At 37.8% G+C, this 129,362-nt stretch overlaps 1 protein-coding gene across 5 annotated transcripts; it reads right to left on the bottom strand.

Moving 5' to 3' along the window:
* Positions 1-7,887: 7,887 nt before the first annotated feature.
* IL15 (interleukin 15) lies at positions 7,888-100,361 on the bottom strand. 5 transcript variants are annotated; one of them, XM_057547492.1, is made up of 8 exons: positions 100,297-100,361; positions 67,606-67,727; positions 28,308-28,405; positions 26,534-26,618; positions 20,851-20,895; positions 18,694-18,831; positions 10,572-10,655; positions 7,888-8,791 (listed from the first exon to the last, which is right to left on the bottom strand). In XM_057547492.1, the coding sequence occupies exons 2-8, from the start codon at positions 67,669-67,671 to the stop codon at positions 8,681-8,683; spliced, it is 627 nt and encodes a 208-aa protein (XP_057403475.1). In that variant the 5' UTR covers positions 67,672-67,727; positions 100,297-100,361; the 3' UTR covers positions 7,888-8,680. The 5 variants fall into 5 exon arrangements, with proteins under 5 accessions (XP_057403475.1, XP_057403476.1, XP_057403478.1 ...); XM_057547493.1 differs by lacking the exon at positions 100,297-100,361 and adding an exon at positions 99,833-99,957; XM_057547495.1 differs by lacking the exon at positions 100,297-100,361 and adding an exon at positions 29,766-29,864 and having other exon boundaries at positions 67,606-67,729.
* Between the last annotated feature and the right edge of the window lie 29,001 nt (positions 100,362-129,362).

The raw sequence follows: 129,362 nt of genomic DNA, 5'->3' as shown, positions 1-129,362 counted from the left end.
AGAGAAATTAAAACCTTTACAGACAAGCAAAAGCTAAGAGAATTCAGCACCACCAAACCAGCTTTACAACAAATGCTAAAGGAACTTCTCTAGGCAGGAAACACAAGAGAAGGAAAAGACCTACAATAACAAACCCCAAACAATTAAGAAAATGGTAATAGGAACATGTATATCAATAATTACCTTAAATGTATATGGATTAAATGCTCCAACCAAAAGATAGAGACTGGCTGAATGGATACAAAAACAAGATCCATATATATGTTGTCTACAAGAGACCCACTTCAGATCTAGGGTCACATACAGACTGAAAGTGAGGGGATGGAAAAACATATTTCATGCAAATGGAAGTCAAAAGAAAACTGGAGTAGCAATTCTCATTTCAGACAAAATAGACTTTAAAACAAAGACTATTACAAGAGACAAAAAAGGACACAACATAATGCTCAAGGGATCAATCGAAGAAGAAGATATAACAATTGTAAATACATATGCACCCAACACAGGAGCATCTCAATACATAAGGCAGATGCTAACAGCCATAAAAGGGGAGGCTAAACAATACACTACTTAATAACCAAGAGATCACTGAAGAAATCAAAGAGAAAATAAAAAAATACCTAGAAACAAATGACAATGAAAATACAAAGACCCAAAACCTATGGGATGCAACAAAACCAGTTCTAAGAGGGAAGTTTATAGCAATACAATCCTACCTTAAGAAACAAGAAAAATCTCAAATAAACAACATAACCTTACACTTAAGCAACTAGAGAAAGAACAAAAAACCCCAAAGTTATCAGAAGGAAATTATAAAGATCAGATCAGAAATAAATGAAAAAGAAATGAAGGAAACCATAGCAAAGATCAATAAAACTAAAAGCTGGTTCTTTGAGAAGATAAACAAAATTGACATACCATTAGCCAGACTCATTAAGAAAAAAAGCGAGAAGACTCAAATCAATAGAATTAGAAAGGAAAAAGGAGAAGTATCAACTGACATGGCAGAAATACAAAGGATCATGAGAGATTACTACAAGCAAGTATATGCCAGTAAACTGGACAACCTGGAAGAAATGGACAAATTCATAGAAAAGCACAACCTTCCCAGACTGAACCAGGAAAAAATAGAAAATATGAACAGACCAATCACAAGCACTGAAATTGAAACTGTGATTAAAAATCTTCCAAAAAACAAAAGCCCAGGACCAGATGGCTTCACAGGTGAATTCTATCAAACATTTAGAGGAGAGCTAATACCTATACTTCTCAAACTCTTCGAAAATATAGCAGAGGGAGGAACACTCTCAAACACATTCTATGAGGCCAGCATCACCCTGATACCAAAACCAGACAAAGATGTCACAAAGAAAGAAAACTACACGCCAATATCACTGATGAACATAGATGCAAAAATCCTCACCAAGATACTAGCAAACAGAATCCAACAGCACATTAAAAGGATCATACACCATGATCAATTGGGGTTTATCCCAGGAATGCAAGGATTCTTCAATATACACAAATCAAACAATGTGATACACCATATTAACAAACTGAAGGAGAAAAACCATATGATCATCTCAATAGATGCAGAAAAAGCTTTTGACAAAATCCAACACCGATTTCTGATAAAAACCCTCCAGAAAGTAGGCATAGAGGGAACTTTCCTCAACATAATAAAGGCCATATATGACAAATCCACAGCCAACATCGTCCTCAATGGTGAAAAATGGAAACCATTTCCACTAAGATCAGGAACAAGACAAGGGTGCCCATTCTCACCACTATTATTCAACATAGCTTTGGAAGTTTTAGCCACAGCAATCAGAGAAGAAAAGGAAATAAAGGAATCCAAATGGGAAAAGAAGAAGTAAAGCTGTCACTCTTTGCAGATGACATGATACTATACATAGAGAATCCTAAAGGTACTACCAAAAAACTATTAAAGCTAATCAATGAATTTGGTGAAGTAGCAGGATAAAAAATTAATGCACAGAAATCTCTTGCGTTCCTATACACTAATGATGAAAAATCTGAATGTGAAATTAAGAAAACACTCCCATTTACCATTGCAACAAAAGAATAAAATACCTAGGAATAAACCTACCTAAGGAGACAAAAGACCTGTATGCAGAAAATTATAAGACACTGATGAAAGAAATTAAAGATGATACAAACAGATGGAGAGATATACCATGTCCTTGGATTGGAAGAATCAACATTGTGAAAATGACTATACTACCCAAAGCAATCTACAGATTCAATGCAATCCCTATCAAAGTACCACTGGCATTTTTCAAAGAAATAGAACAAAAAATTTCACAATTTGTATGGAAACACAAAAGACCCCGAATAGCCAAAGCAATCTTGAGAAAGAAAAACAGAGCTGGAGGAATCATGCTCCCTGACTTCAGACTATAGTACAAAGCTACTTTAATCAACACAGTATGGTACTGGCACAAAAACAGAAATATAGATCAATGGAACAGGATAGAAAGCCCAGAGATAAACCCATGCACATATGGTCAGCTTATCTTTGATAAAGGAGGCACGAATATACAGTGGAGAAAAGACAACCTCTTCAATAAGTTGTGCTGGGAAAAGTGGACAGCTACATGTAAAAGAATGAAATTAGAACACTCCGTAACACCATACACACAAAAAAACTCAAAATGGATTAAAGACCTAAATGTAAGGCCAGACACTATGAAACTCTTAGAGGAAAACATAGGCAGAACACTCTGTGACATAAATCACAGCAAGATCCTTTTTGACCCACCTCCTAGAGAAATGGAAATAAAAACAAAAATAAACAAATGGGACCTAATGAAACTTAAAAGCTTTTGCATAGGAAAGAAAACCATAAACAAGACGAAAAGACAACCCTCAGAATGGAAGAAAATATTTACAAATGAAGCAACTGACAAAGGATTAATCTCTAAAATTTACAAGCAGCTCATGCAGCTCAATATCAAAAAAACAAACAATCCAATCCAAAAATGGGCAGAAGACGTAAATAGACGTTTCTCCAAAGAAGATATAAAGATTGCCAAGAAACACCTGAAAGAATGCTCAACATCATTAATCATTAGAGAAATGCAAATCAAAACTACAATGAGATATCATCTCACACCTGTCAGAATGGCCATCATCAAAAAATCTACAAACAATAAATGCTGGGGAGGGTGTGGAGTAAAGGGAACCCTCTTGCACTGTTGGTGGCAATGTAAATTGATACAGCTACTTTGGAGAACAGTATGGAGGTTCCTTACAAAACTAAAAATAGAACCACCATACAACACAGCAATCCCACTACTGTCCATACACCCTGAGAAAAACAATATTCAAAGAGAGTCATGTACCACAATGATCATTGCAGCTCTATTTACAATAGCCAGGACATGGAAGCAACCTAAGTGTTCAGCAACAGATGAATGGATAAAGAAGACGTGGCACATATATACAATGGAATATTACTCAGCCATAAAAAGAAACGAAATTGAGTTATTTGTAGTGAGGTGGATGGACCTAGAATCTGTCGTACAGAGTGAAGTAAGTCAGAGAGAGTAAAATAAATACCATATGCTAACACCTATATATGGAATCTATAAAACAAACAAATAAAATGGTCCTGTAGAACCTAGGGGAAGACAGGAATAAAGATGCAGACCTACTAGAGAATGAACTTGAGGATACGGAGAGAGGCAAGTGTAAGCTGGCACAAAGTGAGAGAGTGTCATGGACATATATACACTACCAAATGTAAAATAGATAGCTAGTGGGAAGCAGCTGCATAGCACAGGGAGATCAGCTCAGTGCTTTGTGAACACCTAGAGGGGTGGGATAGGGAGGGTGGGAGGGAAGGAGACGCAAGAGGGAAGAGATATGGGGATATATGTACATGTAAAACTGATTCACTTTGTTATAAAGCAGAAACTAACACACCATTGTATACCAATTATACTCCAATAAAGATGTTAAAAAAAAAAGAAAAAATTGAAATAAAAAGTCATCTCATATGTGTCATTTCTTGCAGGAGCTTAATATAATTTAATAAATCATATAATAAATTTCTACAAAAGACACAAGCTCACCCTTCCTTATTTTCAATGGAAATTTTTGAAGAGAAAACATTAGTTTAATATCATAAAAATGTGTTTTCACATATTTTTGGTACCATTTCTTTTCATGTTCACATCTAAATTCTACTTAGTTTTAATTTTAGGATAGTAGTTTATATATGAATTGATAAATTTTCTTTTTCTGTATGTAGAGAATTCTTTTTAAACTGTTTGGGAAATATAACCAATCCAGTTTATTAAGCTGAACAGCATACACTGAACTTTTAATATATCAATAAAGAATAGACTTAATAAATCAGTAACATTTCTATACACTAAATTTGTGAAAAAGAAATAAGGAAATCAATCTCATTTACAATAGCAGCAAAAACAGTAAAACACTTAGGAATAAATTCAACTAAAGAGATTAAAGTACTCTATAAACTATTAGACATTGATGAAAGAATTTGAAGAAAAAACAAATAATGGAAAATTATCCCATATTCATGGATTGGAAGAATAAATATTGTTAAAATGTCAATGCTACAAAAAGCCATCTATAGATTCAATACAATCCCTATCAAGATTTCAATGGCCTTTTTTACAGACGTAGAAAAAGCACTCCTGAAATTTATATGGAATCACAAAATACCCCAAACAGTCAAAGAAATCCAGAGAAAGAACAAATAAGGAGGCAAGCTAAATTATAAAGCTATAGTAATCAAAATAGTATAGTACTGGCATAAAAACAGACAATAGACCAAAGAAACAGAATTGAGAGCCCAGAAATAAGACCAAGCATATATAGCCAACTAATATTTGACAAGGGAGCTGAGAATACTTAATGGAGAAAAGAAGTTCTTTTCAATAAATTGTGCTGGGATAGCTGGATATTCACATGTAAAAGAATGAAACTGGACCCATATCTTAACACCACTCACAAAAATTAAATAAAATGAATTAAGGACTTAAATGTAATTTCTGAAATCATGAAACTTCTAGAAGGAAACATAGGAATAAAAATCCTTTACATGGGTCTTGATAATGATTTTTTGGACATGACATCTAATGCACAAGCAACAAAAATCAAAAATAAATAAGTGGGACTACATCTAACTAAAAAGCATCTGCACAGCAAAAGAAACACCAGCAAACTGAGAAGGCAACCTATAGAATGGGAAAAAATATTTGCAAACTATATATCTGAAACCGGGTGGATATCCAAAATAAACAAAGAACTCACACAACTCAATTAAAAAAAAATTTAATAAATGGGCAAAGGATCTGATAAATATTTCTCCAAAGAAGATGTACAAAACCAACAGATATATGGAAAGATGCTCAACATCACTAACCATCAGGGATATGCAAATCAAAACCATGAGAAGTTATCCCACACCTATTAGAACGACTAGTGTCAAAAAGACAACAAATATCAAGTGTTGGTGAGGATATGGAGAAAAGGGGACCCTGTGCACAAATGGTGGGATTGTAAGATAGTGCAGCCACCATGGAGAACAGTATGGAAGTTCCTCAAAAAATTAAAAATAGAACTACCATATATATGATCCAGCAATTCTGCTTCTGGTAATATATACAAAGGAAACAAAAACACTAACTTGAAAATATATCTGTACCCCTAGGTTCACAGAAGCATTATTTACAACAGCCAAGATATGGAAACAACCTAAGTGTTCATCTATGGATTAATGGATAAAGAAGTTGAGGCATATATATGTATGTGTATACACACACACACACACACACACACACGTATCCTGTGGAATATTATTTAGCCATAAAAAATGAGGACATTTCACCATTTGTGACCACATGGATGGAACCTAAAAGCATTATGCTAAGTGAAATAAGTCAGAGAAAGACAAATACTGTATGATCTCACTTTTATGTGAAATCTTAAAAAGAAACAACAACTCATTTTAAAAAAAGAGACGAAGATGGTCAAAAGGTACAAACTTCTAGTGACGAGATAAATAAGTGCTAGGGATGTAATGCACAACATGATGACTCTAGCTAACACTGCCCTATGATTTATAGGAAAGTTGTTGAGAGAGTAAATTCCTTTTTTAAAAAAATAAATTTATTTACTTATTTTTGGCTGCGTTGGGTCTTCGTTGCTGCGTGCGGGCTTTCTCTAGTTGTGGAGAGCAGGGGCGACTTTGTTACAGTGTGCAGGCTTCTCGTGGTGGCTTCTCTTGTTGAAGAGCACAGGCTCTAGGCACGTGGGCGCGGTAGTTGTGGCATGCAGGCTCAGTATTTGTGGCTGATGGGCTCTAGAGCGCAGGCTCAGTAGTTGTGGTGCATGGGCTTAGATGCTCCGCGGCACGTGGGATTTTCCTGGACCAGGGCTTGAGCTCGTGTCCCCTGCATTGGCAGGTGGATTCTTAACCACTGTACCACCAGGGAAGTCCCAGAGAGTAAATTCTTTGAGTTCTCATCTTAAGGAGAATTTTTTTTTCCTGTTTTCTTTTTTCTTTCTTTTCTTTTTATTGTATCTATATGAGATGATGTTAGCCAAGCCTATTTTGTTAATCATTTCACAATATATGTAAATCAAACCTCATGCTCTACATCTTAAACGTATACAGTGATATATGCCAATTATTTCTCAATACTGTAAAAGACAAAAAACAAACAAAAAAGCTTCCTGGTGATTTTGATGCCATTGGTCACACTTTAAAAATACTGACCTAAGTAATATATTTATGAAAGTAGCCAACAATTGCAATTGCCTTTTTAATAGTCATATCAAACTGTCAACTTACACTGAGTTACTAGTGCATAAAAACCCTAAAATATTTTTTTGCTGAATCCAGCTGCATCTTCCTTATTCTTTACTCTTGCAGTTCATTATTGTGGCCAAGTACAGAACTCTTTGTATATCCTTGTTAATTTTCATCTTGTTACACTGGCACTTCCTTCTAGTCTGAGGGAATTGTAAATTTTCATTCTGTTACATAATTTACATATTCCATAAAGTTGATAAGCACACTTTCTATCTTTATCCAAGTCACAGACCAAAATGTTGTACCACAAGAACCAAAATAAAAGAGTAGAAGCATGCTCATGACTGTGTTTTACAAATGCCATCATTCCATCTAGGCTATTTTTATCTCAGAGAAATAAACTGTCATGTTTTAGACATTATTATTTGCATCTAGAAAGATTAAACTAAAAACAGAATTCCTGTAATGTATTTGGGTTTAATGCACATAGTAAAATTTTCTCGACTTATTACAATAACTTGACTTCTAATTGAATAATTGTCAAAAAATCTGTATTTTAATTTTTAAAATTTCTGCTTAGTACCTTCTGATACCATAAACAAAACAATTGCATTGTCAAAAAAAATCCATTTCAGATGAAATTTTAAAAACTGGTACAATCCCAATGGCTGCCAAATACTATTTGTCTGGACTAAGAACAGAAAACAAACTGAGAGCTAACACAGGACTCTTTGGAAGTGAAATGGAATACAGATTTCTCTAAAACTATCTTGAAAGAAAATTTTAAGCATACATTGACTAAAAGAATGAGATACATGAGCCTGGATGGGGCACTGGACTACAAAAGAATGTTTCAATAGAGAAATGGTTTGCACTGTGAAATGGAAAGAAATCCAATTCTTAGGAGATCAATTCCTGCCATTTAGTCTATCAGTAAAGACTGCCAGAAGTGAACTGGGGGAAAGAAATTTGTGATGAAATGAGAATATTTCATTTCAGTCAGTTCCATTTGAAAAGAGTTTGAAAATTTTAGACAGCATACTAAAAAATAATAGAAACAATTATTTTATGCCAGATCATGTTGACTTTAACTCATCAGCACTTTTTTTATTATACAAACATGGCAAATACAATGTGGAAAAATAAAATACCTGTACTTGGGGAAGCATAAAATATAAACACCAGTGCAATCATCAGTTTTTGATACACAGTTCCACCTATCAGTGAAGGTTTATTATTGCCATCCCCACCTGAGATGGACTGATGCACATTCCGTGCCAGGTACTTGCAAATTCTCTCTCTCATAACAAGTGCCTTATATATCAATAACGGAATTACTGGTTTCACACCTAGTTCCTCCTTTCTCATTGGTAGTCAATTCTCCCTCCAAGTGCTACACCTAAAGGAGAAGTAAAGGAAGGCTGGTAGTCAATTCCCACGTTGGTTGGGGCATCCTCTTTACCTACAGCAGTGGTACCCAGCCCCAGTGGCTGTTAAATAATTTGACTATCACCCTTGAACCAAACACCTTCTATTTTCATATGACAAAATATCACTGCAATTTCAAAAGATAAAATATGTACACAATTTTATTCAACATTTTACATTATGCTACAAATATGTACAATCTCAATAATAAATTAAAAATAAATGAATAAAATAAGTCCTTCGTTCATAGACACCATGGTACTCAATGCCATTGTTCGGCCTTCATTTCTGTGAGCTCATCTGATCAAAGATCCCGATCATCCTCTTGCCAGAAGAATTTATTTTGGCAGCACATTTGAAATGCTGAGTGTTTCGTTGTTGCCTCTAAGCAGCGGGGAGCTGTTTGTTAATAATAGAAATGCTGAAAAGGATCAGCTGCAATCAAGAAGGGTTGATGAACATTTGCACAATATGTACAAAACTCTTCAAAAATTCTTTAATACTTTTTTCCTCCAGCTCCTCACATTCTTTGCATCCCGATTCAGTTTTATACTGCAAATAAAAAGAAAGGATTAGATTGGAAAGTCTAAAATATGCCTTTCCTGCGAGTATCATATCATTTGAACCATATGGTGAAGTCTTGAGACATAAATTCGTTGGCAGATTAGGAATTATCATATTAGGAAGAACTATGGGAGATTTGATAAGGGCTGATTTTTCCTAGAGTGAATTAAGGACAATGAAAAAAAAATTGAAAAAACAATCTATTGAACCATGAACTTCTGCTTAGAGTCCTTCAGTAGTTTCTGGTCATCTACCCCAGCAGGAAGTCCATGCTTCCCTGCCTGGCATGCAGGCCCTCCTTGAGCGGTTCCTTACCTATTTCTTTCACGTTTTCCACAGCTCAAAGATATGCCCTAGGAACACTGGGCTTATGCCTTTAGCTCCCATATATACATCAGGCTGTTAGGTGCCTTGCTGTCTTTGCTTTTCTCTCTGCCTGTTCCACACTTCTATTTTAGCTGCCACCACTCACACTTAAGATCACTCAGGTGCTGTTTCCATTAGGAAGGCTTTTCTGAACCTCTGAGCTCCTGGGGCTGCACTAAATGTCCCTTCTCTGCATTCTCAGAACCCCTTGTTTAGACTCTCATATCACATCATGTATTATATTGATATTATGGAGCTTTATGCTTTGCATACCACTATTCTCTAGGCTTTTTCAGGACAGGCAAGGCTATGTATTTTTGCTCCCATAGCATTTAGCATAGGGCCTGGCACATAACATTCACCCAATTATTATTGGTTGAATTCAACTATTTTGAAGAATACCACAAATTATAGTAATTTAAACAGTTTCAGAGAGACCTTCAAGATGGCGGAAAAATAAGACACGGAGATCACCTTCCTCTCCACAAATACATCAGAAATACATCTACATGTGGAACAGCTCCTACAGAACACCTACTGAAAGCTGGCAGAACACCTCAGACTTCCCAAAAGGCAAGAAACTCCCCACGTACCTGGGTAGGGCAAAAGAAAAAAGAAAAAACAGAGACAAAAGAATAGGGATGGGACCTGCACCTCTGGGAAGAGGCTGTAAAGGAGGAAAAGTTTCCAAACACTAGGAAGTCCCTTCACTAGTGGAAATGGGGGGTGACAGGGGGGAAGCATCGGAGCCACAGAGGAGAGCACAGCAACAGGGGTGCAGAGGGCAAACCAGAGAGATTCCCGCACAAAGGATCGGTGCCAACCAGCACTCACCAGCCCGAGAGGCTTGTCTGCTCTCCCGCCAGGGCAGGTGGGGGCTGGGAGCTGAGGCTCGGGCTTTGGAGGTCAGACCCCAGGGAGAGGACTGGGGTTGGCTGCGTGAACACAGCCTGAAGGGGGCTAGTGCGCCACAGCTAGCAGGGAGGGAGTCCCGGAAAAAGTCTGGAACTGCCTAAGAGGCAAGGGACCATTGTTTTGAGGTGCGCAAGAAGAGGGGATTCAGAGCACTGCCTAAATGAGCTCCAGAGATGGGCGTGAGCTGGGGCTATCAGCGTGGACACCAGAGACGGGCATGAGACATTAAGGCTGCTGCTGCAGCCACCAAGAAGCCTGTGTGCATGCACAGGTCACTCTCCACAACTCCCCTGCCAGGAGCTTGTGCAGCCCACCACTGCCAGGGCCCTGTGATCCAGGGACAACTTCCCCGGGAGAACACACGGCACGCCACAGGCTGGTGCAACGTCACGCTGGCCTCTGCCGCCGCAGGCTCGCCCCGCATCCATACCCCTCCCTCCCCCCGGCCTGAGTGAGCCAGAGCCCCCTAATCAGCTGCTCCATTTACCTCGTCCTGTCTGAGCAAAGAATAGACGCCCTCAGGCGACCTACACACAGACGCAGGTCCAAATCCAAAGCTGAACCCCAGGAGCTGTGCGAACAAAGAAGAGAAAGGGAAATTTCTCCCAGCAGCCTCAGAAGCAGCAGATTAAGTCTCCACAATCACCTTGATGTACCCTGCATCTCTGGAATACCTGAATAGACAACGAATCATCCCAAAATTGAGGCGGTGGACGTTGGGAGCAACTGTAGACTTGAGGTTTGCTTTCTGCATCTAATTTGTTTCTGGTTTTACGTTTATCTTAGTTTAGTATTTAGAGTTTATTATCATTGGTAGATTTCTTTATTGATTTGGTTGCTCTCTTCCTTTTTTTTTAATAGATATATATTTTTTCGTTTTTCTCTTTTTGTGAGTGTGTATGTGTATGTTTCTTTGTGTGATTTTGTCTGTATACTTTTGCTTTTACCATTTGTCTTAGGGTTCCGTCTCTCCAGTTTTTTTGGTTTTTGGTTTATTTTAGTATAATTTTTAGTGCTTGTTATCATTGGTGGGCGTGTTTTTTGGTTTGGTACCTCCTTTCTTTTTTAAATTACTTTTCAATTTTTTATTTTTAATAATTTATTTTATTTTTTATTTTAATAACTTTATATTTTATTTTATTTATTTTTCTTTCTTTCTTTTTTTCTCCCTCTTCTTCTGAGACATGTGGCTGACAGAGTCGTCATGCTCCAGCCAGTGGTCAGGCCTGTGCCTCTGAGGTGGGAGGGCCACCAAAGACCTCCCAGCTCCATGTAATATCAAACAGCAAAAGCTCTCCAAGAGATCTCCATCTCAACAGTAAGACCCAGCTCCACTCAATGATCAGCAAGCTACAGTGCTGGACACCCTGTGCCAAACAAGTAGCAAGACAGGAACAGAACCCCACCCATTAGCAGAGAGGCTGCCTAAAATAATAATAAGGTCACAAACACCCCAAAACACACCACCAGGTGCTGTCCTGCCCACCAGAAAGACAAGATACAGCCTCATCCACCAGAACACAGGTAGCAGTCCCCTCCACCAGGAAGCCTACAAAACCCACTGAATCAACCTTATGCACTGGGGGCAGACACCAAAAACCACGGGAACTACAAACCTGGAGGCTGCAAAAAGGAGACCACAAACACAGAAAGTTAAGCAAAATGAGAAGACAGAGAAACACACAACAGATGAAGGAGCAAGATAAAAACCCACCAGACCAAACAAATAAAGAGGAAAGAAGCAGTCTACCTGAAAAAGAATTCAGATTAATGATAGTAAAGATGATTCAAAATCTTGGAAATAGAATGGAGAAAATACAAGAAACGATTAACAAGGACCTGGAAGAACTAAAGAGCAAACAATGATGAACAACACAATAAATGAAATTAAAAATCCTCTGGAAGGAATCAATAGCAGAATAACTGAGGCAGAAGAACAGATAAGTGACCTGGAAGATAAAATAGTGGAAACAACTATCGCAGAGCAGAATAAAGAAAAAAGAATGAAACGAACTGAGGACAGTCTCAGAGACCTCTGGGACAACATTAAACGCACCAACATTCGAATTATAGGGGTCCCAGAAGAAGAAGAGAAAAATAAAGGGACTGAGAAAATATTTGAAGAGATTGTAGTTGAAAACTACCCTAATATGGGAAAGGAAATAGTTAATCAAGTCCAAGAAGCACAGAGAGTCCCATACAGGATAAATCCAAGGAGAAACACGTCAAGACACATATTAATCAAACTATCAAAAGTTAAATACAAAGAAAAAATATGAAAAGCAGCAAGGGAAAAACAGCAAATAACATACAAGGGAATCCCAATAAGGTTAAGAGCTGATGTTTCAGCAGAAACTCTGCAAGCCAGAAGGGAGTGGCAGGACATATTTAAAGTGATGAAAGGGAAAAATTTACAACCAAGATTAATCTACGCAGCAAGGATCTCATTCAGATTCGACGGAGAAATTAAAACCTTTACAGACAAGCAAAAGCTAAGAGAATTCAGCACCACCAACCAGCTTTACAACAAATGCTAAAGGAACTTCTCTAGGCAGGAAACACAAGAGAAGGAAATGACCTACAATAACAAACCCAAAACAATTAGAAAATGGTAATAGGAACATACATATCGATAACTACCTTAAATGTAAATGGATTAAATGCTCCAACCAAAAGACACAGACTGGCTGAATGAATACAAAAGCAAGACCCGTATATAGGCTGTCTACAAGAGACCCACTTCAGACCTAGGGACACATACAGACTGAAAGTGAGAGAATGGAAAAAGACATTCCATGCAAATGGAAATCAAAAGAAAGAGGGAGTAGCAATTCTCATATCAGACAAAATAGACTTTAAAATAAAGACTATGAAAAGAGACAAAGAAGGACACTACATAATGATCAAGGGATCAATCCAAGAAGAAGATATAACAACTGTAAATATTTATGCACCCAACACAGGAGCACCTCAATACATAAGGCAAATGCTAACAGCCATAAAAGGGGAAATCGATAGTAACACAATCATAGTAGGAGGCCTTAACACCCCACTTTCACCAATGGACAGATCATCCAAAATGAAAATAAATAAGGAAACACAAGCTTTAAATGATACATTAAACAAGATGGACTTAATGGATATTTATAGGACATTCCATCCAAAATCAACAGAATACACTTCTCAAGTGCTCATCGAACATTCTCCAGGATAGATCATATCTTGGGTCATAAATCAAGCCTTGGTAAATTTAAGAAAATGGAAATTGTATCAAGTATGTTTTCCAAACACAATGCTGTGAGTCTTGATTTCAATTACAGGAAAAAATCTGTAAAAAATACAAACAAATGGTGGCTAAACAGTACACTACTAAATAACCAAAAGATCACTGTAGAACTCAAAGAGGAAATCAAAAAATACCTAGAAAGAAATGACAATGAAAACACGATGACCCAAAACTGATGGGATGCAGCAAAAGCAGCTCTAAGAGGGAAGTTTAGAGCAATACAATCCTACCTCAAGGAACAAGAAAAATCTCAAATAAACAAGCTAACCTTACACCTAAAGCAATTAGAAAGAAGAACAAAAAAAACCCAAAGTTAGCAGAAGGAAAGAAATCATAAAGATCAGATCACAAATAAATGAAAAAGAAATGAAGGAAATGATAGCAAAGATCAATAAAACTAAAAGCTGGTTCTTCGAGAAGATAAACAAAATTGATAAATCATTAGCCAGACTCATCAAGAAAGAAAAGGATAAGACTCAAACCAATAGAATTAGAAATGAAAAAGGAGAAGTAACAGCTGACACTGCAGAAATACAAAGGGTCATGAGAGATTACTACTAGCAACTATGTGCCAACAAAATGGACAACCTGGAAGAAATGGACAAATTCTTAGAAAAGCACAACCTTCCCAGACTGAACCAGGAAGAAATAGAAAATATAAACTGACCAATTCCAAGCACTGAAATTGAGACTGTGATTAAAAATCTTCCAACAAACAAAAGCCCAGGACCAGATGGCTTCACAGGTGAATTCTATCAAACATTTAGAGAAGAGTTAACACCTATCCTTCTCAAACTCTTCCAAAATATAGCAGAGGGTGGAACACTCCCAAACTCATTCTATGAGGCCACCACCACCCTGATACCAAAACCAGACAAAGATGTCACAAAGAAAGAGACCTACAGGCTAATATCACTGATGAACATAGATGCAAAAATCCTCAACAAAATACTAGCAAACAAAATCCAGTAGCACATTAAAAGTATCAAACACCATGATCCATTGGGGTTTACCTCAGGAATGCAAGGATTCTTCAATATACGCAAATCAATCAATGTGATACACCATATTAACAAATTGAAGGAGAAAAACCATATGATCATCTCAATAGATGCAGAGAAAGCTTTCGACAAAATTCAACACCCATTTATGAAAAAAACCCTGCAGAAAGTAGTCATAGAGAGAACTTACCTCAACATAATAAAGGCCATATATGACAAACCCACAGCCAACATTGTTCTTAATGGTGAAAAACTGAAACCATTTCCTCTCAGATCAGGAACAAGACAAGGTTGTCCACTCTCACCACTATTATTCAACATAGTTTTGGAAGTGTTAGCCACAGCAATCACAGAAGAAAAAGAAATAAAAGGAGTCCAAATCAGAAAAGAAGAAGTAAAGCTGTCACTTTTTGCAGAGGGCATGATACTATACATAGAGAATCCTAAAGATGCTACCAGAAAACTACTAGAGCTAATCAATGAATCTGGTAAAGTAGCAGGATACAAAATTAATGCACAGAAATCTCTTTCATTCCTATACAGTAATGGTGAAAAATCTGAAAGAGAAATTAAGAAAACGTGCCTATTTATCACTGCAACAAAAAGAATAAAATACCTAGGAATAAACCTACCTAAGGAGACAAAAGACCTGTATCCAGAAAACTATGAGGAAAGAAATTAAAGATGATACAAACAGATGGAGAGTTATACCATGCTCTTGGATGGGAAGAATCAACATTGTGAAAATGACTATACTACCCAAAGCAATCTACAGATTCAATGCCATCCCTTTGAAACTACCAATGGAATTTTTCACAGAACTAGAACAAAAAATTTCACAATTTTTTGGAAACACAAAAGACCCCGAATAGCCAAAGCAATCTAGAGAAAGAAAAACAGAGGTGGAGGAATCAGGCTCCAGACTTCGGACTATACTACAAAGCTACAGTAATCAAGACAGTATGGTACTGACACAAAAACAGAAATATAGATCAATGGAACAGGATAGAAACCCCAGAGATAAACCCAGGCACATATGGTAACCCTATTTTTGATAAAGGAGGCAAGAATATACAATGGAGAAAAGACAGTATCTTCAATAAGTGGTGCTGGGAAAATTGGACAGCTAGAGCAAAGCATAGGCATAACACTCTATGACATAAATCACAGCAAGATCCTTTTTGACCCACTTTCAAGAGAAATGTAAATAAAAACAAAAATAAACAAATGGGACCTAATGAAACTTAAAAGCTTTTGCACAGCAATGGAAACCATAAACAAGATGAAAAGACAATCCTCAGAATGGGAAAAAATGTTTGCAAATGAAACAACTGACAAAGGATTAATCTCCAAAATTTACAAGCAGCTGATGCTGTTCAATATCAAAAAACAATCAATCTAATCCAAAAATGGGCAGAAGACCTAAATAGACGTTTCTCCAAAGAAAATATACAGATTGCCAACAAACACCTGAAAGGATTCTCAATATCACTAATCATTAGAGAAATGCAAATCAAAACTGCAATGAGGTGTCACCTCACACCAGTCATTATTGCCATCATCAAAAAATCTACAAACAATAAATGCTGGAGAGGGTGTGGTTAAACGGAACCCTCTTGCACTGTTGGTGGGGATGTAAATTGATACAGCCACTATGGAGAACAGTATGGAGGTTCCTTAAAAATCAGAACTACCATATGACCCAGCAATCCCACTACTGGGCATATACCCTGAGAAAATCATAATTCAAAAGGAGTCATGTACCACAATGTTCATTGCAGCACTATTTACAATAACCAGGACATGGAAGCAACCTAAGTGTCCATCAAAAGATGAATGGATAAAGAAGATGTGGCCCATATATACAATGGAATATTACTCAGCCATGAAAAGAAACGAAATTGAGTTATTTGCAGTGAGGTAGATGGACCTAGAGTCTGTCATACAGAGTGAAGTAAGTAAGAAAGAGAAAAACAAATACCATATGCTAACATATATACATGGAATCTAAAAAAAAAAAAAAATTGGTTCTGAAGAACCTAGGGGCAGGGCAGTAATAAAGACACAGATGTAGAGAATGGACTTGAGGACACAGGGAGTGGGAAGGGTAAGCTGGGACGAAGTGAGAGAGTGGCATGGACATATATACACTACCAAATGTAAAATAGATAGCTAGTGGGAAGCAGCTGCATAGCACAGGGAGATCAGCTCGGTGCTTTGTGACCACCTAGAGCGGTGGGATAGGGAGAGTGGGAGGGAGATGCAAGAGGGAGGGGATATGGGGATATATGTTTATGTATAGCTGATTCACTTTGTTATAAAGCAGAAACTAATACACCATTGTAAAGCAATTATATTCCAATAAAGATGTTAAAAAAATAACAAAAAAAATAAACAGTTTCATGAATAGCTAGAATATTGCAAATGTAGTGATTAAAATTAAACTTTTCAGGGATCAGCTGAACCATGAAAGCTTCAGCAGCAAAATTCAAAATTAGATTTTCCATCCATTAAGCATTTAAAATTCAGATTCACCAATGTTTATCAAGCACATACTCTACGCTAGGCGCTATCATATTCCATATTGTGCTGTCCTATTTGATCCTGAAAATAATTATATCAGCTAGAAAGGCAGAGATATTAAATGACTCATCTCATTTGACATAATCAATGAAATGCTCTGCATCCAGGTCTTCTGACTGTGCAGTCCGGCCACACTATGTCATGATGAGGGTGACTATAAAAATGCACATTAAAGTGCTCCCCATTGACATTGCTGTGAGTTGTCTGTTGCATGGGTCAGTCTTTCCACCAATAACAGAGAAATAACATATCACAAGAGTATTTTTAACATTAATATATTCATTTCAGTAATAGATCGAGAATCTAGTACATGCCAAGCATTGTTCTGGGAGTTGGGATACAGCACGAACACAAACAAACAAACAAAAAACCCTCCCCTTCTGAAGCTGCCATTCTAGTAGGAAAAAACAGACAATATCCATCAAGTAAGATATGTAGTATTTAAGACAGAGGGACATACAGAGAAGGGGGTGGGGCGTGCTGAGGTGGGGGAGTGGCTGTGGTTATAAAGAGGTAACGTCACTGACACAGTGACATTGAAGCACCTGGCACTTTTAGGGAAAATCCAAAGTGTCCAGCACACTAGCTCGGGGTGTCTGCTCATTCAGTTGCCTCTGCATGAACATACTTTCCCCGGCATCCTTAAAGCTCTTTCCCTCTCACGTCTTTGCCAAATGTCAGCTGAGTAGGTAAACCTTCTCTAAAGTAGATTCCCAGTCACCTTACCTGCCTCTTTTTTCTTTGCCCTTCCACTTAATAAACACCTGACTTATTATTCATTTGCTGATTGGTTGATTTCTGTATGCTTCTTCCTTCCATAAGAGCAGGAACTATGTGTGTTTTTTCACTTCTGTTATCTTGAGGGCTTACAATGGGGCCCAAAAAGTATTTGTGAAATGAACGAATTATGATTATGCCTTTTTGGTTTATAAAACTTTTTCTATTCACTTTGCTTTGGCCACTAGTGTTTTGCCCTGAAAGCCATAATCCTTTGTAGGGCCTTTGCATAGCCAATGCCCCAGGGGGGTCCCTGGTATTTGCTCTCCTGGAGGCCTATATTACTCCTGTTGCCTGGAATGGTCCAAATTATACTCCAGTTATTAATATTTTTATGATTATCCTTTTGCAGCATTTATTCTTTGAGTAGATAAGAAGGCAGACTCTGAAGTGAAACTGCTCAGGGACTCCTGGCTCCCCATTTTACTAGCTGTGTGAATTGGAGGAAGAGATTCAAGCCCCCAGAGCCCCAATTCCTTCAACCTTAAACAGAAACAGTGACAACTATCTCACAGATTGATTGTGAGAATTCAACGAATTACCATCTAACCCTTGAAGAACAGTATCTGGCACAGAGTAATAACCCAAGTAAATGTGGATTACTACTATGGATGCTCAACAATTATGTAATTAGATTAACGTCTATCCACTGCACCTAGTGATCGACACCTTGAGGTCAGTGACCTGACTGTCTGGTTCACCCTTGTCATACCAGCACTGAAGCACACGGCCTAGAGCATGCAGTCAATGTTTGTTGAATGAATAAATCAATAAACAGTTTAGGAGTGTATGCACACTAGTGACGGTGCTGCTTTTGGATGCCACTCCACTGGAATTAACTCACTTTCCCAAGTGCCCCTTCAGAGGGTCTCCTTGTCCATTACATCCCATCCAGCTAATGATTTCTCCCAATCAAGCCAAGAGCATCCGATGTAGCTCTGCATAACTATTGGATAACTCACCTCAGTGGAAGATAAACTGCTGTTTGCTAGGATGATAAGGTTTTCTACCGTATCGTTAATGTCTGAATTTCTGGACTCATGCATAATGACATGTAACTCCAGGAGAAAGCATTTCATTGCTGTTACTTTGCAACTGGGCTAGAAGAGATACAAAGAACCATTTTGAAAAAGAAAAAAAAAAGACAATTATTTCCCCATCATTCAGTTTCACACAGATGTAATTTTGATGTTTTAAAAAGTCAATCCAGCTATTTTATAAAGAAACACAATACCCCTAAAAAGTTTTACATAGGAAGCAGCTTGATTTTTTTTTTCTTCTCTTTTGGCTTTGAAATCAAAACCAAAACAAACTGAGAACAAAACAGGAAGGATGGTGATACTGTATAGAAGAAAGAACCTAAAACTAGAAAATGTGGAAATAATAGGCCACTTTTTCCTCACTAAGCACATTTCCTCTGTGTAAAGGGCAGATAATACTGACCTGAGACTCTCAGAACATGAATAGAGATGGTGCATATGGAAGAATTTCTTAGAATCAGATCATATTGTTAACATTTTAAACAGTGGTGGTTGCTAATCATACTATTTCTGCAAGTTCCAAAGTTCCAGAGGCAGACATGATTCCAAGAAATTTCTTAGAAAAATCAAAGCAGGAGTATGGTCTATTCACAGGCTGGCCATATCAGAACGGTATCTTTCAGGTCCCACAAAAATACATTTCCCAAGAGGATTACTTTAACAAAAACTTAAGCTTCAAACAAAAGAAGCATTTAATGAGCATGTGGGAATTTGACCACGACGTGTCTGATTTCCTGTTTTCAGTGTCATGCATAGTGCCTGGGACTCTGCAGGCACTTAACAGGTGCTTACGGAAGGAAGGAAGGAAGGAAGAAGGAAGGAAGGAAGGAAGAAGGAAGGAAGGATGACAGCCACGTGCCTGGGACTGGCAATATTCCTTATTCCCCCACAGTAGCTTCTCCGGATTGAAAGGGGAAAGGCTGTCACCATGTCGATAATAAAACTAAATAATAAATAAAATAAAATAAATAATAAAACTGAGGTTCAGAAATATTTAGTGTCTTCCAAGGTAACAAAGCTCGGAAGTGGCTGGGTCAGGGTTTAAATCTAAATTTCAATCTCAACTACTTTCTACAACCCCACGGGTTGCGAGGTTATCTTCTTACAAAAAAAGCAATCTCAGGATTCGGAGTGCTGGTGGTTAACTGACTGCTTTCTACTTTGAAGAAAATGCAAAGAAAAGTGGAAAACATGCTGAAGCCAAAAGAGGGAAACAATTTCTAGTGCAGCAGCACTATCCAAGTGAATGATGGATATCTGTTCTTTCTAGTCTCTGGCTGTGGCTTCTTTCCAATGCTTAGAAAGTCTTGATAGGGCAAAACCTTCTATTGCAGAGAAATTCTACTTAAGGAATAATAGAGAGAGGACTCATAGTTCTGAATGCACACAACACAGTTTGTTTTTCACGAAGTGAAGATGTCAGGGATTTGTTTCTTGGTTTTTTGTAGCCAATTCAGAGGGAAAGGACTAGCAACTCAACTGAAATCCTACATGCCTAAGGCAACGTCAGCAGCATATTAGTGAAACAAGTTCAAGATCTGTTTTGAATTCTGATAGACTTTGTGGGTTGTGTTTGTTTTCTTTCTCACATAGAGAGCAAGCAGTCAGAATCCCTTTTTGACAACTGTAGAGATTCGGGCAAAATGTAGAGCATGAATGTATTTAAACAGTTTGTAAAAAATATGATTAAAAGTGCTAATATGCTACAGCACTGGAAACAACTGATATATTGGATACTTTTAAATTGCCTGAGTTAACTTGATTCTTGCATTTAATTGCATCGTGATTTAATTGCATCACAGAAATATATACTATATATTGTTTGACATTGATGGGAAAAGCTTTTTTATGTTTTGATTCGGCAACGATGCTACAATGAAAACAGCATCTATGTAGCTCTTTCTCCCCAAGTCCTATAAACTCAACAATTACATATAAAATTCATTGACCATATGTCATAAGAACATGCCAAAAGTTAGATTTTTAAACTATACACAGTTCAGTAAATTTATGAAAATATACTTCTTAGACCTTTGAAAATTGCAAAATATAGCAATATTGAAAACAAACTATACTCACATGAGCATTGCTTTCAGTATATAAAGTGGCATCCATATGTATAGACTGAAAGGAAACAAAATTAGGTAATATGAAAAACTATTCCCGCTTTAGATACAATGAGAACAACCTACTGAAAACACTAAAACTTTTTTCAGTGAAATTCTTTATTTTGAGATAATCTTAGATTCATATGAAATTGTAAGAGAAAATACAGGCAAATCCTGTGTGCGCCTACACCGTTTCCTCCGTGTTGAGGTCCTGCATAATACAGTACAATAGCACAACCGGGAAATTGACATGGATGCAATCCACCCACTTTGTTCAGATTTTACCAGTTTTATGTGCACTAGTGTGTGTGTGTGCGTGTGTGTGTAGTTCCATGCCGTTTTATCAGATGTGTAAATTCATGTAACCACTACCACAGTTAAGATACAGAATCCTCCTGCTACTCTTGTATAGCCAAAATCAACTTCCTCCAGATATGCTCCTCCCACCCCCTACCATCCGTCTAATCCCTGGCAACCACTTCTCTGCTCTCCATTCCTATGATATCATTTCAAGAATGTTATACAAATGGAATTATACAGCATATAACCTTTTGAAATAGGCTTATTGAAAAAATCAATAGACTTTATTTTTTAAGCAGTCGTAGGTTTACAGAACATGAGCAGAAAGTACAGAAAGTTCCCATACGGCCCCTTGGCCCCCTCCCAAGTTTCCCCTATTATTAACATCTTGCATTAGCTTGGTACATTTATTACAATTGATGAGTCAATATTGATACATTTTCAACTAAAGTCCACAGATTCCATTAGGGTTCACTCTTGGTGTTGTACACCTATAGTTTTTGACAAATGTATAATGACATGCGTTGATCATTACAGTATCATACAAAATAGTTCTACTGCCCTAAATATCACTTGTGCTCCACCTTTTTATCCTTCCCTTTCCCTTGTCCCCTGTTGTATTGTATCCAACCTTTTCCAGAATGTCAGATAGTTGGAATCATATAGTATCATATAATATAGTATGTAGCCTGTTTTGATTGGCTTCTTTCACTTAGCAATATGCTTTTAAGGTTCTTCCATACCTTTTCATGGCTAAACAGCTTACTTCTTTTTATCACTGAGTAATATTCCATTGTACAGATGAACTACAGTTTGTTTACCCCACTGGCTTTTTTTCACACAGCATAATACTCTGGAGATCCACACAACTTGTTGTATCAGTAATTTGTTCCTTATTATTGCTCACTATTATTGTTTGATATAAAGTACCGAAGCTTAACTGTTGACCTGTTGAAGGACATTTGGGTTCTTTCCAGTTTTTAGCTATTATAAATAAAGTTCTATTAACATTCATATGCATGTTTTTGTGTGAATGCAAATTTTCATGTCTCTGATATAAATGTTTGAGTGTAACTATTGGATCATATGGCAAATGCATGTTTTGTTTTATAAGAAACAGCCAAACTATTTTAGAGTGGCTGTACAATTTTACATTCTCACCAGCAATATATAAATGATTCAGTTTCTCCACATCCTTGCCAGCATTTGGTATTATCAATATTTTTTTTTAAATATTCATATAGGTGATATGTCATTGAGGCTTTAATTTGCATTCCCTAAATAAAATACAGCCATTTATTGGTACTTTCTCTCCAAAAAAGACTTAGGGTGATTTATAATTTCTTCCTTTCTAATATGCATACTTATTATTTATTTTTCTTGCCTTAGCCTTTTATTTCTTTTTTCCTTGCCTTGCCAATTGAGCTACAGTTTCAATACTATGTTGAATAAGAGTGGTAAGAAAAGACATCCTTGCCTTGTTCCCAATTTTAGGGGAAAAGCAGTCAGTCCCCATTAAGTCTAATGTCAGTTCTAGGTTTTCTGTACATGCTCTGTGACAAACTGAAGGAGCTTCTCCTTTATTCCTTGTTTGCTGAGAAATGTTTATCATGTTTATCACTGAAGAGGTGCTGCATTTTTAAAATGTCTGTTCTGCATCAATTGATATGATCATATGATTTCCTACTTTAGTCTACTCGTATAGTGGATTACATTGATTGATTTTCAGATACTGAACAGGTCTTGCATTTGTTACATTTTGGTAGTTTGTGGTTTTTAAGGAAATTGTCCATTTCCTCCAAATTATCAAATTTACGAGAATAAAGTTGTTCATAGTTTTTCTTTAGTATCCTTTTAATGGTTGTAGGTTCTGTAGTAAGACCCCAATTTCAGTCCTGATACTAATGGTATGTGTCATCTCTTTTATCTTTGTCAGGCTTTCTAAAGGTTTATCAACTTTATTGATTTTTTTCCCAAAGAGCTTTATGTTTTGTTGATTTTTGTCTATTGTTTTCCTGATTTCAATTTCATTCCTTCCTTCCTTCCTTTTTATTACTTCCTTCCTTCTGCACGTGTTGGGCTTATTTTGCTCTTTTCCCAGTTTCTTGAGACAGTAATTTAGATTGGTGAACTGAGATCTTTCCTCTTGTCTAAGGTAATCATTTAGTTTTATCAATTTCCCACTAAGTAAAGCTTTAGCTAAATCCCACAAAACTTCCATGTTGCCTATTTGTCTCCATTCAGTTCTATATTTTTAAATATCCTTTGAGACCTGCTCTTTGACCCATGAAATGTTTATAAGTGTCTCATTTAATTTCCAAGTGTTTGGAGATTTTCCTGTTGTACTTATGTAATTGACTTCTACTTGATTCCACTGGGGCTGGATAACATATTCTGCATGATTTCAATTCTGATAAATGTGCTAAAGTTTGTTTTATGGCCCAGGATATGTTCAGTCTTGGTGAGTGGTGCCTGAAAAAAACGTTTATTCACTGTTGTGGGATGAAGTGTTTTTCTATGGAAATTAGACATTGTTGGTTGACTGTGTCATCCAGTTCTTTTATATCCTTTCTGATTTTCTGTCTAGTAGTTCTATTTGTCACTGAGGATGTACTAAAGTCAACTATTAATATATTTATGGATTCGTCTGCTTCACCTTTCGGTTCTATTATTAGTGTTTGCTTCTTACATTTTGAGGCTCTGCTGTTTGGTAGGTACACATTTAAGATCATTATGTTTTCCTGGTGGACTCATCTTTTACCATGAAGTAATGTCTCTCGTGACTCTAGTAATTTTATTTGCTGTGAAGCCTACATTATCTGATATGAATATAGCCACTTCTGATTTTTAAACTTATTGTGTGAATTATTATGTGCATGTGCCTCAGTTTCCTAGAGCTGCTGTAGCAAGGTATCACAAAGTAAGTGTCTTCAAACGATTCATTCACTTACAGTTCAAAGCCAAGGAGTCAATTGGGCCTGTTCCCTCTGAAGGCTCTAGAGAACTGTCCTTCCTTATGGCTCCCAAACCCTTTGCAGCTCCAGGCGATCCTTGGCCTTCCTTGGCTAGTGGCTGTATCATTCCAATCTCCTTTGGCTTTTAGCTGCCTCGGTTTTCATACGGCCTTCTTCCCTGTGTCTATGTGTCCTGTCCTCTTCTTATAAGGACACTAGTCATTAGATTTGGGACCACCCCACTCCACTGTAACCTCACCTTAACTAATTATATTTGCAAAGACCCCATTTCCAAATAAGGATACATTCTGAGGTTCTAGGTGGACATGAATTTTGGAGGGACACTATTCAACCCACTACAGCATGGGTTTCTCTTCTTTTAATTTCAACCTACCTATGTCATTATATATATATATATATATATACATATTATATATGTATATATTTGTATATATATTACATATATACATATTATATATGTATATATCTGTGTATATATTATGTATACATATTATATATGTATATATTTGTATATATTATATATACATATTATATATGTATATATTTGTATATATTATATATACATATTATATATGTATATATTTGTATATATTATATATACATATTATATATGTATATATTTGTATATACATATTATATATGTATATATTTGTATATACTTATTATATATGTATATATTTGTATATATATTACATATATACATATTATATATGTATATATTTGTATATACATATTATATATGTATATATTTGTATATACATATTATATATGTATATATTTGTATATACATATTATATATGTATATATTTGTATATACAATATATACATATTATATATGTATATATTTGTATATACAATATATACATATTATATATGTATATATTTGTATATATATTACATACATATTATATATGCATATATTATATATACACATTATATATGCATATATTATATATACACATTATATATGCATATATTATATATGCATATTATATATGCATATATTATATATACACATTATATATGCATATATTATATACATATTATATATGTATATATTATATATACATATTATATATGTATATATTATATATACATATTATATATGTATATATTTATATATACATATTATATATGTATATATTTATATATACATATTATATATGTATATATTTTTGTATATACATGTATATTTGAAGTGAATTCCTCGTAGACAGCATAAAGTTGGTTTGTCTTTTGTTGTCAATTTGGCCAATCTCTGTCTTTTGTTTGTATTCTTTTTCTCCTCTCCTTCTAGGATGATAATGCTAGGAATGCTGGATCTTTTATTGCCCCAAAGATCCCTGAGGCTTTATTTGCTTTTTTTTCAGTCTATTTTGTTTCTATTATTCTATCCTCAAGTTGACTGTCTTTCCTCTGTCATATTCATTCTGCTAATGAGCCTCTCCAGTTTGTTTCATATTCTACTTGTTGTATCTCTTAGTTCCGTAATTTCCATTTGGTGCGTTTTACATATTGTATTTCTTTGCTAAGACTTTCTGTTTTTTGGCGGTTTTTTTCAGTTGTTTCAAGGATCTTCATAATTGCTTGCTGGCACATCTTCACGATACCTGCTTTAAAATCCTTGTCAAATAATTCCAACATCTAATCCATCTCAGTTTCAGAGTCTGTTTCTGAGTCTCTTCTCATTCATGTTGTGATTTTTCCTGCTTCTTGGTATGAAAAGTGATTTTTCAATTGTATTCTGGTATTTGGGCTATTATGTCAGGAGACCCTGGTCCTATTTAAATCTTCTGTTTTAACATGCAGCCACCCTGTGTAGGCTTAGCATAGAGGTTCTGACCTATGTTTGCATGCTGTGATTCCAATGACGGTTCAGTTTTCAGAATCTTTGTGGTGCTAATTTGGAAGGTTTGGTACACCTGCTGACCCGGGACTCTCACTGCTCCCTGTTGTATCGCCCACACAATAGTACAGCCCATATTTCTCCCCTCTACAGGTTCTGCCAGGTCAACTAGTGTCTCCAGGTGGGAGAAGGGTTCTCTAGCCCATGGAACAGACAGCCCTTCCCTGAGTCAGGCCATTCCCCCCACAAGGGCCACAAAGCTGCCTGGCTTCTTGGGTAGGAAAAGGGAGTCTCTTTGGCCTGTGGTGACAGAGAGCTCTTCATGCTGGGCCACTCATAAATTGAGTTTTAAAGATAATTAGGGTCGGAAAATTCTAAATAAAAGAGTTCATTTGAGGTGCTAAGAGGCTCACCAATTCTACAGAAACATTATTGTTTCAAGTGAGATCTCACTAAGATTGACGGCAAAACACAAGGAATAACATACTCCATAGCAATTATACCAGATATTTTATGGAAAAATGAGTACTCACTTGAATAAGATCTTCAATTCTTTTCAAATCACTTATTACATGCTGCCAGTTTGCTTCTGTTTTAGGAAGACCTGCACTGATACAACTGAAAGCAAAACCAAAGAGCAAAGCATTTTGAATGAACATAATATTGTCTTCATGAATACTATAGGCAAAAGAGCAATGAAGACTTTTTTTAATCCAACAAGTGAAAAGATGAGTGCTATCCTTGCCTTTGTGTATTCGACAGCCTTGTAGATGAATATAAAAACTGAACATATAGTACAACTCTGAAGCTTTAGGCTAGCCTGATGACCAACTTGCATTAAAGAAAAGCCTAATTTGAAGGGATGACTTATAAATAACCTGGTGCAATTTATCACAATGAAATAAAAACAGTGCTTGATGTGTGGCAGTGCTCAGTAATGTTTTTTTTTTTTTTTTAAATAGTCCTGGTTGTGTGCTTCTTTTTTTTTATTTTTTATTTATTTTTTATTTTTATTTATTTATTTATCTATTTTGGCTGTGTTGGGTCTTCGCTTCTGTGAGAGGGCCCTCTCCAGTTGCGGCGAGCGGGGGCCACTCTTCATCGCGGTGCGCGGGCCTCTCACTGTCGCGGCGTCTCTCGTTGCGGAGCACAGGCTCCAGACGCGCAGGCTCAGCAGTTGTGGCTCACGGGCCCAGCCGCTCCGCGGCATGTGGGATCCTCCCGTACTGGGACACGAACCCGTGTCCCCTGCATTGGCAGGCGGACTCCCAACCACTGCGCCACCAGGGAAGCCCCTCAGTAATGTTTTTGAATGAATTATTACTTTTCTTTAAGTAGAGGTCCCATCAGACTTTTACGTCTAATAAATGGGTAAATTCTTAAAATAAGCAATCATCTTTTTCATGTAATGATCTTGACAGTAAATATTCTTTATAGTAGGTTAAACATTCCCTTTGCACGCTCCTTGTAGCAGCTTTCTCCATAAACGTTATGGACTTGAGCCTAATCTAGTCATAAAACTAGATCATATAGCTTACTTATTGTTTGTAAAACAGTAATTTAATATCAGGACAAAAGACACATACCCTGACCAAGTACTGTAGAATAATTCTTAGAGCTTCAGGAATAATAGTCTCTCTTTGATGGATCCTGTACAGAAGCATGAGAGCCAATACTATTTTTTTTCTTTTGAGAGGAGGATTTACCTGCACAAATCTATGGTTCCCCACAGCATGAAGGCATTATAGAGTAAAACTGAACTGAGAGATTACATAACTATAGGTTGGGTGAGTGCAGTGTATTAGTTGCATCTAACAGAGAAGAAAAAAGTTAATAGGCATGGAAAAATATGAATGTTTATTAGGAAGAAAAACAAAAGGCCTCAATAAAGAAAGAAATGTTTTAAACTGAACTAACATAAGGCTCAAAGGATAGGAGAAGTCAGTGCCAGGGACAGATAAAAAAGTAATGTGGGTGAGCCCTCAATATCTAATTTTTTTACTGGTGTGAAAATCACACAGGATATTAATAAAGAGTGTACTTCCAATTTTAGTTAGGTACCAAGAAGTCCAATTTATTTGCAGGATATAATACTCATTTGGAATATTACAAGAATATAGAAATGCTCTGTAGGATGTTTACCAAACCTGCTCTGAATCTCCCATAATCTGTCCTCTATCATACCCCAAATACTGAGTACCTAAGGATTTAAGCAAACTGAACATAAACCAGTTTAATAGAGAAGATATTGAAGAACAATGATCATGGTTATTAACATGATGAATTTATGCTGAAAGATAAAATTACCCTAAAATGAAGACATGAATGCCAGCCTCAGTTAAAAAATGACTGTTCAGAAGTAAACACAAGTAGCACTGGATGGAAGTACTTCTCAAATATGGTTTCTGAAAAATATAATCATAGACAAAGTGGTTAAATTTTTTAGTTAAAAAATTTTTAGTTAAAATTTTTTTAGTTAAAAAGGAACGAAATTGGGTCATTTGTAGAGACGTGGATGGATCTAGAGACTGTCATAAGAGTGAAGTAAGTCAGAAAGAGAAAAACAAATATCGTATATTAACGCATATATGTGGAATCTAGAAAAATGGTACAGATGAACTGGTTTGCAGGGCAGAAATAGAGACACAGATGTAGAGAACAAACGTATGGACACCAAGGGGGGAAAGTGGCAGGGGGGTGGTGGTGGTAGTGTGATGAATTGGGAGATTGGGATTGACATGGATACACTAATATGTATAAAATGGATAACTAATAATAACCTGCTGTATAAAAAAATTAATAAGATTGAAAAAATGAGATTTAAAATAATTTTAAAATTATCATATTTTTAGGTTCCAAAATGTAAATATATCAAGATTTCAGAATTCCTTACCAGAATTAATGAAATTAGAATTTACTTTTTTTGCTTTCCTCTCTACCTTCGGCTCTGTCTCCTATGTGCAAAATTCTTCAATACATGTTTTTCCAGATGCATTTCAATGACAATAATTTAAAGAAAATATACATATTTACTAATTTACATATATGCTAATATCACCGCTTAATTTGTTTCTATTATCCTTAACCTCCCTTTCATCCTTCTTTCCTAATATGTCCAACATATTTCATACAACACAAATTAGTAACATGAATTACTAATATAGGTGTACTAGTTATATATTAATTTCATGTGATGATGAAATTAAAAATTAATATCATTTGGAGAAAAATTGGATAGAAATGGAACCAACCAAAGATACTCTATGCCACCCTGAGAGTCAATATATAATCATTTCTCTGGGTGATTTAGGAAAATCACTTACCTTAGAACTTCTCAGAGTTTCAATACCTCTGCCTGCCTCTTTAACATTGTCAAAACCTTTACAGTTTCAGACAGCAGTATTGATTTAACCACTTAACCTCTAAGAATCTGTGCTTCATGTAGTCTACACTGAAGGGATGAATAACACCCAGACCTGTTAAAGACTACACAACTTACTGAGTACATAGACACTTAAAGAACAAAACAGGGTGACATAAGTGAACTAATACATTTACAACAACATGAAGGGCACATCAGGGTGTTAACAGACTTTAAAAACCTGTTTTACTTACTTTCAAAACAACAATAATCCATATGTGAACGTACCTCTGTGACTTCCCAAAATCTTTAGAGAAGAGCCATATAACTTATTATGAAGTATCTGAGATACAAGTGACCTTTTAAGAAAAGTCCATATACTATCTTCATCTAATTTTTCTTACCAAAATTCTCATTACTCAATGCCAGAGTAAATCCTTAAGTATTGAAGAAGAGCTGGCTAAGGCATTGGGTTTCCAGCAGCCATCCATCCAGAATACTTCCTACAACACAACCCAGAGTAAAGATGATCCATTAAAAACACAAGTGGACAAATGGGGGGAAAGGAAGGGAAGAGAATTAATATTTACTGAGCACCTACTTTTCCACGGGCACTCTATTAGTCACTTGATATGTGTATCACATTTGATCCTCAGAACAATCCTATGGTGTAGGTTTAGCAGCATATGAGTGAGCTGCCCAGGTCCCACAGCAAGTACAAGACTGCCAGGATTTGAGACCAGGCCTGTCTGATTACAGAGCCCAAGGCCTTTCCACTATATTATGTTCCTGAATTGGTTAAATTCCAAAACCATATTAATGAAAAGCAGAAGCAGCCAAATATCTTATGTATATAAGCTACTGACTGTTAATGTAATTTATAACAGAAGTAGCTACTTCTACAGACATGGAATAGATGTCTTCAGTCTTTAAATCACTGTTAATTGAAACATCATTTGAGAATTTCATAAGTAACAAAATTTGTTTTCTTTAATTCAAAGTGGTGAAGAATGTGAAGATTACACATTCCCATATTCAATTCCATTTTATTAAAGAAAAATTTAAAACCAAAATATAAAAAATTATTTTTGCCATCCTTCTAAAATAGTATGTATTTGTTGACCTCCCCTTCAAAAATCAAAATCCACCACGTCTCTTGACATGAGCTTTCACTGAAATTAAGTTCTGTAGACTAAAATTATTTTATTTTTCAGATGTTTTTAAAATATAAAACTGATTATAATATATGATGTATAACTCTTTAAAAGAAAAACTAGGATTTAACTAGGTATTAAAGATACTGTAAGAATATATCCAATAAAAATGCCCTTTTTTCCACAACTAAATACTAAGTCTAATCCTCCTGTTACATACAATCTAAACCATCCATTAATCAGTTTAATTAAAGCAACCTCTCTTTGTTACTCTCATCTTATAATCATTCCCTTTGTCTATGTTATCTCAGTGCTCCAAATTTTTTGCTAAACTTTAAAATTATCTTTGTAATTTCACCCAAAGTCTCTTAAATTCCCTACCTCCTTTTTAGTTGCAGGATCCCCCCCCACTCCACATTGTTCAAAAAACAAGATTTACTGACTTGGGACCAAGCAGTACAAAGGGTGATATAATTGTTAATAAGGCCTCATGAAGCTGCTTGTGTAAACAATGAGGATTTCAATCCTGGGCTTTTACATCAGTGAGTCTCCACACACGCAGAATGTTAAAATCTTACCAATGAGACTTTCACTGCCCCGTCCAACTACAATCAGTCAAGGACAACTAAGAGCTTTCTCCAGAATGCTCCATGCCAAGCATGGTGGAATTCGTAGGAAATGGCCTCAAAGACTTCTAACAAATAACAATAATGGAAACCAGTGTTAACAGAAAGGAAATTTTTACAGCTTTGATTGTTATTTGGCAAAAAAACTGACGTGGTTTTCTGGGCTGACAGCAGAGACTGATTTTTCATAACAGCTTTGGAAGCTTTCAACCTTCTACACTTACTGTATGTAGTTCTGTGGATCAAAAACTTTACTAGGAATATGTGTGTGTGTAATCCACGTGCGTGAAGAAGACCTGAAAAGGTAAAATACTCTATAACTTTCTCTTTGACCAGGACTCAGTGTTAACATTTAATATAATATCATTAATGATGGCAATATTAATTAGAATAAGTATTGTTTACCGAGTGCTTTTAGGTTTACAAAATTATCTCACATACATTACCACATTCCATCCTGGCAATACCTTTATGTGAGAGATATTACTCTTATTTTACAGTGAAGAAATTGAGGTTCTGGGACATTAAGTGACTTGCTTCAGGTAAATGTCATACGTGTCGCTATCAGAATTCTACCTGAAAATCCAGGTTGCACAGGTGGAGGAGAGATGCAAGAAATATTACAAGCTCTATGGTTGAGACGTGGAGGCCCCTTTTACTATAGGAAACATCTGACCCATCCCATGTGAATCATAAAAAGCCACTGCTCTCTGATAGTTTAAAAACAGGTCTTTCACTTGTGGTTGCCAAGGGGAAGGGGAGCTAGGGGAGGGATGGGCTGGGAGTTTGGGGTTAGTAGATGCAAAATAGCATACACAGAATGGATAAACAACAAGGTCCTACTGTATAGCACAGGGAACTATATTCAATATCCTGAGATAAACCATAATGGAAAGGAATATAAAAACGAATGTGTATATATATATATATATATATATATATATATATATATATATATATGTATATATATGTATAACTGAGTTACTTTGCTGTGCAGCAGAAATTAACATGATGTTGTAAATTAACTATACTTCAATTTTAAAAAAACAGGTGTTTCAAACTGTTCTGATGTGAAACAGAACTTGAGTCCTTTCACATACGTCATCTCATTTGACTCCCACAAAACACCTGTTAGAGACAAGTGGCTGAAACCAGGTTAATTACTTTCTGACAAGTGTAGGAATGAAATAAACTGTCCACTTCCTTTTATGTCATATTTTTGAAGAATTATGGAAGCAGTGTTTAACCCTGTCATACAATTTGCATATGGTCATGAAAGGCCCTCACCATCAGCATCTTTGGTTTTGTCCTTCATTCACCCGGTACCTAGATCCAGGAATAAAAAAGACCAAATCCCAACCCTACCCTCAAGGAGCTCTCAGACTTTAAGCAGGACTTTTTTTGACTCCTGTGACTGGGTCTCACTGCAGGGTACCCACTGATCTTGTGGCAGTACTGCTATCTTAGCCTGATGTCACTGCCCAAGAGTAACACACTGTGAAGAGAGGACAATCCACACAGTGGGGTGGCAGCTTTAATTCTGGAATGACTTGTGAAAATAAGTGTAAACGTCATATTCTATACCAATAGTAGAGTTTTTCCCAGTGAGGAAATACAATCTAGCACACCGCTGTTTTGTTTTATTTATTCTTATTATTTACTTGCCTAGTCACACATTTAAAATAAACTTAAATAGACTTAGCATGGAAAGAAGAGTTATAAGTATTGGTTTATTTGGGAAACATATGTATCTAGTCACTCAAAAAAACTAAAATTGAGGGCAAGCCAAGGTTGATTGCTTATGTGGAATATAAAGAATGTAAGATAGCATGGCTGTCCTTGAGCCAATATATTTATTGAGTACTCACTATGTGCTAAGCATTTCTGTATGACCTTGGAGTACATCAGTGAATGTAGGAGACAAAGAACCTTGGTTTCCGGGGGAAAGACAGACCATATATAGTATACATAAATAAACTGATTATATACTTCATTAGAAAGTGGTTAAATGATATAGGAAAAAGCAAACAGAATAAAGTAAAAAGGATGAGCTTGCAACTTTAAGAAGGGTAGGGTTCAGTGAAGATTAAATTAGATCAAAGACTTAAAAGCAGAGAGGGCGTGAGCTTCAAGGATATCTGAATGAAGAACATTCGAAGCAGAGGATGCAGCTGGAGCAAAGCCCCAAAGGCAGCTGCACACTTATGAGTTTGAGGATCAGAAAAGACACCAGTGGAGTGAGCAAGGCAGAGAGCAGTCTGAGGTGAGGTCAGAAAGGTACGGGGAAATGGGGATAAGGTCAGGCCCTTGCAGGCACTGTAAGAATCTAAAGTGAGAAACCACTGCAGCATTTTGAGCAGATAATTGATGTCATCTGAGTGACCTTTGTGAGAATCCTTCTTGGCTCCTGTGTAAGGATAGGATGTAGGCGTGGGCAAGGATGGAAGCAGGGAATCATGCGGCTCTAAGAATTTAAGTGAGAGATGGTGATGTTGAACAAGGCGGGTGGCAGTGGAGAGGGTCATATGGTTAGAATATGGAAACATTTTTATGACAGAACCAAAAGGATTTCCTGACGGACTGGTTGTGGGTGAAACAAGAAAGAATTACTCAAGTCTTTTACCCTGAGCACCTGAGAAATGGAGCTGCCATCAACTGAAACAGGGCAGGCTATGAGTGGAGCAGATATTTTGAAGGGATGGGGCCGACCAGGAGTTTTAGTGTTGGATATGTTGAGTTTGAGAGGTCCACTAGATACACACACGGAAATGTCAAATAGGCAGTAGGAGACGTAAAACTTGAGTTCAGGAAAGTGGTTGGGCCTGAAATAGGAATTCATGACACTGGTTGGGATGACCAAGAGAAAGTTAGAGAAAAGGCAGAGAAAAGGACCAAAGACTGAGCCAGGGTAATTAGTCAGGGAGAACAAAAAAAGAGAGAGTCATAAAGAAAAACCCAAATGACAGACAAGTGAGAAAAGGAGAAATGAAAGTGTGATGTTCTAGAAATCAAGTGAGAAAAGTAGATCCAGGAAAAGGAAATGATAATCATGTCAGGTGCGCTGACGGGTCAGGGAAGACACAGACTGAATGCTGACCAGTGGGCCTAGCAACGTGGAGGTCATGGGTGACTCTGAAAAGAACACTTGGCGGTAATGGAGGCAGAAGCCTACCTGAAATGGGTAGCAGAGAAAGTGAGAGGAAAGGATTGTAAATTGCTAGTGCCGACAATGTTTCGAAGAATACCACTCCAAAAGGTGATAATAGATGGTAGAAAGTGAGGGAAATAACAGCACATTTGTATGCTGAGGGAAAAACTGAAGATGTAAGAGAGAAGAACAATTGTCAGAGTGATGTTCTTGAATAGGCAAGTTAAGGATGATATCTGTGATATTGTGATTTATAATAAAATATATATTTGGTTTTCATCCTCATTTCTGGCCCATAGCTCCTAAAATCCTAGGAATTTCCTAGGGACACGAGTGATCAAGAGTCTTTGAGAGTGATGAAAGTCTTTTATTATGATAATAAGGTAACTTTTGGACTCCACCCAAGGATCCGGGCTGGTTGTTGGGAAAACCAACTGTGTGATTAGAGGGTTGGAACTTTCAGTCCTATTTTTGTCCCCCACCCTGGGAGCGGAGAGAGGAACTGGAGATTGAGTTCAATCATCACCAATGATCAATGATTTAATCAATCATGCCTATGTAATGAAACCTCCATAAAAACCCAAAAGTTCAGGGTTCAGAGAGCTTCCGGGTTTGGGGACCACGTGGAGGTGTTGGGAGAGTGGCACACTTGGAGAAGGCATGGAGCTCATGGTGCCCTTCCCCCGTACCTTGCCCTATGCAGCTCTTCCCTCTGCCTATTCCTGAGTTATATCCTTTAATAATAAACCAGTAAACTGAGGGTCTTGGGAAGCTCTGATTTATAGCCAGTTGGTCAGAAGCATAGATAACAACCTGGACTTTCAATAGGCAACTGAAGGCAGGTGGTGGGAGACCGGTGGGGTGGGAGGGCAGTCTGGAGGACTGAGCCCTCAACCTGTGCAATCTGACTCTTTATCTGGGGAAAAAGTGTCTGAACTGAGTTGAATTCTTGGACACCCTGCTGGTATCTGAAAACTGCTTGTTGGTAGTAGGGCAAATCCACCCTCCTCACATTGAAGTTGAGTGCTCAGAACACCAAAAGAGTATTTCATACACAAGGGGGGTGAAAAATCGTCATCTATTATCTCGGCAAGGAAGGCTGAGTGTAAGGAAGGCTGAGATGTATGGGCTGAGAGGGAGGTAGATGTGATGGTGAAAGTTCTCAACATTGCTTTGATTTTCTCAATTAGGACAAAAAGTCATCAGCAGAGAGTGAGACTGGGGAAGTGTTATGGGTTGAGGACAGGAGAATTCATGAAACAGCTATCAAGGTATGAAGGACAGTGAATTTGTTGCAGGAAGGGGGACCCCTTCCAAGGCCCGAGAGTGGGCTCTTGTCTAACACTCGGAAATGAATTGTGCGAGGAGACACACATGCCGACAAAGCAAGAGACTTTATTGGGAAGGGGCACCCGGGCAGAGAGCAGCAGGGTAAGGGGACCTAAGAGAACTTCTCTGCCACATGGCTCGCAGTCTCGGGTTTTATGGTGATGGGATTAGTTTCCAGGTTGTCTCTGGCCAATCATTCTGACTCAGGGTCCTTCCTGGTGCTGTGCATCTCTCAGCCAGATGGATTCCAGTGAGAGGATTCTGGGAGGTTGGTAGGACATATGGACTGACTGTTAAGTATTTTATAAGAGCCTAGCCTATTGGTCATGAATGGTCAGAAAGTTAAGATTAGTCAGTATGCTTGTGTGTGTTTTCTACAGCCACAGTACTACATACAAAGAATAGCTAGGCCTGAGATAGGTAGAGAACTGGATTTAATTACAGTTGTGTATGCCAAGCAAGTACAACCAAGAGAAAGGCAAGGGATTTTAGAGTATATGTAAGGGAGTGTAAGGGAGATATGTCTAGGTAATAGAGGTTTCTTTTTTTAATTATAGGGCTTCATAAAGGAAGTGTTATTGGAATCATACCTTGAAGAATGGATAGATTTTAGATATGAGTAAAAGGAAAGAAACAACATTCTAGATGGAGGAAAGAGCCTGAACAAGGACATATACAAACAAGGGTTGTGTATATTTAGAGAAAAGAGTCATTTGAGAACAGTGTGAAAGTAGTGGTAGGTAACATGGACAAAACTGCCACCATTGTATAAAGCAGGAATTGGTAAACGTTCTCTGTTAGAGGCCAGATAATAAATGTCAGGCTTTGTAAATCTTGTAGTCTCTGTTACAACTACTTAACTCTGCGATTATAATGTGAAAACAGCCATAGACAAGGCATGAATGAATGGGTATGGCTATATTCCAATACAACTTTATTTATCAAAATAGACCGTTGGTGGATTTGACCCATAAGCCAGCCTCTGACACCTAAGGTTCCAATCGCGGAGCCTTGTAGAATTAAGGTGCACTACCTTCCTGGCACATTGATATATGGTTACCAACCAGGAAGCTTAGTAGAGGTTTAGTGTCCTGAGTTTTTGCTCTGATTTTATTAAGTAGATAATTGATTAAACGATTGGCCACACTCAGGGCCTCCTTGTCTGGACTGTGGTTTCCATGTGAGGGGTACACCCTGGGGAACATGCCAGACACCCCACTGGGCCGCAGGAAAGAACATCAGAACGTCGAGTTATGTCTATATCGATTTTTCATTTGTTTGGTAGGTTTTACGGTGTACAGAAGACATTAGTGTAGAAGTACATGCATAGACATATAATGGGGTGATATGCTCGGACATTTTTAACCATAAGAATTGTACTCTAAATCAGATGGACAGCAGTGTTTTAGAGACTGAGGAGGTAACATCTCTCCAGGCTAAAATCCTACATTTGGTTCCTTCTAACAGACTGTGATGTATTCCCCTCTCTTGACAGATTTACCCCAATACACATTTGTTTTTTGTTTTGTTTTGTTTTAATGAGGCCCTCAGACCTTGGGAATAATATCACGCTTTGTACTGATCTCTTAGTGTTCAATGTTAATTCTCTAACGTTTAGTAATCAGTCCCAATTTGAGTATAGTTGAGAAAGTGATATCTTTAATGTCTTAAATTGTCCTGTCATTAAGTGTACTGGCATTTTTTCACTAGTTGCTTTCAAACTGTTTTCAATTGACACCCATATTATGAAATTTCCAAATAAGAAATTCCATTAAACACAATCTGTGTTCAATATTAAGGCTAAAAAAATCCAATATGAACTATGTTACCATGGGTTACTACTGAGATTTTACAAAACTACTTCATATAAAAATATGATTTGATGTTGGTATTTAATTCTCTCATAAGACCACACAACATGTTATTAGGGCCTATAAATCTCAACAGTTTATCAAAACAACAAAAATAAATGATTAAGTAAAATGTTTCTCAGTATTTAAAAAATACCTTTCATACCAGACCTTAGAAAATTTAAGATCCATAGAATGTCTGTGAAATAATGATGTGAAAATGCATTCCAGGAAAATAAAAAAGTTATCCAAGAAAAAGAAAGATGTGGATATAAGAAATTATGGAGAATAAAACATATAATATTTATAGCTGGGTATAAATAACAAATGGCAACATTTCTTAAAAGTCCATTTTTTAAATCTGATTCATTCATTTATTTTGCAAAAATGTGAGATTCTTGTGGTTAGAAACATTGTTTATCTTGTTCATTACTGTACCTCCAAAATATAAAAGCATACTAGGTATAAAACAAGCACATACTACATGTTTGTTGGATTTTTTCATTTCTTTACAACTACATTGCCCTCATTCTCACACTATCAGCCTCTTACCTGCACTTGCCTCCCTGTCCAGCAGGTGTCCCCGTTGGCCACTGTAATTCCATCCTAAATAGCACCTATGTTTCCTCCACATTTCATCTTTCTTTTAGTTGGCCAATTTCCAATTCCAAGCTACAAAGTATTGCTGAAAAAAAAGTGCTATTATAATTTTTTGAGATGCAGCCTTTAATGGCCCTTCTCGACATCTTGCTAATGATTTCTAGTTATTTCTGACATTCTCCACTATGCTTTTAAAATCAATTTTATTGAGGTATAACTTCAAGGTAATAAAGTACATCCATTTTAGGTATATGATATGCAGGTTTTGACAACCGTATACACCCATGAAATCACCCTACAACAATGATAGAAAACAAATCTATAATCACAAAAATTTCTCTCATGCACCTTTACAGTCACTCCATTCCCAACCTCAACACCAGGCAACTCCTGACCTAATATGTACTTTTCCAAATGGCAATGTGGAAGGAAAATCACAGATAAGCTCCATGTGGTAAATATTGTGAGAAAAGAAGAAAAGGAAGTAAACTCATGCTAAGATTATTATCTTATTTGGTGAACATGCAACACATTCATGATGATTAATTGCACAAATCAAGAGAAAAGTTCAATACAGGAAAAAAAAAAAAAAAACCCTAGATGTATCATAATTTTAAGCCAAAAAATAAAATGAAATAAAATAAAATAAAATAAGGCAAAGAAAACTTAAGAAATCTAACAGAAGGCAGTGGTAGGCATAAAAGGAGAAAATTAAACAAAGAAATCACAGTAAAAAGTTCATATATAAAAATTAATGGAGCAGAAGTAAATCTAAACATACAAGTACAGTCACCCACACATGAAAAGATGTGATAAAAACTACATTTGCTTACTAAAAGACACTTACATTGGTTTTAAAAAAATAGAGACAGAAAGATAGACAGATAAAATTTTAAATATGCTATTTATAAGAAATGGAACAAAAATAAATTGTTACCAAAAGCTTGAAAACAAAAAGTACAAAAAAAGATATGCTAAGCAAATATAAGTACAGTAATAATAATAATACCAGAAAATTAGAATTCAAGAGAGAAGTTCAATGAGAATTCTAAGCAATAATGCACATGGATAAAAGTTACAACCTACAAAAGGATATAGCAACCATGAACCTTTATGCTTCTAATAATATAGCTTCAAATTATATAGAGGAAAATCTCATAGAAAAACAAGGAGTTATTAAAAAATATTAAACACTGTTCAGAAATTTAAACATAAACAAAAATGAGTAGGGCTATGGTCTGGGTATGCAAGTTAGCTGGCTCTCAAAAAACAACAACAAGGACAACATTAACAACAACAACACTGCCTTGTAGCATTTGCCAATTTCTGTTGTGTAACACCCCACCCTACTGATTTCAAGCCACAGTGTTTTCCTGCATATTTAACCACTGGCTCTCACAAGCCAATTAGAACTGTCTCCAGCACACCACTGCCTGTGGTAAATTTTAAAACACAATGAGCAATGTTTTATGTAGTATATATGTATACTAGGTTAACTATAGTTAGATGAAAACATTCTACCTTACAGAAATAGCACATAGAAAATAAACAGACAGAACATTCATCAAAGGTTGTTTATGACATAGACCTAAAATGTTATGTGCTAAATCTAAAGTAACATCTCAAAAAAATTACAAAAATCTGAAATCACACCTGCCACATTTTGTAATCACAAATCAATAATATCAATAATATTGGATGATTGGGACTTCCCTGGTGGTCCAGTGGTAAAGAATCCACCTTACAATGCAGGGGACGTGGGTTCTATCCCTGGTCAGGGAACTAAGGTCCCACATGCCATGGGGCAACTAAGTCCGTGCACCACAACTACTGAGCTTGCGTGCCTCAATTAGGGCCTGTGTGGCGCAAACTACAGAGCCCATGGGCCCTGGAACCCGTGCGCCACAACTACAGAGCCCCCGCACCCTGGAGCCTGCGTGCCACAACTAGAGAAGAGAAAACCTGCATGCCACAACGAGAGAGAAGCCCACGTGCTGCAATGAAAGATCCCACATGCTTCAACAAAGATCCCGCATGCCACAACTAAGACCCGACGCAGCCAAATATAAACGAAATAAATAAATAAATAAATAATAAATCTTAAAAAAACCCCTGGATGATTGAATTGATAATACTGAATTAAAATATCAATAGTATTGAATTAAAAATCAATTATAAAAAATAGAAAAATTCAAAAAATCTATCCACTTGTAAATTATCATTTTAAATAATGCTTGTATAAAAGAGAAAATCAATTTGAAAATAACACTTCATTAAAAAAAAGTATTATGGCAAAAGCATAACATAGAGAATTGTACAGACTTTCATAGAAAATAATTAGTTTGAAATATTTTATTATGCATTAATCTCAAGAATCCATAAAAATAATTTTAAAAAGAGAGTTAAGTGTTACTAAAGATAAAAACAGAAGTTAATGAAGTAGAAGAAGGTAGTTAGTAAAACTAAGAGATGGATCTTTGAAAAGCAAATCTGGTTAAAACTAAAAAGGAAAGAAAGTGTCAAATTATACACATATATATTAAAATGCAAAAGAGGCCATTATTAGTATAATTTTTATAAATTATATGTTCATGCAAATCAATTTGAACATTGACTTTCTAAGAAATATCAAAATGGACTCACAAAGATAAGGAAAACTTAAAGATTAGTCAAAATATATGTAATAAAAAGATTCTGATTTCTTTATGAAGGTTTTTGCCAAACATGCAAGGAATTTACAAATCCTTAAGGTAATATAGGATTATTCTAATTCATGGGCACCAAAATCTGATATCAAAACTGTGTAATGATATCCCAGGAAAGAAAATTATATAGCAATCTCTTATATGAACATAGATGCTGATAACCAAAATAAAATATTAACAAAATTCACCAAGCAGAGTGTTAACAGAATAAAATTAAATAAGCAGGTTTATTCTTGAAAAGATGGTCAACATCAGGAAGTTTATTAGTGTATTCACTACATTAACAGCTTAAAAGAGAAAAGTCATACAGTTGCCTTTGTAGATGGAAAAAAATTTGACAAAATTCAGCATAAATTCTTAAAACAACAAAAAAAATCAAAACATTCTCCAACTGATAAAGAGTGTCTACTACAAACGTGCAGGATTCCTATCTGGGGTCATTTTCACTAAGTACAGGCACAGAATGAGGAGACACACACTCAGGGCTGCCAGTCAACACTGATGTGGTCACTCTGTACGGGTCCTAATCCTGACACTCATTTACTCTCTAGGTGATACCAAAACATGCATATACATTAGTTCTTTCTTGTCCCCCCAAATCAGCAAAATGAAGATGATCATAGAACATACCTCCTATGATTACTGTGAAGATTATGGTAAAGATTAAATTTTATATTGTGCATGAGGCATGGTAAGAACTCACAACATCATCTTTTAATATTACATGGGCAACTCATCAACAATCCTTGAGAAAAATATGGCAGTCGTCATTATTATCAGCCTCATTTCACAAATGAAGAGAGAGTAAAACTCAGAGAAGTTAAGTAATTTGCCCAACGTTACACATGATAAGAAGGAACATGACTGGAGTTTAGTCCTGTTTCTCTCATTCACTAATTCATCAAATATTTATTGAGCCCTTACTATGTGTCAGTCATTCTTCTAAGGACACAGCACTGAAAACAAAACAAAACAAAACAGGAAGTCAGGAAACAAGTAAAGGAGCAACTATAAAGCCTGACTGTTAGTGAACTCAATTACCGTGGAGAGCAATAAATACAGTACTTGTGAAGTTAACCTCTTTTTTACAAAGATGGGCAAGAAAGACCTCACCAATAAGGTGACATTAAATGGAAGCAGAGATATGGGGATATATGTATATGTACAGCTGATTCACTTTGTTATAAAGCAGAAACTAACACACCATTGTAAAGCAATTATACTCCAATAAAGATGTTAAAATAAATAAATAAATAAATAAATAAATGGAAGCAGAGACCTAAAGGAAGAGAGTAAGAAAACGGTGTCTGAGGAAACAGTTTTCCAGGCAGAGGCAACAAGGAATACAAAGACCTTGTGGGCAAAGCGTGCTGGGAACAGCAAGGAGGCTCTAATTCAGCCAGAAATTCGGGGGGCGAGGTGAGAGGAGAATAGGGGACAGTGGCAGGAGGTATTCCATCAGGTAAGGACTTAGGCTTTCACTGGAAAACCCATCTGGAGCATAATGAGCACAGACAGTGTGTAAACTGACTTTGATATATATATTTTTTGTGGGATCTTAGTTCCCCAACCAGGGATTGAACCCGTGACCCCTGCAATGGAAGCTCAGAGTCTTAACCACTGGACCACCAGGGAAGTCCCATGGCTTCAATTTTTAAAGCCACACTCTGGCTACCATATTGAGAAAGACTGCATGGGCAAGTGTGGGTGTAGGGAGATGAGTGGGAAGTTGCTACAATAATCCAGGATAATGGTAATGGAGATGGAGAAAAGTGTGTGTTTTGAAGATACAGGATTTTCTGCTGAATTGCATGTTAGGTATGAAAGAAAGAGAAGTGTCAAGGATGATGTTGAAGGTTTTGGCCCGAAATGGGGAGAGCTGGGTTACTGTTTATTAAAATGAGGGAGACTGGGAGAGGAGATGGTCTGAGGAAAAAGTCAGGCGTTCAGTTTTGAAAAGATAAAATTTTATGATTATTAGATACCCAATTTTATCAAGATGTTGAGAAGAGAGCTGAATTTCAAGATAGAGATCCTAGAAATAATTATGGGAATGTTGATAATATACCAAATGAGCAATAAGTAAGTAAATGCAAAGGGAACCAGAGACCTATTGTCTTCACTCTCCAGCTCTGTTCACCAGACATTTACTGAGCATCCTGTGTGTGCCTGGCACTAGAGTTACAAAGGTGAATAAGCAGTCCCTGTCCTAGAAGAAATTATAGAAACGCACACATACTTTCATTATAATACTGTAAATGCTAAACCAGTTTGGGTACCACAGATTTGTAGGTAGAGAAAGCATCCTAGAGGAGATGACAAAAATTGATTACCTTAGAGAATAATTAAAGTTAGCCAATCTAAGAAAGGAGAAAAGGGCTTTCCAGGCAGAGGAAAAATAATGGGCAAAGGTATGGAGGCATGAAACACTATGAAGCATTCAGGTAGACTCCAGGCACTTCAATTTTATCAGCCTATCAAGTTGGAGAAAGGGAGTGAAAGTAGTATGGTCAATGATAAATGGGTTGTCATGGAGAGTCTTGCTTGAAAGGAGAATTTGCTGTTCATTGTGTTCATGAGTGCAATGCACAATCAAATTTGCATTTGATTTAGATCATCTTGATCACCCTGCAGAGAATATACATAAAGGAAGCAAGACTGAAGGTAGGAAAACAAATCAAACATTATTATAGTCCATAGTTCACATAAGGCTCTACACTGAAGAAGTAGTAATAGGAATTGAGAAGTAGTAATAGTATTACTTATTGGAGTAATATTTTCCAGCAAAATTGGCAGGGCTTGTTGGCTGTCTGGGTATGTAGAGCGGGGCGGGGTGAAGGGGTGGAAGAGTCCAGAATGACTCACAGGTTTTGGGTTCTGAATAACAGGGTAGTGGGGCCACTAATTGAGCCTGGACACAAGACAGGGCTGATCTGTGGGGAAGATGACTCACCCAGTGTTTGACATGTTAAGTTTGGGAGGCTGGTGGGATATCAAAGAAAATGGTCTGACAGATGAATATGCAAATTAGAAGCTCAAGACATGGCAGGGCTGAAGATATAACACATGGGCTTAAAACCATAAGTTCAGACAAGATCAAGCTAGGAGAGCATGTAAAGAGAAAACTGCAGTGAGAAAAGGGAAGAACAACAATCTTTAACCTTTCTTCAGATAATGGCTTTGGTGAAAGGCTTCTAATTGCTTGGGGTTATTGTTCACAGCTAACATGATCATACAGCAAGCAATTACAGCCCCCTCGTGGACTCAGCACAATTTCCTTGAATGTACAAAACACATTTTTTCTATTTGCACATTTCTGAAATAGGGTCACATCTTATAAATGATCTCTAGCCTCATCTCCAGAAAAGCTATTAGTAAAAAGATTGTGCTTCTTAAAGAAAATGATGGTGTTTCAAGGTAAGTTCTCAGGGAAGGAGACCCTGAGACAGATTTATGTGCAGGATGTATATTGGGAAGTGTCTTCAAGATCACTCCCTGTGGGGGAAGGAAGGAGAAGTAAGGCCTTTCATTATGCAGTCAATCTCTGGGCTCTGTGGAGCTCTGAAGCTGGGATGGCCCTTGCTGTTGCCCAAGTTGGAGAAAAGAGGGCCTTGGTAACACTCCGCTCCCTGCAAAGAACTCTGGATGCATACTGCCCTGGGAGTGGGTGTGACCTTGGACAAGGAGAGGTTCTCCCAGAGAGGACTGTCAGATGAAGACCCCAGCAAGTAGCATTCCGAGCCGTCGGCGTAGCAAATTCATCATTCCTGAAGGAGAATACGGCCACAGCATGGCATCCACTGCAAATGATATTTATGAATGAAGGAAATACAGCACTTTTATCTCAATATGATTTGATCTTAATATGGTCATGAAGTATTAAACATAAATATTCCCTGGAACAACCCATTTCAAAATCTGTTTTAGTAAAAGCTTAGGTCATCTGGAATCCTACCCTGTTTGGCATAAAGTGGAGAAGGAGAATTAATCTGGAAAATTTTAAAAATTATATAAGACCAAAAAAGACATTCACTGCAAAATTCCTAAGGATTTACTGAAAAATTATTTGACAATGAAAGACTAAATAATAATGGTTAAGTGCTAACATACTGAGCACTGAGAATGAGTCAGATTTACCATGAAATTAGTGGTGCTTAAGCTCTAGTGCTTCTATCCTACATTGTCTTTAGTGAGGAGGCAACAGCCGCAGCCCCGCAGTGGGGGCATGGAGGGGGGCCCCAGCCTGGTAGTCACGTCCTACCTTCTAGTTGTCATCCAGGGTTTGCAGCGGGTCCTATCAGCAGGCAGGCTGCCAGCACTCCCCTCAATCTATCTGGACTCCAATGACAATCTAACCCCAGCAGACCTCATGGAGAATCTGGACCTTATCTGTGACTCTAAGGACATGAATACCAAGCCTGATGCCTTGACGCTTCAAGGTCATTATGTCTCAGGCTCTCAGCTACTTTACATAGATACTTTATTTAGATATGTGCTGATGAGCGTTTTCCCTCCTCTCACAGTTGGATCTGCCCACAAGGGTGGGAATGGGGAGTCAAGAGGAGCAGTGAGGGAGTGGCCAGGCTCGACCAACTGCAGAGGCACTGGCCCATCTGAGATCAGGCCAAGTGAAACCCCAAAGCTGGACTTCTCTGAGGCTTCCCTCCAAACAAGAGGGACTGCCTGAGCATGACGCCCTGGAGGAAGTTAGAAAAGTGCTACTTCCGGTAATGTGTTCTGAAGGTAAATGAATACTTCCTAAAGCAACAATAATAAAAAACAAATTTCAATCTACTTTGCTAGAGAAATGAATAACTTTTCCTTCTATTCTCTCTATAGAAAATATTAAAAATCATTACCATATGAAAGAGGAAATCTGAGTGTATGCAGACAAAAACCCAGCTTAGAATATTGTTCTTCTATGGCTCTTGTTCTTTAGTTGGGAGCTTGTTTTATACAAACTGAAAACATGAGCTCTTTAACATTTTTTTTTAATGATCAGTGACACCTTTAACATCTAAAACCTATGCACTATCTCCTCAGGAAAATGCACATAAACACATATCCAAAAATTTAGATGAAATCATCTGAAGCTAAAACATTAAATCCTCTAGAGGTCTCAGGATCCCTTTCTTCTAGATTGTTGGCTCCATAAAATGATTTTTTTACTGCATACCCATAACACATACAGAAAATACATTTGTATTTTAACATTGCAATAAACACGATAGAAGTTTAATAAATGTTCACTGATTTGAATTACCCAAGAACTAGGTAGTAGCCAACAGAAGACACAGAACCATCCTCATAATTTTTTGCCTGGTCATGTCTTACACTATTTCAAGCTTTCCTTTTTTTTAAAAAAAGACATAATTATTGCCATTGTGGGTTCAGTTTTATAGTGGAGGTAAAATAAACATTAAACTACAAACTCAGTGTAACTACTTGCACATGACTATACGTGCAATAAAAATGCACGTTTAGGAGAGGAGAGCACCTGTAACATAGAGAGTACTCAATAAATATTTGTGGAGTGATTGTGAATACATGAATAAATGAATAATAAATAAGAATGGATAAAGGCTGCTGCAAATGGAGAAGGCTTTTGGATGGCATGGCAATTGAGATTAGTTCTGAAGAGTGAATATAACTGAAATAGGAAGAAGGAGGCTATTCCAGCTAATATAGACCCAGCATAAATTATACCATCCAAGGATGAGAAAACTTAAGAGGAGCCACCAACTGGAAAGTATTGAAGGAAGTCACAGGAAATACATTTAAATAGGCGGGTTGGAGCTGCACTGCATTTAATCTTCAAAGGCAAGGTAAAGAATCAGATATTTTTTCTGGGAGGTGGAATACAACTTTAGATTCTTAGACAGTGATGTTACCTAACAATTGTCCTTGACAGGAATTAGTTAGTAATTAAATCCATAACTGAAGAGAAACAAATCACACATCACTTTTTAACATCAGCTAGTATGACACTCAGCCAGTTGTTTACCTATTAGATAAAACATTACCCTAACCTGAGAGACAGCCCTTCTACTATAATAAATGAGTTTTTGTTTCCTGGTCATCAACAGACATTCTTTTTTTTTTTAACATTTTTATTGGCGTATAATTGCTTTACAATGGTGTGTTAGTTTCTGCTTTATAACAAAGTGAATCAGTTATACATATACATATATCCTCATATCGCTTCCCTCTTGCGTCTCCCTCCCTCCCACCCTCCCTATCCCACCCATCTAGCTGGTCACAAAGCACTGAGCTGATCTCCCTGTGCTATGTGACTGCTTCCCACTAGCTATCTATTTTACATTTGGTAGTGTATATATGTCCATGCCACTCTCTCACTTCGTCCCAGCTTACCCTTCCCCCTCCCCGTATCCTCAAGTCCATTCTCTAGTAGGTCTGCATCTTTATTCCCGTCTTGCCCCTAGGTTCTTCATGACCTTTTTTTTTTTTTTTTAGATTCCATATATATGTGTTAGCATACAGTATTTGTTTTTCTCTTTCTGACTTACTTCACTCTGTATGACAGACTCTAGGTCCATCCACCTCACTACAAATAACTCAATTTCATTTCTTTTTATGGCTGAGTAATATTCCATTGTATATATGTGCCACATCTTCTTTATCCATTCATCTGTCAATGGACACTTAGGTTGCTTCCATGTCCTGACTATTGTAAATAGAGCTGCAATGAACATTACAGCACATGACTCTTTTTGAACTATGGTTTTCTCAGGGTATATGCCCAGTAGTGGGATTGCTGGGTCATATGGTAGTTCTATTTTGAGTGTTTTAAGGAACCTCCATACTGTTCTCCATAGTGGTTGCATCAATTTACATTCCCACCAACAGTGCAAGAGGGTTCCCTTTTCTCCACACCATCTCCAGCATTTATTGTTTGTAGACTTTTTGATGATGGCCATTCTGACTGGTGTGAAGTGATACCTCATTGTAGTTTTGATTTGCATTTCTCCAATGATTAGTGATGTTAAGCATCCTTTCATGTGTTTGTTGGCAATCTGTATATCTTCTTTGGAGAAATGTCTATTTAGATCTTCTGCCCATTTTTGGATTGGGTTTTTTTTTTTTTTTTTTGATATTGAGCTGCATGAGCTGCTTGTAAATTTTGGAGCTTAATCCTTTGTCAGTTGCTTCATTTGCAAATATTTTCTCCCATTCTGAGGGTTATCTTTTCGTAACAGTCATTCTTTTTACAGGAAAGGAGAGACTGTTGATTCTTCAAGAGTGAGAATTTATAGCTGATTGCATGCTGAACCCACATGTTAATTATTAGATGGCTAAGCAGAGGATTGGGTCATAATTAGTTGAGATCCCAGCATAAAATTTCCCAGCCTCCCCAGAACATATGCCCAATAAGAGCTTCCATCTGGGTTGTGGCCACTTTGTTACTGTTGCTTCTTTAAATATATATATATATATATATATTATTACATATATATTTATATATATATATTATATATATGTTTATATATATTATTATATAGATATATAATTTGCTTTATCTAATATTCATGGTATTTCTGTATTTTGACTGGCCTACTAAAGCTGGTCTTTACTCAATCTCTCTACAAATCCATTCACAGTATGTTTGGGTTATAGCCCCTTTAGAACTCTAACTATTGATAAAAGTGAAAAGTGAGCAATGTTTTTTTTTCCAGAAAATTTTTACCACCCCCCGCCTCCAGCCTAAAGCCTATTCTCCCCCTTCAGCATCACCTCCTCCACCTGCAAACAACTATTATTCCAATGACTGAATGCGAAAGTCAACCTGGTAATATTGTCCTAATATATAGATAAGATAAAAGTGAGCCAGAAGTTATCAAACAATTTGTGCCAGGTTCCCACACTGCTTCTATTACATCACAGTGTCTCTCACCATTCCCTAACTGCCCAGGGAATTTCCCAATGTTGGCTTTCCACTGTGGGTGTGTTTGGGTGTGTATGTGTGTGTGTGTGTGAGGACACACACACACGCACACATGCATCTTTGCCATTGCACAGAATGTGATGAAATCTCTGCTCTTATAGAGCTTATATGTTTTTTAGTGTGACTATACATTGTGGAAGTGTGCTGTAGACATGCAGAGATAAATAGTGCTGACTTTTTTTGGCGGGGGGGTGGGGGGACTGCACCACGTGGCATGCGGGGATCTTAGTTCCCCGACCAGGGATAGAACCTGTGCCTCCTGCAATGGAAGTGGGGAGTCTTAACCACTGGACCACCCGGGAAGTCCCAGCACTGACTTTCTGAAAGAAAATTCTAGCTAGTAATCTTATACCTTAACTAGTTTTGATCAAAAGTTTGATGGGGAAAAATTTGTAACTAGATAAAATTAAAATTTTTGTGGAATTCAATTATCAATATTTTCCAAGGTTAGACTTGAGAGAGAAAATTCAGTCGTTATTAAGTGAAGTTTTTCTAGTTGTTCACATTTTCTTATGGATCTGAATTTAAGAAGAAGGTATTCATAAGGAGAACAAAGCTAGATATTACTGTGTTAGTCACTCATATAGAAAGATAATATCTATATTATTGAACTTGTTGTCTTTGTTGTTAACATTAACAAGTGTTCAGAAAAAACTCACAGTATGGCAAAAACTATTTCTGAAGGAAGAAAAGTACACTAAAAGAACAGGGTCTTACATTAATAATCCCTAGAGTATACCCATTCAAATGTATCAAACATATCTAATGTTGACTCTTAATTAAAAAATTTGAACAACTGTCTAGAAAAATCACTCTTCAGCAGAAATTACTTCAACATGAGCTATAAATTTGTGAATTCAATTGAAATACACAATATGTATGATGCCAAAAGAAAATAATGATTCTTTGCCTCAGAAACAACAAAATGGATCACTTAATATTGGGGAGTTATATAAAACCAATGGAGGGAATAAGCTCTCTGAACTAACAGTCTCATATCAAGCAATTAAAGACTTAACTTAAGCACCTGAAGAGTCTGTGGGTTATTATCTGAAAAGAAGGAAAGCCCCATAATAGGGTAAAAGGCCATGCAGAGTAATGGCCTTTGGAAAAAAAAAAGTTTTCTCAGTTTCCAACAGAAATACATAAAACTTAAATTATACGGGAATTAAAAATATGATAAGAATCTTGTTATTTCCCTTTGATTACTTCGGGCACCCATTATCGTGCTAGAACTGAATATTTACATCAAATAAACACCATTAGCAGAAAAGAAGATGAAAGAAAATTCTTTTCCCACTTAGAGCATTTCAACATCTGGGCTATCATGTGTCATTAAGGCACAAGGAAATAGACTGGACTGCCACCTACCCTTTCTATTTTTAAAGGAAAAGTCAAGAACTATCTGTATTGTTTAGATTCCCTTTGGATGCTGGGCAACCTGTTTCCAGGCAAAGCAAAAGATTACTATGACTTTTATTACCCTTTTAAAAAACAATCTTCTTCTTTTTACTTGGATTAATTAGACATGCCAACTCATAAGAAAATAAAGGAAGGAAAGGTATCATGTTTCACAGTGCGTCTCATGTAAGAGTTCAGAATAAGAATCAAAAGGTGTTCTGGGGAAAGAAGGAAAATGTACAATGATGGAACCAGGAGCTCTCTCAGGCTCTGCTTAATTAAGGCAAAACAGGAACGCTTATAGTCACAGAATTACAGGGAGAATATGGGTGTGCACTGGCTAAGCTGAGTATCAGAGAAGTCAGCCAGTAAGGATACAAAGCCAGGTGACATAACCACAAAATGTAAGTGGAGAATGAGAAGTTTTAATAAGGGAAAACTGGCGTTAAATTATGCTCATTTCCATTTTAAAAAATCTCCCCAAAATGTTCAGCTGATAGTCATGAGGATTCCCTGGCGTGAAACACTTCTTAGGAGCTATGCCTAGAGTAATAAAAGAGGTGAATTACTGAACATAAATGATGTTTGGTCCTTGACAATGCAAATAGTCAAGGCAAACACCCCAAAAGCTTGGTTCCAATGTACAGCAAGGATGAGCTGAACGAGACTATTGAGCCCTGAAGAAAGGCTGGTGGGACATATGTTCTGTAGGAAGAAAGTGGTAAGATGACAGATGCATCCAAATACAGTGGGCAAACACAGCTCTGAGTTAAAACTAACTCTCAGGTTCTGAGCTTTTTAATAGCACACAGGGCAGCAACTCATAAAGATAATTTATGATCAACTTTTATGGGACTTTCCTTTATAGCCAAGATATAAAGCCATCTCCATGCAGGAAGCTTTACAACAAAACTTTCCATTAAGTGTTCGACAGAAACAGAACCATCTGACAAGTCTCCGATAGTCAAACAACAACAACAAAAAGTAAAAGCAGTGATACAGTATTCATTCAGTAGAGTGAAGCACATAAAACACAGGAGATAGCTCACTTCTGGACATGGTATTGGTGGCATTAGGCTTCCTGCCTCTAACACATGTAGTCACAAGCTCTCTCCAGCTACAATAAAATATTGTTATCCAGCCAGAAAATCAACACATTGACTTGCAAAGCACATGGACTCGGTAGTTTTCCTGTCAGAATCCTACAGCTTTATGAAGCCATGCACTGACAGAATGGCAGTGTAAAAAGAAAATAAAACCAAAAGAAAAAGAGATAAACAGCTGCTTCCCCTTGCACTAAGGCATCACTGCAAACATATAGTAGTAAAGGTTCTTGCCTAGTGAAAACTCTTTTTGTTCCCTACATACTGAATGGCAGCATGAATAGTTTTGTTCTGTTTGGATTGCTATTTTCCAAACTTTATTACCAGAAAAATCATTCCCTAGGTGCATGTAGCTCATAATATCCTCCCTTCTAGGGAGAGAAGTTATAGCTCAGACCCCATTTCTAGTTTAACCGTTCACTTAATTTTCTTTAACAGTTTAAAACATCCTATGGATGCTTTGACTTGTCACAACTGGACCATCAATTTGGGGGAGAACCCATCAGAATGACAACACTGGTGTTTCATACAACATATTTCACAAAGAAAAGCAAAAACAACTTTGCTAAGACAATGTGTAAGAACCACTCTGGCCGTGGTCTGCTATCATGATGCTTGTGTTTTAATATTTTGATAATTTCTCTTAGATAGCAGAAATATGAACGTCTCATCAAAGTAAAAACAATCATGTCTAGATTGTGACCAAATAACAATCAAAATAAAAGAGATTTCTGGTGAAATGAGACAAAAAGCAAAAAAAGAAAAGAAAAAAGAAAGAGAAAATGAAACACTTGAGAAGAGCAGAGTGTGCAAAATTGGAAGCCAAGAAAGTTTCATTGTGTGAAGAAAGAAACACAATCCTGTAACTCGATTAAGTATGGCAAGCCCCACGCACATTCCAATCAATTTTATTATACTAGTCACACACATTCACCTGTAATTTTTTTCATATGTTTTTTGAGATCTAACAAACAAATTTCTAGGTAGTAAAACCAAAATAAATTAAAAATCTCTAGCAACTTGGAAACTGGCCAAAGTATGTCACAAATGTGTTTAAAAGAAAAAAAAAATTTGGAACTGCTTGTTTTATAGTTGGGGGCAATGAGGTTCAGAGATGTCTAGTGACTTGTTCCTAATTACTTAATTATTGAGTAAACCAGGGTTGGACTCTGTTTCACCCATAAACTACATTGTTCGTAATACAGCTGAGCTGGTCATAGTCTGTGAGGCTCTGTCTGACCTATAAATCATGGGGGGGAAAAACAGATTCTCTCTTTGTCTTAATGGGGGAAAAAAAGAAGATTCAAAAGCTGTCAACAAAGGACTCAATAGTTCTCTCAGAAAAAGTTACACTCAACATCCTAAGGGGTATATACCATATATTCGCTTATGTTATTTAAAATCACCAAAATAACACTATCTGGCATATGTGTGTGTGTGTGTGTACCAGATCAAATATTCTACTTCATAAAATTCCATGTGGTTTCTAGTTAATGGTGGCTTGGTATGCTCGAGAATGGGATTTTTCTTGATTTACTTTATGTTTTTTGCAGTTCCCTTAGCACATTGCTATAGGAATTATAGTCACTCAACTCAATTACCTCTGAAAAGAGTATGAATACAGGAGAAGAATTACAATTTCACTCAAATTTCAGAAAGAAACTGAAATGAGCTTGACACTTAGTTAACCAAGTCTTTAAAGTATGCTCATAAGATAAGCAGAGGGGAGACAAGGTACAAGCAGAAACCAAAGCTTGAGATAAAATAGGGTGGACTAAACCGATGTTAAGTGCAAATCACAGAAATATGCAGAGCATAACAAAACATAATTTATGTGATTCTTGACCATCTGGATCTCCTATTTTACAGGACCAGCGTACACGTAAAGCTTGTGCTGCCACCCTCTAACGCAGTACTTTTCACAGCAGTATGTAGTACCAACACAGTCTGGCTATGTAGCAATAAGGCTCATTTCCATAATGTCCATGTATAAAATCAGGCCCTCTGATGAATGTGGTATAGGGACAAAGTTCTGTAGTTCAACCAAACCCAGGCTTGAGCTCCAACTCAGTCAATTACTATTTTGAGCAATAGGGCGTGGCAAGCAAAATTATACGCCTCATCTCCCCCCCCAAAATCCCACCTTAAATGCACAGATGATGAGATATCACCACTGTGGATATGTGATGTTATACAGCACAGTTGACCTTAACAGGGAGATTATATTGGGGGTTGGGGGAGGCGGGGAGGGTGACTAATCTAGTCATGTGAGCCCTTAAAATCAGAGAACTTTTTCTGGCTGGTGGCACAAAGGGAAGCCAAAGAGACTCAAGTCATGAGAAGGACTACACACGCCTTTGCTGGTCTCCCACAATTACGGGAGCCATGTAAGAAGGAATATTGGTAGCTTCTAGGAGTGGTGTGTAGCCCCTGCTGACAACTATCAAGGAAACAAGGACCTCACTTGTACAACCACAAGGAACTGAATTATGCTCACAATGAATTATGCTGAATTATGCTTGGCATTGGATTTTTTTCAGAGCCTCCACATAAAAGCCCAGCCTGGCAAACACCTTGATTTCTACCTTGTGAGACCCTGAGTAAAATACCCAGTCAAGCTTGTCTGGACTTCTGATCTACATAACTGTGATATAATTAATGGGCATTATTTTAAGCCACTAAGTTTGTAATGATTTGTTACACAGCATAGGAAACTAACACATAGGGCAATTTATTTAACTTCTGAAGCTTGTAAAAAACAAAGATGATAACATAAATCATAAGAAGTTGTAATGAGGAGTAAGGAGATGATGCATGCAATGTGCCTAACACAGTATTTAGCATGCAGTAAGAATTTAAGAGGCAATCACTGTACTTTTAAATACTTTATTTTATGAAACTTCAAAGATATCTGACACATTTTGTAAGTCAGCCTTTCTGAAATCCTCTGCAAAATTGTTTGGATATTACTTCTGCCTAGGTCCCCTACACCTGGAACAGACTTAACAGGCCTGTGAAATTAAAATGAAGTTTCATATGAGATAACATAATAAAATAATCAGATGATTCACAAAATATATTTGAAAATCATTTTGTTTAATTTGTATTTTCATCTTACACACGCTCCATTTCAGTTGAGCATAAAAAATAATAATAATTAAAAAACCAAACTAGATATCCTTAAACAGGATTAGAATGCTGATAAATAAAAGTCAGAAGTGCTCTAGGTTGTAGTTCTCTATTACAATAAAGAACAGCTGAAGAATTACCTAAACCTGTGCAAATCTAATAACAACTTGAGCAAAACTCTCTAAATTTTAGGATCCAAACAGGAAAGATTAAGTACTTTGTGAATGTTCAATTTGCTTACATTGTCTGGTCAAAATAATGCAGAGCTATGAAAGTGGAAATGTGGATTGAGAGAAAAGGGCAGAAAATTAATTATGTTGAAATATTAGGAATGGGGATAAGAAACTAGAGTGCTTTGAAAGAGGATAAACCATATAATAAAATTGAAAAGAGAGTGAATCTATGAGACTGCTGTCAGGATGACAGCAAAATATTTTATATACATGAGCTAAATGGACTTGAGTTAAGGAAAGGTCATTACATAATGATAAAGGGGTCAATCCAACAAGAGGATACAACATTTGTAAATATTTATGCACCCAACATAGGAGCACCTAAATATATAAAGCAAAAATTAATATACCTAAGGGGAGAAAAGGAAATACAGTAACAGTAGAGAACTTTAACAACCCAATTATATCAATGGATAGATCATCCAGACAGAAAATCAATAAGGAAACACTTGACTTAAACTACATGTTAGGTCAGTCATCTGACCTAACAGACATATATAAAACATTCTATCCAAAAGCAGCAGAATATTTAAAGGCCCGAAGATAAGAAATTGTATTGCATTTTCAAGAAAATGAAAGACATTCCCTATAACGAGAGACTATAATCGACATATATAATTGCCTATAAACTGGAATATTTTTACTTTGTTATCACTGCTTTTATGTGTTTTTTTTTTTTTAACTGGGCAGCGCCAAACCAGAAATGGTTAGGAGCGTTCCTGCTTTTACATACTGAGTCTTTTGTTCAATCTGTATCCTGTTAATACTTTTCAGAAAAATTATTGCCACTTCCAAATGTTTGAAATCCTTGTTTTTAGCAAAATGGAGAAATTTGTTTCTGTTTTGTCATACCTACCCTCAAGATGAGGTATATAAATTATAAAGTCACTGAGACTATAAAACAACAAAGATAGATGAATGCAATAAAATAATATTTTGTTATGTCATTTAAAAAGTAAGGAGACTAACCAGTTAGAAATGACATTGAAACTACTAGATTAAAACGAAAAAATAAAACAAAATTCCTCCCCATCACCACTCTGTGCTCTCTAAGCCTCGGCTATGCACTGAAATAAAAGAAAAATTGAATTAAAATATATTTATCTTTTTGTCATGAAGGAAAGATATATTTATCTTTTTGTCACTTACTAGTGACAGCTAGTAAGAGGCAAGATTTACTTCCATTGCTGAACCACTGAAGATCAACTAATGAGACTTCGAAACTCTCAAATTAGTAGATTTTTTCCTCATAGATACAGACAGAACCCTTACTCATAATGCATCAGTTAGAAGATGCTGCAATATTTCCTTTATCTTACTTCATATTATTATTTGCTAGTAATGATCACTGAAATACAAAGAAAAACTGCAACTGCCAGCCATTGTATAAAGACTTACATTTTACCAAATGTGAAATGAAAACTCACCACTTTGCAAAGATGGCCAAAACAATCCCTCCATCCCTGTGCCCTTGTACAGTATGACATCACCACTCCTTCCATAGAAAGGTGAAGTCTATTTTCCATCCCATTAACCTGGGCTGGCCCTGTCCCTATAACTTGCTGTGACTGAGAGGATGTGACCAAAATAAAATGCAACTTCCAAGGCTAGGTTGTAAGAGGCCTTGCCTCTCTGTTTTCTCCATCTTTTGAATGCTTCTGCTGTCTTGAAAGAAAATCCAGCTAGACTGCTAAATGAAAAAACTACATAGAGAGAAAAACTCAGACCACAGCCAGCCCCAAGGCCCCAGACATGTGAGTAAGGAATCTTGAATAAGCCCAGACAAGACCAGCAGAGAAACTGACCAGTCAACAAACAGAATCATGAGAAATAATAAAGCACTGTAGTTTTAAGTCAATACAGTTTGGATAGTTTGTTACCCAGCAATAGATAACTGATTCACCATATATAAATTTCTAAATCACAAGATTTAGAAAATATGAGTTAGTAATCTCTTGCCAATATATCCCTCAGTTTATAATACGAAATCATCTAACTTTCTATAGCACTTTGCAGTACTTTTCACAACCTCATTTTTTCCCTAACCATACCTTTATGAGCTAGTTATTACTATTATCCAGACTTATAGAGAAGAAAATCAAGGCTGATTAGTTTACCTAGCTAATAACTGCCCACAAAACTGTGAGTATCCTCATTAGTCTGTGAGCTACTTTGTGGGGGGGATGTCTTACTCATCTTTGTATCTTAAGCGCATGCAAGATGACAAACAGAAAGTCAATTTTGAAAAGGTTGGATGGATGGACGGATGGGTGGGTGGATAGATGGATAAATGGATGGACGAATCAACCTGTTGTTTCCTCTATTACTTTAAATATTTAAGAAAACTGATATACATGTAGCCCACCCCCATGCCCAGCCCCTCCAAAGTCTTTCTTTTCGATGCTAGTTGTTTTGGCTATTTTTCACTTAAGTTAGTACATAGATAGTTTATATTCCTGGTTGTCTTCTTCTAAGTAAAACCTAATGCATCAATGTTTTTCTCAAAATTTAGTACCTAAAACTAAACACAATATTGAATTTAAAACTACTTTCTGTACTCTGAACTCTGCATCTTTAAGAAAGTAATACTCTTCGTAGATATCAAAAGTTTATCTGAAATAAGGTATCACCTTAAAAAAACAAATAAAATAATGTCTTGGTTCTAATGGGGAAAGATTAAATCTCTCTAGAAATCTGTTGTAAGAAGCAAAATGCCTCGGCTAAACTTAAGATCAATAAAATTCAGTCAGGAAAATATAATTACTCTCCAGTGATCTACTTGAATTGAGGGAAATAAATGGACTCATTAATTTTAGCTAGTTTAAGAGGCTTCTTTAAATTATGCCATTGATTTTGGTTAATTTAGATAGAATTAAAGAACTCAAGTTGTTTTACTAAATTCTTTCTATAATGCATTTATTTAGGCCAGTTTTAAAAGAATATAACACCCTCTAATCCTATAGTTAAAACATAAATAATCCCTATTCCTTGATGCCAAGTGCAGTTGGCTACAATTATGTAATGTTTTGTTCTATCATTTATCATGATGCTCTCATAAAAAAAAAAAAAGTAGCACTTTTTGTCTCTGTGACACCCAGTAAGTGAAACTTTATTTGCATTAATATCCTTAGAATTATGAAATTAGGAATTTTCAGAAACTATTATGTTAAATTCTAACCAATATTTTAAAAAACATATCTATATTAATTTTATTGAAATTACTTTTGTATTTAGTCGCTAGAAGTCCTTAGAAAGTAACTTTACAGGGCTCACGAGAAGTAGGACATGATTTTATAAAATCTGTTTCTGGGAGAAAAACTTTTAATTTAAATATTTATATCATTTTATTTTCACCATACAATTTGATTTTAATTAGAATACTACATATAGTATCCATATTCAGCAATGACTTTTCAAAACATATATATGTTAAAGATTAAGAATTCTAGATCTCTAGCCCAGACATCTCTGCCATGGTTCTGTTCTTTGACAATAAATTCTAGCAGGGGTTTGCAAACTGTGGCTTGATGGGGCAAATCAGGTTGCAGCTTTTGTTCTACATTTTTGCTTAAAAAAATTAAAATTCGTAAAAGAAGAAATTTTTAAAAGAATATGTAACAGAGACCATATCTAGCCCACAAAGACTTAAATATTTACTATCTGACCTTTTACACAAAAAAGTCTGCCCGTCCCTGATCAATGGATATTTCCATCTGAATAGCCTATCACTATCTCAAACTTAATTAATCTAAAATCAAAGTTTTTCTGCCCAGACAACACCCTCTTCTAACTCTCCATTTCTTTTAAATTCAACTGAATTAAACCATGACCCTTGGGTCAGAAATAACCATGGCCAGAGTCTCTGTCTGAGCCCTGATAACCATTTCTGTGCTTTTCTGTGTCACCACTGCCATTTGCCACAATTTAATCTAGGTTTGCATCACCTTAAGGCTGAATTCCCGTAACTACAATCTCTATTTCACTCTTTGATTCTGTCTGTGCTTGTCATGGGTTAATTTAAAACAACTTTATTCTCATCATAAATCACTTACATTTTATCAAGTTTTCCTACTGCTTACTATTGTATGTCTAAATTATATGGCATTTTCAAAGTCCTACTTAATCAGGCACATGCATTTCCAACTTTATTTTCCATTTAAATGGTTGCCAATAAGAAGTTATTTATCTCCCTGCAGCTAGACCCATCACTTTATTGTATTCTACTTACGTTCTACATCTTCAAATATATAAAAGAAGGATTTTTTTTACTATTACTAATAATCATAATAGAAGAATAATTACTAACAAATATCAAGTACTGACTACTTAGTTACTGTTCTGAGCTATTTACATAGTATTAACCAATTTTTTGTTACAACAACTTTATAAGGAAGGGACTGTTACTATCATTATTCTAAATATGAGAAATCTGACGAACAGAGATTTTTGGCCCAAAGTTATACAGCTACTAAGTGGCAACACCAGGGCAGGAAACCAGGCAGCCTGGCTTATTGGCGTGTTTTTAGCACTGTACTATACTCTTCTCAGAATTAAACCAGTGTGACCTCCTGTTTGGAAAATTCCTACTGCCTGGCTTTCCTGAGGCTCCTTGAAAATGAAAGTTGGTCTACAGTTTCTTCTACAGTAGAGAGTGAAAACGCTACCTGTCTATGAAGGGCAGGCAACAGGTTGCCCTCAGGATCAGAAAGATGTGATGTAAGTAAATGTTTCAGCCAGGAGGGTGGGAAAGCTAAGAGAAACAGGTAGAAGAAGACAGGTGTGCAACAAATTCTCCATTGAGGGGTCGGTGCCCTTGGTGGAATGGGTTGAGAGTGCGTTTGGCGGCAAGGCTTAGTCCTGTGCCCCGACTTTGGAATTCCTGATGGATACCGACAAGAAGGGTAGCCCCACTCCACAGGCAGCCCAATGTGAGAGAAAAATAAAGGTGAGGATTAATTCGGCAGAGAGAAGGATTGACTTAACACACCCAAGCCTCCTCACTGGAAGGAACCCAGAAGTTTCTGCCGAAATCCACAAGAGAACATAGAGGATGGCTAAGGAGAGCCAGACCTTCAGGGGAGAGGTAGTGGTGAGGTGGCATAAAGGAAGATGATCCAAGTACAGCAGAGATAGCTTACAAGCATGGCCTGGAAAGGTAGACTGAGGCTCAGAGGATCTGCAGTATCTATCTTTCAAAATGTCCTCCACTCTAAAGAAAATACCTCTTAACAAGGATGTGCATATATTTTTCTGGCATATTTAGCATTAAGCATTATCTCCGTTACAAAATCAATCATTTAACAAGTTTTAATAAAACCACAAAGTGGTTTAATATGTATTAAAAGGTATACATCCCTTCTGCATACTTTTTTAATGCACAAATTATAGTTCTGTAGCATGAGCTTTACATAACAGTGACAGAGAAAGCTCAATTGTCCCATAAAAATGTGAACAATGTAAGGTTAGGTTTCCACATAAAATTAAAATAACTTACTGTGTCAGAAAATTAAAATTAAGATAAGATAGAGGATTAAATAAGTAAGCTTACTAATGGTAGATGATGGTAATGAGGTTCATGCTTATATGCATCGTGACTAGCCCTCAGTATATATGTGCATATGACTAACCAATCAAAGTATTTTGACAACTTTTTGAATATTATGCGCATCAGGACACCAAGACAAAAATAAACATGCTCCACATTATCACCTACTATGAGAACTAAAAAAAAATTTTTTTTAATTAGTATTTAACTCAACTCCACCCTTCCTTCCTGAATAAACAGAGCCTTGAAAAGCAGAAGACAAACTTGTTCCTTAATCATGCTGACTGGACGAAGCAAATACATTTTTTTTTTGAAGGTGCATGACATACTGACAGTGGCACACTGAAAAAAAAAAATAGGGTGTGAATTAAACCAGTGGTGCTCCAACACCTGCTGTCTCCATTTTACAAATGACGAAACTGAGAGCTTCAGTCGTTAGCCTGAGTTTAATACAATGTTCCTAAGTGGTAGAGCTGGGCTTCAAATTCCAGCCAGCCCAATCTCTTAAACACTGCACCAACAGTGCCCCACAATGCATTTCACAAAATTCAGCATCCATTCTCTAAAAACAAAAAATTCTTAATAAAAGGAATAGAATAATTATTTCTTAACATAATCAAATCTTCTTTAAACTAATACCAACTTCAAACCTACTAATAAATCACTGTAAGTGTCCCTGTTGTATTCAGGAGAAAGATTAAGATACCCTGGTGGCTTTTCTTTGGAACTTTCCTGGAATTTCTGATTAATAACATAAAGCAGAAAAATAAGAAACTCTAGTTATAACCGTTCAAAACGATAAGCCATTACTTATAAACTGTACAACTGTTTAACAAAGCTAAACATAGTACCTAAGACATCATAAGAACTGAAATGGTAAGTTCTTTGAGATAGTTTGGAACAAAATAAATGATAAATAAAAGTTAAATAACCAATAATTTTCATATTCATCATTCTATATCTTAGCAATATGTAAAGGAAATTATCTAACTCACTTAGGAATAAATATGATAAGGAATATACTAGAGCTATATGAAAATCAATAAAACTAAATTAAAAAGCAAAAAAAGACAAATAATTTGAGAAGTAGACTTTATTCCTGGATAGAAGCACTATGTATTACAGAGATATCATTTTTTCCAAATTATTTTATAAGAAATGAAATCAGAGGTGAAATTGACATTATGATCTTTAAGTTCATCTGGGAAAATCCACTGGTGAAAATAGTGAGAATAATTTTGAAATAGAAAAGTAATAAAGAGGAACTAGACCTAGTGGATGTTAAAATTTATCACAAAATGAAAATAAGTTTCTCACTGAAATACTGATAGCTTACTCAATGAAATATCATAACACTGAATCTTAAAGCAGCAGGTGAGGGAAGAGCTATTATTTAACAAAGTTTCTATGAAGCCATTGGTTAGTGATTTAGGAGAAAAATTATATTCTCATCTCACCATATGACAAATTCATATGGTGAAAAAAAAAAGACATCTGAAAAAAATTTATAAGTAAGAGTCTGATTTCTGGATAGGCTTTAAAGCAATTTAAGAAAAAATCAACAAAATAAATTGACAAATTTGACAAAATAAAAATTATGTTCTATAAGTTAAAGTATCATAAAATGATAGGGTGAACAGAGTGAAAAAAGTGAAATAAATATGTTAAAATGTACTTGTTCCTTATATATGAAAGGATTATAACATTTAGTTAAGAAAAACAAAAATATATCTAAATATGAATAACAAATAATTTCAGTGAAAATGCAAACAGATGAACACTTTAAGGAATCCAATACCTACAGTAATCAAGAAAGCAAATTAAAATGAAATGCATTTTTCACTTTTCAAATTGGGGAAAAAATTACATTTTATTGACTTTTAGGGGTGATCTCTATGTATACAGATGTCAAATTATAACGTTGTACAGCTGAAACATATAATTAAAAAATAGTTTATTATATTTTTTTGTAAAGGTAATGTATTTACACGGTTGAAAAACAAAACAATAGGAAAAGGTATTCATTTAGAAATTGTACCCTGATTCTTATCCCTGTTAACCTATTTTTCCCTCAACCTCCTCTCTTGATTTAGGCAACCATTTTTAGTTCTTGCGAATGCTTGGAAGTTTCCTTATGAAATGCAAGCAAATTTAGAAATATATACTTATAGTCCCACATTCCTTAAATAAAATTAAATAACAACTAGCATTTTACATGAGGTTAAATATTTTTTATGAATCAAAATATTATTTGTATTTTCTTATGCAAACTGTTCATTCATCTTTGCCCACTGTTCTGTTGCTTTGCATTTCTCCACACTCCCACAATTCCTAAAATATATTTAGAGAGAAAACTCCTGGTGATTTGAGAGGCAGATATTTTTTTTTCCCAGCTTATTATTCTCCTTTAGAATTTCCCCAGAGTTTTTGTTTTGTTTTGGTTTGGTTTTTGCCAGCAAAAGGATTTTTTTTTTTAATGAGTCAGATTTATCTTTTTATCTCTCTCTTTCTCTTTTAGATGGTGGAATTGAGTAATAGAAAATTTTCAGCTAGATTCTTTTGGATTTTCTATGTATTTTGTCATTTACAAATAACAGTTTTACTTCCACCTTTCTAAGTTTCATACCTCAAATTTCTTTCTCTCGTCTGGTTTTATTAACTAACAACACTGGTACAGCATCACCAGCAGGGGTGAGAGGTGGACACACTTATCTTGTTTGTACTTCGAGCAGAAGTGCCTCTAGCATTTGGTCATTACTTACAATGCTATCACTGGGCTGAGTTTGCGCGTGAGTCCGTGTGAACACACGGTCTGTCAGTCTGTCATGCTTATAAAATGTTTAACTCTTTCTTTATTGAGCTTTCTCTCTTTTTTGAAACGTCCAGAATGGCTGTTGAATTTTTGTCAAATGAGTAGAAATTGACATGTGATTTTTTTTTTCCCTTAGATCAACTATTATGATGAATTATTTTAATAGAGTTCACAATCTTTCATCCCTGGAACGAACCCTACTTCATCATGATATATAACCCCTTTAATGAGCTGCTGCTAATAATTTTCTGGAGAGTTTTTCATTGATATTCTTAAATAAAACTGGGAATAGTTTTCTTTTGAAATTTTGACCAAGTTAAGGTGCCAATGATAGTCTCCCTTCATTAAAATAATTTGAGTTTGTATTCCTCTGGAAGGGTTTAAATCACACTGAAATAATCTCTTCTTGAAAAAAAAATCATTGGATAGGATGTAACTTGCAAATGATGCATACTGTAATATCTAGGTAACAACTAATCTTGAGTTGTAATCTTGAGTTATAACTTTAAAAGATACAAAAGATATTACAATGTAATATTTAAGGTAACAAATACAAAGAGTAAAATAATATTAATTAATGAATTAGTAGAGGAAACAGGGATAGTAAAAAGTCGATTAATCCGAATTAAGGCAAGAAAGGAAGAACAAAACTACGAAAAGAGATGGGTCAAATGGAAACAAAGAGTAGACTGGTAGATATAAACACAGCTATATGAGTAATTATATTAAATGAAAATGGATTAAATGCTCTATGTAACGGACTACGATTGCCAGATTAAATTTAAAACAAAAATGTAAAATCTGTGGTTTTACAAGGCACACTTGTAACATAAGGACCAAGACAGGTTGAAAGTTAATGGAAGGACCAAAAAGCAAGTCATTACAGTTAAAGGACTAAAATTATTCAGTGTTTATTATGTGACAGAATTCTGGTTGTGAAATCAATACCAAAAAATTAATTCTTAATTTATTTTCTCAATTCTCAATTGTGTGAAATTCTCAATTGTGTGAAAAATAAATGATACACTTTTTGAATAACTCAGGAATCAGAGAAGAAATTCCAATGGAATTCAGGCATCAATAAAGATATGACATCATCATTAGGCACAGAAAAAGGATTCTATTAAATAGTGAAATTCCGGGAAGGCGAGAGAGGTAAAAATGGGAAGGCAGCAGGAAAGGGGTGAGGCCAATAGAAGAACGTGTCGTGGGGCTTGCCATTCCTACGTGCGCAGAGCTACAGAACAGTCACCCCCAGACAGAGGAAGGGGCGAGAATGTGTTGCTAATTCCTGCATCCCATTGGTCAAAGATTAGCCAGACAGCCCGCTAACTTGTCCACATTTCCATGTCAGGAGGAAATCCCGGGCAGGAGACTCAGGATGTGAGCAAGCGCACCTATCCCGCCTGTCAGGATGTACCCTGTGGAGTCCATCAGAGCTTACAGGAAGCTGCTACGCACCAGTTCTGACCTCTTCCAGCTTTGTCACTGGAAGCTACCACTGAGGGACACAGCCCCTTCCTACCAATGCATTTCCCTCCTTTTTGAAAGATGTGCTTTCTGAGATCTTCCACCCATGGGCACAAAGAATTTTTCTCCATTTCTCCCAGCAATGAATCCCTGTTCAACCTCAGTCCCCACTCAGAACTGGGCTCTTTCCTTCTTGTTGGTGATTGTTGACAGCTGTCATCACTGGGCCCCCTCCATACTTCCATTCCTCTCCATTCCTCCAGTGGAACTTCCTGTGCAAATTCTCTAGCCTCAGTTGCTTTTGCCTATATTCCACAGGGTTTGGATTTTAAAGCTTTTCACCATCTCTGAGTTTTGCTTTGGACTTAGTTTGTGGCTCTTTCCACAATCCCATTCTACATGATTTCCGAGAGAATTACATTTGGTCCAATCCACTGCTCATTATGGAACCAGGAAGGATTGTTTTGTCCATCGCCAGATGAATGGATACAGAAGATGTGGCACATATATACAATGGAATATTACTCAGCCATAAAAAGAAACGAAATTGAGTTATTTGTAGTGAGATGGATGGACCTAGAGACTGTCATACAAGGTGAAGTAAGTCAGAAAGAGAAAAACAAATACCATATGCTAACACATATACATGGAATCTAAAAAAAGAAAAAAAATATGGTTCTGAAGAACCGAGGGTCAGGACAGGAATAAAGACGCAGATGTAGAGAATGGACTTGAGGACACGTGGAGGGGGAAGGGTAAGCTGGGACGAAGTGAGAGAGTGGCATGGACATATATACACTACCAAATGTAAAATAGATAGCTAGTGGGAAGCAGCCGCCTAGCACAGGGAGATCAGCTCAGTGCTTTGTGACCACCTAGAGGGGTGGGATAGGAAGGGTGGGAGGGAGACTCAAGAGGGAGGAGGTACAGGGATATATGTATATGTATAGCTGATTCACTTTGTTATACAGCAGAAACTAACACACCATTATAAAGCAATTATACTCCAATAAAGATGTTAAAAAAACAAAAGTTGTTAATGTCAGCACTAATGAGGATGCAATGTCACCAAGACTCACAAAGGGATGACAAAGATATAAATTTGTACATATTTTCTGGAGTATGTCTTGAGCACCATTAAAATATTTATAACTTTAAACATTTTAATTCTCCTCCTAGAAAATTTTCCTAATAAAATTTTCAGCAATCTGGTCAGGGATTTATTCAAAAATATATTTACTGAAATATTATTTTAATAACCACAAATTAATGAGATTATAATAGGTTGTGATATATTTTAAATTGGAGTATTATATACACATTAAAAATAATGTTAACTTGTGTAATATCACAGGGAAATGTCACAGTTTATTGTTAAATAGACAAAAGTACAAAGTGAATTTTCAATAATTTTTATATCAACCATGTAGAAAAAATAGCCCTGGAAAGAATCATGTAATAAGCTGCCTCTTAGTTATTGCATTACTGGTGATGTTTTTCCCACTTTACACTTTTCTGTAGTTTTCACTCGTACTATAGTGAGCACATGTTACTTTGATAATCAGAAAGATAATAAGAAATAAAACAAAAAACTAAAAGTAAAATCTTGAGACCCTTCCTCACACCAGATAAGAACAGCTATCACAGGCCTCCACAAATAACCACAACATAATATGATTATTTAAGTACCCCAAAGGAAGCTTCTGTTTTTAAGTACCCCAAAGGAAACTGCTCTGAATTTTTATTAAGAATCCCTAAACTCAAGAAACAACCTACTCAAAAACTAAGAATCAAGGAGAATTCTGAAAAAGAGAAAGCACTTTTTTTATGACTTCAAAACAACTGAGGGGAGATTCCTATTTAATTTCTTCCATATTTCAAGTATGATTTCACTTAAAGAAAATTCCCCTGGTTTTTGCCCCAGAATTGATCATAATGGAATTTTTAAAAATGATATGTTTATTTATTTTCATAAACAGTGACAAGACAATTTAGAGCTATGTTGCTATTACAAAAATGTCCCAGTTCTACTCCTCAACACCCAAAATGCCCTCCTGCTTCTTCTTTGAGCCATCAGTGGTAGCAATACATAAAATGTGTTTAACCCTAAGACTGTCAGTAAGTTGCTTCTCGAGTTTAGGGGATTCCCTATAAAGAATCTAGGAAACAGAGCAATTTCAAAGAAGCACATGAAGTTAGAGGATATGTTTTACTTTGTAGGCAATTATAAGCAGAGGACATTTTCTTCACACTTTTTCTTCCAGTTTATATTTACTTCATTATTTTCTGATGCCAGAAATGATTGCACAAGAGAGGAATTACTTTTTTCCTCTTAGGACTCTTATAAAGAGTTTCACTTTTCATAAACCCCTGTATTTACTCTACTGCTTATCCTGATCTATACAAATGATTCAGAAATTTTTCTAAAGGAGTTAAATATTATAACTGAAAGTAAAAATTAAATGCATGTGTTCGCTTTATCAAGAAGAAGTCAGTTCCTTGGATTTCCATTTCTGCAGCTTTATTTTGTTTAGTTCTTGAGACTGTACTTGATTTTACATCATTCTCAAACATTTTTCAAAAGTTTCAAATAGTCATTCAAGAACTCTAATCTATATTATTCTCTAATTTCCTTACACTTGTAAAATCATTCAGAAATTTGATAGTTGCATTGCATTCATTATTTAATTTTAAGCACCCCAGTTCCTTTAAAATTAACTTAATAATAGCAAAAAGTGAGATGCAGACTGTCTTCATCTAATATGCCAACGGTTGGCAAACTACGACCCACAGGCCAAACTTCACCGGCCATTTGTTTTTGTAAATAAAGTTTTGTTGGGACAAATCCATGCCCATCCATGTCTACAGCTGATTTCCAGCAATAAGGGCAGAGTTCAGTAGTTGCAAAAGAGATCATTTGGCTGGCAAAGCCTGTCTGGTTTTTTTCAGAAAAAATTTGCCCACCTCTGTTATGTGCGGTGTTCTCTGTCCTCAGAAAATGCTTTCAACATTCTATAACAAATGGCATTTTCTTTTTTAACTAAGATGCTCATTTTTTTAAATTCTGGATATATATATAACATCCCTGGTTTGCCAGATCTTCATTATTATTAATTATACGTTATTACACAAACGGGTCTATACTGTATGATGTAATTCTTAAAACCTTTACTTACATGACCTCCTGTACGTTTGCTATCTTCTAACACTGACTTCTTTGCTTCCTGTGACGTCACCAACATAGCACATGACGGGACATTGTTTTATAGAACCACATGACCATATGTAGGAATGGATTCTGTAGGAATCAAAGGTAGGATAAAAAGATTAAAAATTGTGTATTGAATAATCTTCCCTTCCTTGAATTTATGATTACTTCTGCATCTGATGATGCTAGAAAAGACAGGGAGACTCATATGGAGAAAGCTTCAGAAGTCAATAGAAACTTTGTAAAATTAATTGTTCCTAAAATCTTCAGTCTTCCTCAGAATTTAACTCACATCCATGTTGTCTATAGCTGCTTCATTTGGGAAAAGAAAGAATCATACATCATTTAAAATAAAGATTTTTTTTTACTCTTGCCCTGGAACTGGTGACCAGAACCAAATGTTGGGGATAAAGCAGCATTAAGTTTCCCACATTCTAAAAAGAATTTTGCAGCTAGGTCCAGACACCTGCTCCAGGGAGAACTCAGAGGTAGGCAAACCCTTACTATTTCTACTATCTCCAAACCATCAACTCCACCCCAAGACCCCATTCCCAGTCCATATACTGAAGACTAAAATACCAGTATGGGAAGGGAAAGGAAATGATTGGAATCACCAGCGAGGAACATGACGGAAAGTGCTATGGGATTATACACAAGAGACTGTGCTATAAACTGAATTGTGTCTCCCCAAAATTCTTATGTTGAAGCCCTAACCCCCATTGTGATGGTATTTGGAGACGGGGCTTTGGGAGGTAATTAGGTTTAAATGAGGTTATAAGGGTGGAGCCCTCATGATGGGATTAGTGCCTTTATGATAAGTGACATCAGAGAGCTTGCTTCCTTCCTCTCTCTCTCCACCACGTGAGGACACAGTGAGAAGGCAGCCATCTGCAAGCCAGGAAGGGAGTCCTCACCAGAGAACTCAATCAGCTGGCATCTTGATCTTGTACCTTCCAGCCTCCAGAAGCCCAGGTGTGCTATTTTGTTATGGCAGCCTGAGCTGAATAATACAGACTGGCATCGCATCCCCTGACTAGACATCATATCAGCTCATGAGATGGTTGATTTGTTCTTAAACCTACATGACTAAAGAAAAAAATAATGAAGAAAAGTATCAAATTTTGTTTCCAGGGTTTGATCCAGCAAAGCTGTGTGAGTTTCCCATGGATCAAGACTGGCCTCCTTGCAAGGGGACTCAAAATCAGACCTGGTGGGCTGTACCACCAAGGGAAACTGATGAGAGGGTAGGAAGAGGTTAAGCCTAATCACCTACAGAGGGCTGGTGTGGAGGCCACTACAGGTGTGTGGAAGAACTCACACACATGGCCCACAGGAGAGCCCAACTTTGGAACCTCCTATACAGAAGCTTTCAATGATTTATTCTTGTTATCCAGGAAGAGAAGCAACAACTAACAGAGGATAGCCTAGTTCAGTCAGGAGCCGTTTGGCCCGTCTGCCCTATGCCACCCTCTCAGTCCCCAACTTCCTGCAGTTGAAACCAGAAGGAGGTTAGAAAGCATGAAGACGTGGACCACACCCTCTTCCCCCAACTGGTCCCACAGGCCCAACTTGAGCTGAGGGAATATATGGAGATGAGACTGGAATTTTAAAGGGACTAGACAATTCAATAATTGGAAGTGACCAAAATGCTATAGGATCTGACACTTTTGTAAACGGATAATTACAAATGGATTATGAGGGAAGTCGTTCCAGAAACATTGAAGAGTTAGCATAAATAGGTCTTTGATACCACCTGTTACGGAGGAAAAGGGAAGAGGCAATGATTGTTCAGAAAAGAGTAACTCATTTTGGATCAATTTAAGGCAAATTCCTATTGCATCATTTCTCCAATCTCTAGCAATGACTTTTCTAGTTTATTCCCTTTCAAACTCTCTTTTTAACAATCTCTCACCTCATTCATTACTATTATATAATAATGAGAAGAATAATAAGAATCCTTATGAAGCTTTTTGTTGAAAGAAAGATTAAGGTTTTTGAGAAAAATGTTTATTCAATTTAAAAGTTGATCTTAGACACAGCCATCAATCTTAGCTTTTTTTTTTTCTTTTTTTCTTTTTTTTCTTTCTTCTCTTCATCACGTTCACATAACAGCCAACTCCTTAGTCCTGGTTTTACTTCCCACTTCTATTATCTCATAAGAACTTTTTCTTTGAGATTTTTTCTTGGATATTTTTCTATCCTCTCTACAAACCTTCATCAACTCTATCAGGCACACCTAAGAGAGACCTCTTCCTTGGACATTTTTCCTCTTCAACCAAGTAATAAGCTTCCTGGATAGCCACCACAACTGATAAATTCTGCAGGAGGCATGAGTATGAAATTAGCAAATACCCTGAAAGGCACAGGATGGGCAGTTAGACCCATCTGATTCTCAAATGGAAAGACCCTGAGAACTGCTATGGCTTTTTGGCTACACCTGTTTACCCTGAGCTTCAAAAGAGAGGATGAATACCAGCACCTAAGTCTGTGGTTTAAAGCTAGATGGACTCCTGCCTTCCATACCCTATGTAGTTTCATCTTTCAATTATTAGCCATAAGGGCTAATGTTTCTAGGAAGATAGCAGGCTAGCTTCTTCAGGAAACACCTAACAAGGGGTAACCAAAATATTTAAAAAACAAAAAACTTCAACTCAGCTCTGCTGCCATTTTGCCCTAATAATCTGCCTCAAGTTAAGTGACATATTCTTGAAAGCGCTATAACCATGCTCGTTCTCCATCACTGCACAGCCATGATAACCGATTAAGGCTGACCTAATCAGATTGTTGGCCTCTATGTGGCCAACCACATGTTTGGGAAAATTTGTCTCTTATCTTGGACTTCAATTAGTACATATTAAATGGAATTAGAAACAAAGAATGTTAGATACTCCAAAGAACATCCAGCCAGGCATCCATATTTCATAGAGAAAAAAAAAAAAAAGGTCCCAAAGAGACCAAATGCCTTTCTCTGGCCAGCAAGGGTATCTAAGAATTGATATACATTTTCATAAAAGATGCAAGGATGCTATTCAGAGCTGTAGTGAACACTGAGGCACTCATTACCCCAGCTGAGAGCTCAGAGCTGAGCCTCTCCACAGAAATGCCCTCAGTGGAAGACAGCTGCCCAGCACAAGGTCACAACCCCTCCCTGGGGGCCTGGCCTCCTTCCCTGGAGTTGGAATATCCCTGAAGGGTCATCACAGCTTCACGGCACTCCCCGTGAGACTGACTGGCTGAGGCTTCTGCTGCAACTGCATCCTAGCTCAACTTCTCCCTCTACCCACTTACTTCCATTCCCCCTCACTTCCGTCAAGTGTTGTTCCTGAGAACATGCCCCATTGAGTCTCCTGCATGTACATTTCTATCTCAGAGTCTGCTTCCCAGGGAACGCAACCTACACAAAGAGTAGATGCTCTTTCTTGAGAAAATGTATGGTTGAGAAACACTTGGATTCATCGGACATAGATTATGGCGGGACTCCCTTTAAGTTGACAATGTGCACTGTGAACCTCCAATGAATACACAGAGTCACCGGAAGTTATTTAGCCCCAGAAGCCTCTTTTCATATTGAGCATCTTCTGAGACTTGTGTTCTGTGGAATATGTTCTGGGAAACATGAATGCAGTTCACTGTAGCTCACATGAGAATATAATTGCTAAAGTTACTCATGTCAGTATTTCCTGTAATGGCAAAAGAATGGAAATAACAGTGGAGGAACAATAAACAATAAAAAACAATAAAGGAAACAAAAATAACAAGAGAGGAATGTTTAAATTATGATATGTCCATTTAATGAAATATTATGCATCCATAGAAAGAAAATGAGAAATTCCTTAAGTACTAGAATGAAAAAATATCCAAGGTATATTTTTTAAGTCGGAACAGCAAGGTTAGGCAGTAGTATGTACGTGTTTTTAAAAAGGGGAAGGATTAAATATATGTGTACATTTTCTTGTGTGTGCACAAAATATTTGTAAAGACACACACTAGAAAATGATAGTGCTAGTTGTTTCTACAGGAGGAAATTAAAAGCACTTTGACCTTTGAATTTTAAACAATAGAAATAGATGACCTCTTCAAAAAATTAACATATTAAAAATTAGCTAGTGGGAAGCAGCCGCATAGCACAGGGAGATCAGCTTGGTGCTTTGTGACCACCTAGAGGGGTGGGATAGGGAGGGGGGGAGGGAGGGAGACGCAAGAGGGAAGAGATATGGGAACATATGTATATGTATAACTGATTCACTTTGTTATAAAGCAGAAACTAACACACCATTGTAAAGCAATTATACTCCAATAAAGATGTTTAAAAAAAAATTAAAAGCAAAACACTGTAAAGTAATAAATAACAGACATTTAAATATTTTGTCTAATCATATATGAAGAAACTCTGGAAAAAAATGTATAACATCCTCTACAAAGTTACTTAGACTGTGAACTCCTTCAAGATGGGAACCATATCTTATTCATTTATTCATAAGGCCTGAAGCCTAGCAGAGTGCCTGAACCAGAGGAGCCAATCATTTGTTTGCTTTTTAATTGAATCCTATTGCTTCTAAACAGCAATAGATTTAAAACAGCCCTTCCTCCCTCCCTTCTTTCCTTCCTTCCTTCCTTCCTTCCTTCCTTCCTTCCTTCCTTCCTTCCTTCTTTCCTTCCAAAAACAACATTTTTTTAAAATGTGGGATCCAGGGAAGCTCTAGAAATGGAGAAAGAACTGCACATTCTCTTAATGTATTTTCCTGGTTTGGTTTTCCCCTTATTAGCCTATAGCCAGAAACATTTAAAAAGTATCTGAAGCTGTGCTGTCCAATACAATAGCCACTAGCCAAATGTGGCTGTTTTAAAATAAACATAAATTAATTAAAATAAAACAAAACTAGAAATTGACATCCTCAGTTGAGCTGGCCACATTTCAAGTGCCCAAATGTCACACGTGGTTAGTGGCTACCATGCTGGACACGGCAGACAGAGAACATTTTCATCACTGCAGAAACTTCTGGATAGCACTGACCTAGGTATAGTACAGAAATTGGTTTCAGACATATCTGGGTTGAATTCCAACTTAGACACTTACTAATGGTAAGGTTTAGGGAAAGTTAATCTCTCAGAGCCTCAGTTTCCTCATCTGTAGAATAGGGGAAATAAGAATACCTACCTCACTGGGTCATTGTGAGGTTCAAGTGAGCTCCTTCATGCAGACTACATAGGACACAGTGAACACGTAAAATGTTACCTCTCAGCCATCATCACTACTGTGATTGTAGCACCTCACCAAGAACCAGTCATCTCGTTCCTCACAATCAGGCTCTTCCACCCCTCCCGGAGGACTGGAAAGAGACACAGTGGCCTTTAACATCCTCACAGTCTAGTTCAGTGTTATTCAAGTGCCAGGTTACAATGAAGAAAGCTTGCCCTGGGAATTCCCTAGTGGTCCAGGGGTTAGCACGTGGCGTTCTCACTGCCGGGGCCCCAGGTTCAATCCCGCAAGCTGTGCAATGTGGCCAAAAAAAAAAAAAAAAAAAAAAAATTAAATTAAAAAAAAAAAAAAGCTTGCACTAATTCCTTCTTCAGGAAAGTCTTACTAGGAAAAAAGAAATGTCGGATGAACTAAACATGTGCTAGTGATGTGGTGAATTTACATTCTGGGGCAAGCTCTTTATTGGGTCAAATTCTGGGAACAAACATTTTCATACGTTAGATTGCAATGGTCTAGTTGGGGACACATAAATCCCCTGATAGGATTTTTAAATTCTTACAGAGAAGTCTGTTAAACTTTTCCATGAGTAGGGCAAAATCTAAGACAACAGAATTGAAGGGGAAGAGACAGCTGGGTCAGTCCAGATGAGGTTTTTATAGTGAGTATACTTGAGCTCAGTTTTGAAGAACAGAAAAATCATGATGAGGAAAGAAAGAGAAGTGGAGAAGAGTAACAAAGGAATAATAATACCAAGAGAAAGGAAAGAGAAAGATGGGAGAGAAGACTTGCAGCTTTAGCCTTTCAAGAACAAAGCAATATTTTCCTTGTATCCCATAAGCCAAGACATTCCCTTGTTAACTTGTGGCTTCCGAAAGAAAAAACCAGATAGACTTGAATTTAGTAGTGGCCAGCTTGGGCCTTTTTAGTCCTACTATGCAGTATCGTCATATAACTGGAATATGAAATATATATAATTTTAAACTCTAAAATTATACATGGAAAGCTATTTTGGTGACTTTCTGACCCTTCAAATATTTGCAGTTAAAGATAAATGAGGGCTTCCCTGGTGGCGCAGTGGTTGAGAATCTGCCTGCTAATGCAGGGGACACGGGTTCGAGCCCTGGTCTGGGAAGATCCCACATGCCACGGAGCAGCTGGGCCCGTGAGCCACAATTGCTGAGCCTGCGCGTCTGGAGCCTGTGCCCCGCGACGGGAGGGGCCGCGATAGAGAAAGGCCCGCGCACCGCGATGAAGAGCGGTCCCCGCACCGCGATGAAGAGTGGCCCCCGCTTGCCGCAACTGGAGAAAGCCCTCGCACGAACCGAAGACCCAACACAGCCAAAAAATAAAATAAATAAATAAAAAAAAAAAAAAAAAAAAAAAAAAAAAAGATAAATGAGCCCCAAACCAAAAAGTTTCTAAGTATGTGTCTAAAATGAATGTTCTGCTTTTGCCTTCTTCAGGTATTTGTATAAAAAGATCTATATAAAAATTATTCTTCATCAGAAAAATAAGCCAATCATTACTAAACAGTTTTCCAGTTCTGCCACTATAGATAATTGTCTAACTATTAAAGTGTATGTTGTGATTTATAATCGCCATAGCGGCACCAATCTCTACATGATTGCTTGGCGCTGCCACGGAACACATACCTCAGCTGTTGTAGCATGAAATGCGCCATATGATAATTTATAATGATGCACAATTTTTTATTACCCACTGATAATAACCTATCAGTGAAAACAACAGCTTAATTATATAGCACATCTCCCGCTGGCAAATAACTGGATTCAAACATCTCTCTTGCTTCTCACCAATCCCTAACAGAAGCAAAGAGGTAGGATTACCACAATCCTCAGAAACAACACTTACAATTAAGTAAAAAAAAAAAAAAAAAAAAGCTAAGGCAAAGCTGCTCTTTTATTAAATACAGATGTACTTTAGACCAATAATTCCTCAGTACCCTGTTTCCAGGTCACTAGAGCTGGTTTCCATTCTCCTATTGTTTTATTTTTCTTGCTGATTAGGCCTCTGGTATTTCCCAGTCCAAATATTTGGCTCTTTATGAAATGGATCAAATGATTTACCCTGAACTTTGAAACCCTGAATTAACATTGTGGCCACAGATTTGCTATAGTAATCCCAGATGTCTTGTTTCTACGGCATTGCTGGTGGACTCCTTCCTGACAAGCAGACTAAACTTCTCAAGTCTACAGAGCAAAGCAGTAGGGCTTACAAAACTCCTAGGAAGCTGGCTGTCTCTATTAATAAAATTTATTTAAAAATTGGCAGAGGGACTTCCCTGGCGGTCCAGTGGTTAAGACTCCGGGCTTCTACTGCAGGAGGCCCAGGTTTGATCCCTGGTGGGGGAACTAAGATCTCACAAGCCGCGCGCAGTGTAGACAAAAACATAAAATAAAATAAAATAAATTTAAAATCATGTAATTGTGTCTCCTTTATAAAAAAAAAATTGACAGAGTGCTTACACTCCTGAGTTCTAGTGTGGTCCATGTGGCTGCTGGCCTTCTTTTCCTTGGACTGGACAGTAGAACTTAACTACCTTTTCAGCACTGCTGGTTCTTTCTTCTCCACCAGGGCTGTGTCCTTACCTGGGACACAGCTAATAGAATGGCTACCCCCAGCTGGGGAGACTTAATCAGTTTTAGTTCTTCACCTTTTCTTTGATTGGTCTCCTTAAATATTCTTATTTAAATACTAGTTACTAAAACTACCACTATGAATAGATTGCCGTTCCTTTATTCTTTCTAATCTTTGCTTTCCAGTTTTCTCTGCTTTTTACCTCTTCCATGCCCCTCAGCTTTTGTGCCAAGAAAACGGGCTGTATAGACATCATCAAATATTCAGTGTGCCTCTACGGGATTGAAATACTCAATTCTTTCTATGGGATTACATATTTTTTATAGTCTTTTAAGATTCTGACCCTTTTTGCTGGGTGTACTTGTACAGGATGCCCAAGATGACTGCATTTTTGTAAAGTGTTAGATTTCTTTTGAGGGCTTTTTTGTTTGTTTTCAGAGGGGGTTATGAAGAGGTAAATGTGGGTAGCTGCTTCTTGCACCAGAGCCATCCCTAAATAACAGAGGCTGCACTATTAAATTAAATGACCAAATTACTCACAAGAAGATACTTTGACAAACATGGAATGAGAACAAAGGAAACTGTAAAGTCTTGCAGAATGTATATACAACATAAAAAATTATCTCCAGGGAAATCCCTGGTGGTCCAGTGGTTAGGACTCTGCGTTTCCACTGCAGGGCCATGGGTACGATCCCTGGTCCGGGAACTAAGATCCCGGAAGCCACGTACGGCACGGCCGAAAAAAAGAAAGAAAATTATCTCCATTAGGCTATAGGACATAGCCTTCTAAATAATTAGCATTAAATGTGTCACTACCATGTGCTGGGACCACAACATTAATTTTTATAGAAATAGAATCTGTCGCTTTGGACTCGTGTAAACAATGGTGGTGGTCACCATCTTTTCTTTTACTAGACTCCATGCACACTACCATCTTTCCCTTCTGTTCATCATTAGAACGTTATGATGTTCACGTAATATTGAGATTGAAGGCTCCTTGATGAAATCTGGAGCCTCTCTAACCTTATCAACCATGGAACGGAGTGGAAGCCTACAGACACAGCCCTGGTCTTGGTTCTGTCTGTAGACAGCTATGTGACCAGAGCAAGGTAGTTCATGTTTCTTAACCTTCGTTTCTTTATCTTTAAAATAGGGAGGTGTAATTGGATGGTGTCTAAAGTCCCTTCCAGTGCCTAAGTACACCTTAATAAAGGTCACAGGTCAGTTACCAGCATATTGTCAAATTCATCCATGTTATATTAATCCTCAATACCATCTGATTTGAACCTGAAGGAATTCCTCTGGTCTAAACATCTTCATTTTCCAGAAGAGAAAAAAAAGTGAAGAGAAACTGAATGTCTTGTCCAGTGTTACACAAGTAGGTAAAACTGGGGTCTACCATGTGTCTTGGATGCCCAGTTTAATCCTTCACCAGCAGTTCATTCAGCTAATAGGGGGCACAAGGCATGTGCTCTGCACCGTGCTGCCTCGACATATTCGCTTCAATTACAAAACAGGTCTACTCATCCCTAAAATCTAGGGTTACCATACGCTTGGGGCTTTCAACCCCATATGTAATGACGATAACTAAAGGGAAGTATTGGTAGATTTTGAATCGTTTTAATTTCACACCTTAGATCTAACAATCCTGTACCAGCAGCACCACTGGCAAAATGCTGCTGCAATGCCACTTACTTCACTCCACTTATTTCCAAATAACTACTTTCTGAGTCAGAACAACTCAGGTAAACATGCCACCCATAACTGCTCTGAATAAACTCTGCTTCATTCTAACTCATTGTCACCCAATGAACAGTTTTCTACCTTTGAGGAATGGGGAAGATGGACATTTACAATCTCCTTTACACTGTGGCCACGACACCACGCTCTGGCTTTTATACTGGGACCTCTGGGATCTTGGTCCAACGTGGCTTCATGATAATAATGGCAAATATTATTATATATTTACACATTTACTGTTTCTTGAATAAATCAGTTGGGAGGAAGGAGAATGATTAATCTTGGGCAGTTCCTAGTTAGATTAAGAAACAGCAAGGGCAGCTGGCTCCCTCTTTGGAAATCTGCCTCATGGGTTCTGGAGAAATCAGATGGTTTTTACAATGCCAAGGCATGCTCAGGAACTAATGCCACATCTGTGAAAATCCCTTGAGAGAGAGAAGGAAATTGGATCTCAGTTTGGCAGCCCAAAGCTAGACAGAGTCGGGGACCAGAAGTGGAGGAGGGAGGAGATGAGGAGGGAGGTTCTAGTTGCTGTATCCTGTTCCCTCCCTCATCTTCCCTGAAAGATAGGATTAGGAGATGCCTGCTTCACTTGACTGACACTTGCTGGCTGGGCCTGGATTGTGGGGCACTCAGAAAACTGTCAACATAATTGCATAAGCCCATACCCCGAGTCCAAGTAATTGTTCTTTCCATCACTACTACCAGACAGTGGGGCACCAACAGCAAGAGACTGGGAAGGATCCTTGGCAAACAAGGTATCAGAAGAGTGGAGAGTTGTGGAGCTGTTAAATCCAGAAAGCAAGAGTAAAGGGTCTTCAACCTGAAGGGTGCCCCAAACAACACATTTGGAGAACCACAGCTACAGCCAAGGGCTTTGTCTTTTGGCTGATAATACTAGGCTAACAATAATCTCAATTGAAGAAAGATAAACTTATAGGGAAGAATATATAGTGAGAACTCCATAAAAGAGTGACAAAGACTGGAAATAAGTATGCCAGATAGGGAAAGCCTACTGGAACAGATAAGAATTTAAACCAGAATTTTAAAAAATAATAAATTCCTTGTAGAACAGTAAGAAGTACTTTGGAAACATGAATCAGGAGGAAGAAATTATGAAGAAATAACTGGGTATAATAAATATTTAAAAAATAAGTGATAAAGTAAGGAATTAAGTAAATAGCTTGAATGCCCGAATGAATACTGCTGGACAGTGAAAGAATGAGCTACATGGTTAGATCAGGCACTGTCCTCAAAGGCTTCAGGGATGAACGGTTAGAAGGGGAACATGAAGGAAGACTCAAACGACATAGAGGATGAAAGCAGAAATTTCAACTTCTGTCCACTTGTGGTCTGGCAAAAAAAAGGGGGGGGGCATAAATGAGAAAATAATCATCAAAATTTTTCTAAAATTGCAAATATAAGACCTCAAAATAAAGAAGACAATAGAGTGGCAAAGAACATAAATTAAAAACAAACCCAAACTCAGTCAGGAATATTTTAGTGGCATTCAAGAACAGTCAAGCCAAGCAGAAACTTCAGAAATATTCATTAGTGTTAAAGTGGACAAATATCAGACAGACATCAGGTTCTTGAAAGAAACAACAGACGCAAGAAGACAATGGAGTAGCGACCCTACAATGTTGAAGAAAAATAACCTTGTACCTAGAATTAAATATCCAGGGAAACCATTATTTAAATGTGCAGACAAAATTAATATAGCCACAGGCATATGATATCTCTGAAGAATTCACCCTTCATTGATCCTGTTTGAAATAATTTTTGGAGGAAGCAGAAAGATATAGGAAGCAAAGATAAGTAAAGAACTTAGAGTCTACTACTGTTTAAATAAGCAAAACAAATAAAGCACTTAGAATACTGCTTAGCACATAGTAAGTACTCAGTGAAAATGAGCTGTTACTCTTATCTCTGTCTTCAGTACTCTCTTAAATAGTTGCATAGAAACCAATATCCTCATCGTTTCTCAAGATGAAAGAAAATGCTGTTTAAAATTCTATGTTAAGGGGAAGGTCTTCAAGATGGTGGAGGAGTAAGACATGGAGATCACCTTCCTCCCCGCAAATACATCAGAAATACACCTACATGTGGAACAACTCCTACAGAACACCTACTGAATGCTGGCAGAAGACCTCAGACCTCCCAAAAGGCAAGAAACTCCCCATGTACCTGGGCAGGGCAAAAGAAAAAAGAAAAAACAGAGACAAAAGAATAGGGATGGGCCCTGCACCAGTGGGAGGGAGCTGTGAAGGAGGAAAGGTTTCCACACACTAGGAGCCCCTTCTCGGGCAGAGACTGCGGGTGGCGGAGGGGGGAAGCTTCAGAGCCATGGAGGAGAGCGCAGCCAGGGGTGCAGAGGGCAATGCAGAGAGATTCCGCACAGAGGATCAGTGCTGGCCAGTACTCACCAGCCTGAGAGGCTTGTCTGCTCACCCGCCGGGGCGGGTGGGGGCTGGGAGCTGAGGCTCCGGCTTCGGAGTTCAGATCCCAGGGAGAGGACTGGGGCTGGCTGCGTGAACACAGCCTGAAGGGGGGTAGTGCAACACAGCTAGCTGGGAGGGAGTCTGGGAAAAAGTCTGGACCTGCTTAAGAGTTAAGAGACCATTGTTTTGGGGTGCACGAGGAGAGGGAATTCAGAGCACAGCCTAAATGAACTCCAGAGAAGGGTGCAGGCTGAGGCTATCAGCGTGGACACCAGAGACGGGCTTGAAATGCTAAGGCTGCTACTGCAGCCACCAAGAAGCCTGTGTGCGAGCACAGGTCACTCTCCACACCGCCCCTCACGGGAGCCTGTGCAGCCTGCCACTGCCAGGGTCCCGTGATCCAGGGACAACTGCCCCAGGAGAACACAAAACGCGTCTCAGTTTGGTGCAATGTCACGCCAGCCTCTGCCACTGCAGGCTCACCCCACATTCTGTACCCCTCCCTCCCCCTGGCCTGAATAAGCCAGAACCCCCTAATCAGCCGCTCCTTTAACCCCCTCCTGTCTGGGCGAAGAACAGACACCAGAGGTCGACCTACATGCAGAGGCGGGGCCAAATCCAAAGTTGAACACCGGGAACTGTGCAAATAAAGAAGAGAAAGGGAAATCTCTCCATGCAGCCTCAGGAGCAGTGGATTAAATCTCTACAATCAACTTGATGTACCCTGTATCTGTGGAATACCTGAATAGACAACGAATCATCCCAAAACTGAGGCAGTGGACTTCGGGAGCAACTGTAGACTTGGGGTTGGCTGTATGAGACTGACAAGTTTCTGAATTTTATGTTTATCTTAGTATAGTTTTTACTGTTTGTTATCATTGGTGGATTTGTTTATTGGTTTGGTTGTTCTCTTTTTTTTAATTACTTAAAAATGTTTTTTTATTTTAATTTTTTTTATTTTAATAGCTTTATTTAGTTTATTAATTTATTAATTTACTTCTCCATTTTCTTCAGAGCCATGTGGCTGACAGGGTATTGGTGCTCCGGCTGGGTGTCAGGCCTGAGCCTCTGAGGTGGGAAAGCCGAGTTCAGGACATTGGAACATGAGAGAACACCTGGCCCCACATAATATCAATCAGTGAGAGATCTCCCAGAGATCTCCATCTCAATGCAAACACCTAGCTCCAATCAACGACCATCAAGCTCCAGTGCTGGACACCCCACGCCAAACAACTAGCAAGACAGGAACACAACCCCACCCATTAGCAGAGAGACTGCCTAAAATCATAATAACATCATAGACACCCCAAAACACACCATCGGACGTGGTCCTGCACACCAGAAAGACAAGATCCAGTCTCATCCACCAGAACATAGGCACCAGTCCCCTCCACCAGGAAGCCTACACAACCCACTGAACCAACCTTACCCACTGGGGGCAGACAGCAAAAACAACAGGAACTAAAAACCAGCAGACTGCAAAAAGGAGATCCCAAACACAGTAAGTTAAGCAAAATGAGAAGACAGAGAAATACACAACAGATGAAGGAGCAAGGTAAAAACCCACCAGACCAAACAAATGAAGAGGAAATAGGTGGTCTACCTGAAAAAGAACTCAGAGTAATGATAGTAAAGATGATCCAAAATCTTGGAAATAGAATGGAGAAAATAAAAGAAACATTTAACCACAACCTAGAAGAACTAAACAGCAAACAAACAATGATGAACAAAATAAGTGAAATTAAAAATCCTCTAGAAGGGACCCATAGCAGAATAACTGAGGCAGAAGAACGGATAAGTGAACTGGAAGATAAAATACTAGAAATAACTGCTGCAGAGCAGAATAAAGAGAAAAGAATGAAAAGAATTGAGGAGAGTCTCAGAGACCTCTGTGACAGCAATGCATCAACATTCAAATTATAGGGGTAACAGAAGAGGAAGAGAAAAAGAAAGGGACTGAGAAAATATTTGAAGAGATTATACTTGAAAACTTCCCTAATGTGTGAAACGATATACTCAGTCAAGTCCAGGAAATACAGACAAACCCATACAGGATAATCCAAGGAGAAACAAGCCAACACACATATTAATCAAACTGTCAAAAATTAAATACAAAGAAAAAATATTAAAAGCAGCAAGGGAAAAGCAACAAATAACATACAACAGAATCCCCATAAGGTTAACAGCTGATCTTTCAGCAGAAACTCTCCAAGCCAGAAGGGAGTGGCAGGACATATTTAAAGTGATGAAAGAGAAAAACCTACAACCAAGATTTCTCTACGCAGCAAGGATCTCATTGAGATTTGACAGAGAAATTAAAACCTTTACAGACAAGAAAATGTTAAGAGAATTCAGCACCACCAAACCAGCTTTGCAACAAATGCTAAAGGAGCTTCTCTAGGTGGGAAAAACAAGAGAAGGAAAGGACCTACAAAAACAAATCCAAAACAATTAAGAAAATGGTCATAGGAACATACATATAGATGATGACCATAAATGTAAATGGATTAAATGCTCCAACCAAAAGACACAGACTGGCTGAATGGATGTAAAAACAAGACCCATATATGTGCTGTCTACAAGAGACCCACTTCAGACCTAGGGACACATACAGACTGAAAGTGAGGGGATGGAGAAAGATATTCCATGCAAATGGAAATCAAAAGAAAGCTGGAGTAGCAATTCGCATATCAGACAAAATAGACTTTAAAATAAAAACTATTACAAGAGACAAAAAAGGACACTACATAATGCTCAAGAGATCAATCCAAGAAGATATAACAATTATAAATATTTATGCACCCAAAATAGGAGAACCTCAATACATAAGGCAAATGCTAACAGCCATAAAAGAGGAAATCGACAGTAACATAATCATAGTAGGGGACTTTAACACCCCACTTTCACCAAGGGACAGATCATCCAAAATGAAAATCAATAAGGAAACACGAGCTGTAAATGACACATTAAACAAGAAGGACTTAATTGATATTTACAGGACAATCCATCCAAAAACAACAGGATACACTTTCTTCTCAAGTGCTCATGGAATATTCTCCAGGAGAGATCATATCTTGGGTCACAAATCAAGCCTTGGTAAATTTAAGAAGATTGAAATCGGGGGCTTCCCTGGTGGCGCAGTGTTTGAGAATCTGGCTGCCAATGCAGGGGAAACGGGTTCGAGCCCCGGTCTGGGAAGACCCCACATGCCGCGGAGCAATTAGGCCCGTGAGCCAAAACTACTGAGCCTGCGTGTCTGGAGCCTGTGCTCTGCAACAAGAGAGGCCATGACACTGAGAGGCCCACGCACTGTGATAAAGAGTGGCCCCTGCTCGCCGCAACTAGAGAAAGCCCTCGCACAGAAACGAAGACCCAACACACCCAAAAATAAATAAATAAATAAATAAATAAATTGGAAAAAAAAAACTTCTTCCTTTAAAAAAAAATTGAAATCATATCAAGCTTCTTTTCCTACCACAACACTATGAGACTGAGTATTAATTACAGGAAAAAGACTGTAAAAAATACAAATATATGGAGGCTAAACAATGCACTACTGAATAACCAAGAGATCACTGAAGAAATCAATGAGGAAATCAAAAAATACCTAGAAACAAATGACAATGAAAACACGATGACCCAAAACCTATGGCATGAAGCAGAAGCAGTTCTAAGAGGGAAGTTTATAGCAATACAATCCTACCACAAGAAACAAGAAACAACTCAAATAAACAACCTAACCTTACATCTAAAGCAATTAGAGAAAGAAGAACAAAAAAACCCAAAAGTTAGCAGAAGGAAAGAAATCATAAAGTTCAGATCAGAAATAAATGAAAAAGAAATGAAGGAAACAATAGCAAAGATCAATAAAACTAAAAGCTGGTTCTTTGAGAAAATAAAAAAACTGATAAACCATTAGCCAGAATCATCGAGGAAAACAAGTGAAAAGACTCATATCGACAGAATTAGAAATGAAAAAGGAGAAGTAACAACTGACACTGCAGATATACAAAGGATCCTGAGAGATTATGACAAGCAACTATATGCCAATAAAATGTACCACCTGGAAGAAATGGACAAATTCTTAGAAAAGCACAACCTTCAGAGACTGAACCAGGAAGAAAAAGAAAATATAAACAGACCAATCACAAGCACTGATATTGAAACTGTGACTAAAAATCTTCCAACAAACAAAAGCCCAGGACCAGATGGCTTCACAGGTGAATTCTATCAAACATTTAGAGAAGCGCTAACACCTATCCTTCTCAAACTCCTGCAAAATATAGCAGAGGGAGGAACACTCCCAAACTCATTCTACGAGGTCACCATCCCCCTGATACCAAAAACAGACAAAGATGTCACAAAAAAAGAAAATTAGAGGCCAATATCACTGATGAAAATAGATGCAAAAATCCTCAACAAAATAGCAGCAAACACAATCCAACAGCACATTAAAAGGATCATACACCATGATCAAGTGGGGTTTATCCCAGGAATGCAAGGATTCTTGAATATATGCAAATCAATCAATGTGATACACCATATTAACAAACTAAAGGATAAAAACCATGTGATAATCTCAATAGATGCAGAAAAAGCTTTAGAAAAAATTCAACACCCATTTATGATAAAAACTCTCCAGAAAGTGGCCACAGAGGAAACCTACCTCAACATAATAAAGGCCATATATGACAAACCCACAGCCAACATTGTTCTCAATGGTTAAAAAACCACTTCCACTAAGATCAGGAACAAGACAAGGTTGACCATTCTCACCACTATTATTCAACATAGTTTTGGATGTTTTAGCCACAACAGTCAAGAAGAAAAGGAAATAAAAGGAATCCAAATCAGAAAAGAAGAAGTAAAGCTTTCACTGTTTGCAGATGACATGATACTATACATAGAGAATCCTAAAGACGCTACCAGAAAACTACGCGAGCTAATCAATGAATCTGGTAAAGTAGCAGGATACAAAATTAATGCACAGAAATCTCTTGCATTCCTATATGCTAATGAAAAAAAAATCTGAAGGAGAAATTAAAGAAACACTCCCATTTACCATTGCAACTAAAATAATAAAATACCTAGGAATAAACCTACCTAAGGAGACAAAAGACCTGTATGCAGAAAGCTATAAGACACTGATGAAAGAAATTAAAGATGATACAAATAGATGGAGAGACATACCATACCAAAAGACCTTCTTGGATTGGAAGAATCAACATTGTGAAAATGACTCTACTACCCAAAGCAATCTACAGATTCAATGCAATCCCTATCAAACTACCACTGGCATTTTTCACAGAACTAGAACAAAAAATTGCATAATTTGTATGGAAACACAAAAGACCCCAAATAGCCAAAGCAATCTTGCGAAAGAAAAACGGAACTGGAAGAATCAGGCTCCCTGACTTCAGACTATACTACAAAGGTACAGTAATGAAGACAGTATGGTACTGGCACAGAAATAGAAATATAGATCAATGGAACAGGATAGAAAGCCCAGAGGTAAACCCACGCACATATGGTCACCTTATCTTTGATAAAGGAGGCAAGAATATACAATGGAGAAAAGACAACCTCTTCAATAAGTGGTGCTGCGAAAACTGGACAGCTACATGTAAAAGAATGAAAGTAGAACACTCCGTAACACCATACACAAAAATACACTCAAATTGGATTTAAGACCTAAATGTAAGGTCAGACACTATAAAACTGTTAGAGGAAAACATAGGCAGAACACTTTATGACATAAATCACAGCAAGATCCTTTTTGACCCACCTCCTAGAGAAATGGAAATAAAAACAAAAATAAGCAAATGGGACCTAAGGAAACTTAAAAGCTTTTGCACAGCAAAGGAAACCATAAACAAGACGGAAAGCAGCTCTCAGAATGGGAGAAAATATTTGCAAATGAAGCAACTGACAAAAGATTAATCTCCAAAATATACAAGCAGCTCATGCAGCTAAATATCAAAAAAAACAAACAACCCAATCCAAAAATGGGAAGAAGACCTAAATAGACATTTCTCCAAAGAAGATATACAGATTGCCAACAAACACATGAAAGGATGCTTAACATCACTAATTATTAGAGAAATGCAAATCAAAACTACAATGAGGTATCACTTCACACCAGTCAGAATGGCCATCATCAAAAAGTCTACAAACAATAAATGCTGGAGAGAGTGTGGAGAAAAGGGAACCCTCTTGCACTGTTGGTGGGAATGTGAATTGATACAGCCACTATGGAGAACAGTGGAGGTTCCTTAATAAACTAAAAAAAGAACTACCATATGACCCAGCAATCCCACTACTGGGCATATACCCTGAGAAAACCATAATTCAAAAAGAGTCATGTACCACAATGTTCACTGCAGCACTATTTACAATAGCCAGGACATGGAAGCAACCTAAGCGTCCATCAACAGATGAATGGATAAAGAAGATGTGGCACATTTATACAATGGAATATTACTCAGCCAAAAAAAGAAATGAAATTGAGTTATTTGTAGTGTGGTGGATGGACTTAGAGACTGTCATACAGAGTGAAGTAAGTCACAAAGAGAAAAACAAATACCATATGCTAACACATATATATGGAATCTAAACAAAAAAAAAGGTTCTGAAGAACCTAGGGGCAGGACAGGAATAAAGAGGCATATGCAGACATAGAGAATGGACTTGAGGACACAGGGAGGGGTTGGGGTAAGCTGGGACGAAGTGAGAGAGTGGCATTGACATATATACACTACCAAATATAAAATAGATAGTGGGAAGCAGCCACATAACACAGGGAGATCAGCTCCGTGTTTTGTGACCACCTAGAGGGGTGGGATAGGGAGGGTGGGAGGGAGACACAAGAGGGAGGGTATATGGGGATATATGTATACTTGTAGCTGATTCACTTTGTTATACAGCAGAAACTAACACAACATTGTAAAGTAATTATACCCCAATAAAGATGCTAAAAAAAAAAAAAAGAAATAGAGGGATTGGGTTTCTCAGTCAGAAGTGAATCATGTTTGCAAGTGACGGTGAAATTAAATGAGTGATTGAAAATGTACGAACGCTAGATAGAGGCAAATGAAGTTATACTTAATGGAGCATGGTTCCAGAGGAGATGAGAAAGTTTGTAATTAAAAGCACATGTGTTTGACATATACACACTACTATATATATAATAGATAACTAATAATGACCTACTGTAGAGCACTGGGAACTCTTCTCAATACTCTGTAATGACCTATATGGGAAAAGAATCTAAAAAAGTTGGAGATATGTATATGTATATCCAATTCACTTTGCTGTACAGCAGAAACTAACAAAACACTGTAAATCAACTATACTCTAATAAAAATGTTTAAAAAAAAGAAAAAGTTGTATGTTAAGTATGATGTTTACCAGAGATTTTTTAGTAGGAATCATTCATTCATTCATTTATTCATGTATTTATTTGGATGATCCCATCTAATCTTATCAAGCTCTTATTTAAGAGCTTGATAATAACTTTTTCTGCATGCCTTAAGATCATATTGATAGATTTTCTAATATTGGGCCATCCAAACAAGCTTTAAGTAAACTCTGTTTGATTGTGGTAAGAGTGTCTTCCTGCTGTGCTGAGTACTTTACTGTTGTGTTATGTTAGCTAACATTTTATTTAGTGTTGAAAAATGCTATTCATTTTTTGTTACTCTTCTGCCTGCCTGGCCATCTTGCTGAACCCGCTTACTAGTCTTAGTAGTTTGTTAATATTCACACCTTTCATTTATAAACAATGGTAATTTTTATCTCCTCCCTTTTAATCTTTATGCCTCTTATTAGTTTTTCCAGTGAGGCAGCACCCGCTAGGTGAAGAGTGCAGGCTCTGCAGAGAGACCTGGGTTCAAACTCTAATTCCACCTTACCGTGGAGCCTGGCCAAGGCACGTAAACTCTTGCTGCTTCAGTTTCGTCACCTGAAAAGTGGTGAGGAAAACATCTCACAGAGCTTGGGAGGGTTACACAAGTGAAAGTGCTTGACACGTGGCTGACAATAAATGCTAACCACAGTCCTTTTTCTGTATCCACCAAGTTCAAGGACCCTAACGGATACCAGCGTCTGCAGATGCTCAAGTCCCTTATAGGAAATGATATAGTATTTGCACATGACCTACACTCATCCTCCGATATACTTTGAACCATCTATAGTTTACTTACAATACCTAACACAATGTAAATGTTATGTGAATAGTTGCCAGTGAGTAGCAAATTCAAGTTTTGCTTTATGGAACTTTCTAGAATTTTTTTTCCCCCAAATATTTTCAATCTGCAGTCTGTTGATCCCGAGGATGCAGAACCCATGGATACAGTAGGCCAACTGCATTGAAATACTTACTAAATGAAATTAAGAATGGGAGATACCTAACCCAATCTTGGAGGCTTAGGGGAAATATTCCCAGAGAAAACAATATCAAAATGACACCTCTGGATCAAGTAAGTGAGTCAGGAGAAAGAGCTAGGAAAAGACACTAGAGGAAATAGTCCCAATGAGGGACATTCACGTCCGTACGTTTAGCGATGAAAGAAAGCATGGTCTCTTTAGAGCATGGACAGTTGTATACTGGGTACCTCAGCTCTTCATGCACAGATATTCACTGCTCCACTAGATAACAAGTCCCTAAAAGGAATCATGTTTGGTGCATGTTTTTTGTCCCTCACAGCACTTGGCAGAGAGCCACGTACAGAGAAAGTGCTCAATAAACCATAAATATCTGCCATCGTCTGGGAGAGCTTCCGGTCTGTCGTTAGCCTACCTGATTCAAAACCATCCCTAGAAGCCAATGTTTTATGAACTGCAGAAGCTGAGGAATGTGCCTTAGAGGTCAAAACACAGAAGAGACATACCTCAATATCAAATCTAACAAGCCATCATAAAACCACATGTCTGAAGTTTGAGAAGTCCTGCACGAAGCAATGAAAAGGAAGATCTTGCTTTCTAGGGGTAGAGTCGAAAGATATGAAATATAGATTTTTTTTTAATTTGACATTTGCAATTACTGCAAATTTTAAAGTGACAATGTTGTTATGACTGCATATTCGTTCTCTTGGATTCTCAGGGAAAAATGCACCAAATAAATTAAATATTAACAATACTACAATTTTTACAAAATTCCTCTCATCTTTTTTGTACTTTCCAATTTTTTTTTTCAAAATACTTAGCAAATACTGTTGAAGTAGGAAGACAAAAGGATTTCTACTTGAAGGAATTTAGAAAATAGGATGTGGCTTGCTTCTACTTCCTTTCTTTAATTGAAGCATTTACTTTGCAATTTATAAAATTATCCTTTCAAATAATAAAACTGGCAAAAAAAAAAACTATTAAACAACCTATTTCTTTTCTCAGTTCTAAAAACCTCATATTAATCTAAGAAGCTCATCTGTATCATCTAAAAATGAGTGTAAGGATTCTATCCATAGCATGGCCCAAATGAGACTCTCAGGAAATTCTATTTCCCTTCCTGATCTTGACAATAAAGCATATGCTGGGACATTCCAACAGCTGTGTGATCACTAGTGACTTATTTCCAGTCAAACTCCTTTTCTCAGAACTTGATATTACTTGACCCCTCAGCAATATGTGATAGATTACTGACAACAAAAATAACATTATTAAAGCTCTACTGTGTACCAAGCAAGTGCTTAGCACACAAGGACACAGTGTTTCCCAAACTTCAGCCCCTCCAACTCCATCACAATTCTTGTCATCCTTTGTACCACCTGTATCATTTACTTGAGGAGAGGGGCAATGTGAACATGAGTCAATATAGAAAATACTGCAAATACTTAGAGAAGTATCCATCAGTGGGGACAGAACAGAGGAGGGGTGTGATCAATATTTCCAGGTGGTTATAGAGGAGGTAAAGTTGAGGTTTTGCCGAGAGAACTTCATGGAGAAAGGGACTCATAGAGGGAACACATGGGTGGTTGGTTGCCAGAGGTGGGAGGAAAAATGCATGCAGGGGGTCAAAAGGTACAAACTTGTAGTTATAATACAAATAAGTCATGGGGATGTAATGTACAGCATGATGACTCTGGGTAACAATACTACAGTGCATACCTGAAAGTTGCTAAGAGAATAAATCTTAAAAGTTCTCAGCATAAGAAAAAAATTATAACTATCTATGGTGACACACGTTAACTAAACTTATGGTGGTGATCATTTTGTCATATACACAAATGTTGAATCATTATGTTGTACACCTGAAACTCACATGACGTTATATGTCAATTATACCTCAATTAAAAAAAGAAAAGAAAAGATGTGGGTGTAAGAATAGGCATATGGCGAATATAAAATCCATCACGAGAGGAGCAGACAGAGTGGGTAGGACAGGCAAGCAAGGGCTAGAACGTGTGAAAAGCCTAACGTTCTCTTTTGAAGACCTGGAAACTGGCCAACGCTTTCCTGAAGACATTGCCTGAACATTTCCTCTTCCAGAGTGCGCAGCTCAGTAACAGACCCTCTGGTCTTCATATATGACCCCAAACCTTCTCTACATACATTTGCCTCCTGGGGAAACATTCCGACAGTCAATGGTTTCAGTCAATAATTCTTGACTATTAACCCGTAAACTAAAATCTCTTGTACTAATAGCTCACGCAATCTTCAGTGCAGTACTTCTAATGACTTACAGGACATTTTCGGCTTTATGTTCCACTTTTATCTCAATCTGGAGCTTTCCACAATGAAGCGCATCCATTTCCCTGCCTCACGCCCATGTTTTAGCTAGGACCCATATCAGTTCCTGCAATGTTTACTTTTCCTCACTCCCACTCAGTCTTTAGGATCCTCCCTGTACCACCTCTCATTGAATGAAGGCCAGTCACGGGCTTAGAAGAGTGCCTGGCCCACACTAGGCACTCAAAATTATTTTAAATCAATTCAATGAATAAATAAAATGTATAAATAAATTAAGTCTTCTTTGAAATAGCTCTTCTTTTATTCCCCATTACTTTTAACATATTCTACCCTTTAGCATCCATTCAGCAAATACTTATTGAGAGACTATCATTTGCCAGGCACTGACAGATGATGGGGATACAGCAATGAATGAAATAACAAAACTGCATACTCTCCTGTAGCTCATGTGCAAATGGAGACAGGTGAGAATTAACAAACAAATAATTAAATAAAACATATATAAGTCCATTGTTCCTTATCTGAAAATCTTAAATCAAAAGGGCTCTAAGAACTGAACATTTTGCTTAATTTACTGGTTAACAAAACATGAACTGGCATAAGACTACTTATAATCTGTATTTATTTCACTTTTGAGGAGGTACCTGGATAAGCTTACTATATACCATAGTTGTCACACAGTATATAGCAAAGGCATTATGTCACTATCTTAGTCTGCTCTGCTAGGGCTGCTGTAACAGAACACCAGAGAGTGGGTGACTCACACATCAGAAATTTATTTTCTCACATTCTGGAGGCTGGAAGTACAAGAGCAAGGTGCTGGAAGGGTTGGTAAGGTCTTTCAACCTGGCCTGCAGACAGTCACTTTCTCACTATGTCTGCACATGGCCTTTCCTCTGTACATGTCGACTCCTGGAGTCTCTTCCTCTTCTAATAAAGACAGCAGTCCTACTGGATTAGGGCCCCACTCTTACGACCTCGTATACCTGAATTACCTCCTGAGAGTCCCGTCTCCAAATACAGTCACACTGGGGGTTGAGCTTCAACATACGGATTTGGTGGGGAGAGGGAGAGACACAACTGAGTCTATAAAAATGACCTGTCCAAAAACTGAAAAAAATCTTAATTCCAAACACATCCGACCCTAAGAGTTTTGGATAGGGTAGTGTAAACCTGGCAGTATGGCAGGTAGATGTGGGCGTCTGGAGGAGAGTTTGAGCCGAGAATGCTGGTGGGAATGCAACACGAAGTACACCAGTCAGTCAGGGAAAGCCTCCCTGCAAAGGGGGTATTTGAGCCAGGCCCCCCATGAGGTAAGGGACTGGGCCACATCTGAGGGAAATCATTCTAAGCAGGGGGAACAGCAAGTTCAAAGACACAGAGACAAGAACAGAGCAGTATGGGTGACGAATAGAAAGGCTGTCGGTGTGACTGAAGCCCTGAGCTAAGGGAGGAGGAACAGATGAGGCAGCAGAGGTATGAATCACTGAGGGCCTTACTGACCACTGTAATGGAACTTGGCTTTTATTGAAGTAAAATGAGATGGCAATAGAGGGTTTTGAATAGAGGAGTGGCGTAACTGGATCAATGCTTTAACAGGATCACAACGTGTGACAGATAATCTTCAAGATGGTGGCCACCAGTCAATGCCTTCCTTCCATGAACAAGCATAACATACTACCCAGCAAGAGGTTGAGTCTACGTCCTCTCCTCTTGAATCTGAGATGGCCTCCTGATTTGCTTTTCGCAATAAAATGAGACAAACATGACAGTCTGGGAATTCCAGGCCCAGGCCTTCAGAGCATCTGCAGTTCCTGCTTCCCTTTTATAGACGCTGGATACTCTGTAAGGAGTCTGACAGCCCTGAGACCACCATGCTGTGAGTAAGCCCAATCTAGCCATGTGGAAAAGCCAAGTGGAGAAGCATGAAGGAACCCAGCCAACAGCCGGGACTGAGGCCCCAGATATGACCCAATTTCTTAAACAATCTCAGGCAGTCCTTTGGAGTCATACCAGCTGAGACCACAGACATTCTGGCATAGAGACAAGTCATTGCCACTGGGTCCTGTCCAAACTTCTAATCTTGGAACTCTAAACAAATAAAATAATTTTTATTTTACACTACTAAATGTGGGGGTAGTTATTTACACAGCAATTAGTAATTGACACTGAAATTGATATGAGATCAGGTGATAGGTAGACACCTGGGGAGTACATAGCAAGGATACTCACTGTTGAGTGAGGCTAGGAAGGCAGTGATGAAATTATTATTAGAGGCTGGAGAGAGGGCAACTCATGTTGCATAGCTGCCTGCAATAATATGGAAGAAAGAAAACGTATCTAATAAACTTGTGGACCTGGCTAAGAAAATTTCTGAATGTGATAATTGGCTTCATTTTGCGGCCTAGGATTAATTGCAGGAAGAGAAAGAGGAACTGAAACATTCAAGCCGAATTTAGAAGAAACATTCAACCCAGGACTTGCTAGGTTGGAAAATTAAACTTACTGTCATTCTTATCTCTCGAGACAACGCAAGAGTCTCAAAGAAAGAAGTAGTCTTAGGGTAAAGATCAAACCCAGGGTCTATTAGTACAATGTACTCTCAGGTTAAAGATCAAATCAAGTATGCGGCTGGAAGATGCCTCATTAAGATCTAGAAAGGATTTAAAGTGGCACCTCATGGACCCTATCAGTGAGACAAAGGTGTTTCTAAAGACCTCAAAGGCTTTTCCTACAGCATTCTGACTCACAGCCAAAGTAAACTGGAGCCTGTCTCAAGAGTTTTCTGGGTATGTCTTTTCCAATGGAGTGAACCTCAATAAAGTTTACAGGAAGCCCCCAAGGTTTATAAGAAAATTGTACCCCCCCCAAAAAAGCACCACCAGCTAAACAAAAAAGAAGGACACACAAAAAAGTCTCTAGATCCCTAACTCACCATGAGCAGGAAGCACCCTGCTCAACTGCTAGCAAGAGCTATTTCTTATGGAAAAGGAAGAATCAAAGGAGGAGCCTTTAACTTCTCAGCCAGCCCAGCTGATGTTCCAGATGCACAAATGAAGAAACCTTCTTGGGTGTTTCATCCCCAGCAGCCTTAGAGGAACCGACCAGCTGCACATAGCCCAGACTGCAGAATCGTGACAAATAACAAAATTTTGTCTTTTAAGCCACTGCATTCTGGAGTGGTTTTTGTTTGTTTGTTTTGTGGTTTTGTTTGTTTGTTTAATGCAGATAAGTAAAAACAGATAACTGAAATCTTCTTGGGGTGGGGGTGGGGGGAGGGACAAGTATAGCAACAGAGAGACCACCTCTTGCCACTATACCATGAGACGTGATTAACGGTGGCCTGGGCCCATGTGGCAGCAGTGAAGATGGTAAGCAGGTCAGACGTGGGATCTATCTTGGAGGCACAGCTGAATGATTGATCAGATTAAATGTGGAGTGTGAGAAAACAAGAAGTAAGGACACCTCCACGGCTAACTGATTGGTTATCTATGCAGCTACAAGAATGGATTTGCCATCGAGTGAGATGAAGAAGACAGTGGGAGAAGCAGTTTTGGGGGTTAAGTCAGGAATCCAGTGAGTACTAGATATCCAATCAGAGATGGTGAAGAGGCGTCTATGTATGAGGCTGGAGTTCAGAGAAAGGTCATGACTCCAGACATACATTTATGAATCACCACTTAGGAAGGTGTCCAAAGCCATGAGACTGAGATCACCAAGGGACTGAGCACAGAGAAAAGGTCATGAGCTGAGCCCACAGACGCCTACATTTAGAGGTTAAGAAAGTAAGGAACTGGCAAAAGAGACTGCAATAGGTGCTGGTGAGGAAAAAGGACAATAAGGAGAGGGGATGGCCTGGAAGCCAAATGAAGAACTTTCTAGTTCTGCTGACAGAGCACCTAGGAAGAGAACCCAGCACTAATCACTGGATTTAACAAGGGTTCTTGGTGCCTTTGAGAAGTGCATTTTTCATGCAGTAGTGGGGATGACAGCGTGGCTGGGTCAAGAGAGGATGAGAAGAGAGACCCTGGAGACAGAATAGAGTTGACTTTGAAAGTTGTCCTATAGAATGGGGACAGAAAAACCACGTGGTAGCTGGAGAGAAACATGAGGTCAACAGAGACTTTTTGGTTTTTGTTTCTAATGGGAGAAATTATAGCATGCCTACATGGTGATGGGAAAGACTTGTTAGAAAGAGAAGAAAATTGATGATGAATTAAAAAAAAAAAGAATTACTAGAGATATGTCTTTGAGCAGATAACAGGAATGAGACTACATCACTGAATGAGTGCAATAGATTTCTGGCTGGTTTCCTCAGCTCCAATTTGTCCTTTTCTTCAATAAATCCTACCCCAGACTTATTTTCCTAAAATAGTGTTTTTATTATAACGTTCCAGCAATGTGTTTTGCTATGTTACTTATGTTTCCTACTTGTTTTTGCATGCCTCTGCTTAGCTGTCAAATTGTTCAGTGATCACTGAGGTCAATACAAGTCAACTATGTGTCCAACCCCTGGCTGGGGACACGGGACACACTGCCCTGTCTTTATTCAAAACGTAAATGTAGAGACAGACACATAATAAGATGAATTTACAGAGAGAAAAGCTATTATAGGGGATTGTAGACAGCACCAAATAAATTCATATCAGGGAGAGAATAATTCTGCCTGGGCAGTAGAAAGGGGCAGCAAAAGTTAGAGACGGTGGGCTTTGTGAGTAGGACATTCGAAGGCTGACAAGGAATACAGCAAGTGTGTGTAGAGCGCAGAGCAGGTATGATGGAGATGAGGAGGCAAAGGCTGTCCAAGCCCGACTGGATCCCACTCCTCACTCCTTTCAGTGGGAAGCCTCTATTGCAGCCACACTCCCTTCTTTACTGCCCCCACCAGGCGTGAACACACATACTTTCTTTCAAGCACCGTGAGCCATGGCAGTCCAGAAACCACGGGTAGGGGATGGGGATGAGGCTGAACTAGATCAGAGCTCTTCGAAATGAGGGACGGGCACTTCTGGGGAACCCCCATGACTTTCCAAGGTCTGCATGACCACAGGGAGCTCTAAAGAAATGAATTTCCAGACCCACTACTTCCTTGGGTGCCCCTTTATGTAAGTGATATGCCTGAAATGTGCCTGAGGCAAAGCAGATTTCTAGCAAGTTCTCTTTTCCCGCTTCCTCTTTCACAATGATGCTTCTCCAATTTTATGAAAGAAAGGTGGACCTCTCCCCCATCCAGAATCCTACCATGCGCCTTGCCTGTCCAAGGTGCCAAATACAGGGCCAAGTGGAAAAACTGATATTAGAGGTACCTTCTTTAGTCAAAGCAGTGATATCCACACTACCCACCTCTACTCTGATATACATTTCCAATGTAGTTTAGTTTTACGCTAGTAAGTACTTATCAAAAGTGAATGCGGGGGACTTCCCTGGTGGCGCAATGATTAAGAATCCGCCTGCCAATGCAGGAGACATGGGTTCGATCCCTGGTCCGAGAAAATCCCACATGCTGCGGAGCAACTAAGCCCGTGCACCACAACTACTGAACCTGCGCTCTAGAGCCCTTGAGCCACAACTACTGAGCCCGTGTGCCACAACTACTGAAACCCATGCACCTAGAGCCCGTGCTCCGCAACAAGAGAAGCCACCGCAATGAGAAGCCCGTGCACCACAATGAAAAGTAGCACCCGCTCGCCGCAACTACAGAAAGCCCGTGCGCAGCAACAAAGACCCAACGTAGCCAAAAAAAAAAAAAAAGTGAATGGGATATTTTGGTTAATTGTGTACTAATAATATTTAAAATAACATAACGAATAATTTTAACAATATAGTTATGTATTTTAGAAAATGAAATCTCACTGTATATGCTTATTTTTGGTGCTGAGGAGTAAGGAGAGCAAAAAAGTTGGGAAAATATATTGTAAAATATCTAAGACGTGCAATTAAAAAATAATTATTTGAAAATGTTAGCAGTCAGGGCTAACAGTTTGCCAAGGGTACGGCTAACCCTTGGACAACAGCAGGGTCGGGGCGCCAACACTGCAATCAGTGGAAAATCCGCTGTAATTTTCAGCAGGCCCTGGGTACCGCAGTTGTTCCGTATCCGTGGTTCTGCATCACAGGATTCAACCAACCACGGATCCTGTAGCACCATAGCATTTACTGTCCAAAAAAAGCCTTGTATAAGTGGACCTCGCAGTTCAAACTCCTGCTGTTCAAGGGTCAACATAGTTCCTGCCCCAAATTTTTATCCAAAGGCATATGAGCAGAAGGGCCAGTAAGGAGGCTTCAGTGATACAGCGATCACTGACTATGTCACTGGGCTCGTGTGTCACGACCTTAGAGTCTCCCCACCCCCAACCTCACAGCCCTAATATTTTCCTCTTCTGGGATCATTTTCGGTTTCAATTCCTTTACTTGGCAAAATACTTTCTTGTCACTCTCCTTCAGCATCTGGAAAAGAAACCACTTAGAATATGATCACCTACTATAGGCATTCAGACTTTTTTTACTCCTTCTCATGTGGTCTATATATAGTCCTCTGCTTCTAAAAATGACCTGCCAGGCACCACTAGATTTTCAGTGGGATAAAACACTGGAAAATATATGTGTATACATACTCTGCCTCCAGATATAAATTGTGTATACATACTCTGCCTCCAGATATAAATTGTGTACAAATACTAGCGTTGAAATGAACTGAGATCAAAGAGCCTCTTGTTTCCTATTTCTGATTCCAGCACTGAATAACTTTTTTAAAAAAAGTGTAACATTCCCTGACATACAGCAAGTTAATAATCATAAATATATATGAAATTGATTATAGTTAGTAACATTACCATTAAATAGTTAGGAGTAAACACTATGAGCAAAACCCACAAATGTTCTCTCAACTTTCCTATGGGATTTTTCCATCCAATCCATAAAATAGGATAGCAGCCAGCACATAAACAATGCTCAGCCTCAACAGTCTCATGCAGTAATCTGTAATCACTGGGTAAATAAATCGAAGAGGTAATACTGAGTTAAAGAAAGAAGTTGGCTTCTTGCCAACCCGCAGACCATAAAATCTTCTGAAAAGGGGACTTCCCAAATAGTTGACTACATCACTTCCACTGTGATATGTGAGTCTCCTGATCGCTCCCTGAATCCCAGCCTTTTACTCGGATGGATGGATATATAGGTAGATAGATAGATAGATAGATAGATAGATAGATAGATAGATAGATAGACAGACAGACAGAGAGATAGATACAGACATATCGATCAATCCACATTTGCCTATTTGTCAAGCTCTATCAGCAAAAACTATGTAAGCTGGACAAATGTTTTCATTCAGGAACCATAAAAAAATTTTTCTCCAAGGAACCAAACACATATAGACACTCATGTGAATATCATTTGCTCATAAAGATAATCTTTAAATATATAATTAATAATGTCAATTATGCAAGTACCATATAAGCATTAATTTAAAACCAATGTTCCATCATTATATCACTCTGCATTGAAATGAAATAGTGGTTGATTGTCACTGTCAAACTGTGGGAAATATTTCTATGGAAATAATATCATCCTTCATAAATACCGGTGCTCTTAAATCTGTCTGGGTTCAAACCCCAGCTCTACCACTTTCTCACTCTGTGACTTTGGGAAAGTTATTTAATTACTACTCTATGCTCCAATTTCTTCAGTTATAAAATACAGTCCCTACACCACGTAAGTTTATTATGATAATTTTTTAAAAATAAACACATACTTGGAACAACATCCAGTACATAGTAAGAATTCAGCAAGTGTTAGCTATGATTCATATTATTTCCCATAGTTCAAGCTGTGGACCTAAGACAGTACTCTCTGTATTATCATTAACTAACCTTCAAAAAAATAATTACATAATGAATACAACTTAACAGTAAACTCTAAGCAAGCTAGGAAGAAAGGGCAGTTTTCTAAGTTTTAAAATGTTTTAAAACTGTTTAGGGTTCGAGACTCATTTAAAAAGCTCATTAGAGTTATGGCTATTTTCCTCAGAAAAATCCCCTTTACACAACATTTCAGAGCTTCATTCACCGCCTTCCTGAAATCCACCCAGAGCCAGCAAACCTGAGATGGAGAACCTTCTAGGATTTAAAATTCTTCAATGATCAAACTCTATTTCAATAAACTTTAGACCACTGCTTTCTCCCATCCTTCAAGGAAGTTTATAAACATGTATTGCATTGACAAACACTATGTCCTGTGATACAGCTGTTGACATTTACATATTAATTTCATGGATTAAAATGGAAAGCATCGAATTGTTTTTCTTAAACCCACTGGTAACCTGTAGGAAAATCCTAATTCCAGAAACTGTAGCTTCAAATCAGGTTCTGGAGTTGCCACTCCAAGTTAGCAGAGAACAGTGAACCCAAAAGTATGGGCACACTCTGCCTACCAGAAGTCCAGCGGCCAACCTAACCCCTCTGTCACTCTGTCATAGAGCAGATGATACTGCTGGAAAGGCTGTTCTGAGTATGACCAAAACTTTGACAGGAGAAAACAGAGGAAGAAATACAAGGATGTACCATTAAAACACAACCAGAACAAACCTTCAGAACTTTCTAAACTTCTTAACTTTATTAAGTAAAACTTTAAATTTTTTCATCACTTTTTAAATCTAAAATGGCTATTGCTTGGTCTTCAGTCCTTTCCTTTCTATATCCTTGTGTTCTTCCCTTTGTATCTCCTCCCTCTGTCTATCATGCCCACCACACTGCTTTTTAATAAAAATGACAGGAGTTTAATGTATATTGTACCCTGATGCTTTCCATAGAACAGTCCACCTCTGCACAGCAGGATGCTGTAACCGCCTGGATCTGATCTGTTTATTCAATGAAGTCAAAGAAGCCTCTATTCAATTAAGTCAAAGAAGCCTCTTGAAGCCCACTGACAAGATAAGAATGCCTATCGGTTACAAGGAGATACCATTACCAGTGTCATAACATCAGACCATAGCTTTTAAAAACATAATGGAGATAGCTAGTGACAACCACTTCACTTCCAGTTTCTAAACTTCTGACTCACCCTGTTTAAGAATCTGTTATAAGCATCACTGAAGAATTAACCTTGCCTTACGTATACTTCGAAGATAACAAAATTTTAAATGCATAGAAATTCAAGTTAAATTCAATATATTATAAGCTAAATTCAAACACATTGTATATGCTTGCAACAATCTCAATAACACCTGACAAAATTAACTGGATTTTCATTTAAAGCCACTTTGAATAAGGATTTCACGGCAGTACAAGTCTCCTGCATTTCTTCCAAGTTTCTAGCACTGATTTTCTGGAAATAATATAAACGGAAGCCTGACTGTCAAACGGTAACCATTCCTGTAGATTCCTCTCCCAAGGAAGGTTAAGTGTCCTGATCAAAGCAGAGGAGGGTAATTTGATTGACAAAGATAGAGTCAGACGTGCGGGCTCACACTCAAGCTGGCACAAACCGGCGGGGAGTCTGGCAGGGGGCAGGGAAGAAGCGGGGAGCTGCGGTACCTTTCTTGAACTTTCTGAGCTCGATGAGGTGCACAACTCAAGCGCTCTGTGCCGCCGGACCTCACTTTCTCCGAACCCCGCAGCTGGGCTGGGCTGGCCAGGCGCGCGTCCCTCGCCCTCCGCCGGCCGGCGCGGAGTCGGTGGGTAGCGGAGGGCGGAGCCGAGCGGGGACCCGCTAGCGGACGAGCAATCTGTGCTCGGCTGGAAGCGGAGGATGGCGAGGAGAGCTCGCGGCGGCAATAAAGGGTCAGAAGGGGAAATACCTCCGCGCGGAGCGCCACCGAAAACCGAAGTCGCGGTCAAGAGGGCGGGGCGGCCCGGCCGGTAGCCCGTCGCGGGGGGGGAGACGGGTGCGTCCGGCCAGAGCTGGGAGGAGTCCGAGGCGAAGGCTTTCGGGGAGAGTTCCCTCGCCCTTTCAGCCACCAGCACCTCCCCTCCCACAGCGGAGAAGCCAAGCTCTGTACCTCCATCGAGTCCGGGCTACAGAGTCGGGGGCGGCGGGCAGCGCGGCGGGGCGGGCGCGGTCGTCCGGCTCCCTTCCCGGGCGTCGGGCCCCTGCGGCCCAGAACGAATCAGCTGGGGTTCCCCTGGACGCCTGGAACCCAGGGAGTCCCAACTCCCAACGAAAAGAAAAGTGAAAGAGAAAAGAGGAGAGGCGAAGGTAAACAGCCCCAGCGGAGGCTGAGGGAGGGGCGGGTGGCGGCAGCCCTTGGCCGACTGCCCCAGGTGGCTTGGCTCCCCGCCCCCAGGGAGGTGGCCGCCACTGCCGAGCCCGGGGTCTCAGAGCCTGCAGGGCCCCCGCCTCGCAGGGACGCTGGCCCGGGGCTTGGCCTATCCCTCCTGCTGCACCTGCAGGGAAGGCGCGAGAAGGTGGCCCGGAGTCCACCTGCCGCATCCGCGGGCGCCGGGCATGGCACGCGAGGCTGTCCGAGCTGAGACTGAGACCTGGGAGCAGCGCGTGTCCAAGTTGGCCAGAGGAAAGGGAAAACTGCGTTGGATCGGACGGAATGGGCGGCTACCCCAGACCTTGACCCTCCCCACAGCCTAGAAGAAGGGAGGCCCTGAAGTCCTGCTAGAGAAAACGTGGGAGGAAGACACCCGGGCGACTACTTTGTCCAAGGTGGTTGGCACGGAGGGTGAATGAGCATGAACGAATGTGCCTATCTGTGGACCACTTTCCCAGCCTAGCGCGTCGTCCGGTGTAAAACATTACAATGGGACCACGTGACATGTTGTTATTGTAGGATTTTACAGTTAAAAAAAGGAACTGAGTGCTTTGAGGCTAAGTGATCCTCGTGCCTCAGAGCCTGAAGAAATGGTTTCAGTTTTTGGAAGCACTTTGGAGAACCTTGCACACGTGTGAATCACTGAAAATCCCTAACGGAAGGGTGCTTCCCCAAATTTTTCAGAGTCATGTCACGGAAATAATGATAAGGCTCCCTGGAGCTTGGTAAAACATTTAACTAACTTTTCTTTGTATTACGTACATGTTAAAATAAAATTTTAAAATATTTGAAGAGATTTAAATATTAAATGTACATAAAGTTCCACATAAAATCATTTTTCATTTTTATGAAAAAGTTGAGCTCTAGATAGTCACGATCAATAAAATAAGTGAGATGAAAATGTAAAGACTTTTTTACAGCCATTCAAATCTTTACCATAGGTGGAAATTATATTTAAAGAAATGAAGCGATCATTCCTTTCTGTCCAAGACAATGTAATGTTGAATTTTCTTGTGATAATGCCAATGATTTCAAATCCAATCAGACTTTTTCGTAGCAATACACTGAAGCTCTGATTTGCAGAATGAGGATGCATCCTGAGTGAGACTGGGCTTGCAGCTGGATTGGATTCTGTTGCAACAGATGTAGCAGCCCGGAAGGTAAACTATGTGTATATGTGAATATCGAAATTAATGACGTCCGCTGTCAATCACGTCCGCTTGAACTGGTCCAGTCCTTCTTGGCTCCCGCAAGATGAGCTCCCAAACCTCCTTCAGCCCCCTTACATATGCTGCGTGCTCTGCAGCTGGTGGCTGAAGTAGTTGTCCAGATAGTAAGGCCCACCCGTCACTGGCCTCACTTAGCACCAACTAGCAGAGGCAAATATCTCTGCCACCAGAGGTCACATCATCACCTCCCAGATACTGCTGCACTTGGGCTGCCTAAGAGCACTAGAAAAAGCTGTTCTTAGCTGGGGCTCACTAGCCTGGGGGCTCCAGCTGTCCCCGGGGCTGAGAGACATCAATGTCTGACAGCACACTTTTAACAAGTGGCCACCATGAATTTTCTGAGCTATTGGAGAAGTTTTCACAACGCTATGAAACTGATGGGAATTTTCTTCATAGAGCCGAGCTTTAAAGTACAATCTGAAGACAAAAGAATAAAATTGGTCTACAGATATTGATCGAGCTTCTAATATATGTAAGTTCTGGAACAAGATGGGCTGAATGATATATAAAGCCTTTAGTCAGATTGGGGAGATAAAATACCATAAATGACAAGAAAGTGAAATTGAAACTGCTGATGGCCATAAGAGAGACTGCTCAACTACTTGCCTCCCAAGTATGTAGGTCAAATTTGTTTTCTCAATTACCACCAAAAAAAAAAAAGTATTTTTGAATTAGTTATATAAATGCCTGCAATTTAATGACGTTGGGTATTCAGCATGTTTTTGTTGCACTGCCTCAAACAGAGAAATCTAATGTATACCACTTGTATTTTCAGTTGCCACAGGCTGTTTGACAATATATTGAAAATTGCTCACACCAATGAACAAGTAAATTCCACCGTATAAATTAAAAACAAAGACCAAGATTGATGAAATAATTTGAAACTGCCTAAAGGTAACTAATAAAATTACCATGTGGAAAGAAGTAAAAATTAAGTAAACCTCACAGAACTGGCAATAATTTTTCTTTGAATTAAAATAATTAACAATAAAATCATAGTTGAATACATTTTTAACATCTGATTTTTCATTCCATAGACAATGTTAGCCAATTGGCTAGTTGTCTTTAAAATAAATGACTAATAAATGTTTTCTGTAGCTTTGGAGACTATGTGGAAGTAGGTGAAAGTTAGCTCATCTGACTTAGTGTTCAAAGTCCATGACAGTGACCTTATTTATAGTTCTCCTAAGGAACAAATCACAGGTCAAGAACAAGCTGATCTTCTGGTCTTTGAAAAACATAGCCCGGGACCCCTGACTTTACTATTTTGGTTAAAGCCTTACCTCAGTGTGCTCCTCCCCTCTGTCTTTTTGGTGGTCCTGACAATAGAGGAATACTCTTCCTCTTACAGATTTCTTGAGTTTTCAAGAGCTTCTTAAGTTACTGCTTTCCCAGAGGTGCAGCAATACTAGCTACTACTTCTATAGTTCCTACAGGGTGTGCCCAGATGCCCACTAAGACAAATATTAGCTTACTAAATCCTCACAACAATGCTATGATATATGAACAACTATTATCTGCATTTTACTGATGGAGAAACTAAGACCTAGAGAAATTTCCCAACTTGCCTGCAATTCACATGCAACTGAGCGGCCCCACCGCAAGGCTCTGACCTCAGGTGGTCTAGCTTGAGTCCTCACCCCTGTACTCTGCCACCTCTAAATTGACAACCACCCTCCACAGCTTCTAAAACAAAGAATTCCTGAGAAAAGAAGCCTTTGACTCTCAGGCTCCCTTCACCTAAATGTTGGGACAAATGCCATATTCATTAACTGGAAGATGACAAAGTTGCTAAGGTTGTTAATTCTCCAGATTCCAAGCAATCCCAGAAGGCTTTCTTATACAACTTGATGAGCAGATTCTAACATTGATATGCAAATACAGAGGACCTAGAAGAGGCAAAACACTTTTGAAAAAGAACAGTGTTGGAGGATATATACTACCAGATATCAACACTTAATATAAACTTATAAAGACCAAAGCAATGTGCTAATGGTGTAAAGATAGACAAATCAAAGGAACAGAATAAAGAGTACAGAAAACGTTTACACATGCATGGCCAATTGGTTTTGACAATTATGCCAAGGTAAGAGAGTGAAAGGGTAATCTTTTCGACCAGTGATATAGGAACAACTGGGCTCTTTAGTGGAAAAAAATATATTTTTATTTCCCTAACAAACATCATTCGTAAAAATTAACACAAATGGTTCATAGACCAAAGTGTAAAAGTAAAAAGTATAAACCTTCCAGAGGAAAGCATAGGAGAAAATGCTTTGCAATCTTGAGGTAGGTAAAGATTCCTTAGCACACAAAAAAGTACTAACTATGAAAGAAAATAAGTGAAATAATTGGATTTCATCAAATTATAAACTGTCTTTCTCTCTTTAAGGTCCAAAATGACTACCAATATACTAAAAGTTCTAGAGAATCCTGCAATAAAATATCCTGTTTAATATTGTTTGGCTTATTTCTCAAATTTATTGGTCAAAGAACCATTTTGCAGTAGAATACCAGTTAATCTTTAACAGACCTTGTATTCCAGAAAACGCACTTGCAAAGTGCTATTGAAGACACATTACTTTCTTCTGGAATAAAGTCCATTAATTGAGGGAGAGGAGCCATAACAGCCAAATAATTATTTTTGCCGCGGAATATGCTCTGTGTTTGATTCACTAACATTTTAGTACGATGCTTTTAATGTTTGGGAGTTATAAACATTCCTCTATGGCAATAAACATTATTTTAAAATGATGTTTTATGAAATAATTGTACAACTTAATTAACTATTCACCTAATAGTCATTTACAACTTGATTTATTTTTTATTAAAATTAAAAAGTCCTCATATAAAATATTACTGGAGAATCTGAAATGTAAACTTAAGTTTCACTCACTCTGGTTAAAAGAGCCTAAAAAACATTATTGCCAGGAGTGGCTTTAGACATACAAAATCGTACAAAGGGAATTTCCTGCTAGTCCACTGGTTAGGACTCCACACTTTCACCACCAGGGGCCTGGGTTTGATCCCTGGTCTGGGAACTAAGATCCCACAAGCCAGATTGGCTCGAAGATGGCGGAAGAGTAAGGCACGGAGATCACCTTCCTCCCCACAGATACATCAGAAATACATCTACACGTGGAACTGCTCCTACAGAACACCCACTGAACGCTGGCAGAAGACGTCAGACCTCCCAAAAGGCAAGAAACTCCCCACGTACCTGGGTAGGGCAAAAGAAAAAAGAAAAAACAGAGACAAAAGAATAGGGACGGGACCTGCACCAGTGGGAGGGAGCTGTGAAGGAGGAAAGGTTTCCACACACTAGGAAGCCCCTTTGTGGGCGGAGACGGCGGGTGGCAGAGGGGGGAAGCTTCGGGGCCGCGGAGGAGAGCGCAGCCACAGGGGTGCGGGGGGCAAAGCGGAGAGATTCCCGCACGGAGGATCAGTGCCGACCAGCACTCACCAGCCCGAGAGGCTTGTCTGCTCTCCCGCCGGGGCGGGCGGAGCTGGGAGCTGAGGCTCGGGCTTGGTCGGATCGCAGGGAGAGGACTGGGGTTGGCGGCGTGAACACAGCCTGAAGGGGCTAGTGTGCCACAGCTAGCCGGGAGGGACTCCGGAAACAAGTCTGGAGCTGCCGAAGAGGCAAGAGACTTTTTCTTGCCTCTTTGTTTCCTGGTGCGCAAGGAGGGGGGATTAAGAGCGCCGCTTAAAGGAGCTCCAGAGACGGGCGCGAGCCATGGCTATCAGCATGGACCCCAGAGACGGACATGAGACGCTAAGGCTGCTGCTGCCGCCACCAAGAATCCTGTGTGCGAGCACAGGTCACTCTCCACACTGCCCCTCCCGGGAGCCTGTGCGGCCCGCCACTGCCAGGCTCCCATGATCCCGGGACAACTTCCCCGGGAGAACGCACGGCGCGCCTCGGGCTGGTGCAACGTCAAGACGCCTCTGCCGCCGCAGGCTCACCCCGCATACATACCCCTCCCTCCCCCCGGCCTGAGTGAGCCAGAGCCCCCGAAGCAGCTGCTCCTTTAACCCTGTTCTGTCTGGGCGGGGAATAGATGCCCTCAGGCGACCTACAGGCAGAGGTGGGTCCAAATCCAAAGCTGAACCCCAGGAACTGTGGGAACAAAGAAGAGAAAGGAAAATCTCTCCCAGCAGCCTCAGGGGCAGAGGATTAAAGCTCCACAAACAACTTGATGTACCTGCATCTGTGGAGTACCTGAATAGACAAAAAATCATCCCAAATTGAGGAGGTGGATTTTGGGACCAAGATATATTATTTTTTCCACTTTTCCTCTTTTTGTGAGTGTGTATGTGTATGCTTCTGGGTGAGATTTTGTCTGTGTAGCTTTGCTTTCACCATTTGTCCTAGGGTTCTGCCCATCCAGTATTTTTTTTTCTTTTTTTTTTTTTACTTTTTAAAATTTTGTTCTTAATAATTATTTTTTATTTTAATAACTTTATTTTATCTTACTTTATTTTATTTTATTTTATCCTCTTTCTTTTTATTTTTTCTCCCTTTTATTCTGAGCCATGTGGATGAAAGGCTCTTGGTGCTTCAGCCAGGAGTCAGTGCTGTGCTTCTGAGGTGGGAGAGCCAACTTCAGGACACAGGTCCACAAGAGACCTCCCAGCTCCACGTAATACCAAATGGTGAAAATCTCCCAGAGATCTCCATCTCAACACCAAGACCTAGCTTCACTCAACGACCAGCAAGCTACAGTGCTGGACACCCTATGCCAAACAACTAGCAAGACAGGAACACAGCCCCATCCATTAGCAGAGAGGCTGCCTAAAATCATAATAAGGCCACAGACACCCCAAAACACACCACCAGACGTGGATGTGCCCACCACAAAGACAATATCCAGCCTCATCCACCAGAACAGAGGCACTAGTTCCCTCCACCAGGAAGCCTACACAACCCACTGAACCAACTTTAGCCACTGGGACAGATACCAAAAACAATGGGAACTACGAACCTGCAGCCTGTGAAAAGGAGACCCCAAACACAGTAAGATAAGCAAAATGAGAAGACAAAAAACACACAGCAGGTGAAGGAGCAGGGTCAAAACACACCCGACCTAACAAATGAAGAGGAAATAGGCAGTCTACCTGAAAAATAATTCAGAATAATGATAGTAAAGAGGATCCAAAATCTTGGAAGCAGAATAGAGAAAATGCAAGAAACATTTAACAAGGAACTAGAAGAACTAAAGAGGAACCAAGCAATGATGAACAACACAATAAATGAAATTAAAAATACTCTAGAAGGGATCAATAGCAGAATAACTGAGGCAGAAGTATGGATACGTGACCTGGAAGATAAAATAGTGGAAATAACTACTGCAGAGCAGAATAAAGAAAAAAAAAGAAAAGAACTGAGGACAGTCTCAGAGACCTCTGGGACAACATTAAACACACCAACATTCGAATTATAGGGGTCCCAGAAGAAGAAGAGAAAAAGAAAGGGACTGAGAAAATATTTGAAGAGATTATAGTTGAAAACTTCCCTAATATGGGAAAGGAAATAGTTAATCAAGTCCAGGAAGCACAGAGAGTCTGATACAGGATAAATCCAAGGAGAAACACGCCAAGACACATATTACTCAAACTATCAAAAATTAAATACAAAGAAAACATGTTAAAAGCAGCAAGAGAAAAGCAACAACTAACACACAAGGGAATCCCCATAAGGTTAACAGCTGATCTTTCAGCAGAAACTCTGCAAGCCAGAAGGGAGTGGCAGGACATATTTAAAGTGATGAAGGAGAAAAACCTACAACCAAGATTACTCTACCCAGCAAGGATCTCATTCAGATTTGAGGGAGAAATTAAAACCTTTACAGACAAGCAAAAGCTGAGAGAGTTCAGCACCACCAAACCAGCTTTACAACAAATGCTAAAGGAACTTCTCTAGGCAAGAAACACAAGAAGGAAAAGACCTACAATAACAAACTCAAAACAATTAAGACTATGGGAATTGGAACATACACGTCCATAATTACCTTAAAGGTAAATGGATTAAATGCTCCCACCAAAAGGCACAGACTAGCTGAATGGATACAAAAACAAGACCCATATATATGCTGTCTACAAGAGACCCAATTCAGACCTAGGGACATATACAGACTGAAAGTGAGGCGATGGAAAAAGATATTCCATGCAAATGGGAAGCAAAAGAAAGCTGGAGTAGCAATTCTCATATCAGACAAAATAGACTTTAAAATAAAGACTATTACAAGAGACAAAGAAGGACACTACATAATGATCAACAGATCAATCCAAGAAGAAGATATAACAATTGTAAATATTTATGCATCAAACATAGGAGCACCTCAAAACGTAAGGCAAATACTAACAGCCATAAAAGGGGAAATCGACAGTAACACAATCATAGTAGGGGACTTTAACACCCCACTTTCACCAATGGACAGATCATCCAAAATGAAAATAAATAAGGAAACACAAGCTTTAAATGATACATTAAACAAGATGGACTTAATGGATATTTATAGGACATTCCATCCAAAAACAACAGAATACACATTTTTCTCAAGTGCTCATGGAACATTCTCCAGGAGACATCATATCTTGGGTCACAAATCAAGCCTTGGTAAATGTAAGAAAACTGAAATCGTATCAAGTATCTTTTCCGACCACAATGCTATGAGACTAGATATCAATAACAGGAAAAGATCTGTAAAAAATACAAACACATGGAGGCTAAACAATACACTACTTAATAACCAAGTGATCACTGAAGAAATCAAAGAGGAAATCAAAAAATACCTAGAAACAAATGACAATGGAGACATCATGACCCAAAACCTATGGGATGCAGCAAAAGCAGTGCTAAGAGGGAAGTTTATAGCAATACAATCCTACCTTAAGAAACAGGAAACATCTCAAATAAACAACCTAACCTTGCACCTAAAGCATTAGAGAAAGAACAAAAAAAAAACCCCCAAAGTTAGCAGAAGGAAAGAAATCATAAAGATTACATCATAAATAAATGAAAAAGAAATGAAGGAAACGATAGCAAAGATCAATAAAACTAAAAGCTGGCTCTTTGAGAAGGTAAACAAATTGATAAACCATTAGCCAGACTCATCAAGAAAAAAAGGTAGAAGACTCAAATCAATAGAATTAGAAATGAAAAAGGAGAAGTAACAACTGACACTGCAGAAATACAAAGGATCATGAGAGATTACTACAAGCAACTCTATGTCAATAAAATGGACAACCTGGAAGAAATGGACGAATTCTTAGAAATGCACAACCTGCCGAGACTGAACCAGGAAGAAATAGAAAATATAAACAGACCAATCACAAGCCCTGAAATTGAAACTGTGATTAAAAATCTTCCAACAAACAAAAGCCCAGGACCAGATGGCTTCACAGGCAAATTCTATTAAATATTTAGAGAAGAGCTAACACCTATCCTTCTCAAACCCTTCCAAAATATAGCAGAGGAAGGAACACTCCCAAACTCATTCTATGAGGCCACCATCACCCTGATACCAAAACCAGACAAAGATGTCACAAAGAAAGAAAACTACAGGCCAATATCACTGATGAACATAGATGCAAAAATCCTCAACAAAATACTAGCAAACAGAATCCAACAGCACATTAAAAGGATCATACGCAATGATCAAGTGGGGTCTATCCCAGGAATGCAAGGATTCTTCCATATACGCAAGTCAATCAACGTGATATACACCATATTAACAAATTGAAGGAGAAAAACCATATGATCATCTCAATAGATGCAGAAAAAGCTTTCGACAAAATTCAACACCGATTTATGATAAAAACCCTCCAGAAAGTAGGCATAGAGGGAACTTTCCTCAACATAATAAAGGCAATATAAGACAAACCCACAGGGCTTCCCTGGTGGCGCAGTGGTTGAGAATCTGCCTGCCAATGCAGGGGACATGGGTTCGAGCCCTGGTCTGGGAAGATCCCACATGCCGCGGAGCGGCTGGGCCCGTGGGCCACAATTGCTGAGCCTGCGCGTCTGGAGCCTGTGCTCCGCAACAAGAGAGGCCGCGATAGTGAGAGGCCCGCGCACCGCGATGAAGAATGGCCCCCGCTTGCCACAACTGGAGAAAGCCCTCGCACAGAAACGAAGACCCAACACAGCCATAAATAAATAAATAAATAAATAAATAAAATATTTAAAAAAAAAACAAAAAAACAAACAAAAAAAACCTTTAAAAAAAAAAGACAAACCCACAGCCAACATCGTCCTCAATGGTGAAAAACTGAAACCATTTCCACTAAGATCAGGAACAAGACAAGGTTGCCCACTCTCACCACTATTATTCAACACAGTTTTGGAAGTTTTAGCCACAGCAATCAGAGAAGAAAAAGAAATAAAGGAATCCAAATCGGGAAAGAAGAAGTAAAGCTGTCACTGTTTGCAGATGACATGATACTATACATAGAGAATCCTAAATGTGCTACCAGAAAACTACTAGAGCTAATCAATGAATTTGGTAAAGTAGCAGGATACAAAATTAATGCATAGAAATCTCTGGCATTCCTATACACTAATGATGAAAAATCTGAAAGTGAAATTAAGAAAACACTCCCATTTACCATTGCAACAAAAAGAATAAAATATCTAGGAATAAACCTACCTAAGGAGACAGAAGACCTGTATGCAGAAAATTATAAGACACTGATGAAAGAAATTAAAGATGATACAAATAGATGGAGAGATATACCATGTTCTTGGATTGGAAGAATCAACATTGTGAAAATGACTCTACTACCCAAAGCAATCTACAGATTCAATGCAATCCCTATCAAACTACCACTGGCATTTTTCACAGAACTAGAACAAAAAATTTCACAATTTGTATGGAAACACAAAAGACCCCGAATAGCCAAAGAAATCTTGAGAAAGAAAAATGGAGCTGGAGGAGTCAGGCTCCCTGACTTCAGACTATACTACAAAGGTACAGTAATCAAGACAGTATGGTACTGGCACAAAAACAGAAATATAGATCAATGGAACAGGATAGAAAGCCCAGAGATAAACCCAAGCACATATGGTCATCTTATCTTTGATAAAGGAGGCAAGAATATACAGTGGAGAAAAGACAGCCTCTTCAATAAGTGGTGCTGGGGAAAATGGACAGCTACATGTAAAAGAATGAAAGTAGAACACTCCCTAACACCATACACATAAATAATCTCAAAATGGATTAAAGACCTAAATGTAAGGCCAGACACTTTCAAACTCTTAGAGGAAAACATAGACAGAACACTCTATGACATAAATCACAGCAAGATCCTTTTTGACCCACCTCCTAGAGAAATGGAAATAAAAACAAAAATAAACAAATGGGACCGAATGAAACTTAAAAGCTTTTGCACAGCAAAGGAACCATAAAGAAGATGAAAAGACAACTCTCAGAATGGGAGAAAATATTTCCAAATGAAGCAACTGGCAAAGGATTAATCTCCAAAATTTACAAGCAGCTCATGCAGCTCAATAACAAAAAAAACCAACAACCAATCCAAAAACTGGGAGAAGACCTAAATAGACATTTCTCCAAAGAAGATATACAGATTGCCAACAAACACTTGAAAGAATGCTCAACATCATTAATCATTAGAGAAATGCAAATCAAAACTACAATGAGATATTATCTCACACCGGTCAGAATGGCCATCATCAAAAAATCTAGAAACACTAAATGCTGGAGAGGGTGTGGAGAAAAGGGAATACCCTTGCACTGTTGGTGGGAATGTAAATTGATACAGCCACTATGGAGAACAGTATGGAGGTTCCTTTGAAAACTAAAAATAGAACTACCATACGACCCAGCAATCCCACTACTGGGCATATACCCTGAGAAAACCATAATTCAAAAAGAGTCATGTACCAAAATTTTCATTGCAGCTCTATTTACAGTAGCCAGGACATGGAAGCAACCTAAGTGTCCATCAACAGATGAATGTATAAAGAAGATGTGGCACATATATACAATGGAATATTACTCAGCCATAAAAAGAAACGAAATTGAGTTATTTGTAGTGAGGTGGATGGACCTAGAGTCTGTCATACAGAGTGAAGTAAGTCAGAAAGAGAAAAGCAAATACCTTATGCTAACACATATATATGGAATCTAAGAAGAAAAAAAAAAAAAGGTCATGAAGAACCTAGGGATAAGACGGGAATAAAGACACAGACCTACTAGAGAATGGACTTGAGGACATGGGGAGGGGGAAGGGTAAGCTGGGACGAAGTGGGAGAGTGGCATGGACATATATACACTACCAAATGTAAAATAGATAACTAGTGGGAAGCAGCCACATAGCACAGGGAGATCAGCTTGGTGGTTTGTGACCACCTAGATGGGTGGGATAGGGAGGGTGGGATGGAGGGAGACGCAAGAGGGAAGAGATATGGGAACATATGTATATGTATAACTGATTCACTTCGTTATAAAGCAGAAACTAACACACCATTGTAAAGCAATTATACTCCAATAAAGATGTTAAAAAAAAAAAAAGAAAAAGACACATGCACCCCAATGTTCATTGCAGCACTATTTACAATAGCCAGGTCATGGAAGCAACGTAAATGCCCATTGACAGATGAATGGATAAAGAAGTTGTGGTACATATACACAATGGAATATTACTCAGCCATAAAAAGGAACAAAATTGGGTCATTTGTAGAGACGTGGATGAATCTAGAGACTGTTATACAGAATGAAGTAAGTCAGAAAGAGAAAAACAAATATCATGTACTAACGCATATATGTGGAACCAAAAAAATGGTACAGATGAACAGGTTTGCAGGGCAGAAATTGAGACACAGATGTAGAGAACAAACATGGACACCAAGGGGGGATAGCAGTGGCAGGTGGGGGTTGTGGTGGGATGAATTGGCGGATTGGGATTGACATGTATACACTGATGGGTATAAAACAGATGACTAATAAGAACCTGCTGTATAAAATAAATTAAATTAAATTAAAAAAAAAGTGTTCTGGAAAACCAAAAAAAAAAAAATACTGTGGTAAAATATACATAAAATAAAATAAATAAATAAATAAAAATATAAAGGACTTCCCTGGCAGTCCAGTGGTTAAGACTCCACGCTTTCACTGCAGGGGGTATGGACAAAAAATTAAAAGCTGTCCTTAAAAAATAATAATAATAATAAACTTCTGCTTCCTCCCCACCCTCCTGTTCTTTATCTGTCTTTCATTACACGTGGGTTTCAGCCAAGAACCTAGAAGGGTAGAGGGAAAATTATTTTTCCTCCCCTACATGCCTTAAGAAGTGTTAAGGCTATCGCTAAAATTCCTCACCTGTAGATCTTTAATCAAAAGAGATAGTAATGATTACATTCCAAAATATCCCCAGGAAAGACTCATTAAAAACCGGGACTGGTCCAGTGTAAGAAATAATTGTCGATAAACACTGTATTAATTAAACAAACCACAGAAGTAAACCCTCTCATGTAGTTGAAATAGCAAAGTAAAATTTCAGTAGGTGTAATATAATACCTATTTGGATTCTTGTCCAATGTAGCACACAGAAAATGTGCTATATTTCAAGAAAGCATGTCATAGTTTAATACTGAGTGCAGAAACTCACAAAAACACTGAATGGGCATTTCCTTGAAAAATGGCTTTCAAAAAGGAAGGTTTGGCATTTTTGTTCTTTTTGAAACATGAATAAGAAATGACGTTCTAGTGCAGGCAAAGGAAAATCTTATGTTTGCAAAATCGACTTTTATGCTCAAACACAGTGAAAATAGAAGTGTTGGAAAGTGTTATGCATGGTATTTGAAGGTACTTTCAACTCTACATGAATAAATAATTGTGGTATGTAAATTGTGTTAGAAGTCTTGCTGTTTCATTTGCTTGTTTCACCCCGCAGATACAAATTTTCCCTTTAAAATCTACATTTGTTTGCATTTATAACTAAGTTTAGTTCGGGAAATCTAAGATCTGAGGATTCAAAATCAGGTTTGACAGACCTAAAACTAATGTTATCAAATCATTCTTTCACTATCATTTATTTATTGCTAACTCTACACTCAAAATCTACTACATGCCACAGAGTATACAGATATAGTATAAGGAATAGTTCCTCTGTTCCAAAGGGAAAATAGATGATAAAATTGCTACCATTGAGAAGTTTACAATGTGTTGTGGTTAATTTTTGTAGGTTAATAAAACTGCAAATAGTGGCTTGCAGGTAACCCTATCTGTTCAAATTTTCTATCACAATTACGTTGAGGTAATATCACAATGTCATTTTAATTGACTAGCTTTTTTACCCTATGATTCTTTAGTGGGAATTTTCATGCCAGATGTGTGCTAATTCTTGTGCACTCAAAAAGTGAGAGAAGGGCTTCCCTGGTGGCACGGTGGTTGAGAATCTGCCTGCCAATGCAGGGGACACGGGTTCGAGCCCTGGTCTGGGAAGATCCCACATTCCGCGGAGCAACTGGGCCCGTGAGCCACAGCTACTGAGTGTGCACGTCTGGAGCCCGTGCTCCGCAACAAGTGAGGCCGCGATAGTGAGAGGCCTGCGCACCACGATGACGAGTGGCCCCCACTTGCCGCAACTGGAGAGAGCCCTCGCACAGAAACGAGGACCCAACACAGCCAAAAATAAATTAAAAAAAAAAAAAAAAAAGTGAGAGAAAAGGAAACCTGGAATTAAAGGCTTAAAGTCTGATCTATTAAAGCAAGTACCATTAGTCATACAAATTTATCTCACAGATGTACATTCACTGAGATTAGATATTGTGACGTCAGCATGATATAATGTGAAAAATATTAAATTGTTAAGCACTCTAACATGAGCCTAGTTTTAATCCGTCTGGCCAAAGTGGGCACTTTATTTATTTAGAAACTTCTCTAACATATTGCAAGCCAGTTGAGAATTGGCCCATAAAGGGTTAACAATTGCTGTGTTACTCACGACCTACCCTATGGTAAGTATACCCTTGCAGCTTAATATGCATCATTTTTAATCCTAAAACTAAACTCCAATTTACATACAGTGAAACTGAGGTTTAAAGAGATTAAGTAATGTGCCAAAGGACATATAGCTGAAGAAATACATAAAGTGCCATTTCCTTAATTCCACCTATGTTTCAATAAAACACATACAGATTTACATATACTTACTTGGAGACTGAATCCAAAACAACCATAGGGGGAAAAGAAAACTAGCCAATTAAAATGATCTTGTGATATTACTTCAAAGTAACTGTGAAATGAACATTATTTTCTGGGAACCTATGGAGCTTTCAGCTTTGTCACTAAGCCATCTGATCTTTTGTGTGGTCTGAATTCAATAATCTTTAACATGTGGAGGAAAAAAATCACATCTGCACCTAAAGTTTCAGTGAAAAAGTGACAAAATGAGCAATAAAACATTGATTTTTATTGAGTAATGTTTTGAATTAATATAGAGAGAAACATGATAAAGTGGTATTTTGACTTGCAAAGGAAAAGAAAATGTCAAACACCAATTTTACATATGGGACAGCAATCAGAGCTGAACCTTAAGGTAATTGCCTGTAAAGTCAGATACTAACTCCTTAGGCCGTTATTTTTAAAAGCCTCCCATTAACTGATCTACTGAGTTTCATTTCCCTTTATAATCTTGTATAGTTATATTCACCCTAAAGAACACATCGTTTTGCTGTTTCCTACTCCTGTCCCTTCAGGTGTGCTTCTCTAGCTCCTTTTCTGGTTAATATTTGACACATTAAGCCAAACCCTCTCTCAAAGCCTGTCTCAAGAGAGTTCCCATTCAAGGAGCTTTCCATATAAACTTCAAGTCACATTAAATAATTCCTTTGCACTTGAGCACACTTGTTTGTGGATAGCATGTGTTTGTTCTCAAAACAATTTGAGAACACTTAGATGGTGGTGTCAGCTTTGCGATGGCTAACCTCCCAAAAATCAGATAAATAAATGTCTCAGAGCTAGGACAGACTGAAGAGAACACAGGGTGGTGTTTGTTTGTCTTTTTAATAATCCCTACCTTGTGGTGCTAGTTTTAGGATCAGAGATGAGTGGCTACCATGTGCCTGGCAGTAAGTATGCACTAGGGAACATGGGCTTTTGGAGAGAGAGAGAAAGAGAGAGAGAGAGAGGGAGGGATGGAGAGAGGGAGAGAGAGACCTGGGTTCAAATACCAGATTCACCATTTCATTTCTGTATGATCCTGCACAAGTCCATTTTTATCTGCAGTTTCCATATTTACAAAATGATGGCAAGCATATCGTACTTTCCAAGTGCTGTTAGAATTAACTTCAGATAATTTACATGATAAAGTTTTCATTGGCGTCAACAAGTTGAGGTCAGGCTGTCCCTAGGAGAGGCCAGCTGTTTTGTTGTCAGGAGCCCCACCATACTAAATTCAGGAAATTTAATATGGCCCAGGCTTTTGTTATATAATTTGATGTTTAATAGCTTTTGGATCTTAGGATCATATAATATCACGTGCCCTGCTTCTCAATAGCTCAATCAAATAACCATGCTATCTTATCAAGACGCTTTTCCCTGGAGAGTGCATGAACCGACAGCACCAACGGGTCCTCCCTTCTCTCTGCTTCTGCCACCCAGCAACCTTCCTTCATTCACCCTTTATTCCTTTCTGATGGTATGATTGTAATCAAGTATAATTCTGGTCTGGGAAGTGATTCATTCTTCTCTCTCTCCTCCCTTCCCCTCCCCTCCCCATTTCTCTGTTTCTCTCTCTCTCTCTCTCCTCTCTCCACCCCCATCCTATCTCCCATTTGAACTGAATACAGAAATACATAATACATACATACATAATACTTAAAGAAGGACATAAAAATCACCTGTAATCTTAGCATTAAAAGCTAATAAATGTGACTTCCCTGGTGGTCCAGTGGTTAAGACTCTGCACTTCCACTGCAGGGGGCACGGGTTCAATCCCTGGTTGGGGATCCTGCAAGCTGTGTGGGGTGGTCAAAAAAACAAAGCTAATAAATATTAAGTTTAGCACCAGTCTTTTCTTCTGTAGTGATCACAATGTATATAGAGGGTCTTTTAAAATTTTATTTCCAAATTATATTTTTCAGAGTATAAAAATAATATATACATTTTGCACCTAACATGTTAACATTCTATGCCACTTGTCATCTTTCAGAATCCAAATTTAATGAATATATAGTTGACCATTTTAATTAAACATTCTTCTTTAGTTGGACACAGAAATATTACAATTTTGCAATACTAGACAATTAACATCATCGTAATCATCTTTAAACATACATATTTTGCACATATCTAACTATTTTTAGGATAAAATTCAAGTAGTTAACAATCACAAGTCTCTTAGTTTAAATTACTAATTTTCTTTTCAGAAATGCCCCTCCCCATGAGCACACATGGCCTATGACGGCCCATTTCCCTGCACCATGCAAATATTAAGAAATATAAAACATTCCAATTAGTTGAATTAGAAGGGAGAAGTGTTTTTTCTTTTTGTGCAATTAGTAATCCTACCATCTGTATGTAATCATAAATCTGTATGCTTTCCAAAAATGTATTTCTTAACACTTAATACTTATTGAATTGGCTACAATTACAGAATAATTTAAAATAGATCTGGGCATCTTGCTTCTTGATTTTATTGGAACGATTTTAGCATTTTAACCTTAAATGTAATTAGGCTGTTGGTTGGTTAGAAAAATATTCTTTATTATGTAAAAGAAGTAAGTACATTCTCATTTAATAAATCATTGTATTAGACTTTTTAAGGTTGTTAAATGCCTTTAGGGTACAACTGAGATTACCTTGTAATTGAATTTCTGTGGTTTATATAAATGATATGTTACAATGCATTTTCTCCTTTGACATATTTAAATAACATGTTACATATATTCTAAGATTAAACTATGCATGTGGCTTTTATTCTTTTGCAATTCTGATGAATTCAATAGCTGTTGATTTGATTTTAGAGATATGCATTCACACTCAGATTATATTGGTGGCCTTACTCATTTTCTCCTTTGATCTATAAGATATATTTGTATTCATGTATATTTAATTTTTCTATGCTGTATTATTTGGAATATAAAGTTTTAATACTATTTTAGCCCACTGATTTTTAAATTATTTTTTTACTGAAGTATAATTGATTTACAATGTTGTGTTAATTTCTGCTGTACAGCAAAGTGATTCAGTTATATATACATTTTTTAAAATATTCTTTTCCATTATGGTTTATCACAGGATATTGAATATAGTTCCCTGTGCTATACAGAAGGATTTGGTTGTTTTTCCATTCTATTTATAATAGTTTGCATCTGCTAATCCCAAACTCCATACTCCATCCCTCCCCCATGTCCCCTCCCCCTTGGCAACCATAGGTCTGTTCTCTATGTTTTAGCCTCACTGATATTTTATCTGTTATGAATTTAAAAATGCCTCTTCTCAAAGTAAGTTAACCTGAATTTTAAGTTTCTTGGTAATACTGGAAAAAATACACGATTCAAACATTTGAATGAGAAAAACCCGGGTTCAAATTCCAAGCGTGTGATTTTTAGCACGCAGCTTCTTTGAAGCCCAATCTCCTTTCCTGTGATTGGGGAGATAAGGATAAACTCAGATGTTGGCATCCAGGAAGGGATCTGACATGTGCCTGTTAGCCCAGGGCCTAGGACAGGAGGAGCCCATCAAGCCTGCTTTCCTACTATCTGCTTTCCTCCTCAGCACTATCTACACTTTTTCAGTTGTATCCTTGTTCTGTTTTTCATGTTTATTGGCCTTTCGTCACCTCCTTCCCCTTATTTTATCCCTTATTCTAAGAGAACTTTGAGATTTTCCTTCTGCACACAGATGCAATTTTCTGCAGCAGTGTTTTAGCAGGGACCGTTCTGTTATTTCTATTGGATTAGTCATCTTTCCATCCGCCTCCCTTTTATTCCCAGCTTCTTATTTTCACACAACATGCAGTTATCTCCTCCTCAGCCTGTTCCTTATATACTCCTGATACCCATATTTCTTAGGGGCGACAACTAGACAACTGCTTGAATCTTTTTGCGGAAGCCAAACAGTTGTCTAAAAGTTTCTTTTGCTTCCTCTCATAACTCATTTTTCCAGAGATTTGATTTCCCTGGATTTTCAGGATAATATGTTCCTCTTTCTCTTATGCTACTATATTTCTTTTTCCTAGAGGGACCATATGGGGTTTTTCATCAATTTTTAACACTATGAAACACTTGGTACATAAAAGGATATATGTAACATATATATTTATAATACAGAGTAAGTAACAATATAATGAAATAGGATGTTACTGGGATTGTTGAAGCTTCCTGGAAACCCTCTCCAATTACCTCCCTTTGTGCCCCATTTTTAAATACATCTCAGACCTTTTCTCTAGCATCTTTTCCATTCTTCTTGAAGTCTACCCTTCAGATGTTATTTCAGGGAGAAGCTATTGTGGTAAAGTGCTTACTACATGAAAATGTCTTTAATTTGGCTTTCTTTGAAAGATATCTTTGCTGCATATGATGCTAGGTTGAAAGAAGCTTTCAACATTTTGAAGATGTTATTCTAGTGCCTTCTGGCTCCTGTTGAGAAGTCAAATATTAATCTAGTTACCATTCCTTTGTTCATAATCCATCTCTTCTCTCTGCTTTTCTAAAGATCTGCTATTTTATTTGGTGCTCTGCAGTTTTTCTAATTTTGTACCTACATGTGATAATTTATTCTATTTGGAGTTTGTCGGTGTTCCTCAGAATGAGTTCATTAGTACTCATGAAATTCTTAGCCATTATCCATTTAAATATTGCTTTTGTTTACTCTGTATTTTTCCAGAACTTTGATTAGATATATGTTGGACTAGTTCATTCTATCTTCCATGTCTCTTAATCTCTCTTTTGTACTTTTCCATCACTTTGTCCCTGTGGGTACCAGTTATATGATTTCTTAACTTATATCTTCTGGCTTCATTAATTCTCTTCTTAAAGTGTTATTCTGTAAACTTAGCTTTAATTTCACTGACTGTATTTTTCATTTCTAAGTGTTCAATTTTGCTTTTTTTCAGGTATGCCTGCTCGTCTTTGATAGATGCAGAGTCATGCCATTATCTTTGCTTCTGTGTTCTCCCATGGTAGAAGTGGGGAGAGAAGGAGGGAAAAATCTCCCTTTAGAGGACCATTCAGAAAGCAGAGGTAGAGGAAAATGCACAGAAAATATGTAAATTCTTCAAGATTTTAGAAAGAGCTAGATTCCTCTTGGGATACTGTTGCTTTTCCTTTGGGTGTGCAGTTGTTTTCTTTTTCTGGGCTCTCATTCCAATGATCTCATGCCAAGAATATTAGTTTATTCCAGTCCATTACTATTGTTTTCCACTTTCCTGTGTTTAAGTGTGCAGATTGCTTTCATTCAGTCCTACAATTGTCTTCTGTCTCCTCTATTTGAGGTGATCCCTTCACTACAATTGCACAGTCCCTGCCCCACCAGGATGAACAGAAGCCACTACTGGGCAGCTGACTGGCTCTGGTCCAGCACTTTGTTGTCTCCCTTTAGATCCTATGAAGTCAGAGTTCACACGAACAGTTCTGCTCAATTAATAGCATGTGCTTGAGGTCTGTAGTAAATATATATCTCACAGCCACAAAGATAATCAAACATAATTAATAACTCTACTCTTTCAGTCAGATCTGAAACTTATCTAGCAGTTATGATTTGACTGAAAGATTTTTTTAAGTTACTATTTAAACTCTTAAACTCTCAGCTCTTCAACCAGAGCACAACTACCACAAATGATTTGCAAACTGATAAAAATGAGAAAAGCCAGTATAACAAGTTTTCTCTTTTACCCCTGAATACGTATCTGTAATATTGGTGTAGGTTGATTCTTTCTCTCTCTCTCTCTCTCTCCCTTTCTCTCTCATTCTCTCCCTCCCTCTCCAGGTTCTTCTCTGCTTTCAGAAAGGAAGATAAAAAATGCTTTAGCTTTCAAGAATTTTTCAGAACTTCCTTGAACTTGTAGTGTTGCTTGAAACCAATGACCTTATAGGAAGATCTTAACATTGGCAGTATGTTCACCATTGCTCAGGCTGAAAGAAATGCCTGACTGGCTCTGTTTAGTACCACCTTGGTCAAGAGTAGAGTTTTCCTTTTCATGCCTTCATCCCCACCTAAGACATTTCTACACCCAGGCTGGTGTAAAAAAGTCTAAGACTGCTGCAAAGTGAGTGGAACACAGACAATCGATTACAGGGAGGGTCTGCACTGATTGACTGCTCAGTGTTGAGTCTCTATCTGATGATACTGTCCTTTCTACCTCTTACCTTTTGGCCAGGTCCTTCCTTTTAGTTCTGTCTGCCTTCTTCCCCCAGCCCCAGTCATATTAGTTTCTACAAGCAAGAATAAAAATACTCTGCCTTAGTTTTCAATATCTATTTTGCTCATATTGAGAAAAAAATTGTTTGACAGGCACAGGGTGGAAAGCTTCAGAAACTGGCAATAAGCTTAACTGGGGAAAAAAAGAAAGATTCAGGAGATTCTATCTTTTATCCTTTATATTGATGAATGAAAAGCTGTATTAAACATGAATTTTTATTATTAAATAAATTTTTATTATGAAACCATGCAATTAATTTGGTAATATGGATTTTAAAAATTATCAAAAACAAGTCACTAATGCTATTTATAATTTCTTAGGACCTCGCCATCTTTCAATTCTCTGGACAACCTGAAAAACAGAATAAATATAGTTTTGGGGTTATACTTTCAGGAAATAAGTAGAGATTTATGCATACTTAATTTTTACAAGTTGGTAAGCTCTTAAACAAGATAGAATGTACTCAGAAAAATGATTAATAATTTTTAAGCTAGTTCATAAAGCTTTATCTTTTAATCTCCTAATTACATTTAGTGACATACTTGACATTATAGGCTACTTGATTTGTTTATGAAAAACTCATCATCTTAAAAAAATTTCTTCAGACTCAAATAGTGGTAAAAATTCTCATTTTAACACTTACTGACATTTATTGAGCACATACAAGGCATGAGACATTTGGTTGAGAGCTTTACATGCATTATCTCATTTAATCATCACAATGCTGCAATGAGGTATGTAGAATATTATCTTAATTTTACACTTGAAGAAACTGAGTCTTAGAGAATTCAAATGACCGGCTGGTCCCCAGATAGTAAGTAGTGGATGCAGGATACAAATCCATAGGTGCCTGGCTTCAAATCACTTACTCTTCTATGAGCTGCATTTCAATATTTTTCATTATGGTGTCTTTAAATTTGCTTGCTTTATAGACAGAATATCATCTTCTTATGTAAGAATCTTCTCCCAACATAGAATTATAGCATTTTACCATTGGAAAAGCCCTGCAAACCATGAGGTCCTGTAGTTCCCATGTTGGGGGCCAGTGTGCCCTGGTCTATTGCAGCAAACTCACAAAATCAAAAGGGAGGGAGGACCTTCAAAATTTTCATTGTAAACACATTATCTTCCAAGTACTGTCAGATGCAGTTTGAATTACTAGCTCAAGGCATTTCAGTTTCAACTTTAGATAATGTTAAATTCCTTTGAGCGACAAGATACCTTTTGAAACTGTTGAGTTTCCTGGGTTGAGATGATAAGAGGTACTGCAGTATAACCTTCGTGAAACAGGAGAAGAGTGTGGCAGTCTCCAGTCTGGTTTCAAGGTTTTAGAAGTGCAGTGCTCAACACATCCCAGGAATAACTAATTGTGCTTATTTAAGAATAAAAATTTTGACATTTTTTTCTAATGATTTTTATTATTTTTAAAAAATGGATATTAAGTTGTGAGGGTATAAATATTTATTAAATTTTTTGGACCTAGTGACTTAAAAAAGGATCTGTAAGTTACTTCTTTTGGTCCAGGGGTGACATGGAAAAATTACTGGGACACTAAGAACACCATAACTGAAAAAAATTTGGGAACATCTGATCTAGTCCAATATACCATTCAGTGCCTGAGGCAGACTCTCTGAACGTATTCAGAGACTTATAGATGAGATAGATCTATAACAAAGAGAGAAATAAACTAAAACATGTAAAAAAGAAAATGATGTATTGACTGAAGTACTCCCAAACTGTGATTTTGATTAAAAATTATCAAGCATGGCACGCATCAAAGACTTCACGGCTTCTTAAATTTACCCTGCCTGTATTTCTTCAACTCAGGACTAGGCCATTTTACTTTTCTGTTCACATCGAGAAAAATCTCTTATTTGTTTTGATCTCCTATTTGGTTCCAAAGTCTGTAACAAACAAGTTCTGGGAAATCCATGGAGATGGGAAATACATACAAAAAATATTGTAGGTATTTCCCTGGTGGTCCGGTGGTTAAAAATTCGCCTTCCAGTGCAGGGGACACAGGTTCGATCCCTGGTCGGGGAACTAAGATCTCACATGCCACAGGACAACTAAGCCTGCACACTGCAACTACTGAGCACACGGGCCATAACTAGAGAGCCCGCGTACCGCAACTACAGAGCTCATGTGCTCTGGAGCCTGCACGCCGCAATGAGGAGCCTGCGCACCCCAGTGGAGGATCCTACATGCCACAAACGAAGATCCCGCATGCCGCAGCTAAGACTCAATGCAGCCAAAAATAAAAATAAATAAATAAATGTTTTTAAAAAAAAAGAAAAAATATTGTAAATTTCCTTTCTTTTTTTTAAAGGAATTCCTTTATTTTTATTATTTTTATTATTTATTTATTTTTAGCTGTGTTGGGTCTTCGTTTCTGTGCAAGGGCTTTCTCTAGTTGCGGCAAGTGCGGGCCTCTCACTATCGCGGCCTCTCTTGTTGCAGAGCACAGGCTCCAGACGCACAGGCTCAGTAGTTGTGGCTCACGGGCCTAGTTGCTCTGCGGCATGTGGGATCTTCCCAGACCAGGGCTCGAACCCGTGTCCCCTGCATTAGCAGGCAGATTCTCAACAACTGCGCCACCAGGGAAGCCCTGTAAATTTCCTTTTATATGCTAGTTACTAACTGTATATTGTTGCTGTCGTTGTTGTGCATGTAGTCTCTAAATACTAAGAGCTTATTAATTCATTCAACAACTTTTTATTGAGTGCACACCAGAGGAGCATTATATTAAGCTATTGTTAAGTGTTCCATAATGACAGAGTTTTTATTAAGCATGGATGATAATCATATTGAATCTTGTTCTTAAAAAAAAAACACATTTTAAGTGAATTAAGAAATAAAATTTTATTTTTCTTACTTAACTCATGGGTCAAGATGTCTTTAACAATTAGATGACTGGTAGTTTACAGATTAAATTAGAATGATATTTTGTTGAATATTTAATAAATGAATATTTGGCTATAAATATACTTAAACTATAGATAAATATTGAATAACATGTATAAGTCCCATTTAATAAACTTCCTCACCTTTTACAACCAAATCCCATTTTCTTCCTCAGAAGTTACCCTTGTCCACATTGCAGGGTATATCTTTCCATTATTCTAGGCATTTAAATACACACAAAGTGGTGGGATCATATTATAATATATATAATTCTACTATCACTTGCTTATTTCTGCTCATTTATAAATTCTGAAGCATTTTATGTATATATATCAATACATATATAACTTTTATTTTCCCAAGTTTTATTGAGATATAATTGACATAAACATTGTATTAATTTAAGATGCACAACATAATTATTTGATATAGGTATATATCGTGAAATGATCACCACAATAAATTGTTATTTATCACCTCACATAGTTACAAGTTTATATATATATATATATATATATATATATATACATGCACACACACATTTTTTCAATGAATTCAGCATTTTCCATGGTATGGAGTTACCATAATTTAGCCAGTCTCCTAATTGTGATTTTTTTTTATACTGTTTCCAGTTTTTTGATATTACAGTGATGTCTTATACAGCATCTTCACTCAAATATTCTTGTGCACATACGTGAGTGATTTTGTTGAATATATTCCTAGAAGCAAAGTCCTTTGGGACAAAATATATAAATGCTTTAAATCTTGATAGATATGGCCAAATTGCCTTCCAAAGTGGTTATAACTTATCCGTTCTTCTGCCTCAGTTATTCTGCTATTGATTCCTTCTAGTGTAGTTTTTATTTCAGTTATTGTATTGTTCATCTCTGTTTGTTTGTTCTTTAATTCTTCTAGGTCTTTGTTAAACATTTCTTGCATCTTCTCGATCTTTGCCTCCATTCTTTTTCTGAGGTCCTGGATCATCTTCACTATCACTATTCTGAATTCTTTTTCTGGAAGGTTGCCTATCTCCACTTCATTCAGTTGTTTTTCTGGAGTTTTATCTTGTTCCTTCATCTGGTACATAGCCCTCTGCCTTTTCATCTTGTCTATCTTTCTGTGAATGTGGTTTTTGTTCCATAGGCTGCAGGATTGTAGTTCTTCTTGCTTCTGCTGTCTGCCCTCTGGTGGATGAGGCTATCTCTAATGTCCAATATTATTAACAGAATTAGCCAGATCACATATATTGATACATTTCACCCCCATTAACAGCGAATTTTTGAGAGAACTTTGTTTAAGGATGATGCAACTACGATTATACCTTTGTGAGGTACTTTTAAAATTTCTAACAGTTTTTCTTTTACTTTAAAGCTACGATGTTAGCTTTAAATGATTCATCAGATATAACATGCTGGTAGGTTGTACCTTTACAACAATATATAAGACTGTCACATTAAATGTCTTTTGTCTGACTGGGAATATTTGTTTCCTGATAGTACCATAAGGAATTCATTTTACTTAGTTATGTTTATCTGTTCTTTAGCCATAAAACTTTTGATTTCATATTGCTTTATGGGTACCTCTTAGCAAAGCCCTAATGACTAGAATTTTAACACTTGTTTTTCAGATTTATTTTATGTCACTTAATCTGGAAAATTTTGTCTTTTGAAAGGAATTAGTTGTTATTATTGATATATTTTGACTTATCTATTTTATGCTTTTTATTTACACATGCTCTATTTTCTTCTTCATTTGTTCCTTTATGTTATATTGTTGGCTTGAATTAGTTTGGTCTGCAAATTTCCATATCACATTTTTATTCATCTACTGGTTATATTTAATTTTTTGTTATTTACTAAGGTATAATTTATATATGTTAGGTACAAAGACCTTGCATATACAGTTTGATCAGCTTTGAAAATACACTTTTTTTTTGAATGCCAGTTTGTCCCTTTCTAAAAAACTTATATTAGAAAAGGCAAATTCAGACAAGGAAATGTATGGATGACACAAATCTTGACTGTTGAATATGTATTCCTATCAAGATCTCCCTCACCTAAGAAATTTCCCTCTTATATTAGCCCAATCAATCTCTGCCACTCAGACACAAGCATTGTTCTCATTTCTATAACCATAAACTAGTTATGCTAACTCCAGAATTTCATGTAAATGGAAGTATACAGCATGTGCTGTTTCACATCTGCCTTATTTTAGTCAGCATATGTGGGAACTTTTTATCCAAGTTATTGTGCGTATCAGCAATTCATTCTTTTATTTTGCTAAGTAGTATTCTATTGTACGAAATACCAGAACTTGTTTATCCATTCACCTGTTGTTGGATATTTTGTTCATTTCCAAATGTGTGTTAATAATGAATTAAACTATAATAAACATTTTTGTGTAAGTCTTTCTTGCTGGATGTACATGCCAAGAACTAAAAAGAGTCTGGGATTTTACCTTTTTGCAAGCTAAAAAGTTTGCTTGGCACAGTTTCATGGATTCTGGCATGACACTAGAGACTACTGAGTCAAAGACAAAAGACTTTGTTCCTCAGGGGAGTAAGCGCTTGAGTATCAGTATATTTGCATCAGATCCCCTTGCCTCCGAGTCTCATGAGATGATATGGTGACGCCCAAGTGGGTGTTATGCATGCAGTGGGTTTGTGACAATACCAAATGCTGACAACACCAAATGCTGATAAAGACGTGGAGCAGCACAGGTTCTCACCCATTGCTGGTGGGGATGCTTAATGGTCCAGCCATTTTGGAAGACAGCTTGACTGTTTCTTAACAAAACTAAACATCCTCTTACCATATGATCCATCAATTGCACTCCTAGGTATTTATTCAAATGAATTGAAAAGTTATGTCCACACAAAAACCTACACATGAATGTTTATAGCAATTGTATTCATAACTGCCAACACTTGGAAAGCAACCAAGATGTCTTTCAACAGGTGAACGATTAAACAAATCATTGTACCTTCATACAATGGAATATCATTCCATGATGAAAAGAAACGTGCTACCAAGACTTGATTAGATATGGTGAAACATCAAATGTGTATTGCTAAAGAAATCAATCTGGAAAGCTTATGTGCTGTATGATTCCAAATATATGACATTCTGGAAAAGGCAAAACTATAGAGAAAGCAAAAGGAAGAGTGGTTGCCAGAGGTTCAGTGGGAAACAGAGAGGGATAAATAGGTGGAACACAGGGCATTTTTAAGGCAGTGAAATCATTCTCTATGTTACTGGAATGGTGGATATGTGACATTAGGCATTTGTCTAAACCCATAAAATTTTACAATATAAAGAGTGAACCCTAATGTAAGCTAAGGACTTTAACTGTTTTTTTAAATATTTATTTTATCTATTTTCTTTATTCTTTTGGCTGCATCAAGTGTTTGTTGAGGTGTGCGGGCTTCTCTCTAGTTGCCACACGTGGGTTTTCTCTCTCTGTGGCACTTGGGCTCCAGAGCGCATGGGCTCTGTAGTTTGCAGCACACGGACTCTCTGAGGTGTGCAAGCTCAACAGTTGTGGCGCTCGGGCTTAGTTGCCCAGCGGCATGTGGGATCTTAGTTCCCCAACCAGGGATCAAACCTGCGTCCGTTGCGTTGGAAGGCGGATTCTTTATCGCTGGACCACCAGGGAAGTCCCTTAATTAGTTAATAGTAATGAATCAGTATTAGTTCATCGATTGTAGCAACACACTACACTAATGCAAAATGTTAATAAAAGAGGAAATTGTGTGTGGTGAGACAGTGGTAGAGGGTGGTAGGCAGTATATGGAACTTTCTATACTTGCTGTGAAATTTTTCCATAACCCTAGAACTATTCAAAAAATAAAGTCTATTTAAAATAAAACAAAACACACAAACCTACAGTCAATTTATCTTTGACAAAGGAGGCAAGAATATAAAATGGTGAAAAGACAGTCTCTTCAGCAAGTAATGTTGGGAAAGCTGGACAGCTGCATGTAAGTCAGTGAAGTTAGAACACACCCTCACACCATATACAAAAATAAACACAAAACGGCTTCAAGACTTAAATATAAGACATGACACCATAAAAATCTTAGAACATAGGCAAAACATTCTCTGACATAAATTGTACCCATGTTTTCTTAGGGCAGTGTCCCAAGGCAATAGAAATAAAAGTGAAAATTTTAAAATGGGACCTAATCAAACTTATAAGTTTTGCACAGCAATGGAAACCATAAACAAAACAAAAAGACAACCTATGGACTGGGAGAAAATATTTGCAAATGATGTGACCAACAAGGGCTTAATTTCCGAAATATATTGCAAACAGCTCATACAATTCAATAACAAAAAAAACAAACAACCCAATCGAAAAATAGGCAGAAGACCTAAATAGACATTTCTCCAAGAAGACATACAGATGGCTAACAGGTACATGAAAAGATGCTCAGAATCACTAATTATTAGAGAAATGCAAATCAAAGCGACAATGAGGTACTACCTCACACCAGTCAGAATGACCATCATTAAAAAGTCTACAAATAATAAATGCTGGAGAGGGTGTGGAGAAAAGGGTAGGAATGTAAATTGGTGCAGCCACTATGGAGAACAGTATGGAGGTTCCTCAAAAAACTAAAACTAATAAAAAACAAAAAACAAAAAACTAAAACTAAATGGAAAAGAATATGAAAAAAGAGTGTATATATATATATATATATATATATATATATATATATGCATAAATGCATTCACTTTGCTGTATAGTAGAAATTAACGACATTGTAAATCAACTATACTTCAATAAAATAAATTTTAAAAAACAAATAAACAAATCCCTTAAAAAGATAGTTTGGAAATAAGACTGTCAGTGTCTCTGGTCACATAGCACACATAAACACCCAACCTATACGGAATTATCCCCAACCATATGGGCTCCTGCTTTTTATGCCATACTGACTTCTGGTAAATTTCCCTATGAGTATGACACGCTGTTTGTTACTCTGATTAATCTGACTAACAGAGGTTAGAACTAAATATATTTATTTGTCTTGTACAACATTTAATAAGGTTACTGTCAGCAGGGCTCCAAACACCAGAATAAGTTCAGCCTACAATACTGAACTCTACCATGCTCTCCCTCCTGTGGTTGCCACCAAGCTAGCTGAACAAAAGCCATAAACCATCAGGGTATACCTTGAAAACCCAGGGGCTTTTCACATTTCTGTATTGGCCTTTCCACTTGGCCCAGGTGTGGCTTGACATATTAGAGATTACACAGACTCTGTCTTGGCCTGCAAGGAAG

The sequence above is a fragment of the Balaenoptera acutorostrata genome, chromosome 5 (assembly GCF_949987535.1).
Source record: "Balaenoptera acutorostrata chromosome 5, mBalAcu1.1, whole genome shotgun sequence".
Taxonomy (NCBI): domain Eukaryota; kingdom Metazoa; phylum Chordata; class Mammalia; order Artiodactyla; family Balaenopteridae; genus Balaenoptera; species Balaenoptera acutorostrata.
Note: the sequence above shows the minus strand (reverse complement) of the source record. Positions and strands in the feature narration are given on the sequence as shown.

Coding starts and splice junctions, on each gene's coding strand:
- IL15 (XM_057547492.1), bottom strand. CDS start 67,671: ATGTTGGTGACGTCACAGGAAGCAAAGAAGTCAGTGTTAGAAGATAGC. Junction 26,619..28,307: donor ATTCATGTCTTCATTTTAGG/GTAATTTTATCT, acceptor TTTTGCTTTCAG/TTGTATCAGTGCAGGTCTTC. Junction 10,656..18,693: donor GCAGTTTATCTTCCACTGAG/GTGAGTTATCCA, acceptor TTGTTCGCACAG/CTCCTGGGGTTCAGCTTTGG.